The 144,179-nt window shown below is 44.9% G+C and overlaps 1 protein-coding gene across 2 annotated transcripts; it reads right to left on the reverse strand.

Moving 5' to 3' along the window:
- Positions 1-204: 204 nt before the first annotated feature.
- Positions 205-100,426, reverse strand: SEL1L3 (SEL1L family member 3). 2 transcript variants are annotated; one of them, XM_079919745.1, is made up of 24 exons: positions 100,172-100,426; positions 88,007-88,577; positions 77,692-77,818; positions 75,935-76,056; positions 75,466-75,581; positions 72,272-72,330; positions 65,181-65,313; positions 63,139-63,271; positions 61,498-61,638; positions 51,280-51,491; positions 49,410-49,589; positions 40,974-41,093; positions 38,690-38,830; positions 34,952-35,014; positions 31,501-31,677; positions 28,996-29,123; positions 27,400-27,483; positions 19,645-19,735; positions 19,428-19,512; positions 18,204-18,313; positions 13,605-13,732; positions 12,665-12,767; positions 12,510-12,582; positions 205-4,317 (listed from the first exon to the last, which is right to left on the reverse strand). In XM_079919745.1, the coding sequence occupies exons 1-24, from the start codon at positions 100,337-100,339 to the stop codon at positions 4,178-4,180; spliced, it is 3,405 nt and encodes a 1,134-aa protein (XP_079775871.1). In that variant the 5' UTR covers positions 100,340-100,426; the 3' UTR covers positions 205-4,177. The 2 variants fall into 2 exon arrangements, with proteins under 2 accessions (XP_079775871.1, XP_079775870.1); XM_079919744.1 differs by lacking the exon at positions 205-4,317 and having other exon boundaries at positions 12,434-12,582.
- Positions 100,427-144,179: the final 43,753 nt, after the last annotated feature.

The following is a 144,179-nucleotide window of genomic DNA, read 5'->3' on the forward strand; positions in this document are numbered from 1 at the left end:
TGTGGCTCACGGGCTCTAGAGTGCAGGCTCAGTAGTTGTGGCACACGGGCTTAGTTGCTCCGTGACATGTGGAATCTGCCAAGACCAGGGCTCGAACCCGTGTCCCCTGCATTGGCAGGTGGATTTTTAACCATTGCGCCACCAGGGAAGTCCTCTACATACTTCAAATTAAAAAATTTTCTTGGTAAAATCAAGTGAATTCATTGTTAGGTTAATTACTAGACTTTTTATAACTGTATTATTATTGTAAATGAAATAATTTAATTTACAATATTTACTATTTTATTAAATATTTGTTTTAAACAAATATAATTCTTTAATATTTTATCTTTTAGTTACTTGTTGGTGTAGGAAAATACTATTTTTTTCCCTTTTTTTCTTGGCTGTGCCACGTGGCTTGCAGGATCCTAGTTCCCTGAACAGGGATCAATCCCGCGCCCTTGGCAGTGAAAGCACGGAGTCCTAACCGCTAAACCACCAGGGAATTCCCGAAAATACTATTTTTTAATTGACATTTTATCCTGCAACATTTTGGGGCACTTTATTGGGACTTCAAATGACTCACAACTTGGCATTTTCCTCTGTCAGAGAGTGGAAAGAAAGACTACCATTTCCCCAGTTCCCGGGGGCTTTGCAGTGACTAAGCAGTAGATGAATTTGGGGGTCTCTCTCAAACTTGCCAAAATAAAGTCATTATGAATGAAGAGAAGCAAGTCCAAAGCATGGATACTAAATTCAAATACCTACGTGGGCTAAGTTTAAACAGCAGGGAATAGTGGAGACTGGGGCAAAGCAGAAAGCACAAGTTCTGTCTAAAAGGAGCCGACCTACTCAGCTTCAGCTAATTCTTACCATGCAGCAATGAAAGCCCAGTTTTTTCACATCTGTAGATTTTTCTAGGAAAAGCCTCAAATCATTGATTTTAAGATAACAACTTAATCAAATTTTTAAAAATCTTGGCTGGACCAAAGAGATCACATCTGTGGGCTAGTTCTGTTTCACATCTACAGGGCTGCACCCTCTGGTCTAAGAATGTCCCAAGGGGAGGGGACAATAGGGAAGTAACTGAATATCATCTCTGGACCCCATCCTCCCATTCCTTTTTCCCTCCCCCACCCCTACCCCATTGTCTTCACTGTGCAGGGTTCTATTCCAGCTAGCTTGGACATCAGCCTTGTGGGAACTGAGTTTAGAACTTGAGGAGAGAAGATGGAAGTTGAGGCTGGGCCCACATCATACTGCCTGAGAACTCCCAAGAGAACAGGAGCCTAAGCTGGGACAGGACTCGATAGGTGACCTACCGGCTTCACCTGAAGTGGTTTGGCACTGGAACCACACAGCTCTTTCCAGCATCAGCTGGGGTGAGCTTGTTTGGGCAATTGTCTCAGATCAAAATGGCTCCCACAAGTCCACATTCTGGACCTGAACCAACCTTCCCTGGTGTTTTAGGTTGGTATTATGGGCTGAATTGTGTCCTCCCAAAATGCATATACTTAAGTCCTAACCCCCAGTACCACAGAAGGCAGAATGTGACTGTATTTGGAGGCAGGGCCTTTAAAGAGATCATTAAGGTAAAATGAGGTCGCTAGGATGGGCCCTGATCCAACAGGACTGGTGTCATAAGAGGAGGAGATTAGGACCCAGACACACACACAAGGAAAGACTGTATAAAGATACTGGAAGAAGACAGCCATCTACAAGCCAAGGGAGAGGCCTCAGAAGAAACCAGCCTGCTGACACCTTGATCTTGGACTTCCATTCTCCGTACTGCGGGGAAATGAATTCTGTTGTTTAAGCCACCCGGTCTGTGCTATTTTGATATGGCAGCTCTAGGAGACTAATATAGTTGTGTTCTTGTAGACAGATTCTGAGGGCAGGGCTGTGTGTGAAGGTTTACAGGAGCAATGTCAGGAAATCCCGTGTGAGAACAAGGAAGGCGGAACTGGGCAGAGGGAGAAATTGAGCTATAATGAATGTGCCACCAAGGTGGTGCTCTGGAGCTGGGACGGCCCTTCAAGGACGGTTCCAAATCGAGGAAAGGGGCCTTTGTTCTCCTACATCAGTCACTGTCAAGGTGAAGGAGGGGTGGGTATTTTGCCCCCCCAAAGAACATTGGGAAATGTCTGGAGACAGTTTTGGCTGTCACACCGGGGGACTGGGTGCGTGCATGGACACTGGGGGAGCGGGTGCGTGCACTACTGGCAGCTAGTGGGTAGAGACCAGTGATGTTGCTGCCATACAGCCTAATGCCCAAGACAGCGCCCACCCCCCACCCCCGTCACCCCGCAACAAAGAGCCACCTGGCCCTGAATGTCAATAGTGCTGAGATTGAAAAAGCCTCCTGACGTCAGCAAGTGCTGAGCTGCTCTGGCCAGGATTGAACCTCGGGCAGACCCCTGCTGCTGACGGCAGTTCCCAGTGAGGGGTGCAGCTGTGAACTTTCAGCAGCCTCTGCTCCCAGCAGCTGGGGAATGGGTGTGTTTGCCATGAAGAGGATCTAGGCAGACCAAAGGGCACTTGATCTGGCCCCTCAGACTTCTCTCTCTAATAACGGTAACACCCAACCACGTTCAGGGCACTGTCCTGTGAGTTTTACCTATGTTATCCTCTTAAGCCTCACGAAAAGCCCAAGAGGTGGATCTTATGGCCCCTGTTTTGTAAAACAGTAATCCAAGACGCAGAGAGGTTAATCACTCACCCAAGATTACTGAGCTAGCAAGCTACCGAACCAGAATTTGAATCCGGGGCTGTCCGACTCCAAAGTCTGGCTCTTTCGCAAGCAGGAAGGACAACCTTTCCTAAAACAAGAGCAGTACACATGGCATACAGAGGAGAAAGAGGATGGAGAGAAAGAGACTTAACCTAGAACTGATAGAAATCCAGCCTCACAACAGCCAGAACCCTGAAACAATGGCTGATACTGTGCAAACATTTCAGGGGCCAGACCCTGAGCTCGGGCTTCTGGGAGAGAGGCCTCCTGCCACCTCTCTATCCAGAAACGTTAATGGTTACCAGAATTAATCCCTCTGATGAGGGGACATTTTTTGCCTCCTTGAAGAAAATGCATGGACCTTAGGACTTTGTGTGATGACAACAGTAACGATGCAAAACGAAACAGTAATTATGAAAAAGGAAATAAAGACACTTCCCAGGAGACAATGCTATAAAAATAATTTTTATTTGCTACTGTAACTAAAGTAGTGCAAAGAGTAGTTTGGACCCACAGTATTGCAATTTATTTACTACCTTAGCAGCATACAGCGTAGACAGTCTGCTCTTCCCCTTCCTCCCTCTCTATCCGTCCCCCCACCCACCCACCCACACACACACACACACCCACACACACACACACACATACACACACACGCCCCTATGCAGACGCAGGCAGGCATAAAGGGTGGGGAATGAGACTATGAGCTAAAGGCTTGTTTCCTGCGTATTCCACTGCTGCCAGTCTATTCTAACGGGCAATTCATGGAAAAGACTAGACCTAAATACTAAGAATTTTCTAAATGTTATTTCATGGATTGCAATTGAAAGGTAAACGATATCCAACAGTGTCATTAAATGATTCGGAAGCACTACAGCCCTAGAAAAATTCAAGAAGAAAAATGTAAACCCAATTTACAAAGCCATCGCCTTCCCTGTATTTCCAGCCTTAACCCATTATTTCAAGGTGCCTTAGAATTGCTGGGTCTTGGATGTCACATGGAAATCTGTCCATGGGACTGTGAGGGGTAGGGCAGTGGCAAACACACACACCAAATATTATCTAACTGGTAGAGAAGTCACAATCTTCTGTTTTTTAATAATAGGGAATGAACAAGGGGCTAAGATTCTTAAAGTCCATCTCAGTGTATAAGGATTCGGATACGCCACAAGGCACACTCTGACTCCCCCATACACACAGTCATTAGAAATGGACATCCGCAGTGACCCGCTTAACCTCCCCGACATGTCCCTGTGATCAGGATGCTCCTTGTATTTGTTTGATAACCTTTGGTATAACCACTGTCTGCTCTGGGTATTTCTTTGATTTAAAAAAAAAAAGACACCAAGTGCAAAATTCACATCCAGTTGACAAGACATTTAAGGTGTATAATGCCCCAGCCCCAGCTATCCAATACCAGCTGTTGAAAGGATTCTCTCTCATCTGGAGAGACATGGAGTGCACAGTTCACCCACGTGGCTCCGGGTTGCTGGTGACAGTGGGCTGGTCCTGAGCAGAGGCGCCTGCAGCTGGAGTCACAGCTGGACTTGCAGCAGGGGCAGTAGGGTCTCGGGGAGCCCGGGCTGGTGTCGGATGGGAACCACTGGCTGCAGAGACACGTGAACAACAAGTGCTGAATATTCAAAACAGTACATGCAGGACACACAGCCACACCTAGACCCTTGCAAGCCAGGAGAGACGCTTCTAGACTAGTGGTCCTGGCACTAACTGGATGAGCAACTTTGGACCCATTATCTAGGTTCTTTGAACTTTGGTGTCCCCTCCTATAAAATGGTAGGTTGAAACAGATGTGCAAAAACTTCTGGGATTCTAAGTCCTGAATTTATTCTGTGACTTTACAGGGGTGTGTAAATATTAAGAAAGAGAGCGAGAAAAAGAAAGAAAGAAAGAAGAAAGAAAGAAAGGAAGGAAGGAAGGAAGGAAGAAAGGAAGAAAGAAAGAAAGAAAGAAAGAAAAGAAAGGCGGGGAGAGGAAGGGAGGGAGGGAGGGAGGGAGGGAGGAAGGAAGGAAAGAAGGAACTCCTTGGTCTATGTTTCCTATGGTCATATCTCTTTTTTTCACCTAGTACTGATGCAATGCAAGCTCTGGATTACACCGATCAATCAGAAAGAGTGTTGGTTTTATTCACATTCTGATTCCATTTGGATGATATGCCAAATTTGATTTAAATTGAATTCTTTAAGTAAATGTGTATACATTTTGGAAAGCATAATTACTAGGTTTAATTGTTTTTCAACCTACCTTCAGTAAGGAGGTTGAACCACAATAAAGGTTAGGGAAGCTTATAAAGTTTTATACTTTATGGCAATAGCTTTCAAGTGGGGGTAATTTCGACTCCCGGGGACAGTTGGCAATGTCGGTAGACATTTTTGGTTGTCACAGCTGGAGGATGGGGTGCTGCTGGCATTTAGTGGGTAGAAGCCAGGGGTGCTGCTAAGCGTCCTAAAATGCCTGGGCCAGCCCCCCTCCCGAACGAAGAATGACCCAGCTCCAAATATCACTAGTGCTGAGGCCCACACACCTGCTTTATGTACTAAGGCTGTGAAGTATCCTGTCCATAAGACTGTGGGCTCTGGGACCCGGCTGCTCTGCCCTTTATCAGTTATGTGACCTTGGACAAGTTACCTACTCTCCTTCTGCCTCTAACAAATGGAGAAAATAAGAATATCTGTACCTTATTTTGCTCTTATAAGGATTAGATGAGTTCACGTATATAGGGTTTTTAGAACAGTGTCTGGCTTGCCTAGGTACTCAACAGATGTTAGCTCTTACTACTAGTGACCTGGTTTACCATGGAAATGTGTTGATGTATCAATTTCTGGGGCCTCGCTTGCAGGACTGATGAAAAAGTTGGGGTGTTTGTTTCTGGGATGCTTTATAGTCCACTTTTAGATCCCAGTAGCCTATGAAAATAGCCAAAACTTTGAAGCCAGAAAGTCCAGAGTCACATGGTCCTTACAGTTACCAGCTGAGTGATATTGAGCAAGTTACTTAACCTCTCTGAGCTTCAGTTTCTCTATCTGTAAAGTGGCGGTACCAGCCTGCAGGGGTGTGTGACATACAGCTAGCACGGTGGCCATGGTTTGTGCGAACAATTGCCTTTAAGCAGTGCTCTTAAGCTCAGCAGTCCTTGAGTCTCATACCATTTTCAGTAGGTGGGACTATTCTTAAAGGTTCCCAAATGTCCATCCTGAAATGTATCGACCTATAGAAGATGCCATCACTTGTTGACCATCTGACTTCTAGATAAGCTCTTCAAGATTTCCACCTGCAAGAGGCTATACTAGGAAATTCCGGAGCGGGCTCCAAAGCCTCTGACCTTTTTGAATATGTAAAGGAATTCTCCAAGGAACCCCTTCCAATAGCTACAGAAAACCTTGTGAATCCAGAGACTGTTCTGAAAGAACAGGATAGTGGTGGCGGTGCAGAGGGGGCCCAGGTGTTGCATAATGATGTGACGCTTCTAGGTCAAAGCCATCACTCTGGCAGGTGATCTAACCGCGGCAGGGACCATGAGACCCAGTGATGCGGCACAAAGACCATTTGCTGGAGTCAGGAGACCCGTTCTGGGCAAGTCTCATTTATCTACCACTAATAGGTGACTTAGGGGTAGATACAGAATGGCAGACATTTCAGTCCTAAAACGCTTGAATCTCACAGGCTTTGGTTTCCTCATCTGTGAATTGAGGGGCTTGGATTAAATGGTGTCCAAGACTTCTTGGGTCCTAACAGTTATCTTTCTGATGATTCTCTGAGGAAGTTAATGAAGTACTAAGGCACGTATTTTTCCTTTTCAAGCTCAGGGAAATGTTTAAATCACCATGGTAACAAGATAAATCAGCAATCAGTTTTCTGATTAAAACAAAAAAAGTGCCACTGTGTAAATGTAGAAGGAATGCATAATTAGCATCTCCACCACTGAAATCTTCTTGTCAGAGCATAACAAAAATGCTCGATGTTTCGGCAGTGAGTTTGTTATTATCCACGTGAGAACTCTCCCATTTCCAGCAGCAGTTTGCAATCACTGGACAAACCCCCCAACAGCCCGTCATAATTTTAAAGTGGCCTCTTTGTCTCTGATCACCTGGAATCTGTCCTAATGTGATTACCGGATTAGAATCAAGGTAATGAGGAAAATCAGCGTGCTGCTTCAAAAATTACAGTCTATTCCTGAGTCAAAAGCGATTTTTGGATTATTTGCTGCTTGAGGGACCATTTTCTGTACATTAGTGAGAATGATAAAGAGCCGGCCCTGAGCTGGCAGACTGCAGCCCACGGGCCTCAGGTGGCTCGCTGCCTGCTTCTGTATGGCTTGCAATCTAAGCATGGTTTTTGCATTTTGAAATGGTTGAATAAAAATCAAGAGAAGAGTACTATTTTGTGACACGTGAGAAACACGTGAGATTCAAATCTTCATGTCCACGATAACGTTTTATTGGAGACCAGCCATATCATTTGTTTTCCTGTATTGTCAATGCCTGATTTTGCACTCTAATGAAAGTTGAGTAGTTGTGACAGAGATGGCCCTCAAAGCCCCAAATGTCTATTATCTGGCCCTTTACAGAAAAAAATTGGCCAACCTCTGTTGTGGACCACTGCAGGGGAAATATCTGCTTGCCAGTTGACCAGATGGGAGCATAAAAGAAAGACGAATAGGAGAGAATATATTGGGTGAATCCAGAGATAATAGACTATTTACAAAGATGAAGCGGTGGTGGGGGGGTAAGGAGGTGAGGGAGGGAAGCTCTGGAAATCATATACTATGAATAAGATCTAATCTACTTCATTTGGGCCTCTGGATCCATCAGGGACCAGTCCACGTGTAAGATCCATGTCATTTAAACATTTCTTGTGAGTAAAGATACTGGGAGGGCAGCAAGGGTAATGAGATAGGAGAAAAGTAACATCTCACCATTAAATCGCTCTGACTTTAAGGCTGCTGCTTTTTGCATGAGTACCACTTTGTGACATTTTACTGTAATTTTAGTACCTCATTAACTGGAAATGTAGAGGACAGGAAAAGAGTAGGAAAAGGTTTAATTGATCTTGTTCATATCATCTTACTCTTTTTAAAAGACCACTTGGCTAACCACTTAGGCAAAAAGGATGAGTTGGCTTAAATTATGAATGTTTTGAATAGGCTGACATTGGTTTAAAAGGTGAGCACGTCACGCCCAGAGCTGGTAGTTCTGCAGATCTCGCTCTATACTGTGTATTCTATTTAGACACAAAGTTGACAATAACACGAGGAAGGCAGGACTCTCTCTGAAGCGGTCTTTTCCATTTTCTCCCTCTATTCTTCCCTTTACCTTCCACCAGGCAGCCAGCCACGCTCCATGTCTTTTCAGTCTCAGGGGAGATAATGGTTCTAGACATACTTTACTTTGGGATTTTTTGTTTTTCCCAAAGCCTGGGTCCATTAAAGCAATTATGCTTGGCATCCTTGACAGGGAGGGGGAGAGGGAAAGTGCTTTAGAGATGAAATGAGGCAGGGAAAGGAGGTTTCTGGAGTGTGGGAAAGTGGCTAAGTCTGGCTGTGGGTGTACCCCAGCAGAGCCCTCACCTTGCCCTTCAGCAACCTGAGAAAGGAAGACCTGGCAGGAAAAAAAAGGCTAAGGTGCTCAGCTTTGGCAAAGACAATGGGACTTGTAGGTGACCCAGAAGCTGCGAAGCCGACGGACCTGGAAGGATGGCGTAGGCCCAGGGCAATGTGTATTCTGCTAACATACTGGTGACCATCTGAGTAGTTAGTGCTACCAAAAACCCAGGGACCTTTGCACGTCCCTGGGAGGCATCAGCTTCAAGAAAGACTGAGCTGCCTGGTAGTATGCAAGCTAGGAATCAAAATCAAGTTCCCTCAAAGGAAATAAAAGAGATTTTTTTGCATACGTAATATTTTTTGTGGACTTGTTTTGGTACGCTAGCTAGACTAGTCAGTATTTTTGTTCAGCTGTTTTTTAAAAAAGAGCTTTATGTTTTAGAAAGAGTCTAATAGCATAGAAAAGCATGCTAGTCTCTGGTAGTGGTGTCTGCCACTTACTGAGGTAAACCAAGCTCTTTAAGTGTAGGCGCTACCTGGTGTCAGCGTACTTTAATTGCAAGTAAAATGCCCTAGAGGGCATTACTCCTTAGGAGCTACTGGGCTAACATTTCTTGAGTTCTAAATACTTTACTCAGTGTTCCCTCACTGGGTTCTCTTAACTACAATACGACACAGGTGTACTACTAATTCTGCTGTTTTAGAGAACAGGAAACTAAGGCACAGAGAAGGTCCCTCCCTTGCCCAAGGTCACACAGCTAGTGACAGGCCAGCATCTTAGCGGTCTGTGCTGTTAGCTACTGTCCCACACCGCTAGCCTTCTGAACACAGGACAGTTTACTGTGGCAAGTGTGGTGACGTGTTGATTATATATCACAAAGCGTATAAACTTAGGAGGAAAATGAAGGTAGTTGGAGCTGAACGCAAAATGGATGGACAGCTCAATTTAAAGGTTTGGCCATAAATCATTAGTTTTTAGAAACAACTGACTGGAAAAAGTGCAAATCACAAAATGACAGAGATCCCTAACTTAGAGCACACTCCTCCTACCCAGCACCTTAAGGGAGGCTCTTAACTCTCAAATCCTGTCCCTCTCCGCTCTGGCAGTCTCCGCTCTAGGCTGCATTCCTGTGCCGGCTTAACCACGGCCAGGGTTACCACCAACATCTACTACATCCGTCACCTTCCCACGGGGTGGCTCATGGACCTCGGGCACCAGCTCCTCGGAGAGACGCCCGCGGTAGAAATTCTGCCCACTGAGAGACCCCTGCAGTGCTTCTCTGCTGCTTTTCTATGCTTCCATCCCCCTTGCCCCATTGTCCAGTCACTGATGGAGTACCCTCTTATTTCAAAGTCATTGACAAATTTGCACTTATATGGAGGACTTTAAAAATAGGAAAATAATTTACTACATATTTTAATTCAACACTAGTCCTAACAGGGCTGGTATGTACCACTGTAGGGGCACATTTTGGAAATATGTGGAGACTCCTTTTTTTTTTTTAACTTCTATGCCCTTACGACTCTAAGTGTGTGGAACAGCATCGTGAATGTAACCTGAAACCTTGTGAGAAATGCAGGCTCTCAGAGGCCACCCACAGACCGACTGACTTAGAATCTGCATTTAACCAGATCCCCGTGTGATTCCTGTGCACACTGAAATTAAGAAGTGCGGGGCTAGAATTTACATATTGAAATACATATTATTTTATTATAATTACTTTCTTTTTATTTCTCCTTTATATTGCTGTTTAGGGCATTATTTTTAAAACTAAGTGTGTAGGCAGATTACTTGTCATTCATTTCAAGGTACCAAAAAAATGTGTTAAAAAATACATCTTATGTAAGGGGACAGTGGGTCAGAGGCAGATGGTAGCCACTGTTTTAGAGTATCTTAAGTGTGAAAAAGTTCAGAAGTCTGCTGCCCTACATCCTTTCATGGACTCTATTTTGTGATTTTGGGCAGACCACGGCATTCCTTTAGCCCCATTTCTTCATCTGTAAGATGAAGGGCATAGAATTAAATTATTTTTAAGATCCTATCCAGACTTCTCCAACGCTCACCGAAGGGAAGAGGTATGTACAGGAAGAAGCAAGTGAAAGAGTTTGAAAAAAATGAAAAACAAATGAGTGAAAGAGCAAAGGATACACAGGAAGGGGAAAGTATATCAAAAGGCAGGAGGGACAGGGAGATGGGAATGTGGAAGGACTGATAATGAAGCTATGGAAAAAGGAAAAAATGACGACTTCTGATAAAAGCCATTCCACCAGCCCATGAATTTTCATGGCTACCAGCTGGCATAAAATGAGAAAGACAATTTTCAGCTCCTCTAACGGAATTGCATTTGTAATAATCATAACAATATTTCTACAGAGTAAAAAAGACAAAGATAATTTGAAATGGAAAACACTGACAAGATGCAAAATAAATGCGCTATACCTGGGAACAAATTTAGGGATGGGACAGAATTTGCATGAGGAAAACTTACCAGCTGGCGTGCTACAGGGCATCAAACCTGGAAGGGCTTTTTAAATTTTATTTATTTATTTTGCGGTACGCGGGCCTCTCACTGTTGTGGCCTCTCCCATTGCGGAGCACAGGCTCCGGATGCGCAGGCTCAGCGGCCATGGCTCACGGGCCCAGCCGCTCCGCGGCATGTAGGATCTTCCCGGACCAGGGCACGAACCCGTGTCCCCTGCATCGGCAGGCGGACTCTCAACCACTGCGCCACCAGGGAAGCCCTGGAAGGGCTTTTGGTGGTTCCTTGTTAACCTCCTCAGATAAATGGGGGAAAATGACTCCGTATTAGCCTCTCCGAACAGTGGCTTCTGTCTCACCATCAAATCTGTGCTGAAATGCACTTCTTTTGCTTTTCATTATCTGCTACACAAATAATGGCTGTGCCGATGCTCAAATGCCATGTCCAGCCCTAATGTATCCATTTGTAAATGTCCCTGTTGGTCTTTGTGAGTGATTCTGTCCTTCTGTAGCTTCCAAGATGGTTGGGAATTGGAATTCTCCCCTGAGAGATGTTTGCAAATTTCAGTACCTACTAAGTGTGAGATCATAAATGATGGGACCAAGGCCTTCCTCTGACTCAGCTTATGATCTCATAGGGAAGATAAACATGACAGTTAACATTATTGAGAGGGTTTTATATGCCAAATGAATACAACAGCTAACATTTTGGTGTCATGTGTATTTTTTTCACTGAACTCTCCTAACAACCCTGAGAAGTAGCTACTATTATAACTTCATTTTATTGATGAGAAATTGGGGGATCAGGAAAGTGAAATAACTGGCCATAAGTCACACAGCTAATGAAGAGCTAAGCCTGGACTCTAAACCTAGCTAGAAAGGACTGGGGTGCCTATCTCCTTAACTACTGCCCTACACTAGCTCAGAAAAGAAATAGTGACTAGTAGAATCCACACTAGACTAACTGCTGGCTCTACTGTCCCCCTCGGCCCCTCCCGCTGAATCTCAGTGGCTGGGTATTTTTACTCATCACAAGTGCTTGTTTATTATCTTACACATTTGATTCCTCGACTGGGATAAACAGGAAGACTTCGTGCTAGAGGGGGCCTCAGAACTGGGTTTTAAGACACACAAGGTATCGTTTTGATAGCAGGTGTACTTTGAATTGGAGAAGACATTTTTGTTCAATTTCTTAAGCACCTTATTTTAAAAAATCCTTGCTTACTTTGAAAAATGTAACAATAATTGGAGCCTTCCATCAGCCAGAGATTACGAGACAGCCCTAGGGGTAACCACATGTGAACGATCCTCCTAACGAAAGGAAGCAGAATGGCTAAGGAGGGAGAGTGTCATTTTTCTAGTAAGGAAAAAGAATTCCTATATATTTTTTTTAAGATTTTTTAGAATTAGTTAATTAATTTATTTAGTTTTGGCTGCATTGGGTGTTCGTTGCTGCGTGCGGGCTTTCTGTAGTTATGAAGAGCAGGGGCTACTCTTTTTTGCGGTGTGTGGGCTTCTCATTGCGGTGGCTTCTCTTGCTACAGAGCACGGGCTCTAGGCGCATGGGCTTCAGCAGTTGCAGCATGCGGGCTCAGTAGTTGTGGTGCACAGGCTTAGTTGCTCCGCAGCACGTAGGATCTTCCCGGACCAGGGCTCGAACCCGTATCCCCTGCATTGGCAGGAGGATTCTTAACCACTACGTCACCAGGGAAGTCCCTCCTACATTTTTTATATTGCCCTGGCTTTTTATAAATCTTTACCTGAGACAGACTGGCAATACTGCACGGTCCAGGCGATCAATGCAGACAGCAGGAAGGTTCCCAGAAAGTAGATCTGCAAACATCCAAAGCACATGTCAGATGACTGACAAAGGGTGGGGACCATGAGGACAGGGCTGAGGGGAGACAGTTCCTACCAGGGCAGAGTGCAGGGTGGCACCCCAGATAAGCCGGAGGTTAAGGTAAAGCCAGGCCAGGGAGCAGGGGCTGAAGGACTCCTCGCTGCTGTGGCTCCAGCACCTGCAGACAAAAAGCACAGTGTTGCCAAACATTGGTAGCGTTACTTACGACCGACATTTGCAGATCCTCAAACCCACATCCTTCTGCTTTGGGTCAAATGAGCACATGTAAAATGAGAGAAAAAAGAAATAAAACCAGTTCTGAGGGGTGTGAGCCTGTGCTGAAATTCTAGGATCCTGGCAAACATCTCAGAAAAAGGCCAGTCTTGTCCTTCATAAAAAGACAGGTCCAGGAGGCCCTTGTAGCACAGGAGCTGCCAAGGAACACTTTTATGTGAGTGTCTGTGTCCAAAGTCCAGACACTGGGATGCCTCCCTATCTTGCAGAAAAGCATCATCTTATTGGACACTTTCTTTTTTCCACTCTCGTGGAAAAACTTAGTCAGCATTTTAACTTCAAATCAAGCACATTCTATATCTTAATCCTCAGATACTAGAAAAGGGAATTAAGTTTGGGTCCAGCTGAGTGTTCTCTAATCAGAACAAATCCTGAGCCCTTTATAACCACTGACATTAGAAAATAAGACCAAGGAGCTTCCCTGGTGGTGCAGTGGTTGAGAGTCCGCCTGCCGATGCAGGGGACACGGGTTCGTGCCCCGGTCCAGGAGGATCCCACGTGCCGCGGAGCGGCTGGGCCCGTGAGCCATGGCCGCTGAGCCTGCACGTCCGGAGCCTGTGCTCCGCAACGGGAGAGGCCACAACAGTGAGAGGCCCGCGTGTTGGGGAAAAATAATAAGAAGAAGAAGAAAATAAGACCAAGGCTAACTTTAACCAAGAAGCAAACACCACCCACTTGTGTTCCTCCAGCTGCTACGGTATTAAAGAGGCTCTGAACTCACCTTTCGTACAGTTCTTGGAGGATGGAGATGTTATTAGAATGGATAGTCGGGTCAATTTCCAAGAAATCCAAAATATGATGTGGGATTATAGCACCTTCCTCAATTAGCAGGGCCAGGTTAAAAAATCCCTGAAAAGAAGCCACAAACCAAACTCATTCACTCCTTATAATAAAGCCTAGACGGACACTTCATCAGAATGTAAACTTTTACAACCTCTAGATTTTTTTTTTTTTCAGTCCCTAGAGCCAGATGGTTTTGTCATCTTCACTGATGAATTGTTTCCCTAAATATATGCATCTGAGGAACTTATTTGCAGAAGAACCAGGAGGCTTTCAGAGGACGCTGTGTCCCATCTGCTCAGAAGCCAGCCACGGGGGGAATCTGTCCTTTCCTGTTCATTCTCTCAAAACAGAACTCGCTGGAAAACGTGCCCTTGTATCATCAACAAACCCAGAATATCGACTCAAAGGCAGTGTCCGTCACTTACAGACTATACCCTGGGTCATCATCGGTATGTCAGAATTCTAACAAATGTGGCTGTGTGTGTCCTCGGGGCTGACATTCTAAGAGGAGAGGACCTCTGATGCGCACAGTAACGTGCAAGTGTTTGTCCGATCTTTCCTAGGGCAGCAAGGAAAACCTCCTCACCTGATTCCTCTTGGTACAGACCCTCCACTCTGGTACGCTTCCCCACCTCCCTCTCATTATATATCTTGTTCTTGACCCACAGAGGTAGGACCTGCCTTACTGGGCTGTGCAGGTCCAGTAAAATAACACAGTTAAGAGCCTGATGGTTGAAGGGCTTCATAGAGGATGGACACTATTATAGGACCTGGAGGAGATGCACTGTCCATCATGAGCTGAGCACGTGGCCAGACCAAGAAATAAACAAAACATGATGTGTCACTTATTATTACGGCTTTACAAATTCCACTGAATTGTTGCCCTTCAAAGAATGCATAGTCACGCTTTAATGACTTATATCCTCCCTTTCCTTTCATTTAGTTGATTCCAAATAAAAATCACCATCCCCCAGGTTGTAAAACTGCAGGAGTCTCACAAGCAGGCTATGTGATGATCATGATAAAAATAACAGCAGCTGGCATTTTCTGAGTGATGCTATATATGAGGGTTTGTTCTGTTTTATATATATATTCACTTAATCCTCACAACAACGAATTGAGATAGATTCTGTTATCCTCTATACTATTATTACTAGGAAGCTGAGGCACAGAGAAGTTAAGGAATTTGCCCTAGGTCATACAGATGGAAAGGGGATTCAAATGTAAGCAGACGGGATTCAGAGCCTCAAATCTTAAGTTCCACCTTGCTGCTAAATAACCTCTAAATAGATACAAGTATTAGGTGTCTTAAAATTTCACACACACACAAGCAGAAAATAGACTGTTTCTCCACTTTTTGAAAGAAAGGCTCTCTTAAAACTCGAGGTATTAGAAGAAAAGAAGAAAATGACTTTATAAAATTTTAAAGTCTCTGAACAATGGAAAAATAACAAGATTAAAATAAATTGGAAAATGGACTAGGGGGATATTTGTATGCATTGTAATCGCTTAAGGTTCATTATCTACTGGGCAAATGTATAAAGAACTAATTATAATTTAAATTAAAAATATCAAAACTCCAATAGATAAGCAGACAAAGAGTAAGAATAGAGAATTCACGTAAGAAAATATAAAGGGTAAATTATCATAGATGAGTATATGTAAAAGTGTCCATCCCCAGTAGTAGTCAAATACATACAATTTGAAACAATAAGCAAGGAGCAACTTATAATCATTCAATTACCAAATTAAGTCAGGAAAACATCCAGTGCTGACAAGATTTCAGTGATCCTTTTATACTAAGCACTGCTTGGTGATACATTAACTGGGAAACAGTTTCAGAAAGTAAATCGGCAATATACTATTATTATGTAACCATGAAACCATTTAGACTGTTTGACTTAGCAACGCCATCCCTCAGATTATAAAGAGATTATTCAAACGGAGGTAAAAGATGGAAACATGAGAATGTTCATGGTAGCACTTGCTATAATTGCAACACAATAGGAAATGACCTTCACGTCTTCCTTAACGGACTATAAATCCCATGAAGGCAAAAATATTGTCTATCTTTTAATCTTGCGTCCCCACCACTAAGCGGTGTCTAAGACAGGGCAGGACTACATAAACATGTGTCAAATCCATCAATAAATTAGCAAACAAGATAATAAATGTCCATTAAAAGATAAAACAATAAATGACAGTCTATCCGCTCAGCAGGATATGGGGCAGCAGTTAAGAGTAATAATTACAGAGACCATGCAATAGAATGCACCCATTCCTACAATACGTGAGAAGAAGCAGATTTTTCAAGTGGCCCGTGTGCTCTAGTTACCATTAAAGAGACCCACTAGCCTGTGGCTGGGACTAGAAAGGGACATGAAGACTGAAGGAATTAAAAAAAAAGAAAGAAAATCCAAAGGAAGAAAGCCCCTGACATGGAACTGTGGGGGCATTCTTTGATTTGTTTTCTCTTTAAAAATTATTCTTGGGCTTCCCTGGTGGCACAGTGGTTAAGAATCCGCCTGCCAATGCAGGGGACATGGGTTCGAGCCCTGGTCCGGGAGGATCCCACATGCCGCAGAGCAACTAAGCCTGTGCGTCACAACTACTGAGCCTGTGCTCTAGAGCCCGCGAGCCACAGCTACTGAGCCCGCGTGCTGCAACTATTGAAGCCTGCGTGCCTAGAGCCCGTGCTCCGCAACAAGAGAAGCCACCACAATGAGAAGCCCACACACCACAACGAAGAGTAGCCCCCGCTCGCCTCAGTTAGAGAAAGCTCGTGCACAGCAACAAAGACCCAACACAGTCAAAAATAAATAAATAAAATAAATAAGTTTATTTAAAAAAAATTATTCTTTAACTTTTTTATAACATCATCTTGTGAAAAAATTAAAAATCAGAACTGAAAAAAAAAAATTAGGTCCAGGCCTAATTTTGAGTAACAACATAAATCATCTAGCGGAGTTTGGCTCACCAGCAAATCCTTTTAGTATCAACTCCTATTTCATTCCAGAAGAAATAATAAAAGGATAGATCATATCCACTAAGCATACTCAGTGCTGGGCTTGGTGCTTTACGTCCAACATCTCATTTAATCCTTGTAACCTATGAGGTGGATGTTATTATTATCCCCAGTTCACACATGAGAAAACAAAGAGTCAGTGATTGAGTGGCTTGCCATATACAAATAGCTGTGAAGGCACAAAGATGTGGGGTAAAAGCAAAAGTAGTACCTCCTTTAAAAAAAAGACTAAGATAGGGATGAGTTTCCAACTTTTGCTTTGTGATCAGATCACAAATCACACAGGAGATCTGTGGCATAAGAGGGTAACAGCTATTCCAGCTTCCATCACGAAACAGCCCTGAGATCCTCACAAGAGAAGTCCAATTAGCAAATGTAGAAGGAAGGAGAGAAATAGAAAACCATCATTGGCACACTACAGTTAGTTGTTGCAGGCAAGATTTACTGAAGGATACTGAAATCAGTGGGCAGAAGTTGGAGGAGAAATCAAATATTTGCATCATTGCAAATTATCTCCCCAAGATATCTACAAATTAGAAAGAGAAAAATATTAACTTTACATGGGAGAAACCTAGTAGAAACCACCTTCACCGAGTGATTGAGATCAGCCTCACCAATAAAAAGACATAGTGACACTATGTACACCACATATGATACGCTGAGAAGGACATATAACATCTGGGCTATCCTTGCCCCAAATGCATAATCTCAGTCTATTCACGAGAAAACAGAAGACAGGGCCAAACCGAGGGCCATTCTACAAAATATCTGACCAGTATTCTTCAAAGGTATCAACGTCATGAAAGACAAGCAAAGACAGAAACCGTCCCAGATTGAAGAGGACTCAAGAAATATGACAACTAAATGCAATGTGGGATCCTGGAACAGAAAAATAATGTTAGTGGAAAAACTAGTGAAATACAAATAAAGTCTGAAATGTAGTTGATGGTACTGAACCAACACTGATTTCTCAGTTTGATAATGATACTGTGGCTATGCAACTTTTCTATAACTCTACAAATATTCCAAAATAAGAAGTCTCCCCCACCCAAAAAAAAAAGGTCACTGAGAGCAAAGTCCTATCACTAAACTATTGGCTCAGCTATGCAAGCAAACTACTTCCCATTTTGACCACTTCCAATTGCTTGAGTCCCTTCCTACCTGGTGAGCTAGTTTGATGGAATCTGGTAGAAAGACTCCTGGGTTTGGAGCCAGGAGACCTGGGTTTAGGCTCTGACTGCTTCACCTACTACCTGCTTGTCTGGCCTTGAGCAACTTATCACCTTGTCACAATCTTGATGTTCTTTACTATAAAATAGGTCTAATTATCCCCACTCCCACGAGGTTGCTGTGAGAATGGCAGGGGAAACATAGTAAGTGCTCAATAAAGGTTCGCCATTCTGGCTAGTGCTCTCAGAGAGGTTTTGTGAGGGGCTCGTGAACACGGATGAGAAGTGACTTTGCAACCTCACAAAGAAGCGTCACCAGGGGCTCATTTCTGTTGCCGTTTACCTGTGAGTCTCCATCCAGCGCTGCTTGGGCATACATCTGCACGGACAACTCAAGGTCTTGTGATTGGTTTTGGTGACCATAGTAGTAAAGGTCTCCCATTTTCAAATACGCTGCAGGACAAAAAGGACAAGTAGTTTTATTTCAGACTGACCTTTTAAATGATTGGTCTATTTGCATGACTGCGAGTTTTTCCCACCCGAATCTGGATACAGGTACATCTTTAGGCTTCCTTGACGTGGGGAGGGAAAAAAAGATTATTGCACTGAGCACTCCCATTTCTAGACACATTTTCTTGCTTCACTGGGTAGCTCTCCTAAATGGGTCTGTTTGTGAGAATCACAGTCTGCAACATCACAGCCCCAACAGCCAAGGTTGTTTGGGGCACGGAGATTTTGCTGCCTGGGTTTGATGACTGATGTGTATTTCTTTACTCTGTTTAAGCCACATATGTTATCTTTCCTCTGAGGAAAAAGTTTTGTTTGAGTGTATGTATCACTCAACGTCCAATCAGAATAGAATCTTCTTCAGGTAGTTCAAAAAAGGGATTTTAACACTGGGAACTGGTTACCAGGGTGTTGGAAGAGTTGAAAGGGCAAATGCGGAACAGTAGGCAACCCAGAGATTAGCAATGCAGGAAGCCACTACCTTCCTAGGCCTGGGGGCCAGCTGAGACCACAGAGGATGGACGGCCAGGCAGGAGTTGGAACCATGGAAATGCAGCCATTGCCAGAGACACAGCCCAAAGCAGAGAGAAGGGGAGAAATACTTGGGCTTCTCACCTCCTCCCACCCTGCAATCTCCTGCCAGCGCCTCCCATTGGCTGAAAATAATCAGATGTCACTGGGCAAAGGAGTCTGGGAACTGTAGTTACTGAAGGTCAGCCCTCTATCACACAGGGCAGAGCCAGGAAGACAGGGAATCCATCTGAGGGCAAAAAGGCAAAAGGCTGGCGCAGAGAATCTCTCCCGAATAGCTTTTTCTTTTGAATTCTCGCTGATTCCTTAGAAATGATGGGTCCAAGCATTCGGTAGACAATGGATGAAGAGAAATGTATTGCTTGAGACTGAGAGCAGAGTTTAGGGAAGATCTTAATAGCCGAGATTTTTCACTCTGTTTCTTAATTGTTTAGAAATATTACACCACACAAAGCTGTTAGATGTTCCCTGTTCCTAAAGATTAAAAGCCTCCAATGCTTCAAGTTAGCACCCATTTCTCTATACATACCAAATGAAGGAGCATCGATTTGAAAAACAGAGAAATTATAGTATCTCCAAACACAATTAACATCCAAGTACCTCTTGGCCAGGTCCTAAGGGGATGAAGGGGGAGAAAAAGTTAACTCATTAATATTTCTGCCAAGTGATTAATTTTGCCTCCATAAAACCCAATTCATTATCCTTAACCTTAGAGCTTCTAGTCTGAGGAGAATACATTTACTTACTGGCCTCTCCTCACAGATGTGAGCTAAATTTGTCTGTGACACTTCAATTCCAGTTTCTGCTGCTAAAACATAATACAGCAAAGCTTCGTGCCTAAAAATAGATGATTAATAATAAATTTCATAGAGTGGCTCTTACTAATACTCACAGAGAGCTTTATATTCACACGTAAGAGGGCACAAAATAAGCAGTTTTTTTAAAACCACAAAATCATGAGGTTTTTTTTTTTTTTAAATAAATACTGTTGTTAAAAATACTGCATGCACTGATTTATTTTCTCTCTTAAAAGGCTGAACTCACAGATAAGGTTGGGGAGCTAGTTGATACAACAGCTACCTCTACTGGCCGAATGGTACGTCGCGTGCTGGCTGGGGAGCTGTCTATTAGCTTTGGGTCCTTGAAATCCTTCCATCTTCCATCCTCGCTTAGAGGAGATAAGTGGTATTAAGAAAAAGCTCTGCACTTTTGGGTCCTGTTTTGCGAAGGGCTTTATGGGGCTTACGACTCTGAACAAGCTTAATTAAAGCTGAGCTTCTGTGGTACATTAGAAGTTTGGCAAAGGAGAGGCAGTTTGCAAGGGGCTTGATACCAATGGCCAAAAACACATCTGAAAGAAGTAAATATTGGACACCACTGGTAATTGAATAATTGCGAGACAATGAGACCACTTTTCATTTGTTGAGACTGGCACCTGATTCATAATACAGATAACGGCAAGAGCTTGGGGAAAAATGGACCTATTCCTACAACCACTGTTAGTGGGAAGCCAAGTAATGGGATAGTTAGAGGTGAGGACTCTTACGAATGTACATACCACCTGGCCCAACAGTTCTGCCTCATGAGGGTTTATTCTAAGAAAGAATCAGAAACATGTGCAAAGATTCTGTGGCAACAGAGGTCATGGCAGAGCTGTTTCTATGAATTGGGGGGAAAAAAAGAAACAAATATCTGAAAATCAGTGACTAGTTCAATTAACCCATGGCTCAGCCACTTTCAGACGAGGCCCTTAAAAATGATGTTGAAGAGAAGTATTCAAAGACGTAGAAAAATGTCTATGCCAAAGTTTCCACTGTGTAAAAAAAAACAAAAAAAAAAACAGGATAAAAAACAGTGCAATTTCATTTTTGTAAAACAAAAATAAAACTGAATCCACACATGTACACACACACGCGAATACATATATGCAGGAAAAAAAGAAGCTACCAAAATGCTAACGGTACTTATCTCTAGGTGGTGAGAAGGCAAGTGATTTTTATTTTCTTTTTACTTCTCTGATTTCCTCCATTTTAACCATACATTGTTGTTTCTAAAGCTTATTTTCATTTTCTGTAGCTAATATTAAGCGCTATTTCTTAATGTTAGCTCCATTTAGGAGATGGTTTAAGAAAGCGGGGGGGAGGTTGGGTTGGGGGAATACGTAAGCGGAGCCAAACGTCATCTTTTCTACAAGGCTAAAGCATCTCCTGGCAGGCCATCCCGTGGGGACAGAGGGAGGTGACTGGGGGGTCAAATCAGGACAGGCAGACCTTCAATCAGACATACTGCAGGTCACGGCCATGTGGCTGCTGAGTGCGCCGTTTCCTGGCCTCCGAGATACCCAAGGCAGCCGACCAATTAGGCATGACTCATGCTAAAGAGACAAGGCTGGCTAAGCAGCTTCCCCTGCGAGGACAAGTCACATCAGAGAACCACAACTGCAACGGCAACAACACAAAAGACCCCCAGACATTTTCTGACATAGCTTGCAAGTATCGCGTTTGGTGACAAGAAACCTCGGAGCAGACCCCAAATGGGGGAACTAAATTTGAGGGAAGTTCGGCAGAAAGACTCCATCATTCTACAATTAGGTCCCGTTCCAAAGGTCTTATAATCTCAAACACTCAGGTTTGCCCCAGTGCCTCAGTTTCCCCCACTGGATGGATGAGGGAAGGAGGTGGTGTAGACTTGCCGGCCCAAGGTCAGATGTCAGGTCGGCTCTCTCTACTGCCATAACTGGATGAAATGGGGTTCATATAACTGCAATGTAATAAAATGAGGTTTTCTTAGATAGCAGTTGGGCAGACTGTTAGAATTTTGGAGTGGAGGACACAAGGTTGACACTTCCTGTAAGAACAGTCACTAGGATAAATTTTATAAAGACAATACCTTGCCTCTAAAGTTACTTGGAAGATGGGGGAGAGAAGGGAGGAACACATTTTATAGGAAGACTTCAATTGACCAGTTATTGTATAAGCCGGGAGGAAATCTCACAGAATTCTCAAGTATTTCCTTTGAGGAAGCACTGAAATCACCAAAGAGATGTCTAAAAATACTGATGTCAATAGAAACACTGAACAGAAATCCACCTCTGTCTTCCATCTTGCAGAAGCCATCAGCAGAGGCCATAGATTCCAAAACCACCACCATCTGTTTTCATATATTTAAGTGTGAACTCTAGGCAAGGGTCAGAACACTGAAGAACAGACTTTCTCACCTTAAGACTTCGGAGACATGACACTTCTGCAGAAACCCTATCTGCACTTAGCCTCCTAGCACTTTGCTCTTACTTGTGTCTCAACTGAGTCTGCCTGAAAATATTAATTACAGATATTTCTATCCTTATATTCATGGAATAAACATTTGCTCAGTATGGGCTCTGTGCAGGAAGACCAAAGCCACAAAACTGTACTGTGCTTCTGTGAATTTCCTCAAGGTTTAGGAAGCTACCAGAGGTCAGCTTTATTTCCGATGCACTGAAGTGAAATAGTCCCCAGTTAGTCATTCTGATGGGGGGTGGGGGGCTGGGCAGGGATGCAGAGAGGAGGGGATTTAGAGTAAATGATGTGTGTAGGGGCACACTTGCTACCCTCCCACTTCAGACTCGGCACATCCATTTATAGAACTTTTATAACGATACTTCTTAATAATCAATCCTTTGGCTGCTTTCTGTGAATTGTGAATTTGAGTAACTCTGAGCAGTTTCTCAAACAATTCTATTGTTTTCTCTGGGTTCTTTTCTGCCAATGTCTAAAGCAGCCCAAACTGGAAGGATAAAAAAAGAATCCTGGGGTCTCAGTGGAATTTAGGACCCTGCTCTAAGGCAAAAAGATGAATCTCTTTCAAGTGGAATCTTGCATGCCTGCTTGTCTTGCCTCAAGCTTACTAGGATCTGGCTAACCTCCTGGGTTAATTAAGTATTCGGGGTATATTTAAGACCAAGGACAGTAAAACACTTAGCTCACAGATGAAACACAAAGAGGGGTAAGACAGAGAGAAATGAAACACGACAGGCGACCTCTCCTTATCGGACTTCTCCTGGTGTCCGAGGATAGCCTCGGGCATGATAACGTTATCTTCGGTATTTTGCCTAAACAGCAAAATGCCCTTTTTTTTTCATTCACACTCCTCTTTCAAACTATCCCACATAAATCTTGGAACAACACAGAAAAACACAAGCTCATCAAACTGACACATGTAATTTGAAAATAACGTCCAGAATAAATTCACTCACAGAAAATGAAAAAAGGGGATGGACTTGGGACATTGATGGATGACTTAGTTCTATTATAACAAAATAGATGGGACCCAAAAAATTCCACGTTGTGGTGTGGGGAAGCCAACGCTCATATATTTCCAATTTAACCCCTGAGGCATCTGGAGGCCCCGAGAGAAGGAAGAGAGAAAAGCACTTTTTCTCAAATATATTTTGACAAAGATAGTCCCACTATAATGGATACTAAGTGTTTCTTCCTGTTGATAGAAAATGGTCTCAAGTCCAGATTAAGACATATCTTTAACAATACTTAGCATCAGCATCAAAATTGGCAAGGATATGAAAAAACAGATATTTATATGCGGTTGATAGGACCATACATTGGTCAAATATTTTGGAAAACAGTTGGCATTATCTTGTAAAGTTGAACATATGGTTAGCCTGTGACCCCACTCCTAAGTTCATATTTTAGAGAAACTTTTCCTATTTGTGGCAGGATATGCATAAAAAATGTTCACGGCCACACTGTCCTTAAAAAAAGATGGGAAACAACCCAAATGCAAGTTATTATGAGAATTGGTAAATAAATTGTGGTATATGACAGCAGTGAAAAGGAATGACCTACAGGTACATGTATCAAAAGATATGAATCTCAGAAACATCAGGTGAAGTAAACAATAACAAAGAAAAGCAGTGAAGAATTGTATGTAATAGGATTCTAATGATATGAAGCTCAGAAACAAGTCCAATCTATTGCTTAGATTGCTATAATCTATTGCTTAGATTTGCTATATCCATATATAGCAAAACTATAAAGAAAGCAAGGGGCGGAGCAACCATAAGATTCAGGACAATGGTTAGTTCTGGATATTGGCGCCACAGGTGGGTTTAATATGGGAGGAACATGCAGGGGGCTTCGACAGTTCATTTTCTTAAATAGGGTGGTAGGGCTATAGGTGTTCATTTTATTGTTCGTTTATGCTCTGGAACTTACATACATATCACCTACTATTTGGTATGTATCAATTACCGTGTGATAAAAGAAGGGAAAACAACTTACCTGGCTCAGGTCACAGCTCCAGCTCAAAAGCTCAGCTCCTTTAACCTGGATTCTGAACTAGCTCCCCCTTTCATGTTCTCCCTTCTCTTCACCATCATTCACAGAGGTTTGGTTAGGAATCTCGGAACCCAGCTCTGTCATGTCACTACCCTCTCCCAAAGCCATCAAGGGCTCCCCACTGCTCCAGAAGCTGAGTAAAAAGTATATGACCTGCTATTTAAAGTCCCATAATGCAGCACCTCTTTGGTCTTGTCATATCGCACTCCCTTTTACAAATTTTACCCTCAAGGTAAACTGGTGGCTTAAAAATTTCTAGACATACCCTGAATTTTCCTATTTCTTTGTTTTTGTTCCTGTGATTCCCTTCACTAGAAGTGTTGTTCTCTGCATGACTAAGTGGAAATTCCACCCATCCCCCAAGGCCATATCATCTGTTACCTCCGTTATAAAGGCTGACCTAAGTCCCCCAAACCAGGTAGCATCTTTCCTTCCTCCAAATCCCCGATGCTCTTTATATACTGCTCATGGCTCTGGAGTTACAGTTGTTCTGTCTATTTGCCTTAATTCATTCTCTCAGTAGTTTTTGAGTACTTTCCAGTTGCCATTAAGTGCTGGGCACTGGGATACACATCACAGGGCAATCCACAAGGAAACAGCCATCATGACCCATCCAAGGACAAAAGGGAGTAAGGAGTTAAGCAGGATTTCTGGGCAGAGGGAACAGCAAGTGCAAAGGCCCAGAGGTCAGAGAGAATATGAGGCATCTGAGAAACTGCAGGTAGTTTAGTACCAGGAAGAGATGAGGCAGCAGGCTTCCCCAGCCCTACTTGTGGCATCCCCTGCAGCTACGGCAAGGCACCCTGCCTTTAAATGTACCCACTAAAATCTGCTGAACTCAACCAAACTCACCAACAGTGTAGACCACGTATAATCCTTAGCTCCCCCTCCCTCCAAATCAATCATGTGATGTGGCTGAATGTTCTAAGAAAGACAGCAGGCCATGAAATCTTAATTCCGCTTGACTTTCACAGCAAATTTTTAAATGCACTCCCTGAAGTGCTTTGTGATTTTAAATTCAAAAGTCGGCAAGAAGGATAAGCTATTAGCAGATACTCTCTTTGTGGGAAAGTGTCAGACATCTTGGGGTGTGTGTGTGTGTGTGTGTGTGTGTGTGTGTGTGTGTGTTGGGGGGTGTTTACAGATATGCTCTCCCTTTGGGAAAACTCCACATATAAACATTTTGATATCTGAATGCTTAGTTTCCCCTAAGAAGTTGTGGGGAGTAAAGGGTGGGAAATTTGGAGGATGAGAAGTAGAAATGGGCAAAAGTCAAATTTGGGAAACGTTCAAATTTCATGAACTGAAGCTTACTTGGGAAACAAATAAAACAGCCCACAAACTGTAAGGTGTATCAATTGGAAAATGATCATTTCATTAAAAAATAGAACTACCATATGACCCAGCAATCCCACTACTGGGCATATACCCTGAGAAAACCAAAATTCAAAAAGAGTCATGTACCAAAATGTTCATTGCAGCTCTATTTACAATAGCACGGAGATGGAAACAACCTAAGTGCCCATCATCGGATGAATGGATAAAGAAGATGTGGCACATATATACAATGGAATATTACTCAGCCATAAAAAGAAACGAAATTGAGCTATTTGTAATGAGGTGGATAGACCTAGAGTCTGTCATACAGAGTGAAGTAAGTCAGAAAGAAAAAGACAAATACCGTATGCTAACACATATATATGGAATTTAAGAAGAAAAAAAAATGTCATGAAGAACCTAGGGGTAAGACAGGAATAAAGACACAGACCTACTGGAGAACGGACTTGAGGATATGGGGAGGGGGAAGGGTGAGCTGTGACAGGGCGAGAGAGAGTCATGGACATATACACACTAACAAACGTAAGGTAGATAGCTAGTGGGAAGCAGCCGCATAGCACAGGGAGATCAGCTCGGTGCTTTGTGACCGCCTGGAGGGGTGGGATAGGGAGGGTGGGAGGGAGGGAGACGCAAGCGGGAAGAGATATGGGAATATATGTATATATATAAGTGATTCATTTTGTTGTGAAGCTGAAACTAACATACCATTGTAAAGCAATTATACTCCAATAAAGATGTTAAAAAAAAAATTTCTTTCTGATTATGCAAAGTAAGGCCACAGATGATAAACTTTTAAAAGATGATAATAATAAACATTGTTATTCAGTGCTGTTTTCCCTGGGCTCATTTTCCCTGAATTTCCTAATTTGAGATTCTCATTCACTGAGGTGCTATCTGCTAGTTACGTGGGCACCCATGGACCAGAGAAGAAAATGGCACTCTCTTGGACTTATATTTTAATTTTTGATTGAGGTTCGGATCCGAGTAGGATCAGTGATAGGTGTGCTCTAATGTCTTTGAAGCAGTGGACCGATGGGATATGTGCTGATTTGCATATCCTTTTTAGTTATTATGGAAATACCCAGATCATTTAGGCAATAAACGAGCCAAGAAAATATGGCCCAAGGAAAAGTAAGACAGAATTCGAGGGCTTACAGAAGAAAACAGAAAGACGGACTCAGGTAGAGCTTGGAGAAGTGTGCGCTTATTTGTAAAATCAAGTAACTGCAAATAGGGGGCATTTACAAGTCCTCATGTGCAGGGTCTCATCCCATTCAGCACAGGATGAAATTTGCTAACTCCATCAGAAGAAGCTTAGAAAGAGTGAGTCTGTTTGGCTGTGACACTGGAGGTCTGGTGAGTGACTTCCAGAAATCCTAGGGAAGATGCGATAAAATATCTACCGGAAGATGTAGCCTGAGCCCTAAACACACTGCTTTCGCTCCTTCCCACAAACAAGGTGGAAATCCTGGACTTTCTGTGGCCTGCCAGTGAGAGGCAGAGGGTCAGCTAGGATCCCCTGTGCTGTCTCCAGACTCTGAAAGCAAGAAGAGCAAGCTTGAAGGGAAGAGAAGTCAACGTATCCATGTGTCTCTCAATTTGATGAATACGGATGCTCCCTCTAGAGGACTAATTTTTGTGTATAATTAAACATGGAAATGCTGTGTTTTCTAATCAACAGCCAATCAATCGGTGATACTCTGAATATCATTACCGGGAGGCTGTGATTTCCCTGCAAATTGCTTTTTCGGTTTCATTTTAAGACTCCATCTCATAAGACTACACTGACAGATTGAAAGGTAAGGACTGAGAAAGTTCAATCTAACTTACCACGAGCCCTCCAGGTAGGCGTTGAGGCCTTTGCGAATGACGTGGCCCAAGTAGCCATTTTTCTCGGCTACATGCTTTGTCCATCTGAAAAGGAAACAGAAGAGAACATATCCAAACTATGGCAAATTAAATAATTGCTTTTGACTTCGTATGATTTCAATAAATCCCACTTGGGGAATATTTTGCTTCTTAGAATTTTTATGGAGCAACAAGCCAGAACTGAATGTTAAGAAGATAAAGAAAGATACATTTTGAGAGCCTTGCATTCAGTGCCGTTTCTAATGAATGCTTAGGAGTTGTCATTTTGGGGAAAAAAAGATGTGAAAAGTACCTAATGAAAAATGTCTACTAACATGGAAAAAGATAATCTTTATTAAGAGTTCTAGCAAGTTGATTTCAGAAGGACAGCTCTTCCTAAACAAAGACTCCAAAGAGAGACATTGCCAAAAAGATTAAATCAATAGAGTACCTGATGGGTGTAGACATACCGAGAGGAGATTTAGACATGGAAGGAGAATGTGGAGATCGAGTACATAGAAATGATAAATACACAGAGAGAGCTAAGCAGATAAATAACAATAAAAAATAATTATTATTCCATAGAAAACAAAAAGTTATGCAAGAAAGAAAGAGTAGTCATAGTATACTACATGGCTCAGCTATGAATAGTGTTAAATTGTCATAATAATGTAAACACTGATACCAATCCAACCAAACCAGTGATATATTTATGGGGAAGATGGGAGAGGGCAGGAAGCATGAGCATGCAGGGTAGCAACAGGTGGCAGAGTGAAAAAACTATATCTCTTTATCTTTCCCAGTGAGACATCATTAGACAATGCCTATAAAGGGTATAACAAGAAATAGTGGTTTAAGCGTGTTATTTAGACATAGAGGCAAATAAAAAAGAAATAATTAAAAGATGAAAAGTGATTTATTCCAGGGAGCAGGAAATGGAGTGTGTGGAAGGGAGGCAGAGATTTCCTGTTTTTTCTTGTCAAATTATTACCTTTTTTAATTAAATTTTTGTTTTTAATTTTTGTCTTTTCAAACTACTTGGCTTTTTATGTGCATGTGTAACTGATAAAAATAAAGATGAATTTTTTAAAATGCAAGAAAGGGCTTCCCTGCTGGCGCAGTGGTTAAGAATCCGCCTGCCAATGGAGGGGACACAGGTTCGAGAGCTGGTCAAGGAAGATCCCACATGCCGCGGAGCAACTAAGCCCGTGTGCCACAACTGCTGAGCCCACGTGCCACAACTACTGAAGCTCACCCGCTCTAGGGCCTGCATGCCGCAACTACTGAGCCCACGTGCCACAACTACTAAAGCCCGCACACCTAGAGCCCGTGCTGTGCAACAAGAGAAGCCACCGCAATGAGAAGCCCGCGCACCGCAACGAAGAGTAGCCCCCGCTTGCCGCAAATAGAGAAAGCCCGTGCGCAGCAATGAAAACACAGTGCAGCCTAAAATAAAAAAAAAAATTCTTTTTAATGTGGAAAAAAAGAATAAAAGAAAACTCTATTTTCTCAGGCATGGTGAATATAGTATTGAATATATGGCTTTCCCTTCATACGCAATATCTGGCAGGTTCTTACACAACAGCCTTCTCGGGATCTCGAGGGAATGTCTCCAGGTTGCCTGTGATATAGTAGAGAGAACACCACAAGGTTCCTTCTATGTGTCCGCCTTGTGCAGCCTTATGGAAATATTCACCAGCTAACGTCTGTAAAGAGATGAGCAAACGTCAGTCTCATTAGTGAGAAGTCCTCCTGTGCTGGTTTCATCAGAACTAAGGTCCTGAGGCATTTAACGCCTGATATCATCACAGGTTTATAACTTCTAACATCTTTAAGAAAACCAAGTCAAGTTCCAGGAAGACAGCCAATCACAGAAGCTGGCCTCTCTACATGATAACCTTGACTGTAGCTATTCTGTTAAGTTTACCCAATAAATAAGATAACAAGACACTACGAATATCATTATCACCTTATCAGCTCCTCACATAACCCCTGCCAGCCAGACAGAAGACAGCATCAAAAGTCGCATCAGGTGAAACTTCAGGCATTTGCTTCCCTAACCTTGCTTAATACCTTTTTTCAAACTCAGACACAAAAACATCATTTCCAGTAGAAGGTGAGAATTAGAATATGACAATAAAAAGTCCATTCTGGCAGATGTGTGGGAGGACTAAAAGACATTTGCAATGCATAAAATATACAGCTTCCTAGGAGTCAGACAGAGGCGGAGGGAGAAAAGAAAACAAACACTTAGACGGGTATACATTCCACTGATTACTATTATTTTTCCCAGGCAGTTAACTGCCATTTTTAAGTATGGGCTTTGGAGTCAGACAGGCCTGGGTTCAAATCCCAGCTCTGCTCCTTACTAGCTGCGTGACCTTGGGCATGTTAGTTAATCTCTCCAACTAAGAGAATAACTCAATTTCTGCAACTGAAAAATGTGGCTTCTGACAGTAGCTAGCATGAAAGTATGGTGTGAGGATTAAATGAGATAACGTGTGTTCGAGGCTTGGCATGGCGCGTCACAAAAAATAATTTTTTTCTGATGCCCGACCCCCAACTCTGATGCTAGAGCTTGCCCATCCCATTAAATGCTACCTTTTCTTCCAATCTCAATAAATGCCAAACACTGAGGGGTCATCCTGACTCCTCTCCCTGCCTCACACCTCACGTCCAATCATCGTCAAGTCCTAATGCCTTGACCTTCAAAATATACCCAGAATCTAGTCACATCTCAGCGCCTCTTCTGATACTGCCCATCCTTTCTCACTTGGATTCAATGCATTAACCCCCTTGCTCTTGCTCTTGTCTCCTCCAAGCCCAGTCTCCACCAGGATCCAGGAGGAACCTGTTAAAACACAGCGTCTCCCCGCCCTGTTCAGAGCTGTCCCATCTTGCTCAGCGTAGCTGCCTCCTTGACATGATTTTCCACCTCCTCGCACCTTCCTTGCTCTCTGGTCCTGCCAGTTCAGCCTCCCTGCTATTCCTCAAGCACACCAAACCTGCTTTCTTCTCTGGGCTTTTGCCCTGGCTGTTCCCTCTTTCTGGGATGTTCTCCCAGACATTCACAACACTCCTTTAGGAGTTTGTACACTGTCACATTATCAGAGAGACCTTCTCTGATCTCCCTTATAAAATAGCATCCCCCAATCTCTAGCCTCTCGGTCCTCCTTATCCTGCTTTATTTCTCCCTGTAACACTCACTTATCCCACCTGCCCTCATACTATATATTTGTTTGTTTATTATCTTTCTGCTCCACTGCAATGTAAACTTCCCCAAAGCAGGGACTGTTTTGTCTGCTGCTGTATCCCCACTGCCTGGAAGAGTGCCTGGCATAGGATGGGCATTCAATTAATTTGTTGAATGTACTGGTACTCAGATTATTATTACCATCATCAATATTATTATTAATAACAAGGGGCTTCCATTTCACATGGGGACCAGGTCTTGACGCCACTTAAGTGTATGACTCTAAGTTATGAAACCTTTCAGAGCCTCGGTTGCTAACTCTGTTAAATGGATGTAATAACAGTAACTATCCCAGAGGGTAGTTAGGATGACATGGGATGGCACACAGAAAGTGTCTGTGAGTGTCTGACCTAGAGGAAGTGTTCGGCAAACATTTAAGATTGTTACTGTTATTTACATTATTATTAAATCTGGTCTCATACCAGGCAACCCTATTTGGACCCAGCTTTCTTTGCTTCCAGTAAGATCAGTCATCAATCTCCGCACCATCTCTCTCTCATGGTTACCTTGCATCATCTGCCTCTCCTCTCCCCAGCTTAGGCTTCCTCCTCCATGAAGCCTTCCTGACTGCTTTGGCCTTCACTATTTCCCCTTTCCAGAACTGTTTGGGTCACAGCAATTGGCACACACTTGGCGTTGGGCTAATGCCAGCCTTTGCTCTTCACCATCTTGTCTTCCTAACTGGGCACTTGAGTTCCTCAAGATCACGGTCTGCGTCTTGGGTGGTGTCTGCACCACCCATGGGGCCTTGTCTGGGCTGGGCATACAGTACACCTGCTTCATGACTAAGTGACTGACCAGCTGCACAGCTGGTCTCAAGTCTTACTCACTTGATTCCTTCCAGGAACTCCTGGGAAAATGCCATCCAAGTACAGGACTCCAAGATTGTATGATGCATCTGGGTTCCCCATTTCTTCTGCTTTTAACCAGTACTTAGCCGCTTTGGCATAATTTTTCTTGAATTTGTGGTAATACCATCCCAGGCCATTGACTGCCTGATGCAATCCCTGGATTTTAGAACAACAAGAAAGGAATTCCTTTTTTTTTAAAACAAAAACAAAAAAACCCCAAACCCAGAGAGAATCAACTGTTATGAAAGCATTCTGCCTGAGTCTGAGAAAAACCTTTCCTGCCTCTTTTCTGGGGGCAGATGGCATTAAAGAAAAGCTAAGTGTTGGAAAACATGAGGCTGCCTCAGCGTCTTCCCAGGAGGATTTCACCCGGCTGCTGCTGGGATTTCTGCCTTCCAGCTCAGCAGTGATGCTGGCCCCCAAATCATCTCGCAGCCCCTATGGGCTCTTACGCAATGCCCTCGTCTACAGAAGGCCTCTTACTGTCCTGCAGTATCAACAACGCCCTTGAAATTCATGACCACTCAACTGTGACAGGAGGCCGGAAACCCGCCCTGGCTGGGATGATTTCTAGGTGACCTGCCTGCCTATCTTTTGATTACTCTGCCCTGAACACCAACAAACCCTCTGTGGGAAGCAGCCGCAATGGCCTACTTGTAAAGCACAGGTGCTGTGGGACTGCTTGGCATCCCAGCTCCGACAGGTAGGGTCTGGTTGGGGCTGAGGCAGAGGGGAGGGGGGTGGTCTCAGAACTGTGTCTAAATTGGGACGGTACCACAGAAGGCCTGGTTCATGTGAGTCTAGTCTTAGGCCTCCTTGTTCTTGCTGATTCATGCTCTCAGGGGCCTGCCTCTGCTCTTCCCAGATGCTCCCACCTGCTCCAGCCTGGTTGTTGAAGGCTCAGGAGCCCTGCAGGGGTGTAAGTGTGCAAACCTGGGCATTCGGTGCTCCCATTCCTCCTTTCCTACCAGATCCACAAGACCATGGACAAGCAGGGGAGAAAAGGACTGGAGAAGCAAACAGTGAGTGCCCTTGCATCTGTGAGACAGGTTAAGTTAGGGTCCAAGTGTGGAACCAAATCTCTTCTGCCTGCCCTTTCAGAAGTGAAGGACAGGTATCCCTCAGTAATGGATGCCAAGATACCAGCCTGCAGCCTTTTCAGTCTGCAACGACTCCTGAAATGCTCTACCTCCTACTTTTCACGTTGGACTCCAGGTGCCAGGAAGACCAGGAGAAAGAAACTGACAAGGCCCATTAGAACAGATGCTCCATGAGGGCAGGGATCTTTGTTTTGTATTCCAAGCACCTATGTTAGTACTTGGCGTAGAGTAAGTGCTCAATAAATACTTGACAAACGAATGAAAGCCATCCTTTGAACGCTGATGACACACAAAACAGAATCCAAATCCTACACCCTGAGGATCAAGAGTAGGGTTCAGGGCTTCCCTGGTGGCGCAGGGGTTGGGAGTCCGCCTGCCGATGCAGGGGATGCGGGTTCATGCCCCGGTCCCGGAGGATCCCACATGCCGTGGAGCGGCTGGGCCCGTGAGCCATGGCCGCTGGGCCTGCGCGTCCGGAGCCTGTGCTCTGCAGCGCGAGAGGCCACAACAGTGAGAGGCCCGCGTACCGCAAAAAAAAAAAAAAAGAGTAGGGTTCAGATTCGTAGGCCCTCAAGACAGTCAACACTTGGGATGGTGTCAGTGCCAAGGATCAGTTATAGAGGCATTCTTCTTGAGCTTTGCACGGTACCAGATGCAAGGCAGCCTCCTGAGAATTTGCAGGATGAGTGCATTTCCATGAAGTAATAGACCACGTCATGTATAGTGGCAAGAACCAGCTTTGGGATAAGCTTATGGAATACATATCAAAATGGCTTGTGCAATGCTCACCTCCAGACACACAGGTTTATTCAAAGGTACCTGTCATCACTCAAAACATTCCCAGAATGTCCTTTAGACATTGTATTTGGACCCAGATCAGGAGTCCCACAAGAAATCTTGTTTTATTTCTTAATGCTCACACCTTATTCCGGACATTTCCAGCTGTATCCAAGTGACTTTTAGCTAATTCCAAAAATCAAACTCTGTGCTTCACCACAGTGCCTGACAAAAAGGAAGGGCTTAGTAACTCCCTGCAGAATGAATGGCTGAGAATCATGTAACACTTTTAAGAATGCGAGTACTCCAGGCCGTAAAACTGCATTTCCTCCAATATTCATCTCAGCTCTGCCAAAACTACATTCAGAATGCAGCACCTTAGACAACAATTCACCACTAGCATGCTAAAGAGATGCAAATTTCACACCTGCCAGGAAGCCCCATTACTTCCCCATTTTAGGATGCTCTGGGACCATGGCCTCAATGACCACCATTAAGCTGCTTTTCTATTTCTGCCCTATAGTCTGTGTCAGGGTCAGGAGCTGGCGTGCGCTTCAATGGTTCCCTTCTCCTGGGTCATGTGTCCTCTAGAAACCACACAGGGGGAGAAAAAGCCTCTTGGCATTCTTAACTCCATGCTCCAACTTCCTGTTCTACAGAAGAAAAGACACTCTAAGCTCCCTAAAGAAAGGGAATTGAGGAAGAAACATCGGCATGGTTACTTCAGGAGTCTTTGTTGATAGGGCAAATATTATCAGCCTCGGGGAGGGAGGCATACTCAGGAACCTGAAGGGCTATAAAGGGCCCTGTCAAGGTTGTAAAATTACAAGGTTGTAAAATTACAACGGTTTCTACCAATCCGTTTATTTGCAAATCTGTATGCAAGCACATGTGAGTGTGCACGTGTGGATGTGCATGCACTGGGGGTTTGCACGCAGGGATACGTATGCATGCATGCCTGTGTGCATGCGTGTGCGTGCGTGTGTGTGTGTGTGTCCCCCTCACAGGTGATATCATAACCTCCATTCTGTAGTGCAATATTTAAACTAGTTGGCTTGAAGATAACTTTGAAGAGTAAATAGTGACAAAAGGAAAATGATTCCTAAACTCGGCAATAAACTTGATAAACAGCCCCTTTGTTAAAGCACAGAGAAGCCAATGAGCATTGGACACAACAGGGTTAACCTTAGAGGATGCAGGCTTTAGGTTTTCCTAATTCAATGGCATTTATACCCATTCAATTTCAAAGAGCCCCCCTGCTGCTGCCTGTTATTAGGGCAGCCCTTGATTATAATTTTAGCCTTCAAACAAACTCAGTCTGAATTCTACGACTGGAAAGTGAGTTCAGCTTTCGAATTGTGCCGTCCTCATTGTGCAGGTTTCTGTATATGTTGTAGCTCAAAAATGACTAATCACTGCAATGTCAGTGACCCCTCCCTCCCCACTGCATTTCTACCTTCTTCAGAAGGCTGGCCATTCACTCTCCTCGACTTGTAAGAGCATGGGTGTGTGTGGCGGAAATGTTTCCCTCTGACAATAGGCACAAGTGTTACCTTGGAAGCTGCTTTCTTCATCAGCTCTAAGGCAAGCCGTCTGTTCTTTTTTACTCCTTGACCCTAAACAATGATAAACAGCAATGATCACGAAGAAAATAAACGCAGAGTTGCATGCAAAGCCATCACACCAATCTGTCAGCGTTCAATAGAAGATACTAAAGCCCAAGCCTTCTCAGTTAAAAATCTAATCTTGAAGATTTCTATATACAGAGCTGTTACATCATCATCATCATCATTATTCTGCATATATGTGTAGAAGAGAGGCAATAAACCTCACCCTCCCAGCTTAGCATCCATAAAAATTCCCCACTGGTGGTCCAGTGAATCACATTCCCGTCAATCCGCAGGTGCTGTTGGGAGAAGCCATGAATAAGGTTAAATGAGTCTGGTCATCCTGGTTGTGTTTCTCTGGGGATTGCCTAATATGCGAGCAGACAGAGCACTTTGTCTATGTCGGACAGTCAAGAGTTATTAGGCTGTCATTTGCAACCTTCCAGCGTCCTCGTGGGAGTCCCCAAGGTGAAGCACTGTGGCTTCAGAAACAGCTCGAGAGCCAGTGGTGAGGGAGACAGGACCCCTTAGAATCTGTTCCCTCAGACGCTGCCAAACTGACAAGCTTCCTCCAGCAAAATCAAGTTTTTCCAGCAGAGGTGGTTTGTGCATCACAGAGAGAGAGAGATGGGGCTTTGGAGTCCTTGTTACAAGAGCAGAACTCCGTGGGACCATGCTGGGGTGTGTCTGCAGGACCACGTGGGAAAATGGTGGGTCTGAGGGTGGAGCGGGGGCGAGGGGGGTGGTGTCCCTGAGGGCTCTCTCAACATAGCCCTGACCATGCACATGGCAGGTGAGAGGAGCCGGATGAAAACCCTGATGCTTCCAAGCTCACTTAGAGTCTGTTATTGACCTACACAGCCCATGGAGTCCTCCTGGTCTCAGACTCAGCGCTTGACAGGGTCACATGTGATATAATGTTAGAGGGCTTTGCAATGAATACAGCTATTAACTCTATTTAAATTCTTAGCTCTACAGTAAATGAAGAGAGCGCTAGCAAATGTTCCTGTGTTAATTAACATGGGCCAAGAACTCTCCTGCCATATCAAATCCTCCCAACCCCAGCCGGGGTGCTGCTATCATTCTCACCAGAGAAACTTGCCCAGAATCACACAGTGAGCAAGGAGTAGAGGCAGGATTTGAATCCAGGCTCCAGAGTCCAAGTTTATAACTGCCATGCTGTATTTTCTCCTATATATTTTAATTCCCATGCTGAGAAGGTATAATGATCCGTAACCTCCTTACAGGATACAGAAAACATGCTGCAGAATCTGTCTTTGTAGTTTTCCAGGACCCAAAATAAAACTGTGAACCCAAATAAAGGTTAAATTACATACAATGAGTTTCTACTCGATTTTAACGTACCTATTTCATAAAACCGATGAGCTGAAGCAAAGTGGAAGATGAAAATATTTTTCAGAAGTGCACCATTACTTCGTTTAATTAGAGAGGGAGAGGAAAGACAAAAGGACATGAAGGCTGTTTGTAGTAACTGGATGGAAGCAATGAGACAAGCTTTTTGGATCTCGGGGAAAGCAACAGAACGACCAGGATGACGAAATGTCAGAACCTGGTTGCACTCAAAGTTTTTCTCCAACTTCTTTGTTTTCAAGGAGTAAAACTGGGGCCCAGAGGGGTTGACTTACCCCAAACCTCACAGTTAGATCTGCAACCAGAACTCAGATACTCTGAGTTCTAGGCCAGGGATTTTCCAGTGTAATTATATAATGAGAAGTGGGGTGAGTTCTTGCACAAAGACTATATACTATGCACAAGTCTGAGTAGTACTGGAAGTTGTAAAGTGAGAGAAGTGTAAAGTCGTGATGCACAGCAAGTGCTCGATAACTTCATCCACTGAATGAATCCATGGAGGACAGATGCTGCAGTGAAAGCCCAAGCTCCATCCTCATGTGGATGTGAAATGGGATGTAACTGACCGTCTTGGACAAGCTATAGCTGTCATCGTGGCGCCATCTTTGAATACAATGAGCCGGATGTCCACACGAGACAACAAGCCGAGAGCACAGTGCCGTTCTTCATGTTTGGAAAGTTCATTTTTTTTGTATGGGTTTTTTTACATTGAAAGTACTTAAAGACACCTTTGGCCAGAGGTAAAAATCTGCCTTGAGATGTAGATAAAGGGCTTCCTTCCTCCCACTCAGAGATAACTTAGAATGCAGGAAAACCAAAAAAGCTTTAAGGTTTGGGAAATCAGACCCTGAAGAAACATCCCGTCACCTCCCGTATCATTTATTTATGTCTTTCGCTTTCCCTCTAGATTTCAAGCTCCTGATGGGCAGAAGTAATGTCTGAGTCGTGCCTTTTCTTGTCTGTACTTTGGGCAGTGGCCAGCCCCAATTATGGTGGACTGGTGCCTCTCCTCTGTGCCTGTCTCAGTCTTCTGTCTTGCCCACGAGTATCTGAGACCCCTGAGGTCAGGGATGAGGTTCATGCAACCATATGTCCCTCCATCTAGCACAGAGTCTGGTATTTTGTCAGCCCAGAGTGGGTGTTTATTATATAAATATACGAATGCATTGGCATATAGCTAAGAGTCAAACCATTTCTATGTTGCTTTAACGACTACAAAGAAAAAGTCTGGGCTCTAAACTTGGAAACCGTAACAACCAATAGGTTTTAAGACTTGCAGGGCCAGAAAGGTAGCAAGAGTCATGGTTGTGAATCGGCGAGCGGCCACAGCTGTGGTTCTGGAGATGAGCCCAGCCACGTGCATCCACGTCCTTGTTTGAAGACACTCGCTCTTTGTGGGCAGCTGCCTCCTTTGGGTCTGGACATAGGGACCAAGGGTTTCCTTACTAGAGTCAACAGCTCTTCCAAGATGGGTGAATTGATGTCTCTGCATTCAGGGGTGAAGAGCATCCCAGTCCCAGGTCTGAAACACACCAGTTGTTCAACCTTGGGCAAGTTACAAACCCTTTCTGAGCCTCTGTCACCACACATATAAACAGCTATCATAATACACCGTGATACCTACCTCGCAAAGTTGTCTCGAGGATTGAATGTGTTAATACATGTACATCAGGTAATAAGCACTGCATCAATCAATGTGAAATATTATTATTCCGTAAAGCATTTTACAGTTCTTGGAGCCCCTTCCTTAGGTTATTTCACTCCATCTGTGGTCATTACCAGTGTCTCGTGAGATCGGATAAGTCCAAGGAGGCAGCTAATCGTTGCAGAGGAGAGATTTGAACTCCATCCTCTATCTCCTGGGCTAATGCTCTTCCCTTCCGTCCCACTGCTCTCCTGTTGGCTTAAAACCAAGATCTTTGTATCGATCAACGGGACTGTTGGGATCCAGCCCAAACACGCACTTGGTCTTAGCTATAATTCAATGATAACTCTGCCTGATAGAGAACTTGCAGCACCTTTGGGGCTGCTGGCCGTGTACCAATCTGTAAAATATGGGTGCCTCCTCCAGAATGCCAGTTCTTGCAAAAGCAGAGAGAATCCAGGCGTCAAACCTAAGACAAATGATTAAAAACGAGACCAGGGAACTGCGTGTGACTTTGCCTTTTCAGCAAATACCCCTTTCCATCCAGACGGACAGAAGCATGTCCTAAGGTTCTTCAGTTACAGGCTCCCTGATTGCATGCCTACAGGAAACCACTTGGGAAGTCTATAGAAATTGTGCAATTGCAGCACAAATTGAGTGATTCTTACCTTAAATAACACGATGGCATAGTCGTATATTAACGCGGGGTCCTCAGTCTCCAGGGCGCCCTTGGCGTACCACTCAACAGCCGCTTCCGGGTTCTTGGCCACGCCTTGCTGGCCCCAGAACAGCATCTGGGCCAACCGTTGCTTCAAGACAATAGCAATTTAGAATAATGACTTTCCTGTGTTATGCTTAACAAACAAGACTTTAAAAGGGGGGGGGAAGGCAAACCTAGTTTAAAAGGTTTTTATATTGAGAAACAAGATTTAAGTAGACACATGTTATCTTCCTCCTGGGGACAAGAGCCCTGAAGATGAACTGGTGTAAATACAAGTCATTAACACAAGTTGGAAATTGTGTGTGTGTGTGTGGACAGGGTGTGTGTGTGTGGTGTATGTGAGTGGTGTGTGTGTGTGTATGTGGGTGGGGTGGTGTGTGTGTGTGAGTGGGGTGTGTGTATGTGTGTGGGGGGTGTGTGTGTGTATGTGGGTGGGGTGTGTGTGTGGGGGTGGCGGTGGGGGTGTGTGGGGTGTGTATGTATGTGTGTGTGGGGTGTGTGTGTTTATGTGGGTGGGATGTGTGTGTGTATTGTGTGTGTGTATATGTGTGTGGGGTGTACGTGTGTGTGTGCGTGTATATGTAGGTGGTGTGTGTGTGTGTGTGTGTGTATGTGTGTGGGGTGTGTGTGTGTGTATGTGGGTGGTGTGTGTGTGTGTGTGTGTTTGTCTGTGAAGGACTCTATTGGGCCCAGGCCAGAGCTGATGGATCAACCACACTGTTTCCTCTCGTGAAATGCCCTCTCCTTGGGAGGTACTGTGCGTCCTCTCGGCCCAGTGACCAGCATGGAGGCCTGTGCACATCCATATCAGGGCATCTCCCTACAGCACTATCCCAGCATCTGTCTACATGGCTGGCTCCACCATTAGACTCAATCGAGGCTGGGGGTCTTTGGGGGTAGGGATCTCGAGACGTTATTTGTCTGCCCTTGTGCCCCCAGCTCCCACCCAGCAGAACTCAACAGAAACTCATAGAAGCAACGCAACAAAGATTTGCTGAATGAAGGAGGGAAGAAGGGTCTTTGTTAGGAATGTTCACGCAAGCTCTGGAGCACCCATGAAATCTGGCAGCCGCATTTCCTGAACTATGCACTGGAATTCCTTCTTGGACTAGAAAGACTGCAGGCTGGGACAGAGCCCAAGACAGAGCCACAGGCAACACTGTTATCATTCTGGTCCCTTGGGGGCCTTGATTTTCTTTCCTTCTTTCTACTTCTCCTCTCATCTCCTTCTCTTCCATCCTCCACCCCCCAAAAGAAAACCTCACAACTTCCAGGAGCGCATCTTCTGAGATGCTAGGAAGACCTCTAAGGAGGGGTGGGAGACCCGTTACTACAGGGTCTCTGAAGTGTTTGTTTGTCAATGTGTTCTTTGGTTTTCTTTCTCTTTCCCATCTCTGGTCTTCTGCCTGCTTAGCAGACCCAGAGCAGAGGCTCTTCCTGACACTGTGCTCACTGGGAACACAAAGCAAAAGCTAAATCCATCCTTAGGGAAGGAGGTTTCCTTCCTCCAGTGCAATCAGCCTTAGCTGGCTCCCATAAGGACTTTCCTTCATAGTGAAATCAGGGCAAGAAGTAGATGGGGTGGAGGGGGGGGGGTCCTCCCAGCCCTCTGCCCTTTCTGGTACCTCTTACAGGTCTATCCAAAAGGCAAAACATGTTCAAGAGACAAGGTCGATCCTTTTGGTCTTACACACAACACAGATTTTCTATTATTCTCCTAGCTGATTTTGTGGCCTTCTTCTCGATGCCCACCTCATCTCTCCTGCACTCCAAGATGCTTCTTTTTCTTTCTATCTGATGCACTAAAATGTCTGATGGTAACTGATCATAAATATTGTGGCTCTCTCTCCTCTGGGTCTGGTTGGACTACATTTCCGGCTCACTCAGGTCAAGAGTGACCAGCTGACTTCCTTTGGCCGATGAAATGTGAGAAATGACGCGTGCCCCTTCTGAGCAGAAGCGATAAGACTCGGCCTGTGATGTGTCGCGGCGTCATCCTGAGTCAATGGCTTTGGAAGCATGTTTCGGTGAAGCCTCTGTTAGCTTGGGCTCCTAGGGGACTATAAGAGCAGAGCCCACGCCACCCCCATTGGACATGTAGTGAGAACAACAGAGAACAACAGTACACTGGTGTTGTGTTAAGCCACTAGGTTTGGGATACTTCATTATCGTGGTGTAACCTGGTCTGTCGTGGCTAAGAGACTTTCCAAAACTGTGGAACGCATTTTTACCTGAGCTGCCGCATTGCCTCGAGTAGCTTCATGCTTCAGCCACATGAAGATGTCTCCGTCTTCTTTGGTTTGTACCTTGAGAATTTCATCATCTTTTAGTCGAATTGTCTCAACGTATGCCTAAAAGGGAAGGAAGGAAGAAAAGAAGGAGGGAAGGAAGGGAGGGAGGGAGGAAAGGTGGGGAGAAGAAGGGAGAATGAAAATATCCAGATGGTATGGGCATGCAAAAGACATGACATTATTCCTAACGCAGCAACTGCTCAAGTAAAAACTGTATGACTAATTGAAATATGAGGTGTGTCCACAGAGCCCTGAGATCAAATTCTTTTTTAAATGAACGGATCACACTTCCTATATCTAGATGGGTATTTTTGTTCCTATCAAAGTGTTTTCCTTGGGAGGACAAAATTTATTCCACTTCCTCTTCCATCGCTCAAGCTAGTTCGGAAGTCCACCTCTGCGCTGCTGATTGCAGAGCCAGAGTACACGGCATCCCAAAAAGTAAATCAGTATTTTCTAAGTATAACCTTATTATTTTTTTATTCGAAAGCGTCATTATCCTGCATGACTCAACCCTTTTCATTTCGCAGGCTCAGCCTCCGATATCTTTCGGCTATTTCAAAATGAAATCTACACTGAAAAGAAGAGGGTATATTAACTCCGAGGATGTGAACAGGAACGTGCCAGAGGCTCTAAAGAGGAACCCAAGGGAAAGTCCACAAAACGCTTTGAATGTGCACACAGCCTCCCAGGTATCTGCCTCCTTTGAAGAAAATAAGACTCATTTTTATGTCTAAATTGTGGCTGTTTATCCAAAAACTGGCCTTGTTGTTTGACAGTCTCCCCTTCTATATGATGAACGCTATCTAACGGTACCAGGAGCGCCTGGGAAGGGCTTCAAGGCCACAAGCAGACGGTGAAAAAAATGGATCTGGATGAGTTGGGGAAGAAGACTTAGAGAACAAGGAACCAGGCCTGATTTCCCTTCTGACCCTTTCTGTTTGTCAGTGAAGAAAATGACTTAGATTCACAAGTACTAGCCTGTAGCCCATTCCTGAAAGGGTCACCCAGCCCATGTGGAGCCAAAGGTCCCTCTCAGGGGCAATAGCGGGCAGGCTTGGGGACAGAGCTAGGAACCCAGTGGTATCAATTCCTGCTGGATGTCTAACCTTGAGACGCCTCCCAGCAAACAGCAACAATTGGAATAAGGATGCCCACCACCTTTGACTGAAACCAAGTATGTGCGGGGTGTTTAACAAATGTTTTTCTCATTTAATCCTCACAGCAGGGCTGTGGCCCAAATATCGGTGTCTTCAAATTATTTGTAAAGAAACTGAAGCTCAGAAGGTGAGACCATGAACTCAAGGTCACACTGTAGAGCTAGCCCTGGAAGCCAGGTTGGTCTGACTCCAAAGACAGGCTCTGATGGGCTCCCCCATGATGTCACCCTCTAGCGGGAAGGCCCTGGAATCCTGGGCTGAAGCTCAGGCTGCTAGAACAATAGAATTCTCAGCTAGAAGTTTTTCGTTCACCTGGAGAGTTTGGGTGTTTTGATTTGGGGTTAATTTCCTTCTTTTCCTTATTTTGTTCCTTCCTCCTTAACTTTGTCATGGGACTTGAATGAAACACAGAACACATGAAGCCAGAGTTTCTATCCTGCAAGGATTTATACTCTTAGGTATTTCTGCTACTCTCTGGCCGTGGTAATATCATAATCACCAGCAAGAACTGTGTGCGGTGACCAATTGCTTGGCCCAGAATGACTCACTGAATCTTTGCAACCTTACAAGACAGTCACCATCAATATCCCCATTTCACAGATGTGGAAACTGAGGCCCAGAAAGGTTAAGTAACTTACCTACGTTCTTCAAACTTTGGAATCCAACCCAGGCTGGCTGGCTCTGGGGCCCATAGTCCTCACCTAGCTGAACCACCCTGTGAATGACTCATGCATCTGGGAGAAGCAGAGGGGGGCTGTTTCATTGTCTCCCCTTATACATAATGAATTCCATCTAACAGTGTCGTGAGAGGGGTCTTGGCAAAGGCCATGTCTGCAGGGGACCTGGGCAACCATGCATCACTCTGAAGAAGGAGCTCTTTTGTTTTTGTTTTTGTTTTTTCCCTGTACGCGGGCCTCTCACTACTGTGGCCTCTCCCGTTGTAGAGCACAGGCTCCGGATGCGCAGGCTCAGGGGCCATGGCTCACGGGCCCAGCCACTCCGCTGCACGTGGGATCTTCCCGGACCGGGGCGCAAACCCGTGTCCCCTGCATCGGCAGGCGGACTCTCAACCACTGCGCCACCAGGGAAGCCCATCTTTTGTCTTTTATATCACTGTCTCCTGATCTAGCCCCTTCCTGCTTCCCTGGGTGGCACCATTGAGCTTTGCAGTAGAGCAGGGCCATTAAGAGCACAACTTTTCACATCAGACCCAGTGGACATGAATTCTAACTCACCACTAACTACCTGTGGGCCTTGGGCCACTGACTTTATTTATTTGAGCCTTAGTTTCTATATCCATAAAAATGAAGCTTAGAGTGGTATCTGCTACATCAAAAGCACTTCACCTATTAGCCATTATTTTTTATAGTGTGAAGAGTTAGTAACATCCAGGTTCAAATCTAGGCTCCACTACTCATTTGCTGTGTGACTTTGGGCAAGTTCTTTGGCTTCCCTGAGTCTCAGTTGCCCCATCTGTATAATGGGAACAATACTTGTACTGACCTCATAGAGTTGCATGAGAGTTAAATGAGATTGTTTGTGAAGATCTTAGCAGAGCATCTGGCATATGGGAAGCCCTCAGGAATGGTAACTCGTCATTTTTTAGGTCTTTAGTTCATTCTATCATGTAAAGAGCTGATAGCAGTTTAGAATGTTAGCCCTCCTATTGGTATTTGCAGTTTTGTACAGCTCAAAGCCTTACATTGGGGGGATGAAGATCTATCTAAGAGAATTTGGTGCTTTTGAAGATGGAAGGGACAGATTTGAGGAGGGAGTGCTGGGGCTGGAAACATATGAGAGCGTCCACATTGTGTGCTGAGGTCCACTCAACACACATCATATGATTAATTTATACATGCTATAAACTATGTGAGGTGCAGACAGTCATGGCAGTGTTTACAGGTGAAAAAGCTGTGCAGAGACAGACAAGTGAGTGGGATTATCCAAGATTTTATACCCGGTGAATGCAGACCTGGGACCTGAACCAGGCAAACTGGCCCTGGAGCCACACCACAGCTGCCTGCCACACCTGGGCCGGTGGTTGTGTCTTCACAGCTCTGGGGTCCCCTGAGTGGCATCCAGCATGTCAGAGCCACACATCCCAGGCCTTCCATGAAAGCCAACCATCTACAAAGACATCTGATGAAGGAACAACCCCTAAAAGGGAGCGGTGTTGGGTTGTTCATCATCAAACATTTTGAGACCAGGGAATGATGCGTCTCATGGGAAAGTGACCAATCCCAGAAGAAGCTTTGGTGTGGAGAAGGGACAGTGGGGACCACGGTGGGGGGCAGAGCTGGGGAGAAGCTGACAGGGACTCAGAGTCCCAGACTGACCAGTTCTGGAATCTTCTGTGCCTTCCCGGGGAGCTGGATTGTTTCTGTTGCTGTGTTGTAAAATCAACGTCTCTAGAATGAGCAGTTCATAGCCTATACGGTAGGGTTAAAACCGGCTGACCAGGTTAGAGGAGGTCCAATGTCCAGAGACTCTACAGTCCTCAGATGCCCCTGGACCCAGTGTCAGAGAAGGTATCACACTGTCCTACAGACACTGACTCTTCATACGCTTTACTTCCTTTCTCTCCGCTCAGCCTATAGGCTGCAAGGGCAGTGTTCACATCATATCAGCTGTCTGCAATCAATCACAGGAAAGGCAGGATGGAGCGCAGAGCAGGGAGGGAGTAGGGAGGGCGAAGGATGTGGTGGAATTTGGACGTGGAGAGAAAAGGCTGTCAGCAACCCCCCATTTTCTGGAGCGCCTGCATTCTCTGAAGTCGTGAACTACAACACTCCAGCCAGTGTTCCTGGGCACTCAGGAGCAGGGCAGTTTCAGGGCCTACACTTAAACCACTCCTTCCTTCAGGGCCTGTAGACACCACCATGAGGAACCTGCCTCTTAGGGTGTTTAAAATCAGCTATAGGGCTTCCCTGGTGGCGCAGTGGTTGAGAGTCCACCTGCCGATGCAGGGGACGCGGGTTCGTGCCCCGGTCTGGGAGGATCCCACATGCCGCGGAGCGGCTGGTCCCGTGAGCCATGGCTGCTGAGCCTGCGCGTCCGGAGCCTGTGCTCAGCAATGGGAGAGACCACAGCAGTGAGAGGCCCGTGTACCGCAAAAAAAAAAAAAAAAAAAAAAATCAGCTATAATGTTTGGCTCCCAGTGCGGGAGTGTAAGTTTTCTTTGTTGAAATTTAACATTTTAGGGATTTTAAAGTAAGAATGGAGGAATATCAGGTGTAATGATGGAGGGACAGAGAAGCAAGTACCCAAGATTCCCCAAACGGGGTGCTCCTCATACAAAGGTGGTGCTGAATGCAAGAGGTGCAGAGTTGAAAGCACTGGTTGCATCAAAAAGCAACAGAGAATCAACGGGACGTGATCGCTTTGTCTTCATCACTGGATACACGGCCCTCTCGTGCTGTCCACCATCCCATCAGTAAACAGTGAGTGCCAACTACATGTCAAGCACAGGGCTGGGCACTGGGGTCACCGACGTGAACAGACAAGGTGCCTGTCTCGGGGAGCTCACAGTCTACTAGGAGAGCTGGCTCTGAGACCTGTTCACAGCACCCGTCCTAGAGCAATGGCGGGGATGTGCCCGGGTGCCATGGCGGCGTAGCAAAGGGAAGATCCAAGCAGGTGGTGGTGTCTGAGCCCAGCATCCTAGTAGGAGTGGGGGGTCAGGAGGCAGGAAAAGCGGGGTGGGAGTGGAGAAAGCAAACCAGGCAGAGGAGATTGAGCAGGGCCAGGAATTGTGGACAGCATGGTGTGACCAAAAGCTTGGCATTGCCAGGGTGGGCAGGCCAAACATGGAATCGCTGAGAGCTGAGGTTGGGGAAGCAGAGAGAAACCAGATCAAGGAACATCTCCCATGCCAAGTGATGAGCTGGACTTAGTGCTTCCGGGTCAGTACTTCTCAACGCTGACTACACGTTACGCCCGTCTGAGGAGCTATTTAAATATACACATGCACATAGACATACATATGCCTATTACATGCCTGGACCCTCCCTCTGTCACTTCAATAAGACTGTGGGTGGAGCCTGTGCAGAGGTATTTTCTGAGTGCCCACGTGATTCTGATGTGCAGTCAGGTTGAGAACCTCCACTGCTGACAGCCGTCTTTAGCCTCCGTGGGAAGAAAATGGGAAGGGACAAGTCTGGCCACAGAAAGGCCAGTTAAGAGGTGAATTCATTTGCCAGGACTGCCGTAACAAAACACCACAGACTGCAGGGTTTAAACCATAGAAATTAATTTTCTCACACTTCTGGAGGCTGGAAGTCCAAGATCAAGACGCTGGCAGGTTTAGTTTCTTCTGAGGCCCCTCTCCTTAGCTTGTGTCCTCACGTGGCTGTCCCCCTGTTTCATCTACGTCCCAATCTCCTCTTCTTGTAAGAACACCAGTCATACTGGAGTAGGGCCACTAATGACCGCATTTAACTTAATCCTCTCTTCAAAGGTCCTAGCTCCAAATGCAGTGTCCCATTCTCAGGTACTGGGGGTGAGGGCTTCAACATATGAATGTAGGGGTCAATTCATTCCATAACTCAGAGTAGAACAGGAGGCTGTCAGAGTCACTCAGGGGAGAAATGATGGAGAGCTGCATGTAACGCTGTTGGGGATTAGAGCTGGTAGGATGATAGGCAGATCAAAGGTGACTCCCCCGTTGCTGGCATGGACAACGGTGCCATTGGTTGAGGTGTCTGTGGGGAATAGAGAGGAGGAGGTGGTGTGTTCCCTTTGTGGTATGTTACGATTGCAGATGGGGGTTTTAAGAAAGACCTCAGCCTGAGAATAAGATGTGCATGTCATCCGTATGTGGAGGGCAGTTGAAACCAGGGATGTTGATGAGACCCCCTGCCCTCTAGAAGGTGTAGCCAGAGAAGGCTGAGGACCAAACCTTTCAGAAGAGCAAACTGAGATGCGAAGAGAATTAAAGGAATCCATTTGTGATTCAGCCACAAAAACAAACCAAAAATAAAAAAAAACCCTATCATCTTCTTTCTCTTGAACCTGAAGCAGAGTCCCCCTAAATCATAAAGAAGTGACATGAAGCAAGATTATGAATAAAGAAGATAAAGTTGATGGGAACCACGAGTTACATAAAAGAGAAAATGAAACAAGAATCAAGAAAGAAGTTACTGACGGATCCTTGGTTTTTTAATTAGGGGTCTGGCTTTCCACATCTCCTCATTTGTTATGTGCTGCTGGTGAATTAATAGATCTCTCAACAAAAGGACACTTCAATCAATGTATGACACCTGCTTAAATTCTCAAGAAACCATTAATTACACATTCTTAAGAAAATGAGCTATGACACAACTCTTCTAACTGTATAATTCCTATCTATGATTCTTGATCACACGACTTTCCAGCTGCAGGATGGATCTTCTCTATTCATCTTCTCTGGTTCTGACCAATTAAACATTTTCTTTCATAATCATAACACTTCATGGGCCAAATCTTCAAAAGAAAAGGCGCTTGTTAGCCACATACCATCTCCCCTTGCTAAGTTATGCTGAATTAGAATTCCTAAAAGTATAATATATACATACGGGGCTTTATGAACACATTCAGGCTTAGCAGAACAATGGCAATATTATTTTGTGGCTTGATTTTGTTTGAATGTGTTTTCAGAAGAATTCTTTAAAAAAAGCCTTTATCAATTAATAAATAAATTCCTGTCAAACTGAGGTCAGATTTTGCACACAGCCTATATATGCTGAGAGAATACAGATGACAATGCTAAGAGTGTGTAAGTTTATTCAGAAAAAATCATTATTTTCTAAAAGAATTAGAATGTCTACACAGACAGCCTTTGGGCATTTTATAGCTTGATTCGTGTTTAATGTTCACTGACAACATGTATCTTTGAGTCATTTATTTCATAACTGTACAGTGGCCACTGTAGATTTCTTTCCCAGAAACCATTCATTTCCAATGATCAAAGCACAAGTTTCCTCCACTGGGGGTTTCTGACTGCAGTACAGGAGCAGCACAGGGAAGAGTGAACGGTCTGCTTCCCAGTTAGCTGCTCTGCCTAAAATTCCACAATCCTGCTATCCATCCAGACTCACCAAGCATAAGGGAGAAAATTAAGGGTTTATGGCCTAAACCAGGGCCAAATCTGACCATGCAGTAACCTCCTGTCTATGGTGGCACAAACCCAGGCACCCCATTGGTTTATATATTGTCTTCGGCAGAGTTGAGTAGTTGCAATAGTGACTGTGAAAGCAGAGCCTAAGATATTTACTGTCTGGTCTTTTGCAGAAAAACATCGCCACCTCCTGGTACAGACTACTTGCACTTAACTCAACTAACTCAACTGCTGTGACCATCAAAACATCTTAAAGCCATTCTGAAGAAAGAGATACAGAAAAATACATGCCAAGAAGCCAACCACGTCATAGTCTACTCCTGCTGGATGCAAATTACATCATCTAAAGGCAGCTTTTTTTTTATTCTTACGCTGTCACCTTTATACACCCTTTTATTCATGGTCCCCCAAACAAACCATCAGTTGGTCCAATGTAACACAGTGTTTTCTGGGCAGATGTGAACCACTGATTTCTTTGCCTAATGAGTCAATAAGACGTGGGAACCTGCAAAATTAGGGGCTGGAGTTAGTGCCCTTCTTCCAGTCCTTAATCCAGGATGGGGCAGGATCTTCAAACATCGCCTGCTGTCCATCACCTGTAAGCACTGAGGCTCATGTGATGGGCAGACGCTTCTCAAGGTGTCCATCAGCGGGAACGCAGCTAGGGATGGAGCGTCTTCGTTATGGAGACCTCGCTTGCTGGTGACATATTGAGGAGCCCTTGGCTTACTGCCCTCGCTTAATTTGACTAACATCTCCAGACCCCACCACTTTCACGTGGTTTTGGAACAAAGACAAAATGCCTATGTTTCTGGTACACATTTTTTTCAAAATCAAAATCTGTCCAGGGCCGTTATCTACCCTCCCCATACCGGTCCTCTCACTCATGAAAAGATTTCACGCTTTTCACGCATAGATGTAGGATGGTCCTTGCATTCAACCTGAGAACACACTGAGGAAATATGAATTGGAGAATGCAAGAAAGCTTTCTCTCCATTGGATTATGCCTGTACTCTACAGGCCAGCGAATAAACCAACCACAGGTGCAGACGCTTAATAAAACTGTTCAGGAAGCTCTAGTAAGCAGGGCCATAACCGTTTCCACCCACTTCTGCCTCATACCTGATCTCCTTGTAGCGTGTGCTGGTCAAGGGGTGTCTTGGTGGCAATGTTGCTGTAGTAGGCGTAGGACAACTCCCAGTCCAGGGGGTAGTGATCAATACCCTGGTAGTGTTTGTACCCAAGGTTCATCGAAGACAGCCTCTCACTGCCCTGGCCTCCAACCAAACTATACAACATGCCCTGTTAAGAAGAAATGGACAGTGTTCACAAGATTATAGAAAAGGGTCATAAAATCCTCAACATAGAAAGGTCATCTGGCCTCACCTCTACATATGAGCCTAGTCATTCCAGAAACCAGTTAACATGCCTTTTTTTTTTTTTTTTTTTTGCAGTACACGGCCCTCTCGCTGTTGTGGTCTCTCCCGTTGCGGAGCACAGGCTCTGGACGCGCAGGCCCAGCGGCCATGGCTCATGGGCCCAGCCGCTCCGCAGCATGTGGGATCTTCCCGGACCAGGGCACGAACCTGTGTCCCCTGCATCGGCAGGTGGACTCTTAACCACTGTGCCACCAGGGAAGCCCCTAACATGCCTTTTTTAAAAACGTTAGAAAAGAAGACCCAAGAGCTTTCTAATGGCTATCTGTCCTTCTCAATGTCTAACAGCTGAAAATTCCTTTGTCCTTTTCTCAGTAAAGATTGGGAGTCCTCCCCTGACTTATCTCACAGCATCTCTTTGTGTATCTGACAACTGTTCTAAGGACCTTGGTCCACTTCAGCTATGTCACCTTCGGTCAGATGATCTGAATAGTGGGCCACGTCCCAACCTCACACTCCCAGAACGCTAGTGTTGGGAAGGGTCTTTAGAGATCGACTGGTCCAACCATCTCATTTCAGAGTTGAGGAAACAGAGGCTCAGCAAGTTGAAGTCATATGTCCTTGGTCAACCAGCTATTTTGTGCCAGAGACGGGGCTAGAATCTTCTACCCTCTTCCACCTCGGTGGGGACTGCCTCAGGGACTTGGGAAAGCATGCCCTCAACCATGAGCTTCTACAGCCAGAGACACACACAAAGAAGTCAAGTGAAAGGACCACAGCCACCTGGGAAGGTCTGAACAGTCTGAGTCTCTTCAGATCCAGGATGAACAATCCCATGAGCACAAACAAAACACTAAAAGTGACCAGGGACCATTTAGCAGCACTTCTAAAAATGCGATTCCAAATGTTAGGCAAGTTGCATGATAAATTTGGATTCAATACCACAAAACCGTCTAGTATGACATTTATTTTAATGACAGGAGGCTGGATGTGACAATACTTTGCTTAGAGGTCCAAATGATTTCACTTAGCTAAAACGTCGTACGGGATGCTGGACCCACAGCCAGGAGAGTTACAAGAATTGGGTAAGAGGCACCTGTTCTTGAATGACTGGGATTCTGGTAAGCCTTGCCCAAACTATTCCTTAGACAGTATACCAATCATATCCCCTGCTGTGTCTAGAAATGGATAAAGTTGCCCTTTTTCACTCACTGACGTCGGGAGATCCTGTAATTACCACAGCCTTAGGCTGTTTTTCTTGAGTGTAAAGTTTTTTGTTTGTTTGTTTGTTTGTTTTGCGGTACACGGGCTTCTCACGGTTGTGGCCTCTCCCATCGCGGAGCACAGGCTCCGGACGCGCAGGCTCAGCGGCCATGGCTCACGGGCCCAGCCGCTCCGCGGCATGTGGGATCTTCCTGGACCGGGGCACAAACCCGTGTCCCCTGCATCGGCAGGCGGACTCTCAACCACTGCGCCACCAGGGAAGCCCAGAGTGTAAAGTTTTTAAAGGACTCCAGGGAAAATGAACATGCCCAGTTCCACCCGGGGCATGAGAGCCTTACTCTGCAAATATAAGGCAGGTAACTGATGTTCCTGGAGACTGTGAAATACTCTACCTGCAGCTGATCCCGAGGTACATTTAATCCAGTTTCATAAAAGACTGCGAGGTAGTAGGATGCTTTATGGTATCCACAGCAGCTGGCATCCATCAGAAAGGGGACGACAGAGCTAATTTGGTGAAGACCATCAACAATGGAAAGTCTCTTTACAGCCTTCTCGAATATCCGCCCACCAATTTCTAATACGGATTCACTTTGGTTCCTCAGCACTGTAAATAACACAATTCACAGAACACACAATTAACTACCATGGGGTCGACAGAATAAGTGGGAACAGCCAACTAAATCACCTGAGTTATTAATATGGTTGGTCCTGCAGTGACTTGATATATACCAGCTTCTGGGGAGGTAAATCAAACCCGTTGCGGGTGTCATTCTGTAAACAGCTTTTCCTTTGGCACTAAATGACAGCCTAGTATCCTGGAGGAAAGGATGTGCCTTCTATAGCTGAGAGAGCGCCTCAAGAGAGTAATTTACCCAGCGTAACTCACCACCAAGTCAGGACCACCATAACTGCCAGAGAGATTTTTTTTTTTTCCCTCTAAGACTCTGAAGGAGGGTGTGTTTTATCTCAGAAATAGTTCCTAGGTGCTGCTGTAAAAAGTTGAGCACAAGAACCTTTCTTATCATCTTTTGCTTCTGGTTTTCCTGGTGGGTTTCTAAATACAATAAAAAGAATGAGTCAACTTTTATTGAGGGCCTATAAAATGCCAAATACTGGGTTGAGTGTCTTATGCAAATTATGTCATGTAATCCAAACATAGTTTAAGAGGTAAGTACTATTATTGGCGTCCTCATTTTTCACATGAGGAGACTGAAGCCTGGAGAAGTCGACTAACTTGTCTGAAGTTACCAAAGCTGGCAAACGGCTGAGCCAAGCTTAGAATCCAGCTTGGTAGGTCACAAAAGCAAGATCCCTACTCACTCTGCTCCACCTACCTCCTGATTAACCGGCAGCCAGTTGTCTTAATAGGTACCTTGCCACCATGGGTAGAGACCTCTTTTACGCAACTGCCTTAAGCTATGATACTTCCTTTTACCTAATTCTCCCATAAATTGTTAAACTCTTAAGTCCAAATGGGCAAGTTATATGGTCCTATAATCTGTTACAGTCTTTTAAAGTCCGTCTACATTATTCATCTCTCGTTTTATTAATTCAGCCAATGAACGTTTTCAATTCTATTCTGTGCATCTACTAGGTCTACGTTACAAACAGCTATATAGGATTGCATAGGTACAATTTGCATTTAAAAGATGTGGTCAATTTATTTAAAACTAAAATTTTCTCCCCCCTAAGAATTATGCTCAACATTTTTCTTTGATTTTCTTCATTCCATCCCAAATTAAAATGTTACTAACAACTTCCAGGAGGCAACAAGAGACTCACTCTATCAGCGCTCCATCAAGGAATGAACAGAGATGAGTTTCCAATGCGGGAAAACTCTCAGTGAGAGGATTTGAGATTGAATTTAAGGGCAGTTCCTCAGCAGAGGTTGATGCCTCTTCCGAGGCATCAACACAGAAGCCAGTGGGATCCACGGATGAAATTGTGAAACCCAGACAATTGGTTATGAGCTAATGCCTATCCCTTTGGGCACACGGGCAGGCTGGCTGCCCCTGGTAGGGGGGCACATGCCTTCACTTGCTGAGCTGTGGCAAAGGAGCCCACCTACCCCCTCGCCCAGAGCTAAGGCAGTCCCATCTCCTGGCTCCTGGAAGCCCACACCTCTGCCCTCTCCAGGCTTCTGAGAGGCAGCAGCTTGGATCTGCTGTTACTTACTCTCCATCCCAAGAGGTAGGTGCTAAAAACAACACCTTAACTAAACACATGGAGTTTGCTCCTCTGTTTTGTTTTTAAGCCCTAAAGATATACCTGCTTGTTGTAAAACAAACAAACAAACAAATAATATAGATTTGTATAAAACAAAAACAGAAGTCCTCTCTCTCCCAAACCTTCTTTAATAGTGAAGATAAACTGTTGAAAGCTTGGTGTATATACTTCCAGACTTTTCCTTGGCATAGACAATAATTCATTACACCTCTATCTGCCTATATACATATACATTTTCTTTCCAAAAAGTCGCTATAGGTTTGGACTCTCAACTTTTTTTCCCTTATGAGTGTAATTTTTTATCAAACTATATTTGATTTACAATATTGTGTTAGTTTCAGGTGTAGAGCAAAATGACTCATATATACATATTCTTTTTCAGATTCTTTTCCTTTATAGGTTATTACAAGATATTGAGTATAGTTCCCTATGCTAGACAGCAAATCGTTGTTGTTTGTCAACTTTCTTTTTTAAATTAACCACATACCACGAATACCTGTCCGCAGCAGTCAGAAGCTCATTCTTCCTAAAGTTTCAATAGCATTGCATTCTATAGCAGTGCCGTTCTTCCAACCGGTTCTCTATTTTTAGACTTGGGTTGCTTCCACTGCTTTTGCTATAACCAGCAACACAGCAATGAACATCCTCGAGCACTTCCCTCTGCTCATCTGTTGGGATGTATCTGAATAATCACCCTCTTTTCCACCAGGAGGCCGGGGATCTCCTTTTGGATTCTCCCTTTGCATAGCTGAGAGAAAAATTCCATCCTACCCAACCATGAGACAGGATAAGAACCTTCTCCGCTAGATTTGGTGTGTACTGCAGTACTCAGACGGAGTTGCAAAGTAAATCCTACTCCTACTTATTCATATATTTACTTTTAAATACATACTCATCTCCGATACCCCTCTGTGCACACTCTGAGCAAAGCAACATTAACAGTTTGTTAACGATTCATTCCAGCCTTACCTGCTCTGCCACATTCATCTTGCTGTGCAGTAGAAGCTAACACAACATTGTAAAGCAACTACACTACAATAAAAAATAATTTTAAAAAAAGAGCCATTTCACACAAAAAATAAAATAAAATAGGCATTAAAAAAATATCTAATATGATGAGCTTTGCCTGAGTACCCACAGACATGGGCTTTGGGGGCTCAGAGGAGAAAAGAGCCTCCAAGCCAAATGGAGGTCCAAATGAAACACTTGCCCTGCTGACCTCTGGCACAGAATCCCAGCAATCATTACTGTGATCGCCCAGGTAGGAGGGCGATCCTTTACAAAGTTCAAATCCTTAGCAAACACACAAAAACACTTTGCAGACTGAAACAGAGGCAGGTTGAAAAACCTTCATTATTTCTTTTACCTATTAAAATTCTTAACTCCCCCCAGACATTACCAATCAGTATTTTCTCTGCAAGAGAATCTAGACAATTTTCTGCACTAGTGAGTATAATAATAAAATAATAATGCTTCTAAAGGAAAACCACTCGTTTTGCACATTCTTTAAAGTCTGAATTCCAAATGTGGAACAACATCAAAGCTCTGATGTCACTGGTGGTATTGTAAAACTGGTGATTTAAAAATCCATTTAATGAAACTGTTAATTTCACCCAACTGGTTTAGCATATGCATTTTTTCTAGTAGATCTATAACTAAAAAACATGCCTTATTTATGGAGATTAATGGAGTAATGAAAACCAAACAAACAAAATAGAAGTAGGAGTCATTTTCCCATTTTTCTTTCTTCCTACACCAGAAGCTAAGGAAACAAAGGCACCACCACCATTAACTCTTAATCTCCCCGAGTAGCACAGCGTTGTTTATTTTGCTCTTTTTTCCTTTTTCCAGCAATACCACAAGGTCACCATTTGTGCGCTCATCATTGGTTTCTGTTTGTTTGTTTTGTTTTTTTTTAATTTTTGGCTGCATTGGGTTTTCGTTGCTGAGAGCGGGCTTTCTCTAGTTGTGGCGAGCGGTGGCTACTCTTCGCTGTGGTGTGCGAGCTTCTCATTGTGGTGGCTTCTTTTGTTGTGGAGCACGGGCTCTAGGCGCACAGGCTTCAGTAGTTGTGGCACGCAGGCTCAGTAGTTGTGGTGCACAGGCTTAGTTGCTCCACCGCATGTGGGATCTTCCCGGACCAGGGCTCGAACCCGTGTGCCCTGCATTGGCAGGCAGATTCTTAACCACTGCGCCACCAGGGAAGCCCACACTCATCATTAAAAGAGGCAAAAAGCAGAAAATGAGAAGGTAGTCACCTACTGAAGGAACCAGAGCTGCCTCTGATGGAGAATTTGGGAGAAGAAAGGCAGACTTATTCCTTATGAGGGGAATGAGACAACAGGAAAGTTATTTTTAGTTTCAAGCTTCCAAAAGGTGTAATGCATCCAGGGAAGAAGTTTGAAAAGGGAAAAAAATGTGAAAGGAGAAAATATCATTTACCCAGAAAAGGAAAGATCTTCACCAAGTTTACTGATTTAAAAAAACATAGCACATCCTTCATTTGCATTCTCATTTGATGAGCTCCACTGGGTTCCCGAGACTCAAAGAAGTGGCTTATTTCTCTCTCAAAAGTAAACTACTTGTACTTTTCTGTCCTGTGCACATTGTCTGGTTTTATATATGTAACTTCTCTCCCTCCCTCCCCCTCGCCCCCTCCCTCCTTCCCTCTCCCTCTTTCTCTCTCTCCGTGGATTTTTTTTAAAAACTATAAAGATGCTTTCTTGAATTAAAAAAGATAAGATAAAGGTCCTTTAATGAACAACAGTGGGCATAGCTCTTAAAGGACACAGGATCCTGGCGTTACTAAATAACCCCACTGTGTTTCTACCATTTCCATGCTCTGCGTTTTAGTCTCCAAATAAACATGGCAATTGTTGGCAAAAATAAGAAGAGTTAGAAATGTGGTATAGACACACAATGGAATATTATTCAACCTTAAAGAGGAAGGAGATTCTGACAGATGCTATAACATGGATGAACCTTGAAGACCTTACACTAAGTGAGATAAGCCAGTCGTGCAAAGACAAATACTGTATGATTGCACTCATATCAGGTATCTAGAAGAGTCAAGTTCATAGACACAGAAAGTAGAATGGTGGTCACTAGGGACTGGGGGTGGGGGCAGGGTGGGGAGTTGTGGTTTAATGACTACAGAGTTTCAGTTTTGCAAGATAAGAAAGTTCTAGAATCTGTTGTGCAACAATGTGAACGTACTTAATACTACTGAAGGGTACACCTAAAAATGGTGATGATGGAGAATTTTAAATTATATGCATTTTACCACAAATTTTTTTTAAAATTACAGTCCTTAAAGAGGGAGGGTGTAAATATCTGGGGATTCTCTATTGCAGTAGAAAAATAGAGCTCAATCTTTTGGGAACAACTAGAAGGTGGTGACCACTCCTGAACTCACTGGGCAGAATGCAGAGGACACTCCTACTGGTTGTAAGCTTCCGACTCTGCACTCCCTGCACCGTTCTCATGGCTCCTTTGAAGTACGTCGTTGGCTCAGAGGGAGAGCAGATGATCCATCTAAAATCACACAGTGTCAGGGGAAAACGCTGCCGTCTGAAGCGTGCACGTGCAGCAGCCTGGCAGTAGAGTTGGCTGTACATGTGAGGAGAGGCTGCCAAGAAAGGGGTGAGTCTGTCGCAAAGAACCAGAAATTACAGGCCATTGTCTCATGCTGTCATATATATATTTTTTAATGCCAGGAAAAAAATAATTCCACCAATTAATTCCCTTTGTGGGAGCTATGGGAGCTGACGTTTTTCTTTGCATTTAACCTAAGTCACTCTCATTCAAAACATGGCCCCATCTTTGTCCTATCCTGGGCCACTTGGTCAACACTTGTCTAGTGAATGAATGAATGGAAGGTTGTGATACGAGTGACTTAAGTTACTCACACGGTTTCATTCCTTATCTCTGTTACTGCACCTACTCGGTTCCTACAGCAAGAATTCTAAGCAGCCAACATCTGATCCTTGAGTCTGTTCTTGTAGCTTATCTCAGATACAAGAAATGTAACATGATGAGGATATTCTAGTAAAGTCTACTGGTCAACAGGACCAAACAGCTCAGGCCAGCAGCAGAAAACATGATGCAAACATAGTTCCTATTGACTAGAGTTGTCCAAAGCACTCCAAAGCCAGCTAGACACTCACAGCAGGATAAACTTGGATCAAAAGTTATGTGAGGAACCAGGAATAGATATATAGTCACACCAGTCTGACTACTCTTCTTTTTATAGGAGACCAGAGTAAAGATATGTAAATAATGTAATTTTTTTTTGTCCCTCAATTTACAAAATCAAATTTTCTGCACTTCTCTCAGGATTGTTAGAAACTGGGCCCAATGTCTGACACCAATCTCTCTCCAGGGTTAACCACAGAGATTATCTAGTTAACTATGATGGCCCCAAGCAAGGGCAGTGTGCCAGGTAGAGATGAATTTTAATGGGTATAAGCCCTACCCCTGCAGGAGGCCCCCAGTCCCTATGGATGGGACAACGTGAACTAGAAAAATAGGGGGTGAAGGTAGAATGGGAGCCTGAGGTTGGTACTGGAGATTTGCCTACCCTCCCTCCCCACCTGCTTCTGGGCCCCAGGAAATGGCAGGGAGAGGCGGAATGCAGGTGGCTGCATGCCCAGGGAGATAGGGGCCCCTCCGGGTATGCTCCCTGGCGCTGATCTAAGCCGACTTGGCACCAGAAGGACCTGACCGGCTGCTTGGGCATCAGCAGTGGGCCCTAAAGTGGCAAATCCGGCTCTGTGCCCCCTCTCCCCCCAGGCATGGGCCCCGGAAGCCTGACCAAGGGCAGCTGGACGCGTGTCTGTGCTGCAGTGTGACGACTCCCCAGCACTGCGGCCCATCAAGTGTCAAGGTTTGGGGGCTCATGATCTGGGTTAATTAGCTCCCTTTCTAGGCCTCCACAGATAATAAAATCATTCTGCATTCTTTAAAAGAAACTTCTGAGCAGTAAAAATAACACACAAACATTCTTTATTGAGAGTATTTGCTTGAAAAAGAATGTTTTGTGAAAATGATTCACTCCTTTTCCTAATCAGTAAAACTATATTTGAATATATCTGAAATCTCATAAAGCCAGTTTTGGGGTGACGTGGTCTTCGCCCGTTTAGCCTACACTTTCCAACATGCGTCGCCCTCTTCTGTTCACCTGTCTCAGGGGGCAGTTCCACCACCTCCCAGAAGACCCACGAAAACCCAGCAATTGTCTCTTGCCTGGTAGTAATAGTGTAACACTTACACAGCAGTGATTCTCCACCGGGGGCAATTTGACCTCCCTGGCGACACTTGGGAATATCTGGAGACAATTTTTTTTTTTTTTTTTTTGCGGTACGTGGGCCTCTCACTGTTGTGGCCGCTCCCGTTGCGGAGCACAGGCTCCGGACGCGCAAGGCTCAGTGGCCATGGCTCACGGGCCCAGCCACTCTGCAGCATGTGGGATCTTCCTGGACCGGGGCACGAACCCATGTCCCCTGCATCGGCAGGCGGACTCTCAACCACTGCACCACCAGGGAAGCCCTGGAGACATTTTTAGTTGTCACCCTTGGGTGGAGGTTTATGGGAGGGGACAGAGTGCTGCTGGTATCTAGTTGGTAGAGAGCAGAAATGCAGCTAAACATCCTACAATACACAGGACAGATCCTTCACAACAACGAATTATCCAAAATGTCAGTAGTGCCAAGATTGAGAAATGCTGTTTACATAGAGTTTACTAAGTGCCCATACTCTTCTAAGTGTCAATTCCTTAACCCAACACTACAAGAGAGGGACTACTGTCATCCCCGTTTTGCAGATGAGGAAACTGAGGCTCAGTGAAATGAAGTGGCTTGCCCAAGATCACACAGCTAGTAAGTGCTAAGTTAATATCAGAATCAGGTCACTTGGCTGCAGAGGCTATGCTGACACCTGACTCCACATGGCCTCCCTCTCCCGGATCCAGGCAGTGATGAAGTCCCTCAGAGCCAACCCCTTATATCCTTTGGCTCCATCTACATCACTCTGTCCCATTCAGGCCTCCATCCTCTCCTCCCTGGGCCATGCAGTGGCCCCCCTGCTTCCAGCTCCACAGCACTCTAGTCTACCTCCCTCAGTCTCCCACTGCTGACAAGAGTGACCTCAAAAACCCAGATCTGATCACGCCTCTAGCCCCTGCTTGAAACCCTTCAACAGGTCCCTGTCACCTACAAGGTAAAGCTCAAACTTGTCAGGATGGAGTCTGAGCTCTAGTAAGGAGCCCTCTCATGTTGTTGGTGGGAATGTAAATTGGTGCAGCCACTATGAGAACAGTATGGAGGGTCCTTAAAAACTAAAAATAGAACTACCATATGGTCCTGCAACCCCACTCCTGGACATATATCTGGAGCAAACCATAATTCAAAAAGATACATGCACACCAATGTTCACTGCAGCACTACTTACAATAGCCAAGACATGGAAGCAACCTAAATGTCCATCGACAGATGAATGGATAAAGAAGATGTGGTATCTATACACGCTGGAATACTACTCAGCCATAAAAAGAGAACAAAATAATGCCGTTTGCAGCAACATGGATGGACCTAGAGATTATCATACTAAGTGAAGTAAGCCAGACAGAGAAAGACAAATATATGGTATCGCTTATATGTGGAATCTTAAAAAAAAGATACAAATGAACTTATTTACAAAACAGAAATAGACCCACAGACATAGAAAATAAACCTAGGGTTACCAAAGGGGAAAGGAAGGGGGTGGGATAAATTAGGAGTTTGGGATTAACATATACACACTACTGTAAGTAAAATAGATAACCAACAAGGACCTACTATATAGCACAGGGAACTGTATTCAATATCTTATAATGAACTATAACAGAAAAGAATCTGAAAAAATATATATATATATATATAACTGAATCACTGTGCTGTATACCTGAAACTAACACAACATTGTAGATCAATTTTACTTCAATAAACAAATAATTTAAAAAAAAGAATAATCACTCTCCAGGCCTTCTCCAGCTTCCCAAATTCCTTGCACGTCATTAAAAATGACATGCTGTTCACATCTCTCTGCCTCTACTCTGCCTGCAATACCTACTCCCACCTTGCTTATCTGGCAAACATCAATTGACCCTTCAAGAATCAATCCCAGTGTCACCTCCTCCAGGAAGCCTTCCTGGAGCCCCCTAGACTTCCAAGTAGAACTGACCACTCCCTTCTTTGTGCCTTTGCCAGTTACTCCCATAGCTTTTATTTTTAAAAATGCATTACCATTTTTCTTTGCTTTCAAGTCGGTCCCTCAAGGGCAGAGACCTTGTACTATTTTACTTACCTCTGAAGTCCAGTCAAGTAACTGAGCAGTCACTCAGCAAATATCAAATGAACCAAAGATGAAATATCTTGTATGGTTTGAATTCTTTCAAGATGGGGTGAGGGTGAATCACTATCTGCAAAGAGAGTCTATTCCACTGGACACTGCCATTTTTAGGAAGTTCTTATATGCAGCAGCAGTCAGTTTCTGCATTGCCTTGGTCCAAGTGTTTGGTCATATGCCCAGGAATACCGTGGGCTGATGCTGACCGTTGAGATAGTTCTCATTACCCTCCTTCTCATTCCCTTCCCCAGGCTGATCACCTCCAGCTTCTCTTCTCTTCCTAACAGACACTGTTTCAAGATTCCTTGTAGTCTTACAGTATGTACTTAATTACTATGCAAACCTAAATCACAATGGACTTAAGCTGGACACATTTGCAAAATATACACAGATTCCTGAGACGCTGCTTAAAATGTACTTCAAATCAAAGGTCTCAAGTTCAAGGGCCTGAGGGCCCGGGGAAGGTAAGATCCATGACTGAAGTTGGCAGGAGGTGCTCAACCAGAGGCAGGAAGGGTTGTGGATGGACAGAGCCTGCCTGTCCCAACCACACACCTCTGGGATTGCTGCCACTCAGGAACGGAGGCCCGGCGTCGCCAGATCTTTGGATCTTCTGAGAAACGCTAGAAATTTGCATTTTCATAGAAGTTTTTAGATCCCTGTAACTAATTTTTTTAAAATTGAAAACAGTGTGTATGCCAAAGTAGCCACATTTGGGGGCCAGCTCTGGCTGTCAGCTGCCTGTTTGTGGCCTCGGTTTTAAATAAAGAATTGCTCAAGTGATTCCTAAATTTAAGTTTTTGTATTTAGGGTTGAAAAGGTGCACAGATACATTGAGTGGTGGACACATTAAGGGCAGAATTTAAATTTGAAATTAAGCTAGAACACTAGGGTTAAAAATAACTTCAAGGCATAAATCACTAAAGAGGGTGAGGGAAAGCAGAAAAACAGGGACCCTCCTAACCAGCGTCCAAAGGCGAGCGAGGCACAGACTCAATTACCTGTCACCAAACCCATCTCCAGCAAGGTCTGGAACAAGCTTCGGTGCTTGGCTTTCAGCTCCTTCTCCCAGAGGAGGGCTCTGCATGTCGAGGGCCGCCCGTACCTGAGCTTCAGGTCCAGGTAGGAATTCCGGAGGTCGCCTACAGGAAAGGGAAGCACAGGATACCATTAGAGGGAAGCCTTGCCTCTCTAACTCCCTTCCTCTATGGGGAACTAGAAATAAGAGGTCAGACTTAGCATTACTGGGTGTTGGTTTGGGTGCATCAGGGATTTGAAATTGGCTACATGCCTCTGCCTCGAGGTCACAGATTCAAAGCCAAGTCCAAGGGAAATGTGCCAAAGTTGCTGATGGCTGTTGAATAATTCTACAGAATGAGCAGATGGCCTCGGACTGGTCCCCAGGAAGGCAATATCTAGGCCATTTTGTTGGCAGTGTGAGTCAACAAAGCACAGGGACCCCCCAGGGAGGAAAGGCAGTAGAAGATGTTAGGAGAATCTTCCCAATGCCACCAAACAGACCAGCATGTAAGACCGGCCTTCTGACTCTGGGTATCTCTCCTGAAATTACATCAGCTATCAAAATCAGTTTCTTTCCTGTTTGGGATATTACTATTCCTATATATCTTCCCCTCTTCTGACTGCATCATATTTTCTGGATGATTCAGCGGTGAGAGCAGCAGCTGGGAGACTAGTATAGCCTATTCTTAAATTAAATTGCAGAAGTGTTGCCTTTCTACACTTACCTATCACCATCTCTAATCACTTCCTATGACCATTTTATGTGAACCCTATCAGAATGGGGTATGTTCAACATGTATCCATTCCTCCATGGTCTGAAATGGGAAGCTCGGCTCTGGAGATGTTGAGATTATTTAGGCAGGACTGAAATACTCAATTTACTTTTGCTGATGGCAAAGGCCCCACAGGAATTTCTCTTCCAGAAAGAACATATGTGACTAACTCTAGTGCCACCATATCATGCAAGAAGATCTATAGCCAGAGAAATTTATAAGTGCTGGAACATTGGAAGACAAGACGGGATGAGTTTTATAACAGATACAAACTCCGTATGAAAGAAAGGATGTCTGCAAATACGGGCAGGCACGGAAGCAGTCTATTTGAAATTCATTCCTTCTGTTGAAAAGTTACCAATGTCTCCCAGAATGAGTCAATTTCAAAGATTTAAAAACTAAAACCCAGCCCCAAACAACAAAGCCATTGTTCAACATTTCTGAAGGCTTATATTCAGATATTAATGGTCCAAGACAAAAGTGCACCGATGGGGAAACATTTCTAATGATTAATTTATTTTCCAATTCATTTTTATTTTCTTAGACTGGCCTAAGATCCCATTATGGATGGGAATAATGCAATTTGAGGCTCAAAACACTCTCATTTATATTCTTAAACTAAATTACAGCTAGTTGAAGCCACGAGGCAGGTTTGGGTTCTTGCTGGCTGTTGGTCTTGGTGGGATCTAGGTGGAAGGCACAGTATCATTTGCATCCATCTGGGGAGGTCATACTTGCCCCCATTGGTCAAGTCACATATGTTCTATTTCAACCCCCTTATGAAAGAAGCCAAGCGTGTTGCTACAAATGCCTGGAGCTAAAAATCGCTCTCCTGAAGTCAATACTTACATGCTTCTTGTCTCCTGTCCCCCTGCTGTACTGTGGATGTGTACACAGATACTATTTCTTGAACCTCTGCACACCTTTCATAATATAACTTGATATGTTCAGCAAGTTGCTTCTCAAGTAGGGGATTGAATATCTACAAGAAGGCAAGAAAACAGAATGAACAACAATTGTCATCAAACACCCATGGGTACCCATGAGGCTACGTTCAGGTGGATTTCCTTCTCCCATTGATAGCACCAGGTGGCTTGTTTGTACACAGATCATCTGCTTTGGATTCTCAAAGGAAGGGTGTTACTAGTAATTCAAGGACACGCCAGCTCTGACTGCTTCCCTCTAGCTTCTTTTTGTGGCATCTTCTCTGCAGAGCTTCTTAAGTGTTAGGATTTCCCAGAGACCAGGCCTTCATCCTCTTCCCTTCCCCGCCGCTATGTGCTATCCCCAGAAAATGACATTCATCTCCCATGAGCTCCCAAAGGACCTCAAGTCTACCAGTACTGCACCTGCTGCCTGGAAGCCTCCTCTCCTTGTCTTCTGTTTAGAAGGTTCCTACTCAACCTCCAAGAGCCAGATCTAAGGTCATCCCTTCAGGGCAGCCTCCCTCACAGCCTACCCCACCCTCATACATGTACCGATGCAGAGGACCGCACCTCGGCACTGCCAAACACAGCACTCACATCTTTATTAAAGCATGTACCCCATTCTTTCATGACTTATCTGGTTAAGGCCCAGGCAAGGAGCTCCTCAAGGTCAGAGACCTTATCTCAACTCAGTGGTTTTCAAAATACGGGTTATGACCCATTGGAGGGTTGTGAAATTAGTTCAGTGGTTTGTAACCAGCAGTGATTTTGTTTTTTACAGAGCAGAACCCAAAATACCAGAGTACACTGAACATAGCAAGAATCTGTATTGTTAGTAAAATTCTTATTTCAGTTTTGTGTTATATATATATATATATATATATAATATATATATGTATATATTATGTGTGTATGTATGTATATGTGCATTATATATGCTTACGTATGTACTGCTCATGCTATTAAATAGAGTTCTTATTGTGGACCACCTTCAAAAAAAAGTTTGAAAGCCACCACCTTAATTCATCTTGGATGCCTCAGCATCTTGCACACAGCCTGGCACATAGTAGGTACTTAATAAGTATTGGCTGCACATAGTAGGTGCTTAATAAGTATTGGCTGCACGTATGAATAAAAGAATTTCATGTTTTTCCTCTTATACCGGTATCTCAACAGGGGCTCTAAGATGACCTACGGGTGATAAGGTGCCCCATTTTTCCGAATTGACTTTGCCTAGTGACTCCTGCTTTTCCCAGAACAAATCCCACAAGGTCACAGGAACGCAAGAACGTTCCTTTTTTAGGTATCCGGTGATCTCCTTACCAAGGCACAAAAAGCAACCAGGGTGAAGCTTCCCTCATGGGGCAGCCCCCCTCTAATAGCCGCCAGCCCTGCTGGAGCTGGCCTGAAGACTCCGACAATTCCATTCCATTTGTGGGTGGGTTTTGGACTTGAGAATTCAGTGCTGACTACAGAGCCCTCTATGGTCTCCACCACCGCAGCCCACCCACCCAGTGTGAGCCAAAGGCCCACGTTTCTGGAGAGACCAGTAAGCAGAACCGAGAGTCCTATTTGCTGGACTGTCTCCTCTTTGATACTTTAAATAATAGCATATAAAAGAAGCTTTACCAAATAGCTAAGACTCTCTCCTTTCATTAGCTTAATCACTGGATAGGCAACAGCCGGATAAAAATCGACTCTATAATTAAGCTACTAGTTATTAAAACAGAGGAAGTAAATGGTTTCCATTTTATGAGTACTAAATGAACCAAACGTTAACAAAAATCTATTATCACGTTTGCAGGGTGGAGGGGGAAGCCTCAATACTAATGATGTTTGGTGACAGAGCCGATGCGAGGCCCGGCTTAGATAAATCTTTTGTTTACACTGGACTGGTTCCACAGCCCTGAGCCACACGCCCATTACCCATAAGCATTCGAAAACTCCTTGGTCCCCTGGGCTCACCTGTGCAGGGTGCAGAGCATGGAGGCGATAGTACTTCAGGGGTCCAAAAAACCCTTCAATGCCGGCCACATACCTGCTCCCTCCAATAATGAAGTACCCAGCAGTGTCATTATAATGGAAATCCTCTCGGAAGCTAGAGAAGAACAAAGGGTTAAAAGAGTTCTGGGTTTGAACAGATTTTTTTTTTTTTAAAGACTCTTTCTCCTTGACTTAAAACTCCAAATTTCTGCAAACCCTTCACTCTAGTTCTAGAAGATGAGACCATGGTGGGGTCAGGCAGACTTGGGCTTGGATCCCAACCCTGCTATTTACCAGCTGTGTGACTTTGGACCAGTTGCTTAACCTCTCTGAGACTGAGTCTTCTCATTAGTAAAATGATAATTCCTTGCTTACTGGATTGATAAGAGGTTTAAGTAAAGACGTACAGCACCTAGCAGCACCTGGCCCACCATAAGTACCTTTTTTCCTTTTCATTTATTTTTTATTTGACTTTTTATTTTACATTGGAGTATAGTTGACTAACAATGTGGTGTTAGTTTCAGGTGTACAACAAAGTGATTCAGTTATACATATACATGTATCTATTCTTTTTCAAATTCTTCTCCCGGTTGTTACAGAATATTGAGCAGAGGTCCCTGTGTTATATAGTAGGTCCTTGTTGTTATCCATTTTAAAGATAAAAGTGTGTACACGTCAATCTCAAACTCCCTAGCTACCTCCCTACCCTTCCCCTCTGGTAATCCTAAATTCCACCATAAGTACTTAATATGCGCCACCTATTGATATTGGTGAAATTGTTTAGCATCATTGGAATTATTTGGAATTGCTGATTTTAATTGGAAGTATTTTGCTCTAAAAGGAAAAAAAGAAAACTTGTTGCATAGATAGAAGGTGGATGCGGAGGAAAATAAAAACATACCCTATTAGATAAGAACTGAGGTCAAATTCAGAGTTAGGAGAAGGAGGCCACAGCAAGGTCAAAGGGCTTGGCCAAAGATAAGCGGTCAGCACAGGTGATTTGTTGGAAGTCCACTTTGTCCTGAAAGACTTAAAGGATCAGGAAGGAAAATGGAGGGAAAAAATGGGTCAGCATGAATAAAATGCACAAGTTGTTCCTGGCAGCATTATTTACATCCACCAAAGACTGAAAAGTTTAGGTGTCTGTCAGTGAGGACTGGTACCCACATCCATCCAATGGGCCCTGGACATCTATACAGCTTAAAAAAGGACAAAGGGCTCTGTGTACTGACCTGGAATAATCTCTAAAATACATTGTTCAGTGAAAAAATAAAAATGAAAGAGCAGAACAATAAATATATTTTTATCCAAGAAAGAGGAGAATGGATTTTTTTTTTTTTGTATTTGCATTAAAAAAAACTCTGGAGGTATATATAAGAAACTAATAAAAGTCTTTCCACATGGCATGGGGGTTAGGGGATGGAGTGGATGGAGGCAGAGCTGGAAGCAAGACATCTAACTGTAGACCTTTTCACATTGTTTTGGTTTTTTATACGATGCATTTATTATCTATTCAGAAAGTAAAATAGGAATGCGTGGACAAGGTGCCATCAGAGCATATGTGAACAGCAAGGGCAGATCAAGATAGGCATCAAGTGAGAAGCCAGGCAAAGACAAAAAGAGCCAGGGAGGGCAGAGGGCAGCAGAAGGGAAGAACACAGCATGTCAGGCAGGCCACCAGGAGCCCAGCAGCCTCAAGAGCGATGGACCAGGGTGACACGGATGGGACAGAGCAGCCAGTGGTTGGGTCGGAGAAACCAGGCAACCGGGGGTCATCCCAGGAGAGAGGATGGGCTGTTAGGCAGAAACCCAACCCTGGGCAGGTGCTCCCGGCTGGAAGGAAGACAAAAAGGTGAAGAAATGGACACTCTGACAACAACAACCGATGGCGGCAAGAGGGAACACTTAGAAATCAGCTTTCTACAAAGGCAACTAACATGGAAAAGAAATGCTTTATTTCCTGCTATTTCTTTTTCTGGAATCTCAGGCTTGAAGGGCACTAAGGTGACGGTCTCTTCTCTCTTTTTTTTTTACGTGGGACCACAAAGTAATTATCTCTGAGAGCTGTGAATTGATTAAATTTTTCAAGACCTTCGAAAGATTTGAACATTCCAACTACCCTCATGAAGTATTACCCAGCACTCAGGGGACACAAAGCAATGCTTCTGCAGTAGAAGCTCTCATAATAGAACTCTGCTCAATCAACTCACCAGCTCACCTCACGGCTCATCCCTACAACACGCTGGATGCTTGCCAGCTGGAGGTTCCTCTCTGGAGGCTTCTTCTCATTTTTTTTTTTTTATTTGAAAAAAATGTTTTTTTAATTTTTGGCTGCACCGTCTGGCTTGTGGGATCTTAGTTCCTCGACCAGGGATCGAACCTGGGCCCCTTGCAGTGGCAGCACGGAGTCTTAACCACTGGACCGACAGGGAATTCCCTGTCTTCTCATTTTTAAATGGAGATAAAAATAGTACCTATCTACAGGGTTGTTGGGAAAATTTATTTAATATTTAAACAAAGCATTTAGAACAGTGCCTGGCACATAGCAGGCGCCATAGCTGTTAACTACAGTTATTATTATTAACTTAGTCCAACTTGGACTTTTGCTGCCATTTTTTTAAATTAAATTTATTTATTTATTTTTGGCTGCATTGGGTATTCGTTGCAGCATGCGGGCTTCTCATCGTGGTGGCTTCTCTTGTTGCTGAGCATGGGCTCTAGGCACGTGGGCTTCAGTAGTTGTGGCGCATGGGCTTAGTTGCTGTGTGGCATGTGGGATCTTCCTGGACCAGGGATCGAACCTGTGTCCCCTGTATTGGCAGGCGGATTCTTAACCACTGTGCCACCAGAGAAGTCCCTGCTGCCATTTTTTGAGTTGCATGCTTACGGAAGATGTGTTTGCTCCCAAACCTGTCAATTGCCAACTGTATGGTCATTGTAACCATACAATGTAATTCAATCTTATGTGATCCAATAAAATAGGGATGGAGAAGAGATGTTCATTCTTTAAAAATTAAGTTGAATATTTTCGGTAGACTCAGTAAAGAATGGTTACTAAAAAAATTATTGTGGAATTAGGACAGCTGGAAAAAGAAACTGAAGAAATCTAGATGGATTTGGGGCTCTGATAGTTTCACCGGTGTCTTTGTTTTCTTTTCATTTGGGAGAAATAGAAATTGGGTACCGTTTATGCAAGAAAGATCACAGGGAACTCCAATCAGTAGACCCATACTCAAAGGCAAGGCTCTAGCTAGATAGATTGGCAAATTAATGTACATTTCCATAGTTTAAATTAAAATAAAATATTTACACACTTTTTTTTATAGATCTTTGCTTTAACTGAATTCTCAACTAATCAATAAATTACTTGGTCCCTATGGTACTAGATTGCAATTGTTTATCATCATTATAATACAACTAACATCTCTCCAGCTCGGTCTCCCTCCACATCAGTGCCTCCACATTTTTCTCCTAAAATTCTCAGTGGCTGCACCAAGACTGCAAGGGATTCCTTGCACTGTGCATTGTTTGATGGTCATCAATTTTGCTGACGTACGAGCTGAGCTAGACAGTTCAAAAGCCCAAGCCGGTCCCTTCCGCAAGCCTCAGACAAGCTGGCAAACTATCTCTACTCTTATCTGGATGTGGGAGAGTGCCCCGGTTTATTACTGTGGAGGACCCAGCAGCGGGGAAGGATTGCCTGCCTCCGTCTTTAACTAGGCCTCACTCAGAATTAGGGAACAGTTTTGGCTCATGGGTTCTTTTTTTTTTGGCCACACCACATGGCAGGGACATGTGGGATCTTAGTTCCCTGACCAGGAACCAAACCCGGGCCCCCTGCAGTGGAAGCGCGGAGTCTTAACCCCTGGAGCGCCAGGAAAGTCCCTGCTCATGGGTTCTTCAGCAGGGGAATTTAAAGCCTCAAAACAGCTGTCCCTCCCACCCCTTAAAGTAATCTCATCTTACGTGTCACTTCCTCAGGGCCTGGTCTAAATGCTGGCTCCTTTGGGATCCTCTCAAGCCAACCTATTTATTTCCTTCCCTGCATTCATCACAATCTGTAATTTTAAATTTATTTGTGAATGTATTTGTTTAAGATCTTTCTTCCCCCCACTAGATTTTTTAGTTCCATGAAGGCAGGGATGTTCTTGTTTTTCATTGTTTTATTCCCAGAGTCCAGCACTGTGTCAGGCATGTGGTAAATGTGTTGGGTGAATGAATATATACTGGATGGATGGACAGATGGACAGATGAATGAATTCGACACTAGACAAGTCTGCAGTTGTTACTGCAGCCTTTCAGGCGGTGCAGCACTGAACTTCTGAGCGCTTAATTACTGATCTTCGTACACCACTTTTGCGGGATAACAGCTATCATTATGTTTATTTTACAAGAACAAATAAAAAGGAGGATTAAGAGGCTTTCCTTGGAACACCTATAACCATCTACAATATTTGATGTTTAGCTTACTACCTTGGCCCATTCTGAAATCTCTCTGGTGATTGAGATTCCTAATAGCTAACCACTGGAATCCCAGGTGGGCCCAACATTAATTCTTTAGTTGTTCTATCGATGGAGGGGGTCCCAGGAAGGGCAGCTGAGACGGTGGTAAGGGGAAGTCTTGCGCCTGGGGACTGCTCGTATTACCAGGTAAGGAATCATTTCAAAGCCTTCACCAGGTTGTTGAATTGATACGTGCCTGAAAATCAGTCCTGGATTCTGGAATCTTAAGGATCATACTGACTCCATCTTTACTTAAAATTTTGCAATTTTGTTCATCATGGATTCTTTACATTAATCTTGATTTTTAAAAATACTGTATTAAATGTTATTTATCATGACTATCGTTATGAGCTGAACTGTGTCCCCCCCCAAATTCATATGTGTAAGTCTGAACCCCCAGTACCTCAGAATGTGACCTTATTTGGATATAGGGTCATTGCTGATATAATTAGTTACGATGAGATCATACTGGAATAGGGTGGGCCCTTAATCCAATATGACTGGTATCCTTATAAAAAGGGGACATTTGGACAAAGACAGACACTCACACAGGGAAAATGCCACGTGAAGTTTGGCATTATGCTGCCACAAGCCAAGGAACTATTAGAAGCTGGAGAGAAGCTTAGAACAGATCTTTCCCTAGAGCCTCCAGAGGGAGCATAGCTCTGCTGACACCTTGCTCTCGGACCTCTAGCCTCTAGAACGGCAAGGCAATACATTTCTGTTGTTTAAGTCACTCAGTTTGCGGTACTGTGTTCCAGCAGCCTTGGCAAACTAATAGAATGACTAAGTTTTGTTGGTGTCTCCTTACATTTTATGCGGAAGGTGCCTCCCTTGCCTCACCCATTCCCAGCCCTGGATCTTACTGTGATTCGCTCCGCTCATGTCAGCATCTACACTTCTGGGATCTAAGAGGAAAGGAAGCCCTTACATAGAAAATGAAAAAAAAGCTTATGAAATTCAATTGGTTGTCCAAAGTGTCTGAGGTTGCATGTGGGTGTCAGGGGAGAAAGGGCAGGTATTATTTTAGACCTCACATCCTGAAATGCAAACCCTTAATTTCTGGGGCAGAACAGGGCACTCGAAGAGATTTCTAAAGGGGCCACACATCCGCTGTTTCTCCAAAGCAAACTCCCAGGCCTTTCCTATCCTCAAACTCCTCATAGAAGATCCCATGGCCGCTGGTTATATAACAAAACGCGTATCTGTTGAATTCTTCCTCACTGGTCTAAATCCACCTGGTGCGCTTAAGACTTCTAAGGCCTCAGCCTCTGTGCTTCAATATAGCTATCAAGTCACCCCCTGACTTTCTCTTTGCAGGCTAAGGAACAACACTGCTTTCGCCTTTCGCTATAACTCTAATCCTTTAATCCAGTCATGAAAATAAGAATTGTTCTATGTGCCCAGAGCCTAAAAGAAATTGTTTGACTTCAATGTAAACAGAAATGGTGGGGAAAAAAAAAAGTAGGGCGTATGTCCCCTACTCTGCTGTCATCACCCCTCTTTGCTTTCCTTTCTTTAATAATTGGTTTCCAAGAAAATCGGGACTGTGTGGAGACTGAGTGAACGGAGCCTGCTTGGAGAGACGGTGTTTGGCTAAGCGTAGTGAAATGACTAAAGGATGAAGGAATGAACCTCCCCCCCATCCCCCAGCCAAAGTGCCCAACAGTCCTGATACATTTTTTTTTATACTTTTTTGTTTGGGGCCGCACCGTGCAGCATGCGGGGTCTTAGTTCCCCGACCAGGAATTGATCCCGTGCCCCCCGCACTGGATGTGTGGAGTCCTAACCACTGGACTGCCAGGGAAGTCCCCTGATATATTTTTTTAAATTATACATAGGAAGCTGCTAATTTTTGTTTCTGTTCTTTACTTATTCTTAAGCATTTGAATTTGCACATAGACATAGACATTATATATATTGAGATATATATAAAATCTAGCTATGGTGAGATATCCCGAGTTCCTAAAGGAGAGCTCATGCCCCATGTTTCTGACACTATGTGACCCACTCTTAAACAGGGATGTAGAAGCAAATTAAAAATATAGGACAAATGAGGAAAAAGACCCAATTCTCAGTTTCTGTAACTCTTGTAGGGAATCGTTATATAAGATTGAAAAGTTATACCAATATCAATAGTTGCATACATTTCAAATTTACCTTATACACATAAATATGAAGGCTGTCTCCTTTTATGTTTTATACTAGGCCAAACTTACCAAACCCTCTCAATAAGCAACATTAATACTTTTGTTTTTCCAAATCCTTTGTAGAAGATAATTTTCAAAGAAAACAAATTATAAAGTGTCATGAAAGGAAGAATTTACAGTGAGATCTGGAGAGAGAACTAGTTTCTCTTGCTTGGAAAAAAAAAAAAAGGTTGTGGGGAACACATGGAGAGTTTTTGTACACTTAAAAAGGAAAAAAATAGTACAAAGATTAGCCACATTCCATGCTTGAAAAAACTGAATCAGACAGGGTGGGAATAACTTCAGGGTTGAGGGCTAACATAGGAAGGTTCCTTAACCCTCATCCAGCAAATTTTGAATCAAAAGAAAAATCACACTTACCTAATGGTCTGATTATGGTAGTCTTTCAAATCCTGTCCAGTGCTGGTGGTTACTACTATCTATGTTGGGAGAGATACACAAGGATCAGTTATGCCTCAAGACCCCACATCATAAATACAGTCCTGGATATGAGTTACTCGTAAAATAGGCTTCATAGTCTTTCACCTGATCAGTTTCTGCAAAAAATAAAAGGAGCAGTTTACTAGCCCTGTGTATATTTCGAGACTTAAGACACTTAATTTCTCCAAATGACTTTTTAAAAAATAAATTTATTTATTTATTTTGGGCTGAGTTGGGTCTTCATTGCTGAGTGGGCTTTATCTAGTTGCGGCGAACAGTGGTTTCTCTTGTTGTGGAGCATGGGCTCTAGGCGTGCGGGCTTCAGTAGTTGTGGCACGGGGGCTCAGTAGTTGTAGCACGTGGGCTCTAGAGTGCAGGCTCAGTAGTTGTGGAGCACGGGCTTAGTTGCTCCGTGGCATGTGGGATCTTCCTGGACCAGGGCTCGAACCCGTGTCCCTGGCATTGGCAGGAGGATTCTTAACCACTGCATCACAAGGGAAGTCCTGACTTTTTTTTAAAGAAGTATTTCGGTCATTTTATTTTTATTTATTTATTTAAAAGAATTTTTTTGGCCACACTGTACGGCATGCGGAATCTTAGTTCCCGACCAGGGATCGAACCCATGCCCCCTGCAGTGGAAGCTCCGAGTCTTAACCACTGGTCCACCAGGAAAGTCCCTCCAAATGACTTAATGTGATAAAAATATCTATAATGCAGTTTTCCCCAGTGGGCTGTAGACACTTCCACACTACCAGCCAAAGGTTCATTTGGCGTATTCGTGCTTGAAAGCTTGTTGCATAAAAAGACAAGGAAATGCGTAAGATACTACAAGGAGTTCTTGGAATTTGTCTCTGATTCCAGGAGAGCCTTAGGGGGAAAAACAAGACAGGAGATGAATGTTCTTCATGCACTGTGGCTTTCCAACCTCTCTCCCTCAGCACTGAGAACTGTCGCTGTCATTTCAATGGTGACAATGTTTTCGTCGCAAATGTTGTTAGCTGCCGTGTATTCTTCTCGTGTCTGGGACTACAACATAAGCCCCTGGGGTTAAGGGGCTCCCTTTATTCCCCCCAGTGCTAGCGCAGAGCAAGTGTTCAGAAAACACATTCTGACTTAATTAGATTGTCAAAGATGTGGCTCTAACACCATGTCTATGAAAGAAAAGGTAACCCATAAAATCCAACCCAATTCAGCCATATAGAGCATGTTGGTTCAGCGAAGAAAATGACTCAGACCAGTTGTTTCTGTAAACCAACCATTTACTTTAAGCCAATGTGTCCATTTAGTCAAAGCAATGAATATAGTAGTCTCACCACAGAGCTGGATTTTGTGTAGAAAAACAATAAGTACTATTCTGGAACCTATGTGATCAGAGAGACCAGATGGGATGGAAAGACGAAAGGGCAAATGGCAAAAGTTTACTAAAAAAAATCTACTTCTTTTTTCTTTCCACTGCATCTGGTCTTCCTAATTCTTCTCTCCTGTTTTACCCGATCATGTACTCTGCCATTAAATTCATCTCTTTAATTAAAGAACTACTTTGATTTACTCTTCTGCTCCGAAAGCTTCGATGACGCTGTGCTGCCTTGCAACTAGAAATTTAAATTCCATGATATTCAAGATTCTCCACATTCTCACCCTAAAGACATGTTTTTCTTCTATTAGAGTTCTATAGGCAGCGAATTTCTACTCCAAACTGGTTTATCTGCCAACCTCCAGTGATGTGCTAAAGTACCCCCTCCCTGCTTCTCCATTTAAACTCTGCCCATTCGTAGGAACCTTCTTTATGAAACCTCCCCTGAGCACCCCAGGGTGAAGTGCGGTCTCTCTTCCGTGAATCAATACGAACCATTTGGCAATTAAGCTCGCCTTATGACACCCCTCACCTGCTTAATACGACTTCCATAAATAGTCTGTAAGCTCCTTGAGCACAGTGCCTTGTATACAGCTGGTGCAAAATAAGATCTGTGATTTGCTCTCACGATTTGATACCTAAGTGACACGTGGTACTGAGCTGACCTTAAGAGAAAGCTATGCCACCATAACCCTCATGCAAATGAGAAGCTAAAACATGGACCACAGCGATGTCACCTAACAGCATCAAGGAAACAAACATACAAAAACTTCCAGCTAACATCTTACAGCCTCTCCTCAGGAAAGCTACAAGGACTGACTTGATTTCTTTTCTCTTCAGAAAAAGGAAATGTGATAGACCTGACCGCCAAGGGAAGTCTGCGTATTATCTAATACACAAGACAAGCAAAAAGTCTTTTCCAGTTTTGTTATCGGAAAGTTACACATCAATAAGAAAAGCTGATGAGAAAATAAAGTAACCAGAAGAAAGTAGCATCCTGACATCGTATATATGAAGAAATGGAATCATCTTCAATTATAGCAATGTCACTATGTCACTAATTAACAATGATCACAGAACATGTGTCATGCCAGAGAGTTTTCCTATCATACACAATGCATTTGTGGCTGCAGGAATCTTCCTCCAAGAGTTACCGCCAGAAGCCAAGCTCTCAAACATCCACATTGCTGGTGCCATAATCCATAAAATCTGCGTTATGAAAGCTTGAAGCTATTATGTGCAGTGTCTTATAGTACAAAGTAGTTAAAGGACCTCCATCTCACCGGAATCATCACTTAGGTTTGTTGGTTCTCATTTGTCGGTTTAATGCCAAGCATAAGCAATTGTTTTAACTGCCCAAAACAGTCAAACCATTTCTTGGCTGAACTAACCAATCCATTTCCTGTAAAAAAGTTGTAGATTTGCTAACACTATATAAATATGGCCAAGGCTGTCTTAACATTTATCTCCCCAAAGCCTATCTCGCTAGGAGAAAAGGTTTCAATTGCTCAGATAATCGTGGTTATGTAGCTGGCTATATTCTTTACTCATTCACAATAGAGTCGAAAGAAGCACTTTAAAAGTTAATTAAATGGGATAGAATTCTTATGATTTAAATTTCCAACGATAAAAATTTGATTTAGAAAGTGTTATGGTTGTAAAAGTTTATCAGATACCACAAATTTGTTTTTGCAGGTTTCCTAGCTCCCTGACTTTACAGCAATGCTTAAAGTTAAGTGATGATGTTGATATGAATCACGGTGGAGCGAGCTTTCAGTACCTGGCCACCATTAAAAGAGATATCCAGGCGAAACCACTCCTTCAAGGGTATGGTGAATTTCGTTTTTACAGCAAGGTCTTCTCCTTTGACAAGATGCATTTGAATATGCAAGTGGCCTAAAAGGAAAATGAAAGCTTGTGAAAACGACAGAAAATACTTAGGAGTGAACGAAGTGGCTATATCTTTTCGACGACTGTCCTAAAAAGCTATAAGACTAGATCACATTCCTTCTTCCTTTAAATAAAAGCAGAGCAAAGCAAAACAAACAAAACACATATGTGCATTCATCTGTATATGTTTGTTTTAATCTTCCAGAAAACAAGTTTAACTTGAATCCCATATTTGGAAACCATCATTCTCATTGAATTGCCACGTTGACAACATTCCTTATTCTAGACAGACGTATCTGCCAGTAGACAGAGCATAAGAAAGCTACACTATCGTTCTAAAGGTTCGGTTTCATACTTACCCTCTTCAGTAAGAAATACAGAAGGCGTGCCGTACATCTCGTTAGAATCAACAAAATACAGAATCCCACAGAGATTGGCCTTGCAATAATGGAGTAAATAAAGCCACAGTGAAACAGTAAACCTATAAGAGTGAGGAGAAAAAAAATTCTGCAGATTGATATCATCCAAGAGCAGGTAATTACAGTTAACAATGACGGAGTAAATTGCTTTCTTTCCAATGAAGGGATGAATTTGCCTTCGTGTTCATCATGGGAGATCAGCTTGCAAAGCTTGATTTTTGAGACAAAGGAGGTAGTTACAGTAACTGCAAAAGACAGGAGTTAAGCGTCGTGCAAAACTAGCAGACATTGTACCTTGCGCCAAAAACCCTTCCTGTGTCTTTCTGAGCTTCGCACAGGCCCACCATTTGAATCCTTGATTAAGGCTTATAAAGCCAGACACGGAATAAAAATCTGGATTTTAATAAGAGGTGACTTGATAAGAAGCTGTTCTAATTTCAATGATTTTAAAAAAAACATAATTAGGGCCTTTTGAGCAATTTTGTTTCTTTCAAAGATAAAAGCTCTAAGGCAGAAAAATGCCATAATTTGCAAATGGCATCACTATATGCTAAACAGGACACACAGATACAATTTTAATGCCCATATTAGGTTATTCAGTATCACAGTTCTGGCTGACCAATGTGGAACAACTACTCTCATTGTTCCATTTCTGGACTAGGGCTATTTTAGTTGAAAAAATATTGTCCATCTGTGATTTGTGGAGTGAGGATAAAATAACAGTGGTCAACTTAACTAGGACACATTTAGCCAAGCTATGTGATCCACCAATCATTCAGCAAATATTTGCTGTCAGAACATTTGCTAGATGCCACACATTGTGCTAGTGACCAGCAGTTCAAAGATAAGCTGGGAGTAATGCATTTTGCATGTGAAACATGAATCAAGGTCAAAACCTGTACAGAGAATGCTCTCCATTACCCCAGTAACCAATTCACAGTTCGGGTTAAAGTGGCAGCGGCCCCAGGTTCTTTGGGGACTCATCCCAACAAGACCTTTAGAATATTCTGGGCTTTATAAACGGGCCTTCAAATCGGTGGTAAGATATACAAACAGATGGTACCACACAGCTCCCTCCTGACCCACCCAGCTGAGCAAAAGCTCATGAAGATAAGTTATTACAAGGAAGCGTAGCAAGAACATACGCTTAGTAAAGTGACTCAAGATCTTTCTACAGCCAGCAGCATGGGAAGAATTAAATCACTCTGCTGAATCCATCCAGTCTGAGGTAAACCACGAACAATTTTCAGCATCTTCAATTCAGCAGAAGGAAAAAAATATATCTGGGTTTTGCTGAAATCAGTGGAGGAGATCAGAAGTTGTGAGATTTCAAGCAGCTCATCCAATCTTCCAAGACAGAAAAGGCAACGTGAAGGCTGCAATCTGCCAGGGCTGTGGCTGGCTGCACCTGACACCTTGCAAAGCCTCAGGCTCCAACACCTGACTCACCTACTTGGGTCATTCCCAGGGCCAACGTACAAGGTCAAGCGAGGATTGATTGCCAAGTGCAAGAATAATTTCAGAATGCTTTGAGGTTCTCAGGTCCACAAATTCTACCTAAGCTATGTAGATCTCATCATTTTTCCAAAGCATATTACAAAGGTAGATCTTCCTAACTGGCTCCGCTAGCCTGCTCTGGTCCTCAGATAAAAAGAGTACTACCGCCCCACCGGCCCCCATCACCGGCCTCTTCTTACACTGGGTAATCTATCCGCTGGCGTCGGGTGGCCTCTAGCTCTCGATTCCGAAATCTCGGGAACTTCTTCACAATGCCTGTGTTTTCTCCACTGGAGGCAAAGAGAAAGCCCAGGAGGGTGACCACATCTGTAAACAGCAAGATGGCTACCTTTTAATTATTTCCAGAAAAACACTGCTTCCAACATCACATTCTTCCTGGAACCCACTGCCTAGCTCCCATCAAACATTTAAATGAAGAGTCTGAAAATATTAGCAAACATTTATTGCACACTGAATATACGCCAGCCACCTGAGAAGCACTTTACAGAGCTATCTCAATTTGTGTTCATAGCAACCCTATAAAGGAGATTCTTTCTTAGTCCCATTCTACAGATGAAAAGCCCGAGGTATAGAGAGGTAAAATTACTTGCCTAAGGTAACAGAGCTAATAAGTAGTAGAGCGAAATTTCAAGTTTCCAGCTCAGGGTCTGTGTGCTTAACCATCTTACATCCTGCACTTCTAATGCTAAGAAAAGTGTTTTGAATTTATGTAATAATAACAACAGTTAACACTTCAGTAGCATTCACTATGGTCCACACTACTGTATAAAAATATATGCATATATATTTATATATAAATTCATTTAATCCTCATTATTATCCCCCGTCTATAGATGAGGAAATAGATGCACAGCTGCTAAAATACTAACATTTATTTAACACTTAGAATATGCCAGGCAACATGCTAAGCACATTTCAGGAATAATCTTGCTTAATTTCACAATTTATGAGATGGATTCTTTTATTGTCCCTCTTTAAACTGAGCCTTAGAGAAGGTTGAATAATAAGAGGTGGAGCTGGGATTCAAACTCGAGCAGTCTGGTTTCAGAATCTATGCACTTAAAATTGCACAGTTTTTTTTTTTTTCATCCGTGCAGACTTTCCACATAACCTCAACATGTTACCTTATGCAAATATTACTAACCATACACCTTAAAACTAGGGAGGCTTCCACTTTATTTTGCAAATGTGTGAGAATTCTGTGGTCTAGAGAAGAGGAGCATCCGTAACAAATCTGAAAGGGAAAACTGAGTTATTTCATCTATATTTAATACCTACAACGCTAATACGGAGTTTTTAATTTCCAATACCCCCCCCCTTCAAAGAAAAAAATTCACCAATACAACCTAGAAATAAAGATCACTTTTTTCTTTCTTAAAATGTTCCTTGGTTTAAATATCCATAATTAAATGGTGGAAATAATCTATTTTCCTGGGCTTCCTAGAGTTGACTTCTGCGCAAGTTACCGAATGCCAATATTGGAAGAAATTACAGGAGCCTCAGCCTGGGATATTGGGCACCCCAGCTCTCATTCCTCAATGGGGAAAAATGTTTTATTACATAAAGAGGTACCTCTGGTTCATTACAACTTGGAAATCATAAGAGCAATGTTTTCAAAGTCTCAGAGATGCATTTGGAAATCCAAAAGGGTGGAGTTATCAATTCCAACAAAAATACTTCAAAGCTTATTTCTTTGCAACTTGAGCTCAATTTGCGCACACCGGACTTGCTGGTTAGTTATGGGAGTGGAGAGAGGGGATTAGAAATGGAAATACTGCAAGGGTGTCTTCAGAATCCAAGGAAAAAATTCACCAAGAGGTTGATATCAGCCGACCTTGGTTGGCTTCCACCGTGTTGAGTGGAACGTAAGAGACCAGACGGTCATGTTAGCCCCCTGGGAAGCCTTCTGCTAGTGATTGCTGTTGAGTTATCTAGTGTATAGTAGAAACATTTATCAAAATGAACAGGATTTGATTCTGCCCAACCTGACTCCAGTAAAAGGAGGCTTCATAATGGAGGTTTCTAAAGTGAAGGGAGTTAAAAGTGAATGTTGATGAGCCATTCCTTTAACCAGTGATCAAAGAAAAGCTGGCTGAATAGGAGAACTTGCAGCAAAAGACTATGGAGGGAAAATCTAAGACGCAAAGATCTAAAATAATTTTTATAAACACATATCTTTTGTATTCAACTAAACCAAAGTGATGGTGGTTCTCTTGTAAAATCAGTAGCTTTACTAGTTCTTTGATTTGGAGTTCTATTACAATTTTCCCTCAGTATAATATTGTCTTTCCATTTCATTAGAAATAACTAATATGAATGAAATTTTGGTGCAGGGAAGGACTTTAGAATTCATCTAGCCCAGGATAACATTTTCTAGTAACTGATTGGCTGCTTGGAGTGCTATAACTGATTAGTGATGGCTGTCATAGGCACAAGAATGGGGAGTAACAGTACCAGTGCCATGCCCCATTAAAGAATTTACAGGTAGGAACACTTAAGTCCAGAACTTGGGCCCAAACAGGTTAAATGGCTCACTTACATAGAATGTAAGCTCCAAGAGAGCATGCACTTTACTTCATTCATTATTCCATCCTCAGAGCCAGAATAGTGGCCAACACTTGATAGAGACTCCATAAATATTTAGGGAGTGAATGAATGAATGGATGAATGATCAAATGAACATAGTTGTGACCAAGTCAGAATTTGAACCTGTCTTTCACCCAACACGTTCCATAATTTTATAATGTGCCCCATGCTGCCCAAGCCAAAAATTAAGTCTCTCTTTTTTCAGGTCCTTCCCCCAAATCCATTTCTTTGGCTAATCTTGAATGAGGAAGTTAGGTAGGGAAAAGGCATCATTATGACGTAAACACAAAATGCCAGGAAAACAGTTCAGGTTTGGAACCTACCCCCTTGGTCATTTTGCTTGTTTTATTTCCTCAGATTCTAGAGCAAAAAGAGACATTAGATATAACGTGGTGCAAACTCCTTCATTTGGCGACAAGAAAGGGGTTAGTGTCTTGTTGAAGGTTGTATGACTCAAACCTGGTCTGCCACTGCAAAACAATGAGCTTTTTATTAGACCACATCACGTCTCACAAGTCCTCACAGAGAGAGCTAGGACTGGTGTTCAGCTGGCATGCCCCTGAGCTGCTGTACTAGTTGTTAAAGTACTGAAACACGTCAGTGTATTGGTTAGATGACTGGTGTTGCCTTGAACCTCCAAAGGCCCCACCCACTACCCACCCACCCTGGCTTCTCCTTCAGAGTAGAACCTGGCTCAGCAAGGATCTCCAGCACCACCCTGTTTCAGCACCAGGGCCAGCGCCCGGGGGAGCTTGACTGGGGCCCCCAGCCCATACTGTTTGTTAAGTATTTTGAGTATCATCCTAAGTGGAGTGGCTGGGGGGCTTACACAGCCCATTCTCCAGTTCAGCATAGTGATCAGAGCCCCGACAGGACACCTGCTCTGGGGAAGGGCCCGTTTCTACATAACAAAGCCCTATTCAGGATGAGCTTCAAATACATCACAATGATGCAGCTGAGACCCTCAGTCCCTCAGTGGGGAAGTTAGAGATAGTCTTGAGGCAAGGAATAACTGTGGCTAAAAGTTTGTAAGGGGAACCTGGAGGAAAAGAAGCTAAGATATTCCCACCCAGAGAAGTAAAGTTAGAATGTCGATAACTCAATCTGCTTTCCAAATGCAGGATACTAAACAGGCAGCAGCGATCAGGAGTTTTATTTTCCTCAAAGCCAAAGCCTGAGAGCAAAAACTCTACCTTCTAGCAAGTATGATTTAGGTCAGAACTACCACCCCAAAGGATACTAGGCAGTGAAGTGAGTGCCTAAGGAAGTCTGTAACATACTCAATACTAGGAGTCTTAAGAGTAAATAAATTCCACTCCCAGTAATTTATCCTCCCAAAATATTTATTTGTGTGTACAAAGATACATGTACAAGGATGCTTGGAGAAACCTTGTTAATGGTAAAAGACTAGAAATGACCTGCACGACCATCAGCAGGGGACAGGGTAAATCAATTATGGAGTGTCAGGCAACGCCACGCTAAGGAGCTATTGAAAAGAATGGGGTCGTGTAGCAAGTACTGACATAGAAAAATCTCTGCCGTATTGTTAATGAGCGCAGGGCCGAGTCTATAGTATCCTCCAACGTGTGTATGAAGAGAAGGGGTTATCAATCTAATGCTTATATGGGCAGAGAACATTTCTGGAAGCAGACACAGAAACTAGTGTTACTGAGTTTGCTTCTAGAAATAGGACCAAAAGAATAGGGTGGGTGGGAATTTACTCTTCCCCCAAACCCTTTTATGCTCTCTGAACTTTCCACCAGGTACCTGTATTACTTTTTTGGCTACAAGGGAAGAGAACAACATCTCTGAGCATTTCCATGCAAGTGGGAGGAGCCAGCCTCATGCAGAGGTCTCCCCGCGCTGGGCGCTGTGGTGGTTCAATCCACTTCAAAGAGGCAAAGTCCAGTGGGTGAGGAAAACAGGGTGACCCATGTCAGTGAAAATTCGACTTATAAAAAAGTGTATTCCTTCTAATTTAGAACCTGGGTTAGGACTGTATTAGCATATTTCAGAGAGGTGGCTTAGCAAAGGTGAAAGAATAGAGAACTGGGACTCCATTAACAAATTCCCTGAGCCTCAGCGTTCCCCTCTGTAAGGAGAGAATGAGAATACTGTCCTTCCCTGGGGCTACTAAGGGTTAAATGAGACATTCAGCATCGGAAAAGTGGTTCAGAAATCATGAAGGGCAATGCAGATGCTAGGTACTCATTAGCACTATTACTGAAAAATCCAGTCTACAGTGATTAACTGGGGGAAAGAAAGAACTGTGTCTTTTTTTTCCAGAAGTATCAAATATGTAGTTCTTATAGTTACAGAAAGTATTATCATGTCATTAACTTGAATTGTCTCACTGAATAAGCTGATATTTTCACAGAGACACGTAAAGTCTGTCTCCAAAATGTGACTCAGTCTATGATTTTGTTGTAAAGGAATTTTGTTATAAGAAATTCCACTTCCAATCTATTGGACCTGAAAATGAGAATGAATTGTTAGTGAAAAGAGAGTGGAGAAGAAGGAAACTTCCAGGTTCCCCAGTTTCTGACTTAAGAGGGAAGGTCAGAAAAATGTTCATATAGGTAGAATTAGGACAGAATGCTTACTGCACCTGACCCCGGCATTTAAGAACCTCCAAAGTGCGGCCCCAACCTGCCTTCCCAGTCTTATTTCCTGAATTGCCTATCTCACACTTGAGACTCTACCTGAACAAATAATAGCTCCAGGGCTGCTACTCCACGCTTCACCTGTGGCAGACATTGGTAATCAATCCACATGACACCCTTTCTCACTAAGCACAGGCTCGGCCTCAGAATCCCTCTCAGCACTGTGCTCTAGGTAGCCACTCCCATCGCTCTGAGCTGGCGTGCAAGATGAAACTCATTTGCCATCCCTCACACCAAGGGATGTAGGCTCGTCCCCACTCCCCCATCAGTCTGCGTTGCCTCCTCTTTTTTTCCCTTCTGCCTGGATGCCTTTCTTTTATTCCTTTTCTGACAGTGAAAACTCTACTCATCCTTCAAGTTTCTGTTCAAACGGCACTTCCTCTGTGAAGAACCCTAGCAAAGGGCCTAACACGTAGACTGCTCGGTAACTTTTTTCAGTGAATAAGTGAGTTAAATAAGTGAATAGCTGCATGATGTCATCTGGCAGTATAGCTTAATGGTTAAGCATGGTGTTTGGGAACCAAACGACCTGGGTTCAAGTCCTAGCTCCATTATTAGCTGTGTGACCTTAGACAAATTACTCTACCTCTCTGAGTCAGTTTCCTCCTCTGTAAGTAACGACAGTAGAGCACTGGGCGGGTTAAATTAGATACTCGCACAAAGTACTTAGCGCAGTTCCTGGCACATAGCGAGTGCTCAGTAAGGGAAAGTAGCTGTTACGATTGGTAGCTGTGTTTACTTCCTGTAAAACCACCTTAAAGAGAGGGACCGTGTCTGCATCTTTGAGCCTCCAGACTTAGTAAAGAAATTGGTACGTGATAGGTGTTCAATCAATCTTTATTGAATTGAACATGATACACATCCTAAGGGGGTGATGGGCACCAACAGAGAACAAGGGGAGGCTGCAGGGTAGAAAGTTAATTTCTGATGTGGGAATCAATAGAAAAGAAAAGTGCTTTGGGGGAAGGAGGGAAAATTTGAGCTGGCTACTGAAATATGAGTATGATTTTGCCAGGAAGACATGAAAGACGGCACTGGGGGTGGGGGAGTGTTGGGGGGCAGCCAGGGAAGGCAGCTGCCTGTAAAAGAAGCTTCTTTAGCCGAGGTATAGGGGTGGGAGAGGACAGACTCAAACTAGAGGGCACGTGCAGGGTGCAGGTGAGCTCATGTGTGGTTGCAAAGGAGAATCACTGCAGCTTTTTTTTTTTTTTTTTTTTTTCACTGCAGCTTTAACCAGCTCAGCCCAAATGGGCTCCACCGGGGAAGCCTCAGAGTGTGCTGGCCCTAGGGGAGGCTCGGGGCTGCCGCCCAGCCCCACATGCTCCCTACGTAGCCGTGTGAGGGTGCTGTCACAGTGTGATGGTCACACATTAGCTAAGAGAGAAAGGGTCCTTGCCCCTTGGCTGACAGCATTCATCACTCAATCAACAGTCACCGCGAGCCTGCTGTGTGCAGGGCGTCGCACTGGAAGCAGACAAAGCGGGACTTATGGAGCCTGTGTTCTAGTATGGAGACACTCAACAGGCAAATAAGCCATTACATATATTTAATTACAAGGTCCAGCGGTGCCAAGGCTGTGAAGGAAATAAAAGGTGGATATCGATGGGACGGGAGTAGCAGGGGTGGGGCTGCCGCCTTAGATAAGGTGGTCAAGGAAGCTGTCCCGGATGAGATGACATTTGTGTAGAGGTAGGAATGAGATAAGAAAGCAAGCCATGTAGTGATCCGGGGGAGCAGCATCTTAGGCGGAGGGGACAGTAATGCAGATGTCCGAAAATGGGAGCGAACTTGGTACATCAAGGGAGAAGCAAGCAGGTCTGCGTGGCTGGGACAGGTGGGCAAGGGTGAGCGTGGCAGGAGATGAGGCCAGCAAGGGGACAGGGACAGATTCCACAGGCCACGCTAGGGGACATGGCTGACTTTTCCTGGTGTGATGGGAGGAGCCGCCTGCAGGGGGTGCGGTGAGCTGCTTGCACCGGCTGCCGTGTGAGGAACCAGGGCAAGTGGGGAGGCCATTTGCAGCCTACGGACGGAGTCCAGACAGGGACAATGGTGGCTTAGACTAGGATGACAGCAAACACTGGTGAGAAGCAACTGAATATGCAGTGACGGGCCGAAGATAGAGGCAGCAGGGCTAGCTGACCTGTCAAAATAGGACGTCAAGTCCAGGTGCGCCCCTAGAGCTACCGGCCTGTGTGGTTGATTTCTTTCTCTGGGTGAGTCAGGCACACGTGTGGCTGGTGAGGGGCAGCAGCTGATGGCCGGTGCCCTCCCCCAAGGGAATGGACAATAAGTGGCCTCAGGCAGGGTGGACCTAGCCGCCAATGGCCCACACGCCCAGGATGCAGCAGGAACAGGTGCATCAGAAGGGCACGTGGCCGAGCCTTGGCACACACGTGTCCTGAAAGGCTGCCGGCTTCTGATCTGGGGTAGGTTTACTCAGCGGGGCGGGACAGAAGCCGGCTGCACCTCCACCGACAATCAGCCCACCGGCCCGGCCTGGCACAGTCCCAGCCCAGGAGGTAAGCTGCAGAGTGTCTGGGCGCGCACAGCTCAGGCCCTGGGAGCCGAAGCTAAGGCTTTGATGGAGGGGCACTGCAACCACACTCACGGAACATCGGTGCGTGGGGACTGGGCTCTCTCTTTATAAAGAAAAAAAGAAAAGGCAAGCGAGTCGGGGGGTACTTAGTTCAGACGCAGACCTCCTGTATGACATCAGGCACCTGACACAAAAAACGTCTCCCTCCACCCCACACCAGGGCTGGCTGCAGACTGTGACAAGGCCAGGCCTGAAAGCTCCCCCGTGGTGCCCTGATGCCACCTTGTTGTTCCCACTAGACTCTTGTTCTTCAAGAGCCGAAAAAAGAAGCCCCTGCTGGGAACAAGCCAGAGGCCTGGCCCCCTTCCATCGCGCAGACAATAACAAGAACAAAGGTCGTGGACACTTTGACAGGGCTGCTGCAGACACTCTTTTGATTTGTCTTTTTAAGAGAGGGAGAGGAAGTGCTCGCCTTTTCTTAGCCATACAAACAGTTGGTTTTGAGGGTGGAGGAAGCTCCCCACACCTATTTCCAGTGACTTTGACTCTTAGAAAAGGTTTTCCTCTGTGTTATGAGACTGGTTCTCACCCCAAAAGTAATGGTCTGAAGGAGGCTGGGAGAAAAAAAATCCCTCTGTGCTGTTCCTGAGCCCTGTGAATAGGGGAAGGAACAACAAAAGAAAAGAAAAGCCGTTTCACAGTTTAAGGGTACGTTCAGGAGCCCTAAGTACTCAACCGGTTCGTAAATGACTTCATTTGAAAACTTCCAGCTTGCGATTCCGTCATTCTTCAATGAGAAATATGTGATTTGCCAAACATGAAATGGAATCATTAAGCCCTGACAAAATCAATCGGAGGCAAAGCAAAACTGTGGCTGCGTGTGCCCCATGCTTCCTTCTCCTTCACAAATTAGATACCCCTGCGGAAGGCATTCCAGATGGATACTAGCATAGGGTTCGGCCTGGAAGAGGGAGGCACACGGATCATCAAAACGCACGCAGCTCGACGATTTCAGAGGCTTAACTGCCCACCCCACCTTACCCCCAATGTGCAGACACACACACAGAAAAGGAATTTGTCTTCTTCTTCTAGATATTTCTGTATTTAAAGCACTGCACAAACATAAGCCAGACACAGAAGAGGGCTATTAAGATAAAATGTAGGATGAAATTGTCTAGAACTACGCACACACAAAAATGCACGTAAAAACCGGGGTAAGCTGAATAAGGTCTGCAGTCTAGTTAAGAGTATTAGATCAACGTCAGTTTCCTCGTTTTGACATTGTACTGTAGTTATGGAAGATGTCACAATTGGGGGAGCTGGGGGAAGGATACAGGGGACTCTCTCCCATTTTTACAACTTCTTACAAATCTCTAATTATTTCAAAATAAAGAGGTTTTGTTCTGTTTTGCTTTGTTTTTAATGCCAACTGTGTTGGCTCTACAGCAAGTGGGCTCTGGCCCTTTTGGTTTTCATTATATGCAGGGATGTTTGGGGGTAGCCCCAGGAAATACTCACTGCCAGTGTTGTCACTGTGTCCTGAAGTCACCTTGCTCCAAACCATTCCTCTTGGAGACTAAGAGGTGTCAGGCACGTCCCTGGGTCTGCTGTCACAGGCCTGTGGATCTCCTCCACCCACCAAGCCTGCCTGGGGGTCCAGCCTCTGCAACTCAAAGTCCCACCAGCTCTATCCCTGCTCTAGAGGTTCTCAAGCTTTAAGGTGCATCAGAGTCACGGGAATGTATTTAAAATGTGGATTCTAGGGCCCTTCGCCTCACAGATCCTGGCTTAGCAGGAAATAGATGAGGACCAGAAATCTGCATTTGCAACAAGAGCCCTGGTGATTGTGTTGCAGGCGGTCTTAGGCTCCCACTTTAGGAAACACTGCCCGACTCCAGGCGGGTGCCTGGGAGCATGGCTGCATAAGCTTCCCGTTGCAGGATATGGAGAGGAGCTGGCAGGCGCTCAGCTTCCATACAGCAAGGTGCCCGTGCAACAATGGAGAGAACTTCAGCCCCTTCTTCTAAATGCACGCAGCCAGAGAGCTCCAACCCCAGTGCTTCAGAGAGGCCTCCTCTACTGATCCTTCAGTGGCTGTGACCCTGTGACGTTTAGGATAAAATACAGAGTTTGCATTCTAGCATCACTATGGCTACTAATTTTTACTGAGTGCTGATTACTGTGCTGAGCACATTTCATTGAATTCTCACAATACTGCCCTGAGGGAATTGTTATTTATTACCCCCATTTTACAGATGAGAAAACTGAGACTCTGCAAGTTACACTGGCAGAAAGCGGCAGAGCCAGGAGTTGAACCCGGGTAGGCTTGGCTGAAAAGCCAACGCTGCACAAAAACTGACACATGTGGGATTTTTGAGGGAGATGGGGAGGAAGATTCTCCTCATCCTCATTTCAGTGGCACTAAAGCTCCTCTCCAACGTAAAGCAGATACAAGCCTCTCAAGGCACCCCTTCCATGGCTCTTTGTCCCTCTCTCAACTCCCTGTTCAATCCTATTCTCTGCTCTTCTGTCTCTTCTCAACACCTTTTCACTTTTCCTCTTTTGTCCCCAAAGTCCAAAATTACAGATTCCATTTGCTTTGTCCCCCACCACTAATACAAGAATTTTCCCCTGCCCTCCTCTTATGAGCCAAGCTGTCTGGAAAAAAAAATGAGAATTAGGTTCCTAGCAAGGCAAACGACCTACCATTCTCAAGAGGACACTGGGGAATCTTGTTTGCTCGAAGGTTCCAAATATAACCCATGTTCCACTCAAGGCACACCTGATGATCTTTGAAAGGGCGTTCAAAAGGTGGGATGGTCTTCAGCAGGGTGTAATTCTTCGCTACAGCATGTAGCAAGTTTTCCTCCCATTTAACATTCAAGTCTCCACCGCTATATCGGTGAGTAATCCAGGCGCGTAGTATCACCACAGATACCGAAATGGAGTGTCTGATGAAATAATCATCTCTATAAACCATGATGCTTGGAAATTTCACATGTACTATTTGTGTCCTGCTGGTGTGAAGATGTTTCTCATTCTTCCACCGTTTTTTGTACACGGGAATGCTACTTCTGAACTCAGATGAAACCACTGCTTCCAAATTGACAACGCAAGGCTGAGAGCATAAATACTCCACCGAGACTTCAGAAACGTTGCGAACATTTCCTTCAAAGACAGTGAAATAAATAAAGTCTTCGTACGCCACGCTCTGCTCAGCTCTGGGTATCACCGACGTCGTCAGGGAAGTCTGCCTACCCAAAGATGGTACAAAATTCTGAAAAGAAAAAAAAAGATACAGAAAGCTTAAAAATGATCATATTAACAGATACGTGAATCATTGTTTTCCTGGAAGAAAAAAATATCCATTTACATAATGCAATGAAAGTGGAAGATAAAAGATGTCGAAAGCACTACCGAATAATTGGAGAAAAACCAACACACACACAAATGAAGATTAGGCCACATTAAACTCTCTCTCCAGACTCAGTAGCATCTGCTCATCAAGATGGGACTTTCAAATCTACGTGGCAAACATTCCAGAGTTGGTTTCCAAATGATGGAGCTAGTTCACGACAAATCCAGGAGCAGTGAACGTGCCTTAAAGTGAAAAAGAGGCAATCCAGCTCCAGACATTTCCAAACTATTGTCCTGACTTCAAATGGTGGTCAAATGCACCCAAATCAAAGGAGGGGAGAAGAGTTCAAAGTGCACCGGAGAGAACACATATCAGGGATGCCAGCTGGGGTGCTTTTTCTCCATAAGTTCTGAGCTAGGACAAGCATGCATGATGAATGGGCCAGCAAGAGGTTTCTATTGCTCCAAATCACACACAGGCAGGCTTGGACCACAAACTGTGTTGTCTGATTCTTTCACCATGGATGGCGCCACAGGTGCCAAGAGAGATTTCAGCTGCAGGTTTATTTATGTAGTTCTTCATTTTTTAATTTTTATTTTATATTGAAGTATAGTTGATTTACAATGTTGTGTTAGTTATCTAGCTCTTTAGATGATGAAGCCCTCTCAGTGTGGACTTCCCTTCCAGAAGAAACCTGGAAAGTTTGGTCCTGAAATTAAGGCAATGTTTTGATCATGAGGCACGGATGGATGGATGCTAAGAGCTGTTCTAAATGTGACTTTGAGATTTAGACATCCATAACACAATAGCAAAAAGGTTACTTTGGACCAATTTACACCCATTAGAATGGCTACTATTTTTTTAAAAAAAGAAAACCACAAGTGTTAGAGAGGATGCAGAGAAATTTGGAACCCTTGTGTATCGCTGCTGGGAATGTAAAATGGTGCAGCCACTGTGGAAGGCAGTACTGCAGTTCCTAAAAAATTAAGCACAGAATTGTCATATGACCCAGCAATTCCACTTCTGGGTCTATATCTAAGTTGAAAGCAGGGCTTGGAAGAGATATGTTCATAGACTTACACCAGGTTCACAGCAGCATTATTCATTATAGTTAAAAGGTGGAAGGCTTCCCTGGTGGCGCAGTGGTCGAGAGTCCGCCTGCCAATGCAGGGGACACGGGTTCGTGCCCCGGTCCGGGAAGATCCCACATGCCGCGGAGCGGCTGGGCCCGTGAGCCATGGCCGCTGAGCCTGCGCGTCCGGAGCCTGTGCTCCGCAACGGGAGAGGCCACAACAGTGAGAGGCCCGCGTACCCCCCCCCCAAAAAAAAATGGCTAAAGTGGTAAATGTTATGCTATGAATTTTTTAACCACAAGTTTAAAGAAAAAGGTCACTGTGGTCTTCTCCAAAGAAGGAAGAAATAGGGACCTCTTTCTTCAATTCTGGCTTAGGGCTGTAGGAGGGGCAAAGGTGAGTAAAATGCGAAGTCTGGAATCAGAGAATCATGTTTACAAAGAGCAGACACTTGGCAGAACATGGCCTGCACTCCAGTCAAACTAAATGCAAACCCTAAGGGAACACAGCACCAAATGACAGTAATTCTGACGGGGGCTCTGGGAAAGGCTTTATGGAGGAAATGGCATTTCAATTGGGCTTCGATGGATGAAGAGAAGTTCTTTAGGTAGAGAGGCAAAGGGAGGACACTGCAAGTGGTGTGAACAGCTTAAGTAGAGACATGAAAGGAGGGACAGGCGGCTGTCCTGGGGGTCTAGCAAGCAGCCAGGTTTGGCCAGAGGACAGAAGGTTTGTAAATAAAGACACAAAAGGACATGGGAATATGAGGGTCACAAGCCCTTGGTGATAAGCCAGCCCACCCCGGTTTTCAGACAAGGACATGGCAACCCCAAGGGGATGTTCTCCGACATCCCGCAGCTGCGGGCTTAGCAGAGGCCGGCCCGGAAGCCTGGCTCCTTTTCCTCATGCCCACTCCGACATTCTCCACCCCACAGCACACACCATGAAACCAAAGATTTGCCGTTCCATGGCTGCCTGGGAACTCCAGGCTGATTCTGCTTTCATATGAAGAGAGATACAGCCAGCATTTGTCCACAAGCGATGGTTTACTCATTTGGCCAGATGTGCCGAGACGTGGCCGCCTCCTTAAGATTCAAATCGAGCTATTAAGCCCATAGCAGCGTTTGGCCAAAGCCAGAGACTGCTGGTGCTGATGGGAGCTGGACCAGAGTGGTGCCCATGGGTGACCTGCGCGCCTCAGTCCAAAAGCCCCCAAGGCTTCCCTTTCTCAGCTCCCCGGAAGGAGACATTTGCTTATTTAGTGAGACAATAGGGAACAGAGTCCAGGATATGCTGTGGTATATTAAATATCACATTGTGTCCCTTCTCAAAGAATGACTTAAAACCTCTTCCTTGTTCTTTTCATGTATACCTTAATACCCCACCCAGGCCCCGTTCTCCCACTTCAATTTTTTTTAATCACATTTTTATTGCTGATGCTAGGAACTCCAGTGAAAACCTCTTTCAAACAGAGCTGTCTGGTTTCCTTAAATTTCATTGGAAAGTGCAGTTAATTCATTTACATCTTATTGCTAAAAATGCCCCAGCCCACTTTTCCACGTTAATAAGCACAGCATCATGCTAAATATAGTTTCACTTTTGCTTGGTGACCCACAGATTTCCAGACCCCAGGCTCATCATTGTGGAGATGGGTGGTGACAGACGAGAATGAAGAAGGTATGGGACACCTGACAGTGTAGTCTCTCTAGCACCTTCTCTTGAAATTCTGTTTTTAAGGAAATCTCCATATACTCATATGAAGATCATTTTGTTTTCACTGGCTTCAGAGTCTCAAGTAAAAGTAAATTCCAGGTTGACGGGTCCTAGATGTATGCTATCCGATATGGTGGCCACAGGTCATACTAAGCACTTAACCCGAGATGTGCTGTAAGTGTAAAAGATACAATGGATTTCAAAGACTGAACACAAAAAAGGATAAAAAAATCTCATTAATAATTTTTATACTGATTACATGTTGAAATGATAAGATTAAGATACAGTGAGTTCAATAAAATGCATTACTAAAATTAATTTTACCTGTTTCTGTTTACTTGTTTAGGGAGGCTACTAGAAAATGTGAAATTACATATGTGGCTCGAATTCGTGGCTCACATATTTCTATCCAATGGCGCTATTCTAGATCTGAGGTCAGAGACTTTTCCTGTAAAAAAGGGCCAGATGGTAATTATTTGGGGTTTTTCAGCTGCTGATGTCCATCTAGTGTGGTATCAAGAAAGCAGACATTGACAACACACAAGCCAGTGAGCATGGCTGTGGTCCAGTGCAACCTTGTTTACAGAAAAATGTAGCTGGCCGGATTGGCCCGGGGGCCATGGTTTGCAGATCACTGTTATAGACTATCGAGCTTTTATTCTAGATAGAGTTTTTGTATCATTAGATATTAGTTATTTTGTCATTTTTATGAAGATGTGTTCTCGTCATTATTCTGAATTATAGCCATTTGGAAAGATGACGAGATCATATAATAATCAGCTGAATTAGAAGACCACTTAAAGTGCTACAGTTTTAAAGAACACGGAGTGACAAAAGATATACTTTTTAAAGGAATGATCACATAGGAGAAATAAGATGAATAACCCAATCAGGCATCATTTCCTATACATGTGGTTGATGGGGCTTGATTTGCTATTTTGCCAAGGGTCCCTCATGGGTATGTTGACACCTTGCTAATGTTTCTTTCAATAAAGATCTAAGTAGGATGAGAAGTTGGAGCTAGGCTAGGAAAAGAGGTCGAATTTCATGGTCTGACGGGTCTTCCCTGGCGGTCCAGTGGTTAAGACTCTGTGCTTCCACTGCAGGGAGCACAGATTCCATCCCTGGTGGGGGAACTAAGATCCTGCAAGCCACTTGGCGCAGCCAAAAAACAACAACAACAACGAGAATTTCATGGACTGAAATAGATGTTTAAAAAATGAGAGAAACATTAGTGACAGCTGGGGAACAAGAGAAGAGCAACTTCAGGGATAGGGCGATGTTCTTAATATGATGGGGGTATGCCAGCCCCAAAGAGGACCTCAGAGTTACTGTATGTGATTTGAGGAGCATGGTCTAAATCCCTCAGGAAGGTTTTGCAATCTTCCTTCTCGTGGGCACCTATGTAACATAGGAAGCTGGCATCTCGTGGGTTGGAGCAGACCCAGCGGGCAGCTGCTACGCCATGAGTCGTGGCTACCTCTGTTATGTACAAAACCAACACCGATTAGAGACACATCACATTCTAAATATTGATTAAGCTGAAGCTGATTTCCTGGCTCAAGTTACGTGTGTGTTATGAGCTATTTCCTGTCAGGAAAATAAGGCAATTAACTTGAAGAGTTTCAGCTACGGGCATGACACGTGTCCAACCTTCATAGGTATTTTCACATGCCAGGTTGCATTAACATAAGCTAAAAATCACCCAAACGTTCCTTTGTTTAGAAATTATAAAGTCAGAGTCCATGTCTTGTTCATTGTTACGTCCCCGGCTTGTAAGATAGAGCTCGGCACGTCGTAGAGTTTGGCTAAGGGTTTTTTGCTGAAATAAGTACCAGGCGTGGGCATTTCTGCCAGGTGCCTCGGTGGCCCAACTCAGATCAACTGTCCCACAGCGCTGGGGGCACCTGCATATAAACCAAAGCACTCGATCCAATCTTGAGTCGCCACCAAACTTTCCTGACATTCACAAGTCCTTTGGGGCGGGTGGGGGGATGGGGGTTGGCACTCCTCTGTTTTTCATCCAGCCTCACTAATCTCCTTCCAAAGAACATTTCACTGGGCCCCTGGGGGTCAGAGTCGATCCGGGGGACTGTGAGGTCAGAGAAGGTGGCACTCGCGCCCACCTTGTCCCTTTAGGGTGGACTTCTCCCTTTCAGGCAACTGCCCTACATTCTAGAACTTTTCCATTTCCCCACACCAAAAAATATAAATTAAAACTTTTAAATTTCCTGCCCCTCCACCCCCTGTTGGACTCGTGCTCATCTGGCGAGTTCACCCATGTTAATGTGATAATGAAAAACACAGTGGTAATGTCACATATGTGCGTTTCCAGGCCAGCCTGGTGGAGATAATGCCTTAAAAACAAAGGCCAGATGTACTGCAGCTGTAAGCGAGCTAGTTGCGGTGTAAAGGGCACCTCTGTGCCCCTCCAATTATGCCATTTAGGCAACCACATAGATGTTTCACCTCGGAAGCTGCTGATCTGCTCCGCACACAATGGAGCTGGGCTCTGAAAGATGCCTGAGCCCTCAAACATCTGTTTATACCCGAATGAAGCCCTAATCAAAGTCAAATTTGACAACATCCCACACAGTCACAAAACATAGAGTCCTTCGTCTTTGTGTAATTGTGTATATTTTGTCATTTTTTTAAAAAAAAAGACAGAGATGGGTCATTTCATGTGTGTTCCTGATACAAGACCCCAAATTGGAACTCTAAATGCATTCCGTTCAGCCTGGGAATCAAGAAACAGATGAACTTAATGTATCTTCTGGATGGAAAAAATAATCTATCAAAACCACCTGAACTTTTTTTTAGGATGAGTCCATCTCATTCCTTTAAAAATCAGTAAGAGGAAACGCTCTTCAAATAACCTTCCCTTGTTCCAAAGACGTGAGAAAACTTGGCTCTTTTCTCTATATGATCCACTTATTATTTAAGGAAACAGAGACATTAGAAAATCTTAACTCATGTCACTTGTCTCTCTACGGGAGGTCCATTTACACTTACATGTGCGTGTGGTTATGTCTGATTGCAAACAATAATTGGCTATTTTTCTCATCCTTGTCCATTCTGCCCCACAGTCACCTAAGAAAACCTTGCCTTTTGAGCACCCTCTCTCTGAACCGGATCAAACTTTCCACAGGTCAAAAGGTAATTGTCTTGGCTTAAGACGCCTACGTTTCCGATTTCTGCCAACTAGAAATAAGCAAAAATTCTGTTTATGTCAACAAAGCATGCAATTAAGCAGAATGAGCGATGACATCAATATGGACTTCGAGGTCAAGATGAGCCTTGGGAAACATTTCCCAGCCAACCCGTGTGCCTTCCCAAACCTGAGAGCTGGCTAGAGAAACGCCATTGCAATAATGATCAACACTCCCTGCTGTGTTGGATCCTCTCTCCCTTTTAATACTGTTTGATATGCTATTTCTTGCTGACACAAATTATGAGAGGGTAACCAAGTTTGGTGCCGTTTAATTTCATTGAGTACCTACTATGTGCTAGGCACGGGGACAAACGCAGTAAGTCTTCTCATTCACTTCTAACCTCATCCTCTCACAATGAATTTCATAGAACTTCTCCCCTCTAACCTCACAACAGCTCTCTGAGGGACACAGCATTCCAGTTAACGGCTGAGGAAATGAAATGGATTCAGAGAGGGTGAGTAACTTGCGCAAGATCACCCAGCTACTAAAAAGCAGAACCAAAATTCAAACCCATAGCTGCTGACTCCAAAGCTGGCGATGGTGTGCCTGCTGCCTTCCAGAAACACCCAAAATGATGCCCTCAACTCATCCACTTCTACACCCGTCACCACCTTCTGGTTACAGGTGGGGGAATCTTGGGATTTTGCTCACTCCCGTCTTGAAAGTGTGGGGTGAGGGGCTAAAATCACAACAGATCACCATGCATTACGTCTGGGGAGGGTAGATGTTATCTCACAAACACACACGCTGCACTGAACCGACTCCCCAGCTTGGTTCAGCCCTTCTTCGGGTGAGGCTGGGAGGCAAACGACAAGCCACCAGAGCAGAAGCTCCTCAGCAGTTCCTCACATGCCGCACGCCCTCGTGCCCCCTCCGCTCCTTCCTCCAGGGAATGGGATGAGCCAATAGACAGGGTCACTGAATTCCCTTCAGGCTATTTATGGTCTACTCCAGGCTACCCAACTTCTCCGTGAATTGCCTGGCCTCTTTACGCCTTCTCTTCTACCTGCCCTCCAGCTGCTCCGTTCAGCCAATTGGTGGCTCCCACACTTTTGCCAACAGGCAGCTGGAAAGAAGAGAAGGCAAGAGGCAAACACCGCCAGTTGGGAGATTTTAGGGACTCTGGTTGGAATGAATGTGGAAGCTATTGGCTGATGTGAAGTTAGAGGATGGGTCTCCATAATCATTCTTGCACAAAGTGGATAATTGAAGGTCTCTATACCTCGTTTTGAAGTTCCTAGGTCCTGTGTTACACAAAGCAAGGAGTTAATAAACACTTCTGGAGGGATAACTGATGGTCTGTGGTCGCTTACAGAGAATTCTGTACAAGACTCTGTCACAGCCACTGCCTGCCAATGAGCCCCACATACATCTGTGCCGCTGACGCCCTCTCGTTTCTTTGTCTTCTGGTTGTCTCACAAGTGCAAATGTCCACTCGGAATATTTCAGCTCTACAGCTGACACCAATACCAGCCATTGTGAGATTTGTTTTCTCATTTTAGGAAAAAACTATACTTCGAGACCAGAGTTCCAAAGAGACAGAATTGCCTTCTCCAAGTGCCATTGTCACAAATGGGGCTGGGCAGTCTCAGGCTGTTCTAGCCAAGTCTGGTGGAAGGTAAGAGTTAATGATGGACGAGAATGGCTAGGGGGTCTCTGAGGCAAAGAAAGACCATCATGGACCGCACCAGTCAGCACCCGTAACCTCAGTGGAAGCGGTTTCCGTGACCTTTTGCTTTCAAGGCGCCATCCTCTCTGAGGAGGCTCTCTGCATCTTGACCTTTGGTGACCTCAGAATTTGGGGGGCAGCTGCCGGAACCAGGGATCATCTTTTCAGAAATCTGCTTGGCATCGTTCCGTGACTTATCTTTCAGGCCTCATCACAATTATTCATGCTTTGGCAGTATCCTAGCTACAGTCACAGTACTGTTCTTGGGCTGCTACTGAAGGTTATTCTGTCCCAGCCAATGGAGGAGGAATGTGCTCATCACCTCAGGACCCTGTTCTCCATCAGGGTGGCAGGGGCTTGAAGGCATCTGTCTAGAAGGCCTCTCTCAACCTCCAGCCCTTGCGAACCAGCAAATAGGTAGGGATGACACAAAACAGGAGTCAGTCCCCAAATCACAGACAATTTGTCTTTGTAATACATTCCAAGGCACACTTGGCTATACTCTTGGACACATGTTCATACAAACTCAAGTGCTAAACTCTGCCAGCTGCCTCTGGATTATACAAGGGCCCCATCCTTTGCCTCTCCATTGTGATGGCAAATATCTTCTGGCTTTACTTTTGTTTTTTTTTTCCCCCTCTTTAACATCCTGCTTCTACTCTGTGGCCTGGGCTTCCTGCTTTGTATATTTTAGGCTACTTTAGACATGACCTCACATCCTGGTCAATTTCACAGAAGCTGCTAATTTTGAGAACTTTGCTAATGGCCCATACATCTATGCATAAGGGGAACGGGTTACAAGCAGCAAAATCCAGAAGGCAATGAATGGCTAGAACTGGGGCTCTGGAAGGAGATAGACTTGGGTTTCAAACCTGGACTACCTGTGTGGCCTAGTACAACTAACTTAACCTCTCTGAGCCTCAGTTAACTCATCTGAATGGGGATCATACTAGCTCCTACCTCACAAGGTTATTGTTAAGATTAATATTGGATAATGCATATAAATAACCTAGCGCAATGCAAACTATTATTACTACTACTACTATTATTATTTAGGTTTCCAAATTATGGGATAGCTTTCTTCCTCTAGTGTCTACCTATTCCTGAGGTCCTGCTTAGCTATTCTGCTCAACTTCCACCCTCCATCTGTCCACCCCCCTGCCCTGACCAAGCACTTTCTCTAGGAAGTATTCCTTGATGTACAAGACACACACTCATGCATTTTTCTCAGTAGTTTATGTTTTTCATGTGTTCATGCAGCTGTTTTACATCTTCCCCAATTTGCAGCTGAATTTCTCCAAGGTCAAGAAGGCTTACCTTTCAGCAGTTTCTCTGGTAGCACATACCTCTCGAGCAAAATCCCTACCAATGGCTAGACCTTTAGAACAAAGGGTGAAGCCCACCTTCCAAGTCACACTTTTGCTTCCCTGGGTTTTGCAAAACTTTCTCATTCAGTTGAAAAATGGTTTTCTTGTTTATTCAAGTTTTTTTTTTTTTAACAGTGGCATATCTGAAGCCCAACTGAAGGAAACACACATACTCAGGAAGCACTGACATTTCCCTCTCCATGGTAGTTCTAAAATCCATCCCTTCCTTGTCTGCCAAGACATTCATCCATGCTCTAGTTATTTTCCACATTACAGTATTTTCTATAATCTCTCTTTTTGGAGCCCTACCTCACCACTTCACTAACTCACCACAGTCTGTCCATAGCATCATTTTTCTCCTCTCTGTGATCTGTTGTCTCAAATCCCCCTTGGTCCATACAGAAATGTTATAAATTTTTTTTAATTTTATTTAGTTTACTTTTGACTGCGTTGGGTCCTCATTGCTGCGCGCAGGCTCTCTCCAGTTGCAGTGAGCGGGAGCTACTTTTCGCTGCGGTGTGCGGGCTTCTCATTGCGGTGGCTTCTCTTGTTGCGGAGCATGGGCTCTAGGCGCGCGGGCTTCAGTAGTTGTGGCACGTGGGCTCTAGAGCGCAGGCTCAGCAGCTGTGGCTCACCGGCCCAGTTGCTCCGCGGCATGTGGGATCCTCCCGGACTAGGGCTCAAATCCGCGTTCCCTGCCTTGGCAGGCGGATTTTTAACCACTGCGCCACCAGGGAAACCCCATACAGCACTTTTATACTTGCTCCATCATCTGTCTTTGCTCCTGTGGACGACTTCGGCCTTTATTGCTCTTGTTTCTCTGATTTCTTGTAACAGTCAAGAAGCAGGCTCTGCTTGCCAGGTCTTGGTATTTCCACATGGAACTTTCCTGACCACTTGTACATTGTTTCAAACACTGCTCTACTACCTCATTTCTGCCTCTGTGGGTAACCAGTGCATTGTGGATGGGAATCATCTGTTTAAACTGCAACCCTGTCATCTGTTATGGCAGTTTTATTTATGAGCCTGTGTGCTGTAACCCTGTGGCATAAATGTTAAATAATAATATCTCCTGGGTGAAAAAAACATTCATGTTAACTGACAACTTCTTATAAAAATATGAACTAAAGCCAACCACAAAATATGGTACTGGCTTATTTTACAATATGAGGAAAAGCATGGATTGCTCAACAGGTAGATGAAGAGGCAGAATTACAATTTGCATTTTTACATCCTCTTGCTTCAAGAAATGAAACATTCAACAAGTAAAGGGTATCAAAAGAAACTTGGGCTGAGCGGCAACTTTCTTTGGAATCAAATTCTAAATCCTGCCAATGTCTCCTAAGCAGTTTTTTGCCTCCAAGAAGAAAGTCTCCGAATAATGGCAATGCCACATAAATGAAAAGAATTCTGGACAATGACACTACTCAATTTTTTTTCTTTTCTTTTCTTTTTCAGCATTCTGTGAATTTCCTATTACATCAGTTTCATGATTCAGCATTTTCCATTTCATTTATTTACAGTAATATATGGCGAGATAACCCAAGGTTTCTGCAGGATCCTGGAACATAAGGTAGGCTGGACAGAAATGGTGTCACCTCCTGTAAATTTACTGTTGTTTAGGAGAATTCAAAGCAGAAGAGAGCAAGCCGGCAAAGGAATTGGGGAATATTCCCCCACCTTGTTCCGAGGGTCTAAATTACTCTGGTATTTTAAATGAGTTGGTTTTGAAAAACAGATTACTGCCATTTAGTTGATGACTAAAACAAAAGCCAGGAAGTGTGCAAATTGTAAACGGACACGCATGAGCCAAACGTGTTCTCTGAAATGACAATGTTCAAGACGCAGCTAAAGTCCCCACTCTGGCGGTAAGCGTGTTACAAAGAACTAGATTTCTTGCTGGCAGCCGCAACTTGGCTGGAGTGACCATGGAGGAGTTGAAGAGCGCTGGAAATACGAGGTTCATCGCCGGGTGCGTCCTCACAAAACGGTCCGGGCCATGAGGACCGGGTGGAAACTAAGAGGAGGGGCGAGGCGGGTGGCATTCGCAGAGAGAAAGAGGCGAAGTTGGGCAAGGGAAGGAAAGGAACCTCGAGAAGATTGTGAGGGACGCCCAGGACCGGCAGGGAGGGAGCTGGAGAGCCGTGCGCAGCGGGGAGGGAGGAAACGCGGGGTGGCGAGGCTCCCAGGTGGAGTGGGGAACAGGACTGGGTGTCGAGGGGAACCTGACCCGGGTCTGGAACGGGTCTCGGAGGGAGACCCGGTCCACGCACCGCTCTCCGCGCCCCGGGTCCACGCACCGCTCTCCGCGCCCCGGGTACCCGTCCCAGGTGCCGGGAGCGCCAAGGGTGCGGCGGCGAGGAAGAGACAAAACTAGCCGTGCCGCACCCGCCCGCGAGGTAGAGGTCCCCGGCCGCCCCCACCCGCGTCCCCGGGGCCCCGCGCGGAGGGGAGGACCCGGGCAGGGTCCGGCGCTCACCAGGTAGCAGAGCAGAAGCAGCGCGCAGGCAGGGCGCCCGCCGAGGCCCGGGGGGACGCCGCCAGTCGGGGGGGCCATGGCTGCGGCCCGGGGGCCGGCCGCGAGCGGCAGGGGTTGTTGCTGCTGCTGCCGCCGTGGCCACTCGAGCCCCGCGCCGCGCCGCTGCATGGCGAGGCCGCCCGGATCCGGGCCGGAACAGGTCACCTGGTGCAGGGACCGGCCCCCGCCCGAGGCGCCACCTTCCCGCCCGCCCCCGGCCGGGCCGGCCGCTGCGCGCGGGGCCACCTGCCGCCGCCGCCGCCGGACCCGCCGCCGCCTCCACTGCCGCTCCCGCCGTCGCCGCCCCCGCAGCCCCAGCCGAGCGCCAGCTCCTCCCAGCCTCCCAGTCCCCGTCCCCTCCCTCCCCTCCGCTCCCGGCCCAGCCCGCCTCCCGGCCGCTCCCTCCGGCCCCCAGGCTTCCACCCCGGCCGGCAGCAGGCGCCCACGCAGGTGGGGACTGACCCGGGCCCCGCCCCCTGGCCGCCGCCCCCCCCGCTCCCGGCCAGACCCCCTTTCCCTTTCTTTCCTTTCCTTCTCCTTCCCCACCCCCCTTCCGCGCTCTTTCTCTCCGCGATCCCTCTCCCCGCCCTCCGCTTCCCTTTTTTCCTTCTCTACAATTCTCTCTCACCTCTCTTCCTAACCCCCTCTTTTTTCTTTTTTCACTTGCTTCCTTCACTCTCAATCCGTTTCCTCTCTCCACTCCCTCCTTTTCTCATTCTATTCCTCTCTTGCGCATCCTCTCTCTCCCACCCACTCCTTTGGCGGGTCCTGCAGCCTAGTTCCCGCCCGTGCAATGGGTTTTTGTTTGGTTGCTTTTTTGGCAAGGGCGCCATTCCCGTCGGGCACAGTGCGAGTGTGCCCCCGTGGAGTCGCGCCACGCAGTGGCCCAGCTTCCAGTCTTTAAGGGTGGATTTTGACCCCTACCAACCTCCACCTGTCCACCTGCAGGCGCGGGGCCTCCTCCCTGCGGGCACCGTTTTAGCCCGAGGTGCGCCGCACCCTGCCGGCTGGTTCGCGGCATGTTCTGGATGCTTCCCGAGGGTTTTGTGCCGGGCCGGCGCCACTGCCGCCGAGCTCTTTGTTTTAATTGTCCAGAGTATCGGCGCCCAAATCGCGTTTGTATTTGATTTGCATCCCTGTGCCCCGGCTTCCACTTTGGACCGAAAAGAAAATGAATTAATTAGGCCAATTCAGTTGTGCTCAAGCCCCAAGTGAAAGGGGTGAGGCTCTTGAAGTGTACAAACAGCTTTAAAAAAAAAAAAACAACTCAGGCACATCCTCGGCCTTGGGGACACAGGTTGGAACTGGCTGCTCGGCGACCCAAATTCTGCTGCCAGGCCGAGGGGCCCGGCTGGACAGAGGGATCCCCAGCTCGCGCCAGCCCTGGTGCTCTAGAAAGAGAGTGGCTGTGTCTAGCGACTCTGGTAATTGCTTGGGCCCGCGGCTGCTCTGAACCAGTTAACCCACCTTCGAAAGTTCTCAGAAGCTTCCCTTTGGCAATGGTGGATTTGTGCGGATTGGGACTAATAAAAGATTGGGAGTCTGAGAGGATACAACCCTTTCCCAGTGGAGGTGTCACCATAGCAGGTCAAGTCCCGACAGGCGTCAGGAGAGGCTGGTGGTGAAGATAGGATGCCCAGGGTGGGGTTAGAACAGCTTTGGAATCGCCCGTGCCTGGATATGCCCTCAGCCATCTCAGTACAGCCCTGGCCACACTCAGCACCTCAGCTGAGTCATCCCTTACTTTTTCTAGGTCACCTAAGGCCTGTGGCCCTGGGTCAGGCTCCTGGCTCCAAGTCACTTACTGCAAAGTCATGACTTATGTCAACTGTTCTCAAACTTCAGCGTGCATCCCCGTCACCAGGAGGGCGTGTTAAAACACACGTTGCTGGGCTGGAATTGCAGCTTCAGTTGGTCCTGGGTGGGGCTAGAGAAGCTGCCTTGCTAACAAGCTGGGAGGTGATGCTGCTGCCAACCCAGAGACCCCATTTCCAGAGCCACTGGCTGATAAGAAAGGGTCACTCTGCTCCTCTCTCATCCACAGGCCACCACATTAAAGAGTCTGAGGGTTTCTTTGACAATGCCTTGTCCCACTTCCACAGACCCGACGCTCTTAAAATTCTCCTGTGTGATATAGAAAACCATTCCATTTATTCTACTGAGTGTCCAAGGGGATAAAAGATCGGGTGGCTTTGTCCTAGATCGTGTCCATATTTTTTCTATCAGTATGGTAGACTATACTTTTTAACGTGTGTGAAAGGAAAACTGTTCCAGTTCAGGAGAACAGGACTTCACAGTGTTTCTGGGGTTTCCACCTGTCTTCCTGGGCCTTCCTCTGGATTTTCTCTCCTCCTTCACTGCACCCGGTTTGGGCTGGTCTTCAGAGAACTGAGTCCCTCAGGTTGTTGGTATTCAGGATTTATGGAATTGGAGTTTTCAAGCCTGTGAGCTTTAAGGGTTTGAATTTACCTAACTATAGTCAATGTGGAGGTACCACTAGGGGCCTGGGCTGTTTTTAACCTGGTATAGCCAACGTCTCACTTACTCATCTTCTACTGTGTTCCTACTGTGTGTCTGACACCACCCCAGGCCCTGGGAATCCTAAGGAGCATCGGTCATGCAGAAAACTCACCAAAACACAATTCCATCCTTTAAAAGTGACTTTCACCTTGCTCTGTGGCCCAGGGCAGGGACTGATGGGATTGACTAATTCTGTATTGCAGAGGGGTAGAGGAAGAGAAGGTCAGAATTTCTACTCACAGTGGAGTGTGAAATTTTTATCCAGAAGACAGAATCCGTTATTGCCCTTGCCTTCTCTCTAGATGTTTGTGTCGGTAATTTGAAGGGTGTGGTCTGATTTCAGAGGACCTTTTTAATTTCAAAACAGCCCCCTTTTCCATTGTCCTGTGGAAGGGCTTAAAATTCCACTATTACAATTCATTGGTTTGAATTAAGTTTTAATACTTCACTGAAATGTGAAGGCCCCTGGGGAGAGTGTCTTAATCTGGTATTGCTCATTACTGCTGAAGTATGTCAGTTCATCACGTGCCCTCTACAGAGACAGTGGAAGGTAAATGACGCCACACCTGAACACGGGAAAGGACAAAGGCAACGGAGTCTGGAAGGAGGATGGCAGCCTCGCTTATCCGAGCTCCGTGGATGAGCATCCAGGACCTGGAGGGAAAGGGGCTGGGGAGAGTCTGCTTGCCTGGCTGGGCGCTGAATAACATCCAGTAGTTCTCAGACTCTGCAATGGTTAGAGATCAGAAAAATTTCAGGGACCAATGCAGTTGGCCAACTATTAACTTGCCAAGTAAAAATATTGAAGCCAAACCAACCAACGAAAAACAACCCCCCAATACACGATCTTCTATCAGCATTATTTCATTAAAAAGACAGGGCATTTTTACCAGCAAAAAGTTGGGAAAGACCTAATATCATAATAAAAGACAGTCCTTTAAATTGAATATCATTTGCTTGTGAAAAACTCCTAACTTGTCTTGGTCTTATTTTGCTGTGGACGAGTAGCAACTTACCTTCAGACCAGTGCGGCCCTTTGCTGGGCACTTGGAGACCACATTTCTAAATATTAAGGATGTGTAGGGTCAAGAGATCTGCTCTTACAGAGAGAGCTGACCTAGGGGTTACAGAGGCGGCGGAGAGGCCCTGCAGGAGGCCCTGCACAAACCTAGGGCCCCCAGCTCCAGGGAGCTCCCCTCATGACCTCAATTACAAACTTCAATATCTTGTGATAATCTTTAATGGAAAATAATCTGAAAAATATATATATATATATAACTGAATCACTTTGCTGTATACCTGAAACGAACACAATACTGTAAATCAACTATACTTCAATTTTAAAAAGCCACTAAATAGAACTATATACATATGAAAAAGAAAAACTCAATTGGTCGTTTCTCTCTGTCCCACCAAGCATTGCCTGTAGCCATTTAATCCTGCTTTATTTATTTTGTAGCTGGTTTGCTGGCCAGTTCTCCTCCTCAGATAGACTATAAGCTCCTTGCAAATGGGTTGTGTCTTAATCAGCTCTGTGTAATGCCTTCATGCCTTGTATAGAAAGTTCCTTGACAAATTCACTAAATAAAATTGAACCCCTCATCTTCCTCTTTCAATTTTTCTTCCATCCTCCCTTTCCTGTCCCTTTTTATCTTCCTTCCTCCTTTTCCTTTCTTATTCATTACTCTTCCCCCGATCTTCTTCCAAAAGAACACAGTTTTTCCCCACAATCAGGGGTCTCTGGAACCCTGCAGCCTCTCCTCTCTTCCATCCCCAACTTCCTTCCTGCAATTTCTGATATTCAGAATATAGACTGAACTGCAACATTTGCCTTTTACATCAAAATAGAAGAGAAGAAAACAAAAATAGAAGGCAACATACTCCCATTCTGATTGGAAGACCATGGCTTTTTTTTCTGCCAAGGGTGACCTTCAAGATTCAGCTAAATCCTGCACACCGTTTTGGGTTTTTGTTTTGTTTTGTTGTTGCTGTTGTTGTTGTTGTTGCTGTTTTTTAAATTTATGGCCACACCGCGAGACACGTGGGATCTTAATTCCTCGACCAGGGGTTGAACCCGCGCCCCCTGCATTGGAAGGTGGAGTCTTAACCACTGGACTGCCGGGGAAGTCCACTGCACACTGTTCTTAATGTTCAGTACTTCTGTTTTTCTCATAACACCTATTCTTTACCTTCCCTACATCCCTTTTCTATCTCTGTTCTTCCTGTTGTTGTTTTTGTGTGTGTGTGTGTGGTATGTGGGCCTCTTACTGCTGTGGCCTCTCCCGTTGCGGAGCACAGGCTCCGGACGCGCAGGCTCAGCGGCCATGGCTCACGGGCCCAGCCGCTCCACGGCATGTGGGATCTTCCCGGACCGGGGCACGAACCCGTGTCCCCAGCATCGGCAGGCGGACTCTCAACCACTGCGCCACCAGGGAAGCCCATGTTCTTCCTGTTCTGCAATCTCCATATTGATCAATTACTTCCTACTTCTTCCTTCCTTAGAACATTCCACCAGATAGCATCCTCATGTCCTGGTCCCCAGACCTTGTCTTTCGAACCTCAGGTCTTTGACTCTGCAGACTCTCTTCCTATGGGCCCCAGAGCCCTCACTCTGAGAAGCTGTAGTGAAGAGGGGATGGTAGTTCGTGTGTCACCTCAGAATTTTTCTGTGGGAATTTGAAGGTGTATTTCTATGGGGATGGTGAAGGTCTTGGAATCGCTCGGTCTGTAGCTCTGAAATGAGCTCTATTTCTGGGCCTGTCAGATGAAATGCTGTTGCTCCTAGTTATTTTTGGCTCTTTGCCCTTCTGAATAGGTGCATATTCAGCTCAATATTCCCCCAACCCTGAGCTAGGAAAAACAGGCAGCTTCCCTTAGCCAAGCCTCCTCCCTCCTGGGTCGGGAACACTTGTCCCCTTAAGCAGCAGCCGTCGTCTACTCTCTGGACTGCGCCCAGGATGTCTGTGCAGTGTCCAGGTGGGCAGTAGGGAAATCCACTCTCTGGCCACTGATGAAGAGCTGTGTAAGCCCAACATCCCTGGGCAGGTGCAGCCAGGTGTCCAGAGCCTCCTCACTCATACACTCTGCATCCCGCCCTGTGTGGTATGGCTGCAAATCTTCTCCAGCATATCCCTGGGGGAACCTGGGATGGAGGGGACATTTCAGGCTCAGTGAGCACAGAAATATTTGTACACTGGGGGTCTGAGGAAGGAAGGCACCCTGGGATGCAGAAGGTCCATAGGTACAAGGATGTCTTCGGCTGAGTGTGTTGAGAAGAACGTGCGTGTTGAAAGCAGCGGAGTGGAGAGAAGCTGGATGTGCATGTGCAGATCTGCTTGGGATGGAGATGAAAGGAGAGAGCCACTGGGCACCAAAGGAGAGAATGTCAGTGTAAATAACTGCAGAGGGAGAGTGAGTGCACACTAGAGCTTGGGGAAAACAGCTTGTGTCGACAAGTCCTGACAATATTTTATAACTACATCTGGCAGCTGAAATCGTGATAGTCAGGCAATAACATTGACTTAGGGCTTTTAGTCTATCCGATAATATGCAATATCCAGCAAAGTAAAATGTCAGTATCAGCTGGGGCGCTTAGTATGGTCCATATAAAATCAAGAAAAGCATAAAGAAGAGAAAACTAGACCAGAGTCCTCTTAACAGCTACTTATCTCTACAGCTTTTCACTGAGAGATTTCTTTTTAAAGTTCTTATCAAGTATGACTTTGATGCATTAATTCATTTAATCCTCATGACAACCCTGAGAGGGAATAAGCACCAGTGTCATCAACAACCTCATTTTACAGATGAAGAAGCTGAGTCGTCTGGAAGATCCCAGCTCCACAGCTAGGAAGCAGCAGAGCCAGTTTGGATTCAGTTTTGCTCAAGGACTCATGCTCGCACCACTGCACTAAATTCCTGCTGGGAATGGGTGACGGAGAGGCAAGCAGGTGTTGTGCAGCGTGTTGGGGAGTCACACCTGAGTTTTAGGCTTAGGGCTCTGTCTGGGCTTCACCCAGTGCTTGAGGACATAGATTGACATCTCAGACACCACTGTCCAGCTGTGCTGTCCCACCACTTCCAGCTGTGTGATGTTGGGCAAATCACTAATCCTTTTTGAAACCATCTCCACATCTGTAAAAATAAGGATAAAGTCACTGGATCTGCCCATTTACATGGTGTCATGAAGGCCAGGTAATATAGCACAGGTGGGTGCATTGTCAATTATCAAGCCCTAGACCAGAGTAAAGCATCATATAGATATTATTCATGCTCGCCTACTTCAAAAAAAAAAAAAAAAGAAGGCTCGCAAAGAAAGATACATCCCTGATAAGACCATGAAAAATAATAAAAGGTTAATAAATAGCTGTGGTAACATGTCTCCAAAGATGACCCTACCCAGGGACCACATCTCCCGCTATAACCTTGCAGGGGAGGAATAAATCCCCCCAGTATGACCTCTGGAGGAAGCCAGTGGCCACGTGTGAACTACGACCACTGGCATGATGTGAGAAAGCCCAAGCTAGCCATCTGGAGGGAGACAGCCAGCCTGCAGCCATTCCGGCCCTCTCAGCCCAAGTGACACACCTGTGAATGAGCAAACCATCTTGCATGCTTACCCCAGTTGAGCTTTTAGATTACTCCAACTCCGGCCACCATCAGGCTGAAACTGCATAAGCATCTCCAAGCAAGAGCTGCCCAGCTGAGTCCTGTCAACTCACTGAACCAGGAAAGATAAAAATAGTTTTGAGTCACCAAGTTTGGGGGTTGTTTGTTCACAGCAATAGATAACTAAAGCAGTGCCCTAGGCTAATTCTAATGTTTTAACGGAACAGTAGAGTTGGCTTTGAGCTTCCTGGCATTCAAAGCAAAAAGGGAGCAGGGTGGATTATACGCACTTCTAATTGTCTTGAGGTACTATGATTTACTGGAATGGATAGTTCATCTGACCCATCTCCTTGCAGTCAAATCATAATGAAAATTAAACTATCTTCCTTACATGAGAATCTCTCCTACCTGTACCAAAATTACAGTTGTGCAAATTCTATGATCTGCCTTGCTAGAGCAGACAGAAGAATTGCAATTGTCATTAACGAAAAAATGTCCCTTGCATCTGGCCCCAATCTTTCCGGATGGAACTCAAGCCCATTTTCTCCCGGTTGATTCGCAGTGCATCTTCTGCCTCCTGCCTCATTCCCATCCCAAATGAAGTCACAGACGGGATCGGTGACTCCGGGGTCCTAAGCAGCCACAATTAATGATGAAAATAGAAATGCTGAAAATAGTTGAAACCGAAGAAGATTCTATGATTTATTCAAACCTTCAGGAAAAATTACTATTCAGCCCAGAATTGAAATTTAGATTTGTGGTTCCTAATCAGCTAGAATGCAGTGCTTCCCTGGTGCTAACCCTCCAAAAAGGGAAGGAAAAAAATAAAATAAAATATATACATGTGCTTGCACCTTGTGTCCTTTAGAACCTGTGCTCTGAATAGTGCGGTGTTTAATGCCTTACTGGTGCTTATTAAAGCTTTTCTTCATTGAGTGACCTTCCAAGTCTATGATAATAAAAGACCTGAGATGAGTGTGAATCAGTGATTTCCATTCTCTCCAGTGTGGACTTGACAAATGGGACCAGCAGGCAATCAATGCCCGGAACATTCTGGGAAGTCTGGGTTAGCAGGTGGGGTATTTGAAGTGACCTCACTCACTTGGGACCTGAACTAGGCCCAGGCAGCCCTGCAAGGTAGTGAATCTTGTCTTTTGGGCCCTTGACCTCGTTTTCTATACTCTTCCCCTTCATTTGTCTTCACAGTTGGATTTCAGCGTCCTTATGTTGAAACTCTTTGTGGATAGCCTAATGGTTGGGAGAAGGGGCCAGACTCAAATCACAGCTGAGGTCCTTATCCTACATTTGCATATGCACTTTCTAATCATTAAGACATTTCATACATGTGTTTCAGTTCATTGCGTCAACAATCCTGTGGAGTAAGTGGTTATGGGTTGAACTGTGTCCTCTGAAAACATAGGCTGGAATCCTAATCCCTGGTACTTGCCGATATGAGTTTATTTGAAAAGAAGGTCTTTGCAGATATAATCAAGTTAGGGTGAGATCATAGGATGGGCCCTAATCCAACATGACAGCTGTCTTTACAAGAAGATGGAAATTTGGACATAGCCATGCACAGAGGGATGACAACGTGAAGACACAGAGGGAAGATGGCCATGTGAAGACAGAGGCAGAGATTGGAGTTTTTCTGCCATGAGCAAAGGAAGGGCTGGGACTACCAGAAACTGGAAGAGGCAAGGAAAGACCCTTGTCTAGAGGCTTCAGAGGGAGCAGGGCTTTGCCAGTCCCCCGATTTTGGACTTCTACCTTCCGGAACAGTAAGACAATAAATGTCTGTTGTTTCAAGCCACCCAGTTTGTGACATGTTCCGGCAGCCCTAGAAAACTAACATACAGGTGTTATCATTTTTCTTATTTTTTTAATCCAATGTCATGGGGTCCCTACTGTGAACCAGGCTCTGTGCTGAGCTCTGGAACCCAGACACAAAGCTATAGGTTAATACAGAGCAAATCAGAGCCCTCGAGACGTCTGATGAATCCCCACGCGCATTCCCGTGTGTCTCAGGCTCTCTCAGCCACCCCCCACCCACAGGGTGTGTGCCTGTTCCCACAGCTGGCTGAGAGGTAGACAGTGTTGGCACTGGAAGTGACTTGGGAGATCTCCTGATCCATCTTCCTGGTTTTCCAGGTGTGCCCGCTAAGGTTCAGAGGGGTCTTGCCACCGGCAGAAAGGCAGCCTTGGACTCCACCACATCTTTGCATTCCCCGACTCTGATTAATTCATGTTGTGAGTAACTTCAACAAACAACTAATGTTTGTCGAATGAACACTAAATTATTAATGACTGGTAAAGAGAATGCGTTATACTTCCCAGAGGTATTTGAATGTGGAACAATGCCTTCACCCAGAGAAGGGAATTTCTGAGCGTGAGATGTGGGATGGGGGCGGTGTAGGCCAAGTAGGGCGGGGAGATTTGAGGGCAAGGGCAGAGTCCAAGGACAGAGTCTTTTGCGATCCTTTATCTTATATCCCTAAAGCAACTTCTGTGTCTGCTCAGGATAAGGCTGGCTGCCTTGGAGAGTTCTGGAAGTGGGCTGAGGAACAGCTGGGTCTCCTCCGTACTTTGAGAGGCCGTGCAGTGCTGTGACCAGTGCCCTCCTGGATGCAGAAGGAAGCACCGGCCTCATTACACGCATGTACCATGACTGCTGTTTTAAACTCCAATACTGCTGAACAATTCAGAAATAGATCCATTATAGGTCTGTTTTAGCCCCAGGGCTTTAACACAGGTCACTAGAAAATCCAAGATTGCACAGTAATTCATACTGTCGAGAGGGATAGAAAAAAACTCTCTTCAGCACTTCCTCTCCCACCACCCCGCAGCATAACAAAGAGCACCTCTTCATTTCTGTAGTGCTTTGGAATAAATAGCTCTTACATTGAACTTGAAATCTAAATTTTTCTTCATCTATTAATTGATAAGAGAGCTCATTTTACCTCTCGTGCTCTGAAGTAAGATTACACTGTAAATAAACTGGGTCAGGTTTAGCAGGATGGATGTGAACTGTTCCCTAATTCCTTTTAATCTCTGGTAAAAGAATAACTAGGATTTGGACATCAACATTCAATAAGCAATTATGTCGCCCCTTCAGACCCCATCTAAATTAGTCCATTGTTCCCTCAAAGAGAATCCAGCGAACCGCCAAACTGTGCTCTTAAATTGCAATCTCCTCGTTTTGTTCTAGTCCCTGAGAGGAGCAGAGGCTGTAGGAGGGATTTGATTTGATTTATATTAATTTTTAGAGTATCAGGGATCTCTTGTTTTACTTGAAACGGGTCAGGGAAAGGGGGTCAGTAAACAAGGTTTTCTCGAGTACTGATCGCCGCGCCGTGCACAGCACTTCAGGAGGCTGGTTTCTCATTTTCACAGTGCCTTAGAATCATTACCTAATTATTAATCTCACCCTAGAGTTCTGAGGAGCTTATGACTCCCGCTGAAGTTAACGAAGGCTTTTACCTATAGATCAGGCGCTAAATCATTGTGATTGACTTGAGTGCCCGCAAAATCTGGTAGGCACCGATAGAACTGGCAGAAGGGAAAAAGAATTAAACAGAAGGAAATTAAGAAGAGGAGAAAGAGAAGGTGCCGGGAAGGAGGAGGGTCAAGAAACCAAACCCAGACTGGAAATTCAAAATACCTCATTAGAAAAATGGGGCAGTTAAGGAAGAACTCACCGAGTAATCTGCTTAAACTTTAATTATTCATTTATATATATTTATGTGGCACACTTTCTCTAGGGAACCCAATGTGCTTTGCAAACACATTAAATAATTAACTCTCTCAAATCTGAGTGAAGTGGAGAGACAGCAAAATTACTCCAGGAAAGGCCAAGCGGGTTGGTGAGTGATGGCCAGATGTCTCGCTTTGAAAAGGCAAATCCACGTGGTACTCAGCAGAGGCCACAGGACACAAGACTTCTTCTGGGGGCTGTTACTCTGGTGGTCTGTCCTAGCACCTTCCAGATTAAGCAGCTTTTGTTTATGTAGATAAATGATGCTAGAAGGACAGACAGACAGGTAGACACATAAATAGACATAAATTACTATAGAAATCCAGTATATTTTGGGAGAGGTTGTTACTAGAAGAAAGTCAAATGGAGAACATTAAAAAAAATACTGCTTTCAAAACGAAAATAAAAGGAAGTATTTCAAATCAAGAACATCGAATATGGCATTAAATAAAATGAAACTGCAAAGGCCAAACACCAAATGATGAGCCATAACATTTACTAGGTTGTGTTTAAACATATTTTGAGTTCCTAAAATTGCATCCTCACTGTACTGTTGACAGGACACACACTAAAAAATATACCTCTAGGGCTTCCCTGGTGGCGCAGTGGTTTAGAGTCCGCCTGCCGTTGCAGGGGACACGGGTTCGTGCCCTGGGCCGGGAAGATCCCACATGCCGCGGAGCGGCTGGGACTGTGAGCCATGGCCGCTGAGCCTGCGTGTCCGGAGAAGTAAAAATGTATTCTCCAAATCAGTGGAGGGCAAAAACAAACAAAAAACTTAGGAAATTAAAAAAAACAAAACTGAGAAGTGAAAGTGGCAGCTGGGTGGATGCAATGAGCATGACTGCAGAGTGAATAGGGCAGACACATGCCTTCGTGGGCTAACACCTCTTGGTCAATTACAGGAACAGATTCTGTTCACGGCATCTTAAAACTGGTAAATTGGAATCCACACACATAGGAGGACAGGCATGGTCTTTGGAGAGATCATGGTGATTAAAATCACAACATGTAATCATTCACGTAACTACCGCTGGGCAACACAGTGCCTAACAGCTAATGTTGAGATTTGGCCGGCTAACCTACCGGAAGTTTCAGTGTGGAGGAGATAGATAGTGATGAACAAGACAGGTTTTCATACCTTCTTTTTTTTTTTTTTTTTAATTTATTTGTTTATTTTTGGCTGCATTGGGTCTTCGTTGCTGCATGTGGGCTTTCTCTAGTTGCGGCGAGCGGGGGCTACTCTTTGTTGCGGTGCGCAGGTTTCTCATTGTGGTGGCTTCTCTTGTTGCAGAGCACGGGCTCTAGGTGCGCGGGCTCAGTAGTTGTGGCTCACGGGCTCTAGAGCGCAGACTCAGTAGTTGTGGCGCATGGGCTTAGATTCTCCGCTGCATGTGGGATCTTCCTGGACCAGGGCTCGAACCTGTGTCCCCTGCATTGGCAGGCGGATTCTTAACCCCTGTGCCACCAGGGAAGTCCCTTCATACCTTCTTAAAATGAAAGATGACCTTACCCCAAGCCCACTAGCAGGAATTTAAAATAAAAAAGAGTAGCGTGGTGAGTTGGAAGGGAAGAAACGTTTTAAAAAACAAAGACAACCATCCTCTTGATCCCCAACTCCACCTGGAATCCTGACTGCTTTCAATTTTTATTTTATTTTACCTTTTTTAAAACGGGGATTTATTTTCCTTGGTGTGTGGGATAGAATTTGTTCTCCCCCAATTCCCACTCAAGGACCTTTGAGCAAGTCCCTTCACCCTTCTGAACAGGCTTTATTCATTGAAAATGATGCCAGGCACTCTCAGGATTGTTCTGAGGGGTAAATGAAATGGTGGCTGAGAAGTGCTTTGCAAACTACACAAATATGGGGTTATTTGTATCATTTTGGACAGAGATGAAGTCTACTGTTCAGGGCACACACTTCTGAGCGTCAGGAATAAAAACCTCCCAGGTCTCTCCCTCCCACCCTCTTCCTTAGACCAACATCCCATGCTGCTGCCCCTGGCATGTTCCAACATCATGGTCCGGTTTCAAAGATGTTGGTCTCACTTTTTTCGTTTTTAAGAATTTTATTTTATTATTTATTTACGGCTGCGTTGGGTCTTCGTTGCTGCGCACGGGCTTTCTCTAGTTCCGGTGAGCAGGGGCTACTCATTGTTGCGGTGCGCGGCCTTCTCACTGCGGTGGCTTCTCTTGTTGCGGAGCACCAGCTCTAGGCACACGGGCTTCAGTAGTTGTGGCACACGGGCTCAATAGTTGTGGCTCGCGGGCTTTAGAGTGCAGGCTCAGTAGCTGTGGAGCACGGGCTTAGTTGCTCCGCGGCATGTGGGATCTTCCCCGACCAGGGCTCGAACCCATGTGCCCTGCATTGGCAGGCGGATTCATAACCACTGTGCCACCAGAGAAGTCCCAATGTTGGTCTCATTTTTATGACTTGCTTTCCCCCTGGACTCACCCTAGTTTATGTGGTGAATTTCAACCTCAGGGAGCAGTCTTCAGCCTTTACATAAATGGACCAACATCTTCCTGCCTAACCCTCCTCCTTCCAGCAGCACAGACCACAGAACCAAACCAAACAAGCCCTGTCTCCGTATTCTTTCAGGGGCTGTAGATAAATTCTTCTTCCCCAAGATAAACGCGAAGCCTGCCTGGGGTGACTTTTGTCTAGGGCTTTCTGATATTCAGACCAACTAAGTTTTACTAACTCTAGTCACATTTTCCGTAGATATACCTTATAACTTCTAATCTAAAGCACCAAAGCCTTTTCAAATCATGTAAGCCATTAAGGTATAATTAAGATGTATTATTAAGGCATTATTAATATTTTAGGTAATATTTTATTATCATTTACACTAGGAATCTATTCAAGGATATTTGCTATATACATAATACAGTTTGAATCTATTTTGTATATTACATATAGAAAACAAACCACTATATATTAGAGACAAATTTAAACTTCTTTCGTATATATGTTTATATAATCTATGTATTTTATAAATACATGAAATAAGTTTATATTTGTCTATATCTAATCTCAACTCACCAGATTTAAATTTCGGGTGGTTGACAGGTACTTCCATGACATTTCTAAATCCTGCATCTCCAGTTATATAAAAGAAACATCTGCCTACATAACCGATTTAAAAAAATTGGCAAAACAAGGGGAAAGCCCGGGCAGCATCAAGGTGGGAAGTAACATTCCTTAAATGATAATGCCAGATCCCCCAACTGTGATCTCATTACAGCTCACAATACTGGGATGAGGAATTCAGTCACTGCTTTTATTTTTATTCTCGGAAAAAGGACAGTGGAGATCCAAGGAGATTTAGCCAATTTTCAAGGTCACTCACGTACAGCGCGGTAAAGAGGCTGAAAACCAAACATCTTCAGTCTTCCTGGTTGCAGCAGTCCCAGCTGGACCGTGATGTCTGTTCCAGCAAAGGACGGGGAGCGCTGCACCCCTGTCAGGGCACTTCACTCTCTTGGGAAATTTTACAAAGCTTTTCCAGTTCCTCCAGACTATGCGTAAACATCCAAATGATGGTATCACAGCTTTTAATATTCTCCCATCTCCCACCAAAACTGAGATGGGGAGAAATATTTAAAGTTTCAAGAGCACAGAAAGTGAACAACTGGTTCTTCTTTGTTGTTGTTGTTCCTCTACAAAGGAAGAAATGGCACAGGTGTTTTTGTACTCCCGACTTAAAATTAAAAAGTGGACTTGCAGAATCAAAAGCTCGACTTCCCTCAATGAATGGAAAGGCGTTTGCCCCTTAACTGGGAGTTTCAAGTACAGTCATTTTCATATACGTGCTATGTGTCTAAATTGTTTGAGAAGTAAAACTGATTTCACGTTGAAAATCTTCTGGCCACAGTCTACAGAAAAGTGTAAACATTGTTATATGAAAAAATCTTCAGATTATTGGCAATGAATATTCTTATCTCACAAAAGCCTCTATACCAGTGTATTAATTATGGGTCCTCTAGTAGAGTGGTTCAAAAGTGGGGACGGTGGGTGGACTTTACCTCCCAGGGGACATATGGCAGTGTCTGGAGACAACTTAGCTTATCACAACCCGGGACAGGGGGATGTTTTGCTGTTGGCATCTAGTGGGTGGAGGCCAGGGGTGCTAGCAAACATGTGACAGTGCACAGGACAGCCCCACAGCAAAGTGTGATCCAGCCCCAAATGTCAACGGCGCCGTGGTTGAGAAACTCTACTTTTTGACAATCACATTCAACATTCAGGAAGTAGGTGCCCCTCCCCTTTCCTCCCCCGCCCAGAATTCTGCCTGAATTCTTATTGTTATTATTGTGTCTTAGCGTGCTCTGCTTTAGAATACTTTTCCAGATCTTTTGCTTCTCCAAATGTCGAATACTGGAGTCTGAAAATGCCATTTATGGTGTAAATTATGATTAGCATTATAAATGGGGTCAAGAACGTTTATATTTTGAATTTGTCTGCATTTAATCTCAGTTGTAAATGGAAGCTTCAGCACACAAAGGCCACACATTACCTTTCAGGGGAGAGGTTCTATTCAAGTTGAAACTGGGCTTCCCTGTCAGACTGTTACAGCTCAACAGGTTCCGATCTTCCAGCAGTAAGCACAGGCTTCCTGCCCAAATGGCTCCTTGTGCGTAGAGGGAGCAGATCCGGACCACTGGAGCATGGCCCTCCACCACGACTGAGCATCCTCCCTATTATCCGCTCAGACCTGGGAGACCAGCCTGCCCGACAGCTAACAGCTGTCAGGGGACACCTGCAATTGAGTCAGGTTGATGCCCAGGGACTGTGTAAGGCAAGAACAAGAAGTTCAAAAACCCTCTTCCTCGCACGCCTCTGAGTCCCACAACTCACACTGTGAAATCGAATCTCTTCCTGTCCTCCGCCTATTCTTCTCCATGTGTCAACTTTGCTCTTAAGATAAGGACAAAGGGGACTTCCCTGGTGGCGCAGTGGTTAAGAATCCGCCTGCCAATGCAGGGGACATGGGTTCGAGCCCTGGTCCGGGAAGATCCCACATGCTGCAGAGCAACAAAGCCCGTGAGCCACAACTACTGAGCCTGCGCTCTAGAGCCCACGAGCCACAACTACTGAAGTCTGCGTGCCACAACTACTGAAGCCCGCGCGCCTAGAGCCGCTGCTCTGCAACAAGAGAAACCACCGCCATGAAAAGTCTGTGCACCGCAACAAAGAGTAGCCCCTGCTTGCCGCAACTAGAGAAAGCCCACACGCAGCAACGAAGACCCAACGCAGACAAAAATTAATTAATTAATTTTTTAGAAAAGATAAGGACAAAACTCCTTTAGAGCCCACAAGGGCCTACCCACACCCTTTGCTCTCTCCACTCCTGCCACACTGGCCTTCATTCTAATCCTCATATAAGGCGTACTGTCCCACCACAGGGCCTTTGCACAAGGTGTTCTCATTTCCTCAAGCTCCCCTCCGCTCCCCCCCTTTACTTAGTTAATTTACTTGCTCCTTTAACCGACATCAGCTCAGCCTATCACTCTGTAAGAACTCTTCCCAGACCTCCGTAAGTCAAATCCCTCTAACACACATTTCCACCGTACCTTGCTCTTCCTTCAGATTTCTCACTGTTGCAGTTTTACAACTCTTTGTGTAATTATTGGAATAATGTCTGGCTAGGACATATCACTGTACTCTGAGCACCAAGCACAACACTTGGCATATCATAGATGCTGGGGAAGTATTTGTTGCCTGACTATTTAATTAAACAAATGGACAAATGAATGAAACAACAAATGAATGAATGAATGAGACTATCCTAAAATGTACAATCAGCAGCAAAGCCACAGGTGTGAAACTGTGTGTGTACTTAGGTCCAGGTAACCATCTGGATTGTCAGTATTTGGTATTTAGGTTATTGCAAGAAGCAGAAGAGAAAACTTGCCTACAAAACAACTGAGAAAAAATTGTATACCTCACTTAGAGCGTCATTGAGTTAGAGAACAACTCCCACACTGTGCTTTAAAATGAAGCCAACATCCAGATTCTCATTGCAAAGTTGGCTCCCCTAGAATTCTCCTCTTCTCTTCCCTGATCCTGCTGCTTCCTAAAAGTGAAATATCCACAGCTGCACCATTACTTTACTTTTTTCTTTTTTCTTTTTTGCTTTGTTAACCTTCCTTCTTCAGCTGTATGTTGTTCAATACCCAAGAGGCCAACAGTACCATGTGAGATATTTAAATACAACTTTGAGAAATGAGTCTGTCTTAGATATAAAAGCCTACAGTCACCATGATGAATATGACTGCAATGTTTAAAATCCCTAAATAAAGAGATGCAGAACTTTCTGCATATTCATTGCTGAAATGAATATTATATATGATTCCTGATTTTGTAAGCATTCAAACAAGGCAGGAGAAGGGAATGTGGATTTACTTATTTTTATCAATGAAAAGAGACGGCACTTGACCAAAGAAAGAATTGTTTCCTCTGGGATAAAGAGTGAGGTGTACGTGGAAGGCAGTTCTGTGTATTAGTCTCTGAGCAAAGCTTTATTTTTAAATTATTGTGTCATTTTATGCACAGTCCCCAAATGCCTTGTCAGTGACAGCCACTCATTAAATCACTTAAACTATCATATAAAAATAAAGATGGAATTTAAGCTACATTGAGCCAGGCAGTCCATTAGCAGATCCTGACTGCTCCCCATGGGGTCCCAAGAATTCTTGCAGGTAACAGAGGTATATATTAAGGAAGTATATGGTCCGTTTCCTTGAAAGGACTTAGAGGCGAATCGAAGTGACAAACGGATGAACATGTGATCGAAATAAGATTATTCAGATAAGTACTGTCTTGGAAAAATAAACTAAAGGTCAGCAGTGGATCCTCTTCACTGACAGAGGAGGGAAGCTGGTCCCTGAATATGAAACAGTTTGGTGAAAGGCTAGAAGGTCATGACTCCGGGTAAAGAATCTCCAGGAGGTCAGCTTGGTTGAGCTCCTCCACTTTGGGACAGGTGAAGCCACAGAATTAACTTGGTACATCTTCCGGAAGGGTCATTTTCCCTTTTTGGCAAAAAAGGTATACCATTTTTCAACATGGAAACAAACATGGCTATATCATGAGGAATAATTTTTTTTAAAAAACCTATGAAAATGTGGAGTCACAAGAACTCTCACAGACTGAAGGTGGGCGTACAGATGGGTTCAGTCGCTCTGGAAAACTGTTTGGGAGTATTGACTAAGTTGAAATATGCAAAACTCACCAACCAGAAGTCCATTTCCAGATATATACAATCCCAAATTCGTGCTCAGGTGCACCAACAGATATTTACAAGAATGTTCACGGAAGTATTAGTCATAATAACCAACGTATCAACGATGACATATATAGATACATTGTGGAATAGTCACATAACGCACACATGGCAATGAAAGTGCGTGAACTAGAACCACACAGAGCATCGTAGATGAATCTCACGTTGAGTGAAAAAGCCACATACAAAGGAATAAAGAGCGTTCCATTCCATTTACATAAAATTCCCAAATAGGCAAAACCAACAACAGTAGTTGGTTTCCTTTGGGGTGAAGATAGTGAGGCACAAAGGGGTAGGGGGGCTTCTGGGGGCATTTGTTTACCTGGTGGTCATACACCTTGTGATACCTCATTAAGCTGTCTATTTATGTTTTGTGTACTTTCTGGAATGCATGTTATACATATTTAATTTAATCATACTCCAATGATTAAAACTTTTTTCTTAAAGCATGTGACCCTTTGAAAATAAAAACACTAGCTTTCAGAGAAATATATTGCTTGTGGGTGGGACTACCTCCCACCCCCAGGGCCTCCAATTTGCTGAAGTATGTGTTCATCCTTTGTGATTAAGTTCAAGAGATATTGGCAAGGGAGAGGGGTTATCGTAGAAGACCTGGGAGCTGGAAGGTAGGTGGGAGTTGGCCAGATTCTGTTTCCTAGCCTTAGGGGGAAGTCCATCAGGGACACTGTCACCTGGGGACTGCCAAATGTAAGCCCTAGACCAGGGTTACCTGAAAAGAGTGGAAACAGATTAATCCACAATGCAAGAAGAATTGGGTTTAAGTATAGAAGTCAGAGGGTAGAGCCAGATAAATGGCACCAAATGACAGATATAACAAATGAGACAGTAAAGAGGAAACAACTGGAGAGAAGTTGCTGAGGAGTTTAGGTGAGATCAGAAAATAGAAAGGTGGGTTAACAGCTGGGACCTGGGGGACTAGGGCTGGCTCTCCCATGCTGCCATGTTCCAGCATTAAGACTCTGAGGACTCAGAGAATCTGAATTTGAATCTAGGCTTCTAGGTGGTGTTAAGGTAGGAAGATGGAACATATTTTGTCTAGAAGCTTGTTAGACTGATTTCTAACTTCTAAATATTTGGATATATGGTAAGCTGGTCTTCATTTGTACTCTCACCCCAGGGCCCTGGAATGCTAGGGGTGGACCCTTAGGAGCTTCACATTTCTCCCTTAGGAAAGCACATTTTGGTCACTGCTCTAGCTTATCAAGAATTGTTTGGAACAGTGATGCCAACATATCAATGCCAGTTATTAGCTGTTCCCCATCCCCCAGCTGTGGGCAAGCTTCACATTGATAACACGGCTTCTGATTTATTCGTGCCAGTAAAAATGCTGAGCAGGACAGGAGTTGGGTCCGAAGTCTTGCGTGTACCTGTTAGAGATCTCCATGACTGACGTCAGCCTTTTCATCTGTGTGTTTTGGGGGCCATTGTTTGACCATCAACATAACCACCTAATCAGTTCTGCCCTATCTATAAGGACACGGTGGGAGGTTTTTGACCTCTGATTCAATCAATATACTTAGCAGGCTGCTGATCTCATACTCGGGGACTCCTGATGAGAAGACATGGAGTGGTTTGACCAGACTTGCCTGCTTCCTGGTGCTCAGTGTTTGGCTGCCTCTTTTGTATGTGACTCTCCACTCTGTTTCCTGCTACTGACTTGAAGAGCACAGTCAAACTTGGCCACTTGATAAAGGCAGAGGTAAGCAGTACACAAGGTAATGAGGCAAACCTTCATGGTGATCTCTGAAGTTCCTGGTCTGATGGGAAATTTGGCAAAGTCTTTGGAGAACCAAAGGCAGGGGTCAGCACACTTTTTCTGTAAAGCACCAAATCATGAATATTTTAGACCTTGCAAATCATACAGTCTCTGTTGCAACTACTCAACTCTGCTTTGAAATCAACCATAGTGGGAAAACAGCCATAGAGAGCACTGAATGAAATGACGAGGCTGTGTTCTAATAAAACTTTATTTACAAAAGCAGGTGGCGGGCCAGATATGGCCGCTGGGCCACAGTTTGTAGACCCCTGTTCTAGGGTATAAACACCCTCCTGGAAATAAAAAAGGACTTTAGGAAGTGGATTAATTTTCTGAATCAGTGAAAAAAACAACACTGTGTATCACCTTAAGGCAGATCTCATTGAGAGGCTCTGCAGATCAAAGGCCATCAGAAGAAACCATCTAAAACACCAATCTGGGGCTTCCCTAGTGGCGCAGTGGTTGAGAGTTCACCTGCCGATGCAGGGGACACGGGTTCGTGCCCCGGTCCGTGAAGATCCCACATGCCCTGGAGCGGCTGGGCCCGTGAGCCATGGCCGCTGAGCCTGCGCGTCCGGAGGCTGTGCTCCGCGACGGGAGAGGCCGCAGCGGTGAGAGGCACGCGTACCGCAAAACAAAACAAAACAAAACAAAAAAACACCAATCTGTTTGTGCCTTTCTCAGCCTGAAAATCTTCAGGGCTCATATTCACACAGAGCCTGGCCCAGCCGCCCTGCCTTCTTTTCCAGCTTCATCCTTCATCATTTTCACATACACCACGCCGTCCAGCCATGGAGACCTCTTTCCTGATCCCTCATTAGCTGGGCAGAGTCACATCCCCCAACCTTTGCCCATGCTGTCACTCTGTGGAGAAGACTTCCCGTGCCATTTGCAAACTCTTATTCATCCTTCAAGACACAGTTCAAATGTCTCTGTCTTGACATTTCCCCAGCCCCACTAGGTTGGGTTAATTTCCACCTCTTCTATGTTCCCGGCACACTCTATACATAATCTATTCTTCAGTGCAACTTCAGAGTGATCCCTTCTAATTGATTTCTAATGGCTTAACCTTGTCTTGTATAGTATTTTTAAAATCTGTTCGCTTCTTCCCCACTAAGTTGTGAACACTTTCAGACACGGTGTTGCCTTGTGAAACTTCCTTCACCTGGAGTTAGGAGTGGATCTGCCATGCAAAGGAAGGTGAGTTCGTGTTTGCACAACTGTTTAACTCAGTGCGGAATCCAGTCTGGGCCACCAGCTGTTTGTGAAATGATTCACAGTTTAGATTGTCTGTATTTTTATACTTTCAGTGGCTTAATAAGCAACTCTTTTTGACAAGGCACTTGGGAACTGTTCATAAATGACAGAATGACATGAAAATCAAGTCAGGTTCGGAGGTAAATATATGAATCTCTCCTCCACCTACATTATACGCTCCCTTCAAATCAGGAAAGATGATTATTTGAGTTTATACAGCTGTTGTGTGTTTCTGCACATGCATTTTTCTCTTTGCAAGAAATCTCATTCTCGTATTAGATATGGGACCATGTTGCATTTTTTTCTTCTTTTAATGGATTTCCTAGATCTTGTTGATTTGCTCTCCAGTTCCATTTAGAACACTAAAATGATCATTTATTCAGGGGAATCCTAGCAGCTCAAAGTGTGGCTGCAATTTCTCAAAGTGCCTCCTGGATGATCCCTCATAGGGTTAAATCCAGGGGAGAAGAGAGACCATAAAATGCCAGGTGTCCCCAGGCCTACTGTTACATTATTTGTCCAAGGGAAAGACAAATCGGTATTTGAGATGGACACGCATTAAGTACTTAGTTGAACTCTGCCACGTCATCAGGTTTTCTGCAGCACCCACTTTCCAGATGCTGCTTTTTCTGCAAATTAATGAATAGGGCACACAGGACTGGGGGTGGAGGTAGGGCAGTTGTACAGGTGTGTTCTGCCCCCAGGCTCATCCAAGAGGGCAAGTGGGTGGCTATTCACGCTGCCCTGACATTAGTCCCAGCTTTGGGCTGCCCAGGGTTGGGGGGCCAGGGGCAGGGGGTCATCTTTTCATAACTTACACACAGGCACCTTATGGACCAGGACTGGCCCCAAGGAAACCCAAGGCAAAAATTCCAAAGACTGAGCATACCCCAAACTTCAATAAACCCTCACTTCCCATAAAACTTCAGACAGCCTCACATTTTTCCCCTTATCTGCCCCAAGAATTCTTAGGGAAACAGTAGGTCTATGAGAATCCCCGCAGCTGACAAGGTTGACTTGGTCCTGCCCCCGGTTAGGCGGTGGCATCCTCACCTCTCTCCCTTCATCCCAGTCTCTCCCTCACCGGCCGCTCTGGCTGCAGTGAAGAATCCACCCTGCCCGGAGCCCCACGGCAGCCTGAAGCCCGCGCAGCCCAGCTCTGCAAGGTTACAGACGCCACAAAACGAGAGAGAGGAAAAGGAAAAGTGGTGGAAATCAGCTTCTTTTCGGCTTGCCTGATTTCCTCTGGGCTCTGAGTTTGGCAAAGCATAAATAGATGATCAAAGATTTTTACTTTCCCAAGTTGGAATTATGTAATCAGAGGCTGCTACTCCTTTTGTTTTCCTGAAACTTCACTGGAAGGAAATTCCCCTTGCGTTCTCGATCACACTGAGCATTTCTCCTCTGCTTTTACTTGGACATCTTCAAGTCAACAGCCTCTGAAGCTAATCAGATAATTCTGGGTAAATTAATGCACACACTGGAGTTTTAAAAATATATCCTTTATGATCCTTTGGAGTGTGTGTGTGTGTGTGTGTGTGTGTGTGAGAGAGAGAGAGAGAGAGAGAGAGAGAGAGAGAGAGAGAGAGAAGAGATATCATATACCGACATGGATAACCCATTTCAAAAATAGCCTTGATTCCTTTTCCCAGATTCACTGAACCCAGGAACTTGGCCACACTCCCCTCCAGCCCAGAGCTTCAAAGATGCATAAGTGCTCTGTCCCCGCTCCCATTCTGAGAACCTTTTAACTCCTTTTGACAGAAGAAATAATTTCTTCCCTTAATGCATGGATTCTGACTCTTTGAGGCTTCATCCTCCATTGCTAGTGACTCCCAACTCTACCTTTGGCTCCTGAGACCCACTCTTCTCCTGGACATCCCCACATATTTATCCCCAGGCATCTCCAGCTCCACCTGTGTGTCCCACCATCAGCCCACCAGACATGCACTTCCTCTGGCATTTCCTGCAGCGCTGGGAGTATGCCCAGTCATCCAAGCAGGAAATGCCATGCCTCTGGCCAGGAATTCTTTTCTGGTAAACAAGCCTTATTCCTACTGTGTCCCAGCCCTGAGCCCAGGTCCACACGCATCAGGATAGCCAGGGGAGTCTCCTCCTTCCTGCTTGTCTCCGCATCCAGGCAGTTTTAGCCTCTCCATTCCTTCTCCCCTGGCTCTGGCTCAGGTCCTTTGCTTCTTCCCCAGGCCTCCTTAAATTAGAGTGATGCCCCGTGGGCATTTGGAAAGACAGGGGTTGGCAGGCTTTTCCCATAAAGGGCTCAGGTAGTATTTCCGGTTTTGTTGGTGAAGATGCAAAATTAAGGCTACCATATAGGTACTTATATAACTAGAGAGAGAATAAATTTCCACAACATATTCTACTGGCAAAATTCAAAATATAATAATAATTGAGGACTTTTTAAAAATAATATAGATCTGCTATTTTAATAATACGGAGAACAATGGAATTCTATTGGGGGGGAAAGATAGCATTTTGCTTAATTAGGTTCAGAGTTAGGGTTCCCTATCATCAAAATCTTTTGCAAATATTCATCTGTGAAAACTCATGCTTAGCTCGTGGGCTAAACAAAAAACAGGTGGTGGACAAGATTTGGCCCATAGTTCTTCTAAATACTTCAGGGAAAGAATAAGAGATAGTGCAAAGTACTTAACACACTACAAGTATTCAAAGGATGTCGGTTACTGTAATTATTTCTTATCTTCCTATTCACATTCACCCTTGGCTTTAGTCATGTAAATACTTGGGGTTCCTTGAGCTGTTTCATCCCTCTGAGCCTTTGCTCATAAGCCTTCACCTCCTTAGGAATCCTTTCCTGTTCCTCTCCCTTCTTCCATGTCTTTCCATCCCTCTCCCCCGTCAAGGTCCTGCTCAGAGGCACCCTTTACAGATCCCCCTCCTTGCCGTTGTAGCATTTAATGGTGTACTTCCTCCCCTTTAAACTGTGAATAGAAACCATGCGTTACTCAAGAGATCCCCAGCTCTGGGCCCAGTCATATTATGTGTTCAACAAATATTGGCTGAATAAATAAATGAACCTCCTCCATGCAAATGCGAGACTCAGCAGAAACCTTCCTTGACTGCCCCAGTTCCCAGGGAGCTCTTCCTTCTCTGCATACCTAAAGCCCTCATGGATTTTCTTATAGGGACCCTTGGCTCTGGATACAAATTCCACCTCCATCACTTCCTCGCTTTGTAGCTTTGTACAAGTCACTTAACTTCTCTGAGCCTCCACTTCCTTGTTGGTAAAACGGGGATGACAGTGGTACTCATCTCACATGCTGTTTGCAGATTAGATGAGATAGATAGAGCATATAAAGCTCAGCACACTGAATACTCTACAAATGTCTGTTGCTTTGTTCACATTTATTGAGTAATGTTCATGGTTTAAGTCCTTTTGTTAATATGTTTATTCCTCACAATGACCCTACAAGGTAGGTACTATTGTTATCCCCATCTTACAGATGAGAAAACTGAGGCTTTAGAGGTTGTATAACTTGCCTAAGGTCACACAGCCCATGTGGCAGAGCCAGGATTCAAAACCAAGTTGTCTGCCTCCCAAGCTGTGCTGCTAACCCTGGCTGGTAGAGATGTACCCCTTCTGCAAGACTGTAGGCTCTTCGAGGGTCAGGATCGTGTTCCAGAATTCTTTGTATCTTTCCTAGCTACCAGCACAGCACCCTGCATGAAGTGAAGCTCCGTAGACACTTGCTCATTCATTTACCCATCCCTCCTCCACCCTGATCCAGAGGAGTGTTCTAGAGACATTTCCTCTTATCCAGGCTTGACCACCAATGAGGACCTTTGTGTCTCAGAGATGGCGATAGGAAGGGAAACAGAAAATAATAAACTAAGGAAGGAGTGCAGATGGGGTCTGGGGAGAATTTTGCCTGCTCAGAAGGTGACGGTGGGCTCTCAGCTTATCTCGCAGAACTCATATTCCCCTTGGGAGCACCAACCCCACCATCAGTAAGTGGCTCTAAGGACACTGACCAACGCAGGCTGACTCCACTGATTGTCTGTAACGTGACTGTTCCTCTTAATCAAAGTGATGTCCTCCTTTGATTTCAGGAAGTGAAGGAGAGCAAAATTAATGATGGTTCCAGTGGGCTTCTGATGGCCACAGCCGGCGAGGGGTCATAGGGCTTCAGAGCCTACTGCATTTCAATGACGCGCACAGGGATTTCATCACTAACAAGGGTGCTATAAGTCTTAATTACCCAGAACTGAAGCCTCACCTTGCTGCCTGTCCCCCTGGGAGCTCCCTGTGACGTCAACGGGAGCTTTGCCTTCAGTTCAGCCTGGTGAAAACTTGCCTGTAAATGTTTGCAAATTACCTTGAGCACCTCGGATAGAAACAGGAGAGAATTATTTGTTTTTAGAATGTTGGCATAGCCCCGTCACTGCCTTGCCTGACACGTACCACAATGCTACTCAAATCCCACTCCCCTTACCTCTGATTAATTCTGGACTGTGGGTCTCTTTTCTTCCTGGTTGATGGTACACTTCTTTGGTCTTGCTCTTAGACAAACCACTGGTAATCTCTCACTGTTCTCACCCCTCGCTTAGCAGCTCCTTCTAGAAAGCCTAATGCATTTTCCATTAGTGGAACCAATTTGCCCTTTCCTTTCCAGCAACAACAAGCCGAAATCTACCCCCTTGGAAGAAGTCAAGACCCTCTCTCGGGCTCTTCCTTCCCTCTGGGAGTAGATGCTCTTGGTACCCGACCCATGTCCCCCCTGACCGGGAGCTGCTAATAGCTCACAGCTGCTCCCTTCTCCTGAGACTTGCCCTGGGAGAAAAGCACCAGGCATTTTCCGCTGGAAATGCCTGGGAGGTTTTGTGTCCCCTCTGGGGACAGCCCACGGCCAGGATGGCCTGATAACGGGGCACAAGGCCCTCACGTCCCAGAGCTCCCCATGGGATCAGGCTGGGGCTAGACCACGTCTCCGCCTGCCCTATTCGTGCTTCCCGCGCATCTTGTCGGGTTTCACCTGAAAGCAATCCCCCAAAGAAACTGCTGGCCCAGAAAGCCAGTCTCAGGCTCAGCTCTTTGGCATCCCAACCTAGGACGCCTCTCTATGCCACCCTCCCCACTGCAAGCAGAATAGTATTCAGAACCTCAGCTTGATCTTGTCACTTCTTTTCTTAAAACTGTCCATGCCTCCCATTGGCCAAACTCCGTCGCATGGGTCTAAATCCCACAAACCTGGTGCTGTTTATCTCTCCTGCCTCACTTCTCATCATACCTTCTGCCTCACCGGAGAGGTCACTTCCTCCAGATGGGCCCACCCAGACCCGCCTCTATTGGGCCTGAGACATCTCTGTGTGTGTCTACACAGCCTTCTGGGCTGACGCCTCCCAAAAATCCCCTCATATTGGAACTGCCTGCCTGCTGTCTTTCTCCTCCTCTAGAACGCAAACCCCTCCAGTATTCCCAAAGCCCACCATGCATCTGGCCCACATGAGACTTTCAATAACTGTTTGTTGATTGACTAAATGAACCAATGCATGATTGAACTAGATAGTTCATAAAAGTTTACTAGTGAGAGCCAAACTCCCATTTCAAGTTGATATGTCAACATTGCCTACTTGTGGTTTATCTAAAGTTTTCCTAGATAGAAGAATTCACTGGAAATGTATTAAAAGGATGCAATGTCTTCAATACACACACACATATGCAGTCTGGTTAGGGTATCTAATATAATCAAGGGATGACTAGGCCCAGATATTTCAGAAGGTTTCCATTTCTTTTGGACCCTGAGCTTGACAATCAAAGATTTCCCAGTCCCACCAGTCTCTAACTCTCAGTGGTCCTCTGCTGAATTTTAAATCCCCTTGCCTTCCTGTCTGCTCCCAACAACAACAAAAACAAACAAATAAGAAAAAAAAGCCAAAAAAGTGCACAATTCCAAGCGCCAGAATAGCTCTGCTCATCTGACGAAGAAACCCTTGAACATCAATGAACCATGATTTTAAACTGCCATTTCACGGCCGACTTTTCAGAAAAGCATCACCCTGCGAAGAAGTTGCTCTTGAATGCAAACCTTGTGACTGCTGGGATCGTCCAAGGTTCTGACTTGCCTCATTCTCTCTTTGGCACTGGGTGTATTAGTCAGTAGAGGTGCATTAATTCTCAGCATGACCTCAGACGAAACACAAGCAGCATTAACAAATTACCAGTGATGGAGAGGCAAATGGAGAAAGTAAGAATATTCAAACAGCCCTATTGCTCTGTGCTGCTACCTCGTCTTGTCCAAAATTCACAGAAATATTAATCCTCCTGGAATGCTTAGCAATGCATATACACTAACATTCCTGAGGAAGCTAATAATTACCTCCTGTTAGCAAGATCAACTTACTGCAGTCTTTCACTGCAGGGACAGAAAAATATTGTGACTTGCTATGCTAAGTGAAAACACGGCGACAGGATAAATTAGGACATTTAAGCTAACAGTAATAAAGACACACAGCTCTGGTTCCCCTCTACATAGAACTGATAAAATTAACAGAAAATAGACACCATGGTAATGGAAGAATGCATTGTGAATGGTTGGTTGAAACACAAAGGGACAAACTTTTTCCATTACTTACGTTGTTATAGCTAATATTTATTAGGTACTCACTGTGCATGGCACGACTCTTATCAGGGACAAGGATAATAATAAATTACTACCTGTCAGCCATGTGCACCGTAACTTCATTATGTGACTAGGCAGCAGTCTTATTAAGTCTTTGGAATCTATTAAAAGTCTCATTTTGAAACAATGAACCACGAGGAACAAATTTATGAATTGTGGATCCCTGGTATTAACCCGAAGACTCAGCCTTGGAGAAAGAAAAAAAAATTCTTAAGAAAAAAAATTAATTTCTGCAAAGGAAAATCTAAGAACATACGTTAGCTGACCCAACCAGATGCCTCTGGCTGTGCTGTAACAGAGTTGAGGCAAATATCTAATTTCACAGGAAAAAAATTTATAGACTAGACTTTGAATCAGGCAGAGTCCAGAAACCTTCCGTGCCACATTCTCAATCAAATGGCATAATAAACAGCCGTGCCCTCGCATGTCCGAGATGGCCCTCTGATCCCTGGCTCTGATCGGTATCATGCTGTTACCTCCAGAAAGAACTTGCCCTTTACATTCACTAGCTTAATTTGCTCAGTGAACATTGTAGATTGTTTGCAAAATTGGTTGCAATAAATCCTCACATCAGTGCATGCACATCCCTTTGCAATGTCACTTTGAACCATCTCCTGTTGAATGGTGGGGTCTATTCCTCCTTGCCCTGAACGTAGGAAGGCTTTGTAACTTGCTTTGACCAAAGGAATACAATGGAAATGATGTTTTGTTGACTCCTGAGCCTAGGCCTTAAAGGGCTTTGCAGCTTCTGCTCTCACCTTCTTAGAACCCAGGACCACCATGTAAGGAAGACCCAGCTAGCCATCTTGAAGATGAGAACTTCGATTGTATAGCCAACAGCCAATACCAATTGTCAGATGTGTGAATGAGGTCATCTTGGACCATCTATTCCCAGTGCTATGGAGTTGTGTCCCTCCAAATTCACATGTTGAAGCCATAATCCCCAATGCGATGGTATTTGAAGGTGTGACCTTTGGAAGGTATTTAGGTCATGAGGGTGGAGCCCTCATGAATGGGATTAATAACCGTATAAGAAGAGGCATGAGAGGGATGGTCTCTGTCTCTATCATGAGAGGACACAGGGAGATGACATCCCCTGCAAACCAGTTAGAGAGTCCTCACCAGGAACTGAATCATCTGGTACCTTAATATTGGACTTCCTAGACTTCAGAATGGTGAGGAACAGATTTCTGTTGTTTAAGCCACAAAGTCTATGACATTTTTGTTACAGCAGCCTGAACGCAGTCATGCTGCCGGGTGACGGAAGCTGCCTCAGGGACTCCAGAAGACCTCCTCATTGAGCCCAGCACAAACTGCTGACCCTCAGAGTCCTGAACAAATAAAAGAGGCACAATTTTAAGCCTCTCAATGGTTTGTTATACAGCAATAGGTCACCAGACCATGAACCATGTAACAGACTTTAAAATTCCATGCATTATTTTAAAAGAGTGATTCTGCTCTAACTCCTTGTACAGAACAGCAGCTTCTAGAACTGTATCAACTTGTGAAGCGAAGGAATTTCTTCTCGTTTCTTCCCCATCATCTCTTACAGCAATTCACACTGAGACTGAACTGTTCAACCTTCCTTTGTCAAGGGAATAATAAAAATTAAAGGCTCAGAAATGCTTGTTCAGTGGGTGACCGATAGTTTGTTTACGGTGAAGTGGGTTGAAAGGCAGCCTCAGGTGTTCAGCTCGGTCTAGGTGAGGCATTGCCAGCCCTGCCAAGATCCTGAGGCCAAAGGAGGAAGGGGTCTGGGGACGAGGACCCTTGGACGGTGCATTAGTCAGGACTCTTTGAAGAAAGAGACCATGTATAAATATGTTTCTATCTATGTCTATATCTATATGGACTGGGTGTGCAAGAGAGAGAGAGAGAGAATTTGTTTTAAGAAATTCACTCACGTGATTGTGGAGGCTCAGCTAGTCCAAAATCTGCAGGGTAGGCTGGAAGGCTGGAGATCCAGGGAAAGATTTCAGCTGGAGTCCAGAGGTGGTCTGCTGGCAGAATATCCTCTTCTTCCAGGGAGATCAGTCTGTTTCTATTAAGGCTTCAGCTGATCAGATGGATGGTAATCTGCTTTACTCAAAATCTCCTGATTTAAGTGTTCATCTCATCTGGAAAAATAACTTCACAGAAACATCTAGAATAATGTTGGATCAGATATCTGGGTACCGTGGCCTAACCAAGTTGACACACACAATTAACCATCACAGATGGTGTTATGAGTTGAATTGAATCGCCCAAAAAAAAAGATATGCTGAAGTCCTAACCTCCAGTATCACAGGATGTGACCTTATTTGGAAACAGGGGCTTTACAGAGGTAATTCAGTTAAAATGGGTCTTTGGGGTGGGCCCTGATCCAATAGCACTGATGTCCTTGTAAAAATGGGAAATTTGGACACATGGCCAGATATGCACAGAGGAAAGACCACATGAGGACACCCAGGGAGGAGACATCATGTGACTGAAGTGGTGCATTTACACTGCAAAGGAGGCCAGGGAGTGTTGGCAAACGGCAGGAGCTCGAAGAGGCAGGAAAGGGTTCTCCGCTGGAGTCATCACCATGGCTCTGCCAGCACCTCAGTGCTGGACTCTAGCCTCCAGAACTGTGAGACAGTAAATTTCTCCTTTAAGCCATCTAGCTTTGGGTACCACATTACAGCAGTCCTAGGAGATTAATACTGATGGATAACTGGCAACCTTGTTTCCGCATCCAAGAGACCATGGGCACCTGCCCATCTGGGGAGGCAGGGAGCTAAGCAGGACCTTAAAGTGGTCTTCTCTCCTTGAGCTCCTGTCCTTACACCATGGGCCTTTGACAAGCCCTGGGAGAGAGAGAGAGACCTAAAGGAGCCTGGAAAGCTACTATTTCCCCCCAAAGAGGCAAGGACATTCCCTAGATTTCTGGATCACCAAATGGGGTGGGAGGATGCGGGTTCTCGGTCATGAATTGGTGGGAGACATAAGTGCCCAGCCATCCGTGGAAGGGATCTAGCAATGACCAGCGACCAGCGTGGCTCTTACAGCAAGAGGCTGCTGGTCCTCCGTCGTTATGACTGCCAACCTGTGGTGGAGAGCAATCCAGTAGAAGTCACGCTGAGTCCCCAAAATGGGCAACGGCAGGGACTCTGGAGCCAGACAAGCCTGGGTAAGTCCCAGCTCTGTCAGTCACTAGTTAATAATAGTAATAATGGCTGTCATTTTCTTGAATGCTAAGCACTTCAGGTACATATCTCATTGACTCATTCTAACAGTTTATTTAACAGATGAGAGGTTGAAGCTCAGAGAGGTTAACAAACTTTCCCAAAGTTGCACAGCCAGCTAGCATTCTAATACAGGCAGTCTGACTGCCAAGCCCCAAATCCCAAATTCTTAACCACCATACCCGAAATAAGCATACTGGGGATACCATGGCCCAAATTAAATCTCTGTACTTAATCAGGCCTACCAGCAGGCCAGAAGCACCCACTCTGTTAGATGTTCTTAAAGATACCAGAAAAAAAGCAAGATGGGGCCTTGGCCTTGAGGTATTGATGATCTAGTGACAGAACACCCATTTGGGAGTAATTATGACTGCCATCGCCCCCTTCTTCTGGAGTATGGAAAGTTTAAGTTCACCCACAGGGAAAGCTTTAGTTACTAGAAGCATCACTATTTTTAATGAGTTGGCATTTTGCCCTCCAAACATATCAGCAGTTGAATGCTTTTTATTAGAAGAGTTCTGTGGGCACTGCGAGACATTTGGCAACTCGAGGAAGTTGGCCATTGCTTAAAATGCTAGGCAGAAGGTCCAAATTGTTGCTCATCACTACCCTAGGCAAATCGTTGATTAATTCAGACTTCATTTCCCCTCATCTTGCATCTTCTTCCACATCTGTGCTGCTTACCTGCCTTGCAGGAATGGGCGGGGGTGAGGGCTGGTCAGATAAAAGCGCTGCCACGTTTGCCAACCAAAGGCTGTGTGCCTTCACCAAGTTATTAAGACAGTACATCAAGACATGGCTTCAACATTCATCACGAAGGAGGAATCACGAGACCGTATCCTGGAAACGGAACAGTCTTGGAATATAAAGGAAGGGCAACACCCTGGTATTAGCTGTCCGCTGCCTCCAGGCACTTGCCCATCCAGAGCAAACAGTGGGGTCCCAGGCAGCCACTGGGGAGAGAGTGTGTTCAGAGGACAGGGGAGGGAAGAGCTGCCACACAGGTTGGGTCCTGGAGATGGGCACTCCACGACCTGGTGGCTTCACACACCTGTGGCAGAGAGGGCAGGGAGCTGTGGCTAAGAGGAGCCCACCTGCAAGGTGTGATGGAAGGACAAGGTGGGACTCCCTGGCTGCAGAGACCTGTCCCTGGTGGTGGTGGGATCTGGGGGGGGCCACAGGCAGAGCAATCTTAGGTGAGATTCAAATAAATGTAGGTTGCTGGGGACAGGACCCTGGGTGACTGTATGTGTTTCCTGGGGCCGCTGTAACAAAGTACCAAAAACTTAAAAACTGAGTGGCTCGAAATGATGGAAAATTCTTGTCTCACAGTTCTGGAGGCTAGAAGTCCTAAATCGAGGTGTTGGCAAGGTTGGTTCCCTCTGAGAGCTCATAGGGACAATCTGTTCCACGCCTCTCTCGCAACTTCCGGTGACAGCAGGCAACCTTTATTGTTCCTCCGCTTGGAGATGCATCACTCCAAGATGGAGGCCTTGAAGAAGGCCTCCATCTTCACAGGGTCTTCTCCCTGTGTGGCTCTGAGTCTAAATTTCCCTCTCTCAAGGACACCAGCCATACCGGATGAGGGCCTGCCCTACTAGTGAGCTCATTTTAACTTGATTACATCTGCACAGATCCTATTCCCAAAGAAGGTCACATTCACAGACACTGGGGGTTAGGGCTTCAAGATCATCTTTTGTGGGGAGACAGTTCAAACCAATGAAGACCCTAATGAAGGGCCCCCAACGGACTGTAAGCAGCTGGAGGATGTGCACTATTTTATTTATTTCATATCCCCAGTGCCTAGGACCACCCAGCAAATACCTAATATCTGATTAGTGCTAAATGAATGAATTAGCGATAATCTTAGACGGATCTGTGTGATATGGCGTATCTGGCCCCGATTCTGAGTGTAAAATCCTGGCTCCATTACCTTCTACCTGAATGGTCTTTGGCAAGTCTCTTAGCTCCCCGGAGCCTCGATTTTCTCCTTTCTAGAATGAGTATAGCATGCAGGATGGTGGTGAGAAGCCAAAAGAGAGAGTATATAAAAGAGCTGGCACGTAGTAAGTGTTCAGTAAATGGGAGACACTATTTTTAAAGGAAATTCCAAACTTAACCCTACAGCCTACCCTCTAGTTCACATTTCTTTCCACTACATTCATTCCATTGTATCAATTCTTCAAGATTTTCAAAAAGCCTACTATACAGGCTAATCTAACTGTATTTTTCAGGATGCTTTCAGTGGGAACTGGCAGAAACTCATTCAAACTCCATTCAAAAAGCAGCACGGAAGGTATTTATTAGCTCACATAATGCCCTACTGTTTGGCTTCAGGCAAGGCTTGATCCAGAGAGCAAACAATGCAATCAGGGATCTCCTGTTTCTCCAAGAGGCCCTCGTTCTGTGGCTAGCGGAACCTCAGACTGAAATCCTCCCAGCCTAACAACCCCAGGGGAAAGACATGGCCTTTCCTGATTGCAGCATCAGAAAAGATCCAGAAAAGATCCCAATTTGCTTGATTTAGATCATGTGCCTGTCGGAACCAGTCTAATGACTGGTTAGTTAGCCAAGAGCATAGGATATGTGAACTGGGCAGTTCCAGACTCCTTTGAAATGGAGTCCCTACAGAAACAATGGTTCTGTTACAGAAAGAGATGCTGAAAAGATTTAAATATGAAATGCTCCTGATCCTTAAAATTGCCCATAGAACAGAAAATTTTAAATGAGGCTAAAAACCATCAGGCTTCTGGAAAAGTATCCGGTGTAGTTTTTGAAAAAAATAAAAACAGAAACCATAGCTTAGATATAATAACTTGCTGCTTCAATATAAAACTACTGCCTTTGTGGTTCTCATAGCACATCAGTTACTGCTGGGGTAAGGAGGGCTGCTGGGAGTGACATAGGGTGAGAGGGCCTATCAACGTATCAGCTGTTAACATTAGGATGTCCCTGCTAGGGAGACTGGACCACAGCCAGGTGAGGCAACTCCTTATGGATACACCGACGTCTTCCCAGGCTGAGGACGTGGGGTGGGGTGAGAATAAGAGGAGGTTCTGTGGCAGGAGTGCCGGTGTGCTTGGGAAAGCCCTGCCTGAATCCACTTAGGTTTACCTCACAGTGTTTTTTTAACTTGTTAGTTTTATACTAGACTTTGCTTTATGCAAAATACCCCATAACTCAGGTTTAATTTCCCTGGGGGAGACAGATTTTGAAATAACAATCAAATCGTTTTTTTTCTCCTCTTTTTGCTGCTCTAAGCAAACTGGGAAATATTTCCCCCTGAGGGACAATAGTCTGGTCACTCATGCAATAATCATTTAAATGCTATTTTCTTTTTTCTTTTTCTTTTTTTTTTTTTTAATTTTTCAGCAGTGTTTGCATACAGCCCTCCCCATTTTATATTTCTACATTTTAAAAAACTGAGTAAGAGAGACAGCATGTCCATGTTTAGGGTTTCATGAGAAAGTCAACTTAACTTAATGGCCAGGGGTAGATGCAGATGACTCATTGATGAAATTAGCTAGGATTTGTACAGTGCTTTTGACTATTTATCCTGCATTCTTATTTCATCCTCACACAATCACATTATCCCCATTTTATAGATGAGGAAACTGAGGTCCAGAGACGTGAATTAGCTTGTTAAGGTGCCATACACAGACTTGAACCCAAATAATATCAGCTGACCTTTACTATTCTAAACAATTGCATGCAGTGTCTCATTTAACCCTCTTTAAAAAATCGTGTGGTACGTTATAGTTATCATCCTCATTTGACAGATGAAGAAATTGAAGCTTAGGAGTTTAAATAAAATTGGTAAGTTGCAAACCCAGATCTATCTCACTGCAAAGCTCATCCAGATACAGAACAGGCCAGAGTGGGGAGTGGTCAGATTTACCCCATGCTCCACTGAGAAGCCTTCACCTGCAGAGCCGGGTCTGTGGATGAACTATTTCCAGACATTGCTCATTCAGAAGTGCTGAGGCAGCCTAGATGGAGGTCCAAACACTGAGACGAAGGTGCCCAAATGACAAAGCGTCAGAGTGAGCTGCTTCCTGCTGGTCTCACTGGCCGAAAACTTGGGGACCCCCACGTCCACAAAGATGCTGTAGACAGAAAGAAATGTCTGATCAGCAGAGAGGTCCCGGCAAGTCCAACCACCCACTGCAGCCAACAATCGTGTGCGTGTCCATCCTCCCACATGGGGTGTGGACCACGTGGATACGGGGTGGAAGCAGCTAGAACACGCCAATTCCTTCACCAGCAGCTAAGGGCAGCCCTGGCATCTCTCATCAGCCCTAAGCACCCACCTCCAGACACCTCTAAATGAAAAGCTCCCACTTACAAGGTAATCAAAATCCTGACCATGAATGAGAAAGAAAAAAAAATATTCCATTAATTAAAATCTCAAAAGATGCCAATGGTAACAGTCTGCAGACGCTTTCTTGCTGTACTAATCCTTTCAGGAAACCGGACACCACCAAGCAGTATAGAGTCACAGTATAATCAAAATCCTGACCATGAATGAGAAAGAAAAAAAAATACTCCATTAATTAAAATCTCAAAAGGTGCCAATGGTAACAGTCTGCAGACGCTTTCTTGATGTACTAATCCTTTCAGGAGACCAGACACCACCAAGCAGTATAAGAGTCACAGGTGCTATGATTAGGCCTGAGAGCATGTAGCTGTGATAAGTGGAATAGGGAGGATTTTTAATCTTCCTGAAATCCCAAGCTTTGAAGGTAATTAAATAATTAATGAGAAGCAAAGCTTTCCCTGCCTTCCCAAGAGAGGTTAAATTTCCAACTATCTTCCCTGTACAAGAGTTTTTCTAAAATGCCTGGAGAACAAAGAAAACAGATATCTTCAGTCATTCGACAAATATTTATTGAGCATCTACTATGTGCCAAGTATTCTGGAAGGTGCTAGAGATGCAGTGGGGAAGTAGACAACATTTCTGCACTCATGATGCTTACATTCTAGAGTAAGGGGCGATGGTGAATGTGTAAACAGGTAGGTTGAGGGTGCTGTAGAAAACAGAGCAAGGAGATGAATGGAGGGTGAATGGAGGGAGATGAGATTGGAAGAGGTAGGCAGGGGCAAATGATCTAGAACATTCTAAGGACATGGTAAGATGTTTGGATACTATTCTAAGTGATTGGGAAGACTTGTGGGTATTTTCGCAAGAGGTCATACAATCTGATTTCACTTTGTCAAAGTTAGCTCTGGCTTATAGGTGAAGAATGGTTATGCGGGTGACTGGCAGGGATAAAGGGGACAAAAATATTCAATGGGACCAACAGTCCATGTTAGATCATATTGCCTCTGATAGAGCCCAATTTTCTATTGACTTTCCTACACAACTAGTTGGTATTTTCAGGACGAATTTCCTCTGTTGTTTGGCAGAGTTCCATCATTTCAGACTTTCTAGGGTCTTAAGGTATTATTTTTATAAGCTGACCTACCCTTTTATCCTTCTCGGGGCTCCGGGGTGGACCTGGAACAAGGAGAATTGACTGTAAAGGATTAAGAATGTCGGCTGACCGGGCCAACCAGTGAAATTCTTTTTTCATTTCCAAGGTACATAGAGGCTGCATGACTGTGTCCTTGAAGTAGTACGGACACACCTGCATTGTGATGTCCAAGAACTTTTCAATGCAATGTTCTTCCGGCATGGTGAGCCTGTGGGCAGGGGACCATCAGCCCCTATGAATGTGGGATTGACAGGAGAGAGAGGCTAAAAAAATCTGTCTCTGTTCTCTGCACTGACTGTTCACATTCTCATTGAGGAACTGCTATTGTCTGAATGTTTGTGTCCCCTAACATTCATTTTTTGAAATCCTAACCCTCAAAGGTGATGGTATTAGGAGGTGGGGGCTTTGGGAGGTGTTTAAGTCATGAGAGTGGAGCCTTCATGAATGGGATTAGTGCCTTAAAAAAAAGAGGGTTCAGAGAGATCCCTCCCCGCTTCCACCACATGAGGACACAGCAAGAAGGACCCAACTTATACAGAATTAGGGCCCATACCAACCATGCTGGCACCATGATCTTGGCCTTTCAGTCTCCAGACCTGTGAGAAATAAATGCTTGTTGTTTATAAACTACCCAGTCTATGGTATTTTGTTACAGTAGCCTGAATGCACCAAGACAGGAACTAAGGCTGTTTTCTGGACTTTTGGCCCATCGATGCCCTTATGTTCATAAAGAACAGAGGTGTAAGAGGTGGTTTAATGTAAGAAATATTGAAATTTTATTTGTCATCTCCCTGGATATGAAGTTTCCACTTATTTTTTGTTTCAGTGTCTCTTCTTCCACAGAGAGGGGCCTTCTACACATAGATTGATGTCCCCAGGATAAAAGTGGAGTCTTCTAAAACTAGGATCTGGGCTTCCCTGGTGGCGCCTGCCTGCCGATGCAGGGGACACGGGTTCGTGCCCTGGTCCGGGAAGATCCCACATGCCGCGGAGCGGCTGGGCCCGTGAGCCGTGGCCACTGAGCCTGCGCGTCCGGAGCCTGTTGCTCCGCAACGGGAGAGGCCACAACAGTGAGAGGCCCGTGTACCCCCCCCAAAAAAAACCCACAGAAAACTAGGATCTCATGGAGCACGGAGGTTGTCTTGTTCCTGATGGGAAGTAAATCTAGATTCACTTCTAGCTAGAAGGAAGCAGGCCAGAAATTCAGAATTGTAGGTCCCTGGGCTGGGTGGATGTGCTAGAATGGGAACCACAAACCTCCATCACTTATCTTGGCAGATAGAAAATTGGGATTTGGTAGGAAAGTTTTGCATCAGGTGCTCAGACCAAATAAATACTCCCACTTCTTGCTGAGATCCCAAACGCTCTGCACTCCGTCTACCAGGCTGCAAAGGACTCTCAGCACTGGACTCCTGGACCGTGTATGGACTGGAGCCACCTGGAGCACTTGATGACAATTCCATGCCACCATTCACTTTCTGTATTGCTTCCTTTCTTCATTCCTTTTGTTCTTCTGCCCAGCGACACTTCTGTAATGCCAACACAGATGATTGACTCGAGCACGTTTCCTTGGTGCCAAAACTGTAAGGTGACAATAGAACAGAGAATGAGAACACAGATTCTTCAGTGGGTTCAAATCGTGGCTCTGCCGCTTACCAACTAGGTGGCTTTGAGCAAGGCTGAATTTCTCTGTGCCTCAGTTTCCCCATCTGTAAAATGGAGGTAACGTCTACCATATCTGAGTAGAGATTAGATGAGATTATATCTTTATTTAGATGAGATCAAGTACGTAGCAGGCACTTAACATCTGTTGTTGCTATTGTGGTTATTACATTGAAAGAATTGGGTTAAATAAGATGTAATCTCTCAGCAGCGACTTAAAATCTAGTATGTGAGGTAAAAGACACTTAAATAATTTAAATATAGGCAAAAGGAGATGAACATTCTCATCAGTATGTGGGAAAATCACCATGCGAGCTATGGTGGATTAAAAATAACTGCAGAGCTAGGGGCTAGCCCCCATCCCATGCCCCACCCCCCAACCCCTTAAAACTGGTCCAGCCATGACCTTTGACCAATAAAGTGTAGCTGAAATGACTCCAGATGCCTTCCAAGTCTAAACCATCAGAAGTCTTGTGGCCCCCTCCGGATTTCCTTGGGATGCTCTCTCTTGCAACGGAGTCTCCATCTGAGAAATGTCACCTATGGGTGCTCCCATCGGCCCCGGCTAAGCATCAGCTGTCGGCCATGGGCGTGAGTCACCTTAGATGGTCCAGTCTAGCTAGGCTCCCAGGCGACTTCAGCTGTACCAGCGCCCAGCCACACCTGTGATGCGCAAGAACACCTAGTAGAGTCACAGCATTTCAAGAGATAGTAAATTGTTCTTTTAATTCTTAAGCACTAAGTTTTGGGTCATTAGTTATGCAGCCAAAAATAATACCCATGGGAGTTTAGGAGAGAAGAGTCCATTTCCAGTCAAGTGGTCTAGAAGGTTTCCTAGAAGACGTGGGATTGGAGAACGTCCTAGGAGAGAAGGACTGCGACAAGAGGCTCTGGAGAGAAAGTCATCCAGAGACAGGGAAGAGTTAAAGCAAAGCTTGGAGGCAGGCAAAGGCGGGCTGTATTTAGCACCTGGCAAACAGATCCGCCACTGGAGTGAGGCCCTGGGACAGACGGGTGAGACGGAGAAAGAGAAATCCAGAGCGTCGTTCAGGGTCATATCATGGGGATGCGCTCACTTTGTCACTCTTCTCCAGGAAGGAAAACTTGTCCCTGCTCTTCTGAGTAAAGGGGCTTTGTGGGAAACAACGGGGCCCCATGGGTCAGGGAGACAGGCGTCTGCGGGAAGAATGCAAACTGCAGAGCAGGTGGACTTCCCCCAGAGACCCTGGCACTGGAAGGTTGCTCCGGATCCCCCAGTGGCTCTCCACCGCCCCACCCCCGACCCCAATCGCACGCACAGTGACATCCCGAGCGCTGCACAGCCTCCAAGGTCCCGGGCACGGTGCTCTTGCCCCAGCCGCATCCATGTCCCCTCCGCTCCCTCAGCTCCAGCCACACCACCTCCTTGCTGCTCTTGGAAGAGCAAGCACATCGTGGGCTCAGCACTTTTGCACTGGTAGGTCCCTCCGCATGGACGGCTCATCCCCCAGATATTCACATGGGCCCCTCCTTCTGTTCATTCAGGGGTCTGCTGCCTTCTCGGAGACAGCTTCCTTGACACCTAAATAAAAACAGTTGTCCCCCACCTGGCCCCCAGTCCTCTTGCTGGCTCTGCTTTTCTTTCCAGCACTTACTACTCTATTTATTTGTTTATTTATTTATCTATCTTTCTAGGTAGGTAGTTATGCTCATCCCTTTAGTTTCTTTTAATCTGGAGTAGCCCCTTCCCACAGTGTTTTGTTACGAAATAGATTTTTTCCCTCCTCAGAATCCATTCCTTCCTCCTGTGGCTCCATGATGCCAGAGCTTACTAAAACCTCTTCTACTTTTGGGGGGTGGGGGAAGAGGACTTTGTTTTTGCATAGACTTTATTTGGTAGAGCAGTTTTAGGTTCCCAGCAAAACTGAGCCGAGAGTACAGGGAGTTCCCATATACCCTCTGCCCCCATATACACATACCCTCCCCCACTATCAACACCCTCCCCCAGAGTGGAACATGTGTTACAAACCATAAACGTACATTGACACATTGTTATCATCCAAAGTCCATAAGTCCAGAGTTATGATTCACTCTTGGTGTTGCATACTCTGTGGGATGGGACAAATGTATAATGACAGGAGTCCATTATTATGGTATTATACAAAGTATTTTCCCTGCCCTTAAAATCCTCTGGGTTCTGCCTGTTCATCCCTCTCTGTGCCCTAGCCCCTGGCAAACACTGATCTTTTCACTGTCTCCATAGTTTTGCCTTTTCCAGAAAGTCATGTAGTGGGAATCATATAGCATGTAGACCTCAGATTGGCCTCTTTCACTTAGGCTCCTCCATGTCTTTTCATGTCCTGATAGCTCCTTCGTTTTGGTGCTGAATAACCTTCCATTGTCTGGATGTTCCACAGTTTATTTATCCATTCACCTACCGAAGGGCATATCGGTTGCTTCCAAGTTTTAGCAATTTTGAACAAAGCTGCTACAAACATCCATGTGCAGGTTTTTAAGAGGAGACTCCTTTGGGATTTCATGGGAAGAGTATGTTTAGTTTTGTAAGAAATTGTCAAACTGTCCCCATTTATTTATTTTATTTATTTTTTTGTGGGGGGGCTGTTCACGGGCCTCTCACGGTTGTGGCCTCTCCCGTTGCAGAGCACAGGCTCCGGACGCACAGGCTCAGCGGCCATGGCTCACAGGCCCAGCCGCTCCGCGGCATGTGGGATCTTCCCAGACCAGGGCATGGACCTGTGTCCCCTGCATCGGCAGGCGGACTCTCAACCACTGCGCCACCAGGGAAGCCCCCATTTATTTTTTTAAATCTATTTATTACTTACCTCCCCAGCTAGAATACAAGCACCATGAAGGCAAGGACTTTGTCTAAAGCTTAGAATAGTGTCTGGCATATAACAGGTGCTCCATAAAACTGGTAGAAATCAATGAATGAATAAATGAATCCCAGGCAGTCCGCGGGCTTAAGGTACCTCGTTACTTCTCAGCAGCAGGGATTTGTGAATCTTGGTTTTCACTCTCCTCCACTGTGCTCCACTTCTTGTTATTCCCAGGCAATTCCTTCCCCATCTACTCAGCTTTTCTCTCACAGCTTCTGCTAACTCATCACCATGGCTTACTCACAGATCCTCTCGTGTTGCTACCGCCTCCCCCTGTGCATCTGTCCAACCTCTGCTCTCTCTGCCGACCTTCCAACTCTCTCTGACCTTCCAGCTGAAATTCCAGAGGCAGAGAGTCTGACTGGGTCAGCCCATTCCCCATTTAGGCAGAGATTTGGGGCCTCTGACTATGTTCTGGGTCTTACATACCTGCTGATTCAATCAGCCATGGCCATGGGCACAGAGCATGGCAACCAGGACATAGAGCACTACTTTCATGCAGCAGAAGCCCATGGATGCAGCAGTGGCCTTTAATGGCCTGTTGACCAGAGCCTGGGGTCCAGGATGAATAATTCATCCTTTAGAGAGATACTGAAGGCTTCTGAGAAGAGCAGTGATTGGCCAGATCTATGGTTTCAGAAAATAACTTCGGCGACAGTTAGTGACTGAAGAAGATGACGCATGCAGGTTGGGCCGCCATGGCCAAGTGAGCAGGTGAAGCCTCAAACCAAGCCAGTGACCTTGAAAATGAGAAGGAGGGAGCAGAAACATGTGGGTCTTGGACCTGAAGATGGCCGTCAGGCCCATGAGGCTGGAGTTTAGCAGAAAGGCTGCGTCTGGACACCTGGAAATCATAAAGATACCACTTAAAACTGTAGGCTGGATGGTGTGGCAAGAGATAAGCCAACATGGACATGTGGGGAGATCTCTTAGCTGTAAAAAACAGATCAAAGAAGAAAAACTTGACAAGTAATCTAAATTGGAAATATTTATACAGATGGGTAGGGACTCAGAGAGTCACAGAGCCCAAGAAAAATAGGGAAGCATTTCCCCAGCTTACTCTCATATTCTCAAAAGCACAGGTCCAGAGGGTCCTGTATTAGATCTCGCCCCACTCCAAACCCCAAGTTTCTAGTCTGTTTTCCCGCAGAAGGTAATGATACTTCTTGGGAATCTACAATAGTCTAAAAATACAGCAGCTGGGCTGCAGTGCCACAATTAGTGGAGCTGCTGTCCCAGGAAACCCTCATCACATTTTGCTTAGATCAGAGAGCGGATTAACTTTGAGGTCTGTCTGAACTCTGCAAGACACCGCTGGTGGTCTGCTTCCCGCAAGCATTCAATCTTCACATCCAAGGCAAGAGGGAGGAAGTGCCGGATAGGAGCCCAAAGCAACTTTTCTCTCAGTGACTGAGATGAAAATGTGCACCCTAGGACTCCTGACATATTTGGTTTGCGTCCTGTCTCCCTACGTCCCTTGAGCTCTCTCTCCCTTTGCATGAATACCTTCCCCAGACCCGAACCTCCTTTGGCATTCACAAACATTAGCACAGCTATGGTGCCCCAAGCCCTTCATCTATGTCATGTGTTGGAAATAAATGTGGGAATTTCTTTATCTATTAGGGCTCCTAATGGCATGCAACTGAAACTGACTCTGACTCACTGAAATCCAAAGGGAGTTTACTAGAAGCCTACGGGGTGACCTGCAGAAAGAATACAACGAACAATCGAGAATCAGACGGCAAGGCGGGAAAACAAGGGAAGCTCCAGGACCCCAGGCAAGTGGGAGATATGCATTAATCTAACCAGAACGTTAGCAGTGGAAGAGATCCACTGCAGCAGTGCTGTCTGTCCTGTGTCACCATCCTCATGATTCTTATTTCTGGGAGAAAGAGAACAATGGGACCCAGTTGGAATTGAACCCATACTCAGACGACATGAACACACTAACTTTGCAAGGCAGTTTAGACTGATGGTGAGAGCAGGTCTCTGGTGCCTCATGGATGTGAATCCAGGCTCTGCCACTTCCTAGCCATGTGACCTTGAGGTAGTCCTTTTTGCAATGATCCAGCTTCCCTCTCTGTAAACGGGGATGCCTATCCTTGGGGATTGGTGAGTACTAACTGGGTAAACCTGGCACAAAGGAAGTGTTCTACAGCTTTGATATTAATACTGCTAGGAACGCACAGGGTCCCTGGATTTACAGTCCAAGCAGGAATGACAAGATGAGCGGTCATTCTCTGAAAGGAAGCAGGAGCTATTATTAGGGGAGGCTGAGTGTCCACAAAGCAATTACTATCCACAGCCAATATCTTATCCCTCCGCCAGACTGTAGCCACCATGAGGACAGCAGACTCTCTTCTTAATTCACCGCTGCGTCCACCAGCACCTGAGGAGCGCCTGGCTCAGTGAACCTTTGTCAAATACGCAAATGTTGGTTGCTTCTTTCTTGTGCTCCTGATCAACCAGCACGGTGCTTTGCCTGCACACAATAAGTATTTGCTGATTGAATCTATAGGTCAGTGGGATTCTTAGAAAGGGGAAGAACATTGGGATCAAAGAGATGAACTTGTTTTAATAGGACTCAGTGGCAGGCAAGTGATGGTATAATGATGCTAATAAGCTATAGATGGACTATATTGTTTGTGTAGATTAGTGTATTTGTATAGATTATAGGCTGGCTGCTGGCCAGTCTAAAACCTCTAGATCAGCATGAGGGGACAGAGAAACCACCAGTTACTTCCCTCATCACCGTGGAGAGGGGATGGCTCATCTGTCCCACATTGGTCCTGTCCCTGCCTTGGAAGCACGGCTCGTACCTCATGAGGACACCCTGGCACACTCCACACTGGCTTTCAGAGGCTCTGAGGATAGGGCTCAGCCAGCCATCTGC

The sequence above is a fragment of the Stenella coeruleoalba genome (genome assembly GCF_951394435.1).
Source record: "Stenella coeruleoalba genome assembly, chromosome: 4".
Lineage (NCBI taxonomy): Eukaryota > Metazoa > Chordata > Mammalia > Artiodactyla > Delphinidae > Stenella > Stenella coeruleoalba.

Excerpts from the sequence above, each read along its gene's own strand:
- SEL1L3 (XM_079919745.1), bottom strand. The coding sequence starts at position 100,339 with ATGCAGCGGCGCGGCGCGGGGCTCGAGTGGCCACGGCGGCAGCAGCAG. Across the intron at positions 29,124-31,500 it reads GAGTTCCTGGAAGGAATCAA|ACGTTAGCTGGTGAATATTT; the intron begins GTGAGTAAGACT and ends ATCTCTTTACAG. Across the intron at positions 12,768-13,604 it reads CTCCAAGAACTGTACGAAAG|GTGCTGGAGCCACAGCAGCG; the intron begins GTGAGTTCAGAG and ends TTTTGTCTGCAG.